At 35.6% G+C, this 144,179-nt stretch overlaps 1 protein-coding gene across 1 annotated transcript; it reads right to left on the bottom strand.

The window, feature by feature from the left end:
* Positions 1-30,040: 30,040 nt before the first annotated feature.
* Positions 30,041-136,806, bottom strand: ADGRL4 (adhesion G protein-coupled receptor L4). Its single transcript, XM_080799906.1, has 16 exons — positions 136,655-136,806; positions 135,102-135,251; positions 80,799-80,951; positions 73,978-74,127; positions 73,204-73,274; positions 72,211-72,390; positions 71,921-72,104; positions 70,720-70,836; positions 65,691-65,896; positions 63,134-63,307; positions 61,689-61,892; positions 59,433-59,653; positions 59,243-59,309; positions 33,714-33,805; positions 32,221-32,389; positions 30,041-31,453 (listed from the first exon to the last, which is right to left on the bottom strand). The coding sequence occupies exons 1-16, from the start codon at positions 136,674-136,676 to the stop codon at positions 31,391-31,393; spliced, it is 2,223 nt and encodes a 740-aa protein (XP_080656032.1). The 5' UTR covers positions 136,677-136,806; the 3' UTR covers positions 30,041-31,390.
* Between the last annotated feature and the right edge of the window lie 7,373 nt (positions 136,807-144,179).

The following is a 144,179-nucleotide window of genomic DNA, read 5'->3' as shown; positions in this document are numbered from 1 at the left end:
TGAGTACTGTGCAAGGCAGTGGGGGCAATGAACAACAATAAAAAAATCCCCTTTCTCAAAAATTGCCACTATTCCCGCGGGACTCCGGGTCTGGGAAGGAGGGTTAACACAGAGGAAACGACAGGACCTAATCACAGCCGTAAACCTAGTAATTCTGAATGTCACATACCTGCTAAGCGCCTAATACACACTATCTCGCTAATCGTCATGACAGCCTAAAGAAATATATATGATTATCTCCATTTTACCAGTGAGGCAATTAAGGCTTGGAGAGATTACGGTACCCGACTAAGGTATTCCTTATGACGTGACAAAGACATCGCTCGAACCCAGGACTGTCAGGCTTCTGAGACTGAGTCTTCCTCCACACCTTGCCGTTCCCTCTCTTGGGAATGAAAGGATCCAGTCCAACTTTCTGCCGGGAACACGGAGGTGAACAGGTACGGTTTCAGAGAGAAGGCCTTTCTCGGGATTGGGGAACACGTTTTCTTGGCACCTTTCCCTAGCTAATTTAAAAAAGAAGTGTTGGAGTGTTGCTAGGTAGTTTACATTTTATTCCATTTCAAGTTGGAAAAATACCTTGCTTCAAAGCTTTGTTTTTGTATATGTTCTTTGTGGGGTGGATCACATTGTACGCAATTTGGAGAAAATGTTTATAGCTGTACAGGCTGAGAATCTGGTCCTTCCCCAACACATATTTTAATGTATAGCAAAACACAGCCACAATATAGTCCTGCTGTTCATGAAGCAGAGCTTGATTCTGGGACATATAAACAGGAGCCTAACTAGAGAAAACACGAGCTAATCCTCACAGCCCTTAGCATTTGTAAAGCTTTGGTAAGAGCTTCATGTTTCGCACTGACCAAAGACATTTCAACAGATATTTGGAACCTGGAGAGAACCCAGGGGAGAGAGCAGGAATGATGTAATGATTCCGTGTGCTGAGAAGGCTGCCTCGCGTAAAGAAAATAATTCAATTCAGCAAACACTCGTGTGCAAGGTGCCCCAGTGGGAAAGGTGCAGCCCAAGGGGGCTGGGCCCACATCTGTTTTATTAATGTGTCCACAGTTCTTTGCCCAGTTCTGGGTACATAGTAGCACCTCTGGTCTTATGTGATGCATTAGGGTCTTAGAATCTAGTAGGAAGGCAAAAATAGAGGCAGGTCTGTGATCCAAGGAGGGAGAGATAAGCAGTACAATAAAAGCACAGATAAAGAGGGAAGAAAAGGATTCGCTTTTTTATAAAGATTTTGTTTATTGAGAGAGAGAGAGCGCGCGCGCGAGCGCAAGCCGGGGGAGGGGCAGAAGGAGAGAGAATCTTAAGCAGGCTCCATGTTCAGCACAGAGTGCAGTGCGGGGGTTGGGGGGCCCCATCTCACGACCCTGTGATCATGACCTGAGCCGAAACCAAGAGTCCAGTGCTTAGCCGACTGAGCCACCCAGGTGCCCCTAAAAGGGGGATTCATTCTGACTGGGTTACTCCTGAAGCCTTCATCGAGCACTTCAGTGTTTGAGATAGGCTTTGGATGGTGGGGAAGTTTTGCGCAGGATAAAGAGAATGTACATTTCCGGAGGTGGGGTCAGTCTGTGAAGAGAGGGAACGGTAAGAGTTAATGCCGTCCGTGGAATGCAGAATGCGGGAGCTGCAGCATGAAGTTCATGGGCAAAACTAAAACAGAAAACAAGACTGGAAATGAAGTTGATCTCAGGTTGCAAAGGCTGGAATGTCATGTTAGGAATTTTGTATTTTATTCTTTAGGCGGCGGGGGAAATGAGCATGATATTTATTGAACTATGGTAATACCAAGTTTTATAGTGAGTAAATATGCAATTTACAAACATTATCTTACTTAATCCTCAAAACCAAGCTGAGGCTTAGAGAGTTGAAGTAATATTCCCAAAGTCACCTCTCGGGCTAATCGCATATCTGCCTGAATCTAGATCCGTCTGACTCCAGAGCAGGGCTAGGAACTATTATACTAAACTGCTTTATTATCAAAGCTTTTGGAGGAGGGAGGGATATGATTGAAACCACATAATCAGTTTAAAGGGTGCAGTGGAAGTAATGAAACCGATCAGATTATTGCAATAGTCCAAGGAAAATATCATTTAAGGCAGAGCGATAGAAATGTCAGTGGCAGTGAAAAGTCGAGCCTGGCTGGGAAAGTCATGTCAAAGGTAATCTAACAAGACCTCAAATAGTTTGAATTTGGGGATGTACTTGTCATTAATGCTGTCAGCTAAAGAATCCCAATTCTTTCTCCTTTTAGACATTGAATGCCTTTTCTGTCTTTTTGTGGTTGGGTGGATTCACCTGGTTGATTAGGAAGAGTAAGTTACACGTGGGAGTGAAGTGCATCATTCTTGCCTGAGTTTTTAATCACCAGTGACCCTCCAGAGCTCTCGCCTTTCCTCGATCATTGTGATTTGCAGTATGAGAAGGAGAGTTCGCTTTCAGCCTGGTCCTTGAGTGGCTGTAAGGAGTAGAGAGCCTGTTGACCCATGAGAGGCATGGTCTATGAATGACAGAAAAACAAAACAAACCCCACTCTGTTGTTACAAACCACTGAAGTTTTAGGTTTATTTGTTCCTGTAGCAAAGCTCGTGATGACTAGAATAGGGGATGAAGGAACTAGCTAACATTTATGGAGCATTTACAATGTGATGTGTGCTACTCATGAATTATCGTATTTAATTCTCAGAAGGAATCTAGTAAGTAGATACCATTATTGTCTCTAGATTTTGGTGAGGATCTGAGATATGGTATTGTTAAGAGAGCTGGGCTGAGGATTTCTTAGCCGAATACTCAAGCCAGGATATGATTATGTCTAGGCAATTTTTGCCCTCATGATAACATTTTTATATACCATGTTACCCTTTCATCATGTTTTCTGGTCAGGATAACTGTATAATGGTCATACAACATTAGTTGAAGAGGGAATAGGTTCCTTGAGTATGTGTTGAGAGATGATTATATTTGAAATATTTTGGGGAAGAGCTGGAACTTTTAGAAGCAGAACTTTGCACAGTTTAATGCAGTGCTTGAGAGAAATGTCAAAGCTAGTGTGGTAGGAGAATCATGTCCCTTCCCCACAAAGAGATCCATATCTTAATCCTCAGAATCTCTGAATATGCTATCTTATACATCAAACGATTTTTCAGGTGTGATTAAGATAAAAATCTTGAGATGGGAGGTTATCCTGGATTTTCTGAACGTACTCAAAGTAATCGCAAGTGACTCTGTAAGAGGAAGGCAGAAGCTTACGGGTTGATGGAGGCAAGCAGAGCTCTCAGAGAAAGACTGGAAGATACTTGATTGCCAGCTTTCAAGGTGGAGGAAGGGGTAGTGAGCCAAGGAGAGCAGGTGGCCTCTCTTAGTGGGAAAAGGCGGGGAAGCAAATCCTCCCCCAGACCCTACAGAAGGAATGCAGCTCTGTCAAACTGGTTTAAACTTCTGATTCCAGAGCTGCAAGGTAATAACTTTCTGTTGTTTTAAGTCGCTGAGTTTGTGGTAATTTATTATAGCAGTGATTGGAAACTGATACAATGATAATGGTAGACTTTGGATTTATCTTAAGCAACTTGATAGCTGGGGGATGGGTGAGGTTCCAAGGGGGTATGTAAAGTGAAATGAGAGGGCTAAATACTGAACTCAGGAAAATTATAAGTTGTCTTCGGGAGGAAGGCAAGGAAAGAGGACACCATCAATGGCAGATCGGGAGTGGGAGCTCTAGAGGAGGAGAGCTAGAAGTGGGATGGTTACGGCTCTGCTGTGAACTTGCTGCTGCTGTCTATGGAAAAAGGGTGACCTTGATTCACAGGCCAATCACGCAAGAAAAACCTAAGAAAAAGAGGACATACATATACGGAGCTCTGGCCCAGGCAGCTCAGTACTAATAACACAATGACAATATTTTATTGAGAGTTTACAGGATGCTGAGGACTATTCTAAGGGCTCTACATTTGTTAATATTTTTAAACATGCACTATTTTTTTAAAAGATTTTTAAAAATACATTTGACAAAGAGAGACAGTGAGAGAGGGAATACAAGCAGGGGGAGTGGGAGAGGGAGAAGCAGGCTTCCCGCTGAGCGGGAATCCTGATGCGGGGCTGGATCCCAGGACCCTGGGATGGTGACCTGAGCCAAAGGCAGATGCTTAACGACTGAGCCACTCAGATGCCTATTAGTGTGCACTATTATTGGCTGAGTTTTGTAAATGAGGAAATGATTTGTGACAAAGCAGAATTTTAACTGAAAAAGCTAAGACAAAGCAGAATTTTAACTGAAAAAGCTAAGAATCCAGGCAGTCTGGCACAGAGTCTATATTCCCAGCCCAATGCAGATAAATATTTAAGAGAAATACAAGAGAATGGCCACTGTAAGTTCAATTCTCTTAACCTATTTAGTAGGTACATAATCTTGGAAAATACTTTTTTGTCCTTTTTTTCCTTGTCTTTAAAATAAGTGCAATAATACCAGTACCTATTTCATATGGCTGCTGGGAGGTACACTGTACATGACTCTCTTGGTTGCAGATAGTAGGAACCCAACCCACCCTCTCCTCCTGCTCCAGAAACGATGGACTTATCACAAGGGCTCTGAGGTGGTTCCCAGATAGGAAGAGAATCAGGGACTCTTGAGAGAGGGAAATGAAGCTGTTTCTGTGGATCTCAGCAATTCAAGTGTCATCAAAGCTTTTTTCTGCTGGTCTCTTATCCTTACTTCTATCTGCATGTGAAATTTGTCCTCTCCTACAGAAGAATGTTTCCCTCCATTCAGCGGGGAACTTGGTATTTTGGACTTCTCAGGCTCTCCCCCTCCACCTTCGTGAGGGCAGGCCCGAGACTTGGCCCAAAGATAGCGCTCAGATCTTATTTCTTTCTGCTCTTCTGGCTCCTCTCACCAGCCACACTAAATTTCCTTGCGTGCTGTGAGACTACAGAGCACGCTACCGATGCTGGCCTTTTTCTGGAATTCTCCATCCCAGGATAACAAGAGTGATGATCAATTATAGAGTATTTATTATGTTCAGGTACTGTTCTATGCACTTAATGTATAACTTAATTCATTTAATACTCGGCATCAAACCTCTGAAACAGACACTATTTTACCTCTACTCTACAGATGAAGGAAACTAATTCATAGAAAGGTATTTTACTCAATGTCACGCTGTTAAATCAGTAGCATAGCCTGATTGGAGCCTGGAAAACTCGGCTTCAGAGTCTGAGTCTTTACATTTTCGTTTTTATTTCCTTCAGGACTCTGTTTAAATACTAGCACTTCAGAGACCTGACCACTCTATCTGAAATAATACCCTTGGTCCTTTCTATCTTTTTCCCATGCTCTATTTTCTTCTAAGCATTTTATCAGTATTTTGGCATTGTATTTGTTGGTTGTTATCTGTATTCTCTACTATCATGTAAGTTCAATAAGAATAGTCTTTTTTTAAGTAAATTATTTTAAATTCCAGTATAGTTAATATAGTGTTATATTAGTTCCAGATGTACAGTACATTGATTCAACAATTTCATATACCCAGTGCTCATCACAACAAGTGCCCTCCTTAATTTCCATCACTTATTTCACCCATCCCCCCACCCAGAAGAGAATAGTGATCTGTTTGCTTGACCACGTGACACATAGAAACATTCAACTATTGGTTAGATGAATTAAATGAACTATTGCATGCTTACTATGTGCCAAACAACATTCTAGATATTTGGAATGCATCAAGGATCCTTGCTTTTGCACAATTTCACATTTGATGGGGATTTGGGGGAGAGAAAACAATAATTATAATATAAAAATAAATTTCTTAGTTTGTTTGAAGGTGATAGATCCTATGAAATGGGAAGGAAGTAGAGCAAGGAAACAGGAGATTGGGAATGCTGCTGAGGAAGGCTGTTGTTAATTCTACACAAAGACCTGAAGGTGAGGGAGTGAACTGTGTGGAGAGCATTTCCGGCAGCGAATACAACCAGTGCAAAGGCTCGGAGGCTGGCGTTTGATTGGAGCGCTTTCAGTACTGTGGCTGAGTGGCGTGAGGAGGACGTTAAGAGTGAGGAGTTGAGGTGAAGGAGGTCAGAGGCAGGGCAGTTCATCAAGAAACTTGAGGCTGATTGTCAGTTCCTGAAGAGAAAGGATATGGTTTCGCTGAATGAATTAATGAATGAGTGATCATTAAAAAAGGAAAAACTGTAACGTGCTGGCTCTACTTAAAAGAAGTCCTTGGAATGACTGAGCCACTCTGCTTTGGGCTTGTGTCTATTTACGAATAAATCTCATGACCATGACCAGGAACCTAAGTAACAAGGTTAGTTCACATTTGGTCAGTTGTCCACTTCTCAGAAAAGAAAAACAAAACCCCAGATTCTTTCTGGATAGAGAGGTGAGTTAATATAAGAAAATGGTGATTCAGGTTAGTAGAATTGACTGAAATTGAAGGAGAAAGAACAGTTCCCCAAAAAGTCAGGCTGGGATCCCAGATATGGCTGAGGACAGTAAATATTAGCTGGGAATAACCCAGCAAACAGTAAATTCTAATTAAATTGTAATGCTCTTTTATCTCTTTTAGTCATTGAGAAACATTCTGTTTGCACTTGTGGCATCAACTTCAGATTATCTTTCATTAAACTCACTGGTCCAGGCACTGGGGACATAAAATTAATTGACCAAGACGTGCCCTCAAGAAGCTCACACTCTAGCGAGACAAAATATAAACAAATCACATTAATACGAGGTGCTCCCTGCCGTAATGGGGAATGTGCTGCCTGCCATGGGAACATGCCGGATGGAGGTAAGCTCATTATTTTCACAAATCAGAGTTTCATGAAGTAGTGTCCATGGACTGTTGGTGTCGGAATCACCCTGGGAGCTCTTCTTCAAATGCAGATTCCTGGGTCCATCCCAGACCTATGGAACCAGAATCTCGAGGGATAGAGCTTAGGAATCTGTTTTTGTAACATCGCTCCCTATGACTCTTACTCACACTAACATTTGAGAATGATTGCTGTCTGTTCTTTCTTTCCTCCAGTGCTGCCTGGTGAACATTGCTGAGCACAAAACCAGCTGCAATGAGCAGCTTTATGGCTTCGCCGAGTCACAGGGGAATTTGCATGGTCGGTCATTTTGCCACAAGGCGCACAGATCTGAAAATTCAGAACTGAAAATAGAACAGCAGAGGCCCCCAAGCTATGTTTCAGATTTATAAGCCAATGTTGTAGTTGCCTGTATTTAGAACTAAATATTACTGTAGGTGATCGGCTTCATTATTTTTTTATTGTCCATTGTGACTTAATTATTTTTGAAAATGCTCAGCTTTGGAGAAAGTCCTCCTTTGACCACGGATAAGCCAACTGCGTTGTCCTCAGGGTCAAATAGACATAGTTATCCAAGTTAACCTGATTGCCTGACTGGGCGCCTGGTGGTTCAACCAAACTGTTCTACACATTAAAAGAAAGAAAGAAGGACACTTTCCCTCTTTTTTTTTTTTTTTCTTTTTGACTCTATCTCCTTTGTTCAAGTTTTGGATGTAAACATTACTGATTTCCCCTACAAAGAATTTATATCTATTATCTATGAATTCAGTTAGGGTATCAAATCTGATGCTGATCCACTCAGTAACCCAGACCTCTCTAACTTTCTTTCTCTGGATCACATGATCCTCTTTCCCTGTGCTCGTTTCCATTATTATAGTGTGTAGCCCTCATGCTCCCAAATCTGGCTTGCTTCGATATATTCCTAGTGGTTCCCTTTGCTTTCCTTTTACCTAGCCGTAAGATTCAGCAACACTGCCTGATAAATATGCCCTAAAGTATCACTTTCATAATGTCAGTGTGGTACTTAGGCTTTTCCAGTGAAAGAACAGAGTTTTTCTCTGACCACGTTACATATCCAGTTATTGGAAGAAACCGTCTACTGTCTTAGTCTTCCTTAAGACTTACGAGGTTTCATGACCTGCTTCCATTTACAAATTCCCCCTTTTGAACTCTTACTCTCCCCTGGGCAGTCCTTCATTCAGTCAGCAGATTGGCTTACCTAATAACAACCACCAGGGCTCTTACTGGCGGATCCTTCATTTCTTACCGCCCTAGATACCCACCCTGATGCAGTTAGGTGTCCGCTCAGTGCGAGGCACTGTCCGTCTCTGCTTCCTGAGCAGCAGCCTTGGGTGGGAGCTCCCGTAACTTTCCAGCTCCAGAACCTAACTCTCTATCGTGGCCGTAAAAATGTTTAAAATTTCTCCCCCTGGATTTCAGTTTCCCTGATAGCATGATTCTCCTTAAACCCTCAGGTTTATTGCTGACTACTCTCCAGTGTGTGCTCATTGCCCTACTTGGACCCATTTCCTTTCAGTTCTTCCATACCCTGTCCACGTTCTCACCTCTGCACCCTCGACCATAACGCTCATCCCACCAAAGTGATGCATCTCAGTCAGTTTCTGCTGTTGGTACCTTACTCACCCTTTCTGCAAGACTCTGGTCCTACCACCTTCACAGAGCTTCTGCAAGAATTTTGTCCCTTGTTGAGCGTCCCTTTTCTCATTCTTTTTGGACATTCTAAGTACTGTCTTATTATCTAGACCTCATTATTCATGCTCTTTATTTGGTGTGTGTTTTTTACATAATACTTTGTCTCCAGTTGGCTTCTCAGTGTCAGTGTTGGCTTTGCACTGGGCTCTTGGGGTACTTGGACTGTTTATTACTGTGCTCATGTGGCAGAGTGCTCTATCCAGTTCTAGACATATAGTAAGCTCCCAAAGAGCCATTGTATAGACAGTGTGCGACAGGAGAAGCGATTGTTAAAGAGGAAATTGAGCAAATTACTGCTACAAGGATGATGATCAGTGGTACTACCCAGAAACTATCACGTTCATTGGTCAATATGAAAGTTATTTTCAGTATGAATCCCCATCAATGAGTGATTCTTTTTACTAAAGAAATAGGATTTTTTCCTTCTTCACCACTGCACCTCAAGAAGGTAAATCTTAATCTTGTTAAAACACCAAAACTAGAAATAAAACCCCTGGATTCTAGTGCCAAATGCTATGGGGTGAGATTACTATTAGCTATACAGAAAAGTGACAGAGGATCTATGACATGGGTAAGCAAAAAGTAATCCAGATTCAGCTGATTCAAAAATCTCGAACTTTTCTTTTGGTCTTCATTGCTAAGGTTTCTTACTAGTTCCTAAGTGAGCTAATTAACATCATAACTTCTGTTGTGGTCCTTGAAGCTGCTTTATTAATTGTACCTGGGATACCTGGATAAGAGCTTGTCATTCTCTATGTTTCTTCTCATATAAACCTTTCTGACTGAATGTTATTTCTTACTAAAGATTTTCTTTCAAGTATTCAAGTGGCAGAACCACGTGGACCTTACTCAGATCAGGACTTTTTCAGCACAGGTGCTGGAAATCCATTTCAGTCACTGTGAGCACAAAAGGGAACTTACTGGTTTGTGTAGGCTGGACATCAAGGGTGGATCTAGTTTCATGCATGTTAGAATCTAGGACTCTAATGATGTTATCAGGCTTTTCTCTTCATCCCTTGACTCCTCTTCTTGCTGTGTATCAGTTTGAATTTTTTATACTCCAGATGAGCTTTTCACATGTGATTAGTTAAGGAGGATATCAGAGGGCACAATTATCTGTTTCTAGCTTAATAACTCTAGAAGAAATAGATATTCTCTCTCTAACCTTTGTCTTCAGGAAAGACTGATTGGTCCTGCACGACATAAAGTTCCTAAGAACTAATTACCAAGGCACTGGGTTTTATGATTAGTCTAGAGTTGGTTGTGTCCCTTCCCCCTAAGACCCAGGGTGTGCTGGGCACCACATGTAACAGCACCATAAGATTACATGTGTGGAAGGAAGAATTCTAAAAAAAAAAAAAAGTGATGTTGGCCATTCAATGTATGTCTATAATTATGACCTAATAGTAGGGATTACACTGTCCAGATTGGGAACAATGAGGGAAGCACGATGCGTCCTGATGTAGAATGCCATCCTAACAAGATTTATTTTTGCCTTGTGGTACTTTGTAAGTTTGTATTTTACAAAGATCATTACAACAAATCTTACATCTTACCTATTTCCTTCAGTGTGATCTTACCGCTTCTCAGGCAAGAGACGGGGTCTAACTCCTGCCAGCTGCCACCGAAGTCTGGACTGTGAGCAATAGAATAGCACAATACACACGGTGCAGCCTTCTGGAGCCAGGCTAGAAGTCTTGCAGCTTCTGCCATGGTCTCTTGGAATGTTGTGCTTGGGATGCTCCTTTTTGGAACCCAGAATCCATACCATGAGAAACCCAAGCCACATGGTTTGGCCATATATACATGTTCTGATAGATAGTCCTAGCTAAGCCACGCCTTTGAGTGATCTCCAGCCAAACACCACCCATGTGACTGAAATAACTCTTGGAAGTGTATCCTTCAGCCCTAGGCTCTTCAGGTCCTGGTCATTTGTGTCCCTCTCAGCTGAGACTCCAGACAAGAGACTAGGGAAGATAAGCTACACCACTGTGTCCTGGTGGAATTTGTGACCCTTCAAATTAGTAAACCTATTAAAAAAAGCAGTTGTTTTATACCACTAAGTTTGGTTGGATTATTTTGAAGGAATAGCTAAGAAAAGCGTATTTCATGCTTTCAGTGCTAGCATGGGTTTTGGCAGAGGACAGAGAATGTATTTCCCTCCTGACATCTGAAACTCAGTTACTCCAGATGAGAAACATACCTTCCGAAAATAATATTATCAGAGAGGAATTTATAGATAGTTGTAGAGACAATCAAATATATTCTTTTAAAAGAGTGAGATCTTAATTTTGTGATCTTAATTCAGTGAAGGATAATAATTAGTGGAGAGAAATGTAAAATAAAACCCAGGATAGGGTGATTAGTGATCAGCACCTACTTGGGAGAACAATGAGATGCTGACTTGATTGACATGTATGGACGGGAGTAGAGATGAATTTCACAACAAGACAATGTATTAGGGTCTTGAATACTTTGCTAAGAAGATTATATTTAGATAAGGATTGATAGGAGGGTGTTAAAATATATTCTACTTGAAAGTTATACACCAAATACGGTAAGGGAGATTGTTGAAACCGTGTTTAAAAAGACAGAGTGAGGAGTAGGAGAAGCATCAGTAACAATCTCAACATGCAGTGACAAAAGAGTCTGCAAAAAATATGAAGAGCATTGAATACGTGTAGAAATGGTGGAAGCAAAATAAGATAATGGTCCGGCTGATTGTAATTCGAGGTTAGCCGTAATTTCTTGTTTCCTATAGATGACTAATCTCCACAATAATTCCAGAGCATGGCCGCAGTTGGTGGTGTGGGGCAGATGAGAAAAGAAGCTTCTTTTGAGGGAATTTTCAGTGTTAGTGGTTAATATATAACTTTTAAAAATAGCAGAGGAAACAAAGATGTTTTCATTAGACATATTTGTGCTCTTAGGTTTTCACACCAGTCTTGTCATTCATGGTTCTCAAACCAAACTAACAGATTATGTTGTAATTGATGTAGTGTACTTTTGGTTTAGGACTTTGAAATCCCTCCACTAGCTATGGGATCTAGAGCAAGTGACATCCTTAGAACTTAGTTTTAATATTGGGAAGCTATTAATGGACTATTTCATTGATTTTTGTGGAAGAATCAGATAAATTAATAGGCAGGAATTGTTTTTGTATACTATCAAGTGGTATACAGATAAGATTCTTAAGATGAGACTATTTTAGGAAGACTCACAAGAATCTATTAGAATATTTCATGTATCAAAGGAGTACATTATAGAGATAAAAGCTCTGAGAGGTAATATACAATAGGTTGTTGTCCTCGATTCTACATGGTGTTATCAAGAAGGGTGATTTAGCCCAAACTGAAGGTTGGGGAACACCACTGGATGTTGGGTTAGACTTGACCCATTTTATAGAATGAGGAGTCAGAAATCAGTGCAGAGGTGACAAAATATAGTTATCCAAAGGTAATAAATGAGGAATCAAATCAGTCAGAGAAACAGATTTAGATAGGCTGGGGGAAGTCAGAATGATATCATTGAGTATTAGTAGAAGAGTCAGAGACAGTGGTATGACCAATTTGCTCTATCCATTGGTCTTCTTAGTGTGGGGTTTTCTCTCCAAGGGGTTAGATGCCCAAGGGAGTATTCTCCAATATTAATGCTTTATTATGAGTTACATCCTCTTCATTCTTACAATTCTCAAAATTGCTATACCTCATAGTTTGAATAAGAGAATCCAGTTCATGTCTCAAGCTTACACTCTGAGAGCCAAGGAATAGAAAACCTGTTGTCCTAGTTGGCTTATGCTCAGCATCATGGACAGAGCCTGCCAATTATGAGGGCAGGTGACACCATAGACACTATATATAAAGTCTCTACTTTGTATCGGGAATCCCAAAGGCTGCAACTATAGTTTCCTTTATCCTTTTGCAATCCTGTTACCTCAGAAATCGTTCTACCCCCTGCTGCCTTCTTTGGATTATTCATTCTACCAGCTTGGGTCTTCACCCTTCTTTTGAGCCTAGAGAATGTCCATCATCTTTTGATTCCAGGTCTCCCAGAGCCACAGGCCACGCTTGCTCTACTCCAGGAATTTAATTTGGTTCCTGTTGTCAGGGTCAAAACCTTGAAGAGATTAGTCAGCTATGGCAATTACATCTCCTGTTGGTTAGGTGTTAATGTGGTCAGTTATATTTCAGGTCAAACACTGAGGTTATCTACTGTTTCCATATGTTATTTGAGTGATGGAGCAGAATTTCATCATTACCAAGTAATGCTGTGTATCTGAAAGCAAACAGAGATTGGATGGTGGGTACAGTTACAGTTTATAAATAAAAAATGTAAAACATATCTTTTCCACTTGCAATTTTTTTTTCAACTTCTGGCATGGGATTTGAATTACATTTCAAGGTGAAATTAAAGGAAACATTCCTTGAATTTAAAAAAAATCATCTTTTCTATTTTAGAATGAGAATTCTAGATTTATAGAAAAATTGTGCAGATAGTACAGTGTTCCTAAATACCTCAAACCCAGTGTATTTGTCCTGTTCAGTGAATAAATATTGATACATCATTACTATGTAAAGTCCAAAATTTATTCAGATTTCCTTACTTCTCCTCTACTGTCCTTTTTCTGTTCCAGAGTTCCTTTGAGGCTACCACTCTACTTTTGTCTTTTTAGGCTCTGTTGACTGTGATAATTTCTCAGATTTTTGATGTTTTTGATGACTTTGACAGTTTTGAGGAGTACTGATCAGGAATTTTGTAGATTGTCCTACAATTGGTATGTGGTTATGTTTTTCTCTTAACCTGGGATTATGGGCTTTGGAGAAGAAGATCACAAACATTAATTACCATTCTTATTGTATTGAGATTACAGACTAGCAAAATGACTTCTCATTGTTGGGTGTTGCAAGTGTTAACATAGATCACCGGACTGGTGTTGTATTTCTCAGGTTTCTCCACTGTAAATTTACTCTTTTTGTCCCTTTTTCCATAACGTAATCTTTGGAAGGAAGTCTCTATGCAGAGTCCACAATTAATACGTATGGAGTTAAGGTTTAACTCCTTCAGGGGTCATAAAAATGAACCTGTTCGAACTCTGTTGCATGGAAGATTTGTTTACTCTTCTCCATTCATATATGTAAACTTTTTAAAAAATATCTATATGAACGCATGGGTATTCATCTTATACTTTGGGCTATAATTTGATATTTTATTTAATAAACTTAATTTTTTTAGAGAAGTTTCAGGTTCATAACAAAACTCAATGGTAGGTTCAGAAAGCTCCCATACACATGCACAGCCCCTCCCCCATCAACATCACACATGAAAGTGATATATGTGTTACAATCAAGGAACCTAAACTGACATATGGTTATTACCCAAAGTCCATACTTCACATTAGTGTTCACTTTTGGTGTACATTCTATTAGTTTTGATAACTATATTAGAACATGCATGCACCATTATAATATCGTATAGAATAGTTCCACTGACCTATTTATTCACCCCTCCCTCCTGCTAATCCCAGTCTCAACCACTGATCTCTTTACTGGCTCCATAGTTTTGCTTTTGCCAGACTGTCCTATAGTTAGAATCAAATGATATGTAGCCTCATCAGATTATCTTTTCTTCCTCAGTAATATGCACTTAAATTTTCTTTGTGTGTTTTCACAGATTGATAGCTCACTTCTCTCTAGTGCTGAATAATACTTCATTGTTTGTATGGTATCACACTTTATTTATCCATTCACCTACTGAAGGACATCTTGGTTGTTTGGTAGTTATGAATATAGCTACTATAAACAGCTGTGTGCCACTTTTTGGTGGATTGAAGCTTTCAGCTCCTTTGAGCGAATGCCAGGGAGTGTGATAGCTAGATTGTATGATAAGAGTATGTTTAGTTTTGCAAGAAACTGCCAAACTATGAAGTGGTTCTGGTATTTTGCATTCTCACAGCAATGAATGAGAGTTGCTTTTGCTGCACGTCCTTGCCAGTATTCGGTGTTTGTAAATGTTCAGGATTTTGGCCATTCTAATAGTGATATCTTATTTTAATTTGCATTTCCTTAATGACATATGCTGTTGAGCTTTTTCCATATGCTCGTTTGCCATATGCATAATCTTTTTGGTGAGGTGTCTGTTTAGGCCTTTTGCCCATTTTTATATCAGGTTGTTCATTTCCTTATTGTTGAGTTGTATGACTTCTTTGAATACTTTGGGTAACTGTCCTTTATCAGATATGTCTCTTACAAATAATTTCTCCGAGTCTGTGGCTTATTTTTTTATTTTCTTGACAATGCCTTTCACAGAACAGAATTTTTAAATTTTAATGAAGTCCAATTATCAATTGTTTCTTTCATGGATCATGCCTTTGTTATTTGGTCTAAAAAGTCATTGCCAGTGTCAAGGCCCCCTAGATTTTCTCCTATTTTATCCTCTAGGAGTTTTATAGTTTAGCACTTTACATTTAGGCCTATGTTCCATTTTGGTTTAATTTTTGTGAAGAGCGAAAGCTTTTCTTTTCTTTTCTTTCTTTCTTTCTTTCTTTTTTTTTTTTTTTTGCATGTGGTGTACAGTTGTTCAAGGCCATTTTTTAAATAAAAATTTTATTTACTTATTTGAGAAAGAGTGATAGAATATGAATGGGGCGTGGGACAGAGGGACAAGCAGACTCCCTGCCAAGTGAGAAGCTCAATGCAGGGCTCTATCCCAGGACCCTGAGATCAAGACTTGAGTGAATTCAGATGGTTAACTGACTGAGCCACCCAGGCACCCCTCCAGGACCATTTTTGAAGAGACTGACTTTTCTCCAGTGTGTTGTCCTTACTCCTTCATCAAAGATCAGTTGTGTTTTAGCTTTGGTCAAGGGGAGCTCTTTCCATTGGCTAAGTGTCCCCTTTGATAATATATTCCCATCATTAAATTTTTTCTTTTTTTCTTTTTTTTTGAGAACTTCCCTACCTTCTGGCACTACAAAATACTCCAGGCTCATTTTGTATATTTCCTGCCCCATTCCTGGAACAGCAATTTCTTCAAGGAGCTTTGGTTCCTTTTATTGGAGAATGGAATCTGAAACCAAGATCTGACTGTTAGATATGTACATTGTTATTGGACTATCATTGTTTTAGGCCCTCTTAGATGGTAGAACAATGAAATAGATGTGTCTATCAAGCCATGTATACATACATATACATGTGAACACACACACACACACACACACACTTCTGTATGTAACTCTGTACCTGTATTAAGCTAGTCAGTTCACTGATGTTTCCAACCCTTCTAATGCATTCCCACATATATCATTCTATCCTCCTCTCCTTGCTTAACTGTGACTTCTCACTCCAAAACTGAGAAATTTTGCTAACACCATCCCATCTTACTTTTATTTAATTTTTCAATTCTGGTACAAATATATAATGATTTCAGAATAGTTAACCCACAGGTACCTGGGTGTCTCAGTCAGTTAAGTGACTGCCTTCAGCTCAGGTCATGATCCCAGGGTCCTTTGATCAAGCCCCACATCCAACTCCTTGCTCAGCTGGGAGCCTGCTTCTCCCTCTGCCTGCTGCTCCCCCTGCTTGTGTGCTCTCTCTCTCTCTTTGTCTCTGACAGATAAATAAATAAAATCTTTTTAAAGAAAGAACTGTTAACCCATAACTCTACAGAAAACAACTTTATAGAATACAGTGTTTTGCATATTTCTTTTTTCCCGCCTTTAATCTTACAGACTAATCACTTCCAAAGTTCCTTTACTTGGCAACCGTTCCTCCTACCCCATTTCAGTGAGGATGTATCATACATTTGTAATAGAATTATAGTCTCTTGTCACATTTTGCATTATATCATGGGATCCCCTAACTTTCTAAATGATTTTTTTTTAAAAAAATATACATACATTAAGTTTCACTCTTAGTGCTGTAAATTTCCATGGATTTTAACAACTGCGATAATGTCATTATGGCATCATTCATAACAGTTTCAATGCACCAAAAAAATCCCCTTTTCCCTTCCCCACAGACCCACCTGCCACGTCTCCCTGGAAATGGCTAATCTGCTTATTTTCTTTAAAATTTTGACTTTTCCAGCACATCATTTACATGTTACATTTTACATTTACATTTACATGTTACATGTTGCATTTACATTGATACACTATATCGACTTTTCAGTCCGGCTTCTTTTACTTAGTAATGAGTATTCAAGGTTCACCCATGTTTTTGCATAGCTTCATAGTACATTATTTTTAATCACCAAACAGCATTCTATCTGATGGCTAGCCCACAGTTTGCTTATCCATTCACCTACTGAAGAACAGTTGGTCATTCTCATTTTTTAGTAACTATGAACAAAGCTTCCATAATATTTATGTGCAGGTTTATGTAGACATTAATTTTCAAATGAATTGGGTAAATATCTAGGCATACAATCACTGGATCGTATGGTGAACTATGTTTAGTGTATAAGAAACTGCCAAACTGTCTTCCAGGGTAGTGACATTGCGTTCCTACCAGCAATGAATGCGAGTTCTTGTTGCTCTGTGTTCCTGCCAGAGATGGATATTGTCAACTCTTTGGATGTTAGCCATTCGAATCAGCATGTAGTGCTATCTCATCGTTGCTTTAATTGGCATTTATTTAATGCCAAGTGATGTTGAGTATCCTTTCCTAGACCCATTTGCCATATGTATAACTTCTTTGGTGAAGTGTCCAGATCTTCTGCCCATTTTTAAATTGTGTTTGGCTTTTATTGTTGAGTTTTAGAGTTCTTTGTATGTTTTGGAGGCAAAAACTTCATCAGATGTGTGATTTGCAAATATTTTCTCCCAGTGTATAGCTTGTCTTTCCATTCCCTAAACAGTTCTTTGCAGAGCAGAAGTATTTAATTTTTTAAAAAAGTTCAATTTATCATTTTTTTTCCTTTCATAGTTGTGCTTTTCTTATTATATCTAACAGCTCTTCACCAAATTTAAGGTTACAGAGCCTGTTTTCTTCAAAAATGTTATAGTTCAAAATTCTATATTTAAGCCTATGATCTACTTTTGGTGATCTTTTTGTGAAAGACGTAAAGTCTGCTTCTAGTTTTTTTTCTTTTAATACAGATACCAATTGTCCCAGCACCATTTATTGAAAATGCTGTTTTTTCTCTTTCGAGTTACCTTTGTGCCTTTGTCAAAAATCAGTTGACTATATTTGTATGGGTCTACTTTTGGAATTTAGCCAAATATACAGAGGACACAGTCCCCACAAGACTACTCTTGGACACCAACCGCAAGTTCAAGGGGCCCCTAGGAGTTCCCTCACTTCAGACCAGCTGGCTACTCTTATTGCTAGTCTTATGTGTCAGCTAGTGTTTTTTACTCAAACACTAGTGTGGATGTTGCTATGAGAATATTTTGTATATATCACTGACATCTGCAATCAATTTACTTTAAGGAAGGGAAATCACCCACTATAATGTGGATGAGTCTAATCCAATCAGTTCAAGTCCTTAAGAGTAAACACTGAGGTTTACCAGAGAAGAAAAAATTTGCCTCAGTACTGTAACAGCTCCTGCCTGTGTTTCCAAACTGCTAGTCTGCCCTGCAGATTTTGGACTTGCCAACTACTATGAAGATTCATGAGCCAATTTCTTATAAAAAAATCCTCTCTCTCTTTCTTAATGATCAATTAGGGTTCCCAAGAAAATCAGGGTTTATAGATATAATACAGCTATAATATATTCAATATAGTTATAAATTCATGGGGTCCCTGTGACCACTCACAGGTTTGATAATTTGCTGGAACTACTAACTCAGGAGGGAACTATACTTATAATTCAAGTTTTTATTACAGCGAGAAAAACACAGATTAAAGGTGCTCGGGTGGCTCAGTTGGTTGAGCGTCTGTCTTTCGGCTTGGGTAACCTTCTCAGCGGGGAGTGTGCACTTCCCTCTCCCCCTGACCCTCCCTGCTGCTCCTGCACATGCTCTCTCTCTCAAATAAGTAAATAAACAAAATCTTAAAAAAAAAAAATCAGCCAAAGCAAGAGATGGTCAAGGCAGTCCAGGAGGGGTTCAAGTGTTGAACTCCTGGTTGTCCTCTCCCCAGGGAGTCATAGGCAACATTACCTCCTCTTGGCTACAGTGTGAAACGATACATATAGAGTATTGCCAGCAAGGGAAGCTCACCAAAGCTTGTGGTGTCCAGAGTTTTTATTGGGGCTTGACTTTACACTTCCTGTATAGCTGACCTTAGTCTCGAGCCCCTCCCAGAGACTGAGCTAAGACTGTTGGTCTCTAGTTGCTCAGGGGTTCAGAACCAATATGGAATGCCCCAAACCTCCCATGATGAATCACACTGTTAGGCTATCTGGTGGCCAGTCTCTGAGCCAACAAAGGCGCTTCTATCAGGCAGGACATTCCAGAGACATGGAGATCAGCCTTCAGTTGAAGGCGAAGCTCAGACCTCTCTTTGGGCAAAGTTAATTCTTCATTACAAATCACATTAAAAAAATATGAAATTTACATATCATTAAACAGAATTTAAATATGTATGGTTGTGATGGTATTTACCAGTGCTGAAAAATACACACTTTGAGATTTTTAAAGAACTTACAAACTTTTCCTTTTCTAAGTAGATTTTTATAATATATTTAATGATTTTGTAACACAGCTTTTTTAAATAAGGAAAATGTTTAAAATGGTCAGTTTTTGTAGATAGGCATTTTAGTTGTTGAAGTCTTTCTCTATTATTACATGTTCATCTTTACAGGCTGTTGTTTCCCGCTAACACTATAGGAAAGAGAGGAGCCCCACACATGGTCTTTCCTTCATGGATGTATTCTTCCAACTGGGGTCACAATCCCTTAAAGTTAGCTTATCATCTTTCCCTTATAAAATGTTTTTGTGTGTCTGTTTTTCAGTGATTAGGTTACTATATAAAGCTCTCTTCATTGGTTTTCATTAGCTTATAATATTTTTGAAATGTCACCTCTTGAAAACAAATTGAGCTAAAACCAAAATAGCTGTATCTTCATTTCCAGCCTATTGGCCCCTGTAGTGCCACCAAAAGGCAATCACCACTTACTTTGAGATTTAACTTATCAGAAACAGAATGCTAAGGGAAAGCAGGCTCATTTTGGGGGGTGGTTCTTTTCCCTTGAACAATGAGAGGCGGAAGCTACTGTGAAGTCCACACGATGATGTGTGCGTGCTCACAGACTGCGTTGCTTGGGTGGTTTCAGAGAAAAACACTTTTTGAACACAGGATTTTTCACTCTCCCCCTATTATCTCAGGCTGCCCCTGCTGGGTCTATAGGGTGATTATGTCTGAGTCAGTAGTCTGTAATACTCTCATCTCACTTGGAAGTGTTGCATACAAATCATCCATTAAAAGGGCAGACTAGAAGATAACACTGAATGCGGTTTTAAGATTCGGTAGATGCCTTTCAATTTTGTGTAGCTTCGGGGAGGATTCCCTGCAAACTGCTCTCATTTAAAGCTTCTTTCATTTCCTCACTAATTCATAAATTCATTTTCCATTAAGCACAACTTCATTATTTCCTTTTCCCTTTTGTACACTGTCACAGTGAAGTGGGGGCCCGAAAGTTCTTTAATCTCAAGGGTAGCACACATTTCATTTTTGAATCATTTTGTCTTGAAAAAGTTCCTTAACTAGATCTAGGCTAGAGAAAATCTAATCTAGTTTCAGCGGACAATCTGTTTTAGGTCCTAGCCTTTTGACTCAGGTTGTCATAGAATGAGAAAATATGACCTAGTTTAAGTCTGGTCCTACTAAATATATCAAACTCTTGAAACGCTTGCATTTATAAACTTTCCTTTCTAATTTTTCTTGTATTCATTAGTTGTCTTCCCTTATTTCTGATCAGAAATATTATTCTGTAAATGGGATCCACTGCTTATGGCATAGAACTAAGCAATATTAGTTCATTCATGTTAATTTAGAAAGCATTACACTATTACTAGTTTTATGAGGATTAGACTTAAAATAATATTAAGAGTAATACAAGATAATTTACCTGCCATTTTATGAACCGTAAGTGTGTTCACCCAAATTTTAGAATTGTAGTTTTTTAAAAACTAAATATTTGCAAATATGTTCTAAACTTGAAACTGTTTTGAAAGTTATCAAGTAAGTGAAAGAAAGACATTCATAGATTTTTATACTAACTTTACATTTTATACCATAACCTGGATTTTAATACTGAGATAACTTTATTTGTAAAAGTTCATCTTGCTTGACATTTGGCTGCATATTGACCAGTGAGAATTTTAACTAAGCTATTCTCACTGTGCTACATTTACGGGGTAGAACTCTGGCTGCTCAGTCATCCAATCATTTGTTTATGTTCTGTGGTAATATATTCTCTTGGTTTGTCTCTTCTTTTTAAAAATTATTTATTTATTTATTTTAAAGACTTTATTTATTTGAGAGAAAGAGGGATAATAAGAGAGGGGGAAGGTCATAGGGAGAAGCAGACTCCCTGCTGAGCAGGGAGCCTGATGCACGACTCAATCCCAAGACCCCGGCATCATGACCTGAGCTGAAGGCAGTCGCTTAACCAACTGAGCCACCCAGACCTCCCTTGGTTTACCTCTTAATGAAGCTCCTGAGTCCTCTTATGTTGTTGTTGTATGTTTTTATAAAAGAACACTAACTGTATTCCTGGACTGATTGAATGCAAAGGCATATTATTTTCTATATAATAGGTACTTAAATTTTATTCTCAGATAGAGTACTACTCAGTATTTCTGAACAGCTCAAGTGACAGAGTCAATAATTGTGGATGAGTGACAGTAGAAGGATGTGACAACTGTAGTGTATCACTTCCACAGTCTGTGGTCTGTTCTCTCTGAGGTCTCCGAGATCTTAATTGGTGTATTTGGAGTTTAAAAAGGCATGGAGAAGCTATGTTAGACTAATGTCAGCATTTTGGTTTGTGTGTATGTTTTTTATTTTTATATTTTAGACAGCAATAGTTCTGAAAACATTTTCTATGTTAAAAGAATTGAAGGGCTGATTCAGGGTCAGTGGTGAAGTTGAGTATTGGTATGGGTAAACTATGTGGGGTTTTTCAAAAATTTTTCTTATGGAATGCCTTTATTATTTTATTTTTTCAAGAAGGTCCTATTAAAGAAAAAAAAAAAAAGAAGGTCCTATTACCATTAACCAGAATACTAGGATATAGTGTGGGAAATACTGATATAGACATGGATTTTTAAATCTACCCCTGGATTAAGATATAATAGCAAAAAATAGTTACCTGGGTCATATAACTTGGAACTTTTATGGCTTTTATTGCTTTTACTGAATTGTTCTTTGGTGTGATTTTTCATTGGCTTACACTCAAGGACACTTGAGGAAACGGTCCTATGAAATTCATTGCTTTGTCTAATGTAAGGATATTATTATGATATATAGATATTAGCAAGAGCATAAAACTTATGACAGATTATATTTTCCCAAAATGACTTCAATAATATTTTCCATTTCTATATACTCTTGTGCAATGTGACCTTGTCACTCCTCCATTAAAATGGGGATCCATTTCTTCAACCCCTTAAATCTGGGTGGGCTTGGCTATTGACTGCTTTGGCAGAAGTAGATTGTATGACTTCAGAGGTTGGGTAGTAAGAAGGCTTTCAGTGTGTACCAGGGTCTCTTGGAATGCTTGTTTTGGGATACTCCCTCACGGACCTCAGAACCCATGTCGTGTGAAACCCAAATGACTTGGAGAGACCACGAATGGGTGCTTGGTCCATGGTCCCTTTTGCGATTTTAGCAGGCGGCCCCGTCAGATGGCTGCAGCCCCCAGTGAGCATCAGACTGTAGTTTCATGTGAAACCCTGGGTGGGAGCCACCTTACTGAGCTTAAGCAACCAATAGAAATGTAAGAAATAAGAATAAATCAGTTTTTCAAAGGCACGTTTTGGAGTGGTGTTGTTACATGGCAACGGGTAATAGGACAGAACTTGAATGAATAAAGCACTCCTGCTTAAAGTTTTTACCTCCATTTTATGACTGTAACCTTGTTTTTCCTTTGACATGACTCTAGTATGTGCTTTGCATTTATACTATCTAGTTTCTATTTTATCCATCTCTGTAAAGTGCCTTAAATTCATTTTTCAAGAAGTTTGAATGTACACAATTCTGTGTGTAAAATTCACATCATGCCCAAGTCAGAAATTATATATATTAATCCACTTATTCTTTTTTGTATTTTATAAAGAAAACAGAAGCATGCTAGGAAACATACTCCTAGTCTCAAGGAAATCGAGATTTGGTGAACAAAAGAGAGCTTCGTATTCTACTTGTCTCTACAAGTAGAAAAGTGTTTGGCTTTGTATTCAGCTTATTCAAGCTCTGCATGCAAATCTAGTTGGTTAAAAAAAAAATCACACAATGCTAAACATGTCTTACACTTTAGCACATAGAAAAATAAAGAACTATGTTTCTGACCTCTAAGGCATTCTTTATCAGAATGAGGTATGCAGATGAGGGTGACAGATAAAACAAAATGTCTGAATTCCCAAATTACTAACTAATATAATTCCTAATTCTATTTATCTCAAAAATTTTCAATATGGTTTACTAAATATGGAAACTAGAAATCACCTTATATAATAACAAAAACATCTTATTCTTTTTAGGAAACAATGGTGAACATTGAAATCGTAGAAATAATAGGTAAAACCAAATGCATTTTACCTGAGAATAACAGACATTTATTAAAGAATATTTATCCTTTCCTATTGAAGATTTCTATATTATTTTGTTTCTCAAGTATTAAAATAGCTCATTTGCTTTTGCCTCTAAAGAAATCAAGACTGTGTTTTAAGGAGCATGGTTTCTATGGTTTTACATTCAGCAGGAGCAAGTGAAATGACTGCAAAATTGTCCTGAACAAAGAATATGAAGTGCCCAAATAATGCCAATAAAAATTTCTCTCTCATTGAAAGGGATATATGAAAATCTGAGAATACTAAATTATCTTTGTTTCTGTGCACTGTTTATAAAAGAGATCCCATTTTTCAAGTTCCTGTAAATGCTAGTAGTACTTATATTTAGATAAAAATATATTAATGTACCTTTGCACAAGAAAGCTGTTTTCATCAAACTGTAAGTCATTAGCCCCACTGGAGCAGAGATTTTCCATGTATGGAGCAGTGTGGGGCCTGGGCTCACCTCTGCCCCAAAGAACATGTCAACAATGCAAAGCACTTGAAATTCGCTCTGCCATCCTACCATGATGCTTCACCATGCGTGGCAGTGACATTTGAGGTTAGGAGTTGTGAATGTGGCAGTGGGAGTCTGGAAGGTCAACTGGGAGGTGGTTGAAAATGGAGATGGTAAACCTACAATTTGACTTCATCATTACTGATTTTTATTTTTATTGTTTCCTTGCTATTTGAGAAATAACTTGCTGATAAATCAATACCATGGACATCCTTATTATGTACAAGAGATTTGGGTCTATTTTGATCAGTTCGGTTTTACCAGTGAATGTTACCACCTAACTAGACCTGTTGTGGGCACCCAGTAGGTCCACAATCGATAGTTGTTCCCCCAGGTTAGGACAATAAGAGCCAGTCCTTCAATGTCACTTGCTGTGCGCTGAGTGACGGAGTTAATGATCTTCTGTTTATTAAGTGATGTGATGCTCACAGCAACATTATAAGGCGGGTACTATTCTCTGTTTCAAAGCCTGGGCTGGCCCTAGCTTGCCCACAATCCCGGCTCACCAGAGCTAGAGGTGGAATTCTAGCCCTGGAGACCTGAGCTGACAGACGGTGGAGTCTGGTTCCCGTCTCTGCCACACTGTCCTGCTTCTCTGAGAGTTAAGTCCTAAGATGTTTAGGGATACCTTCCTTTAGGAGCATCTGAGAAGGAATCAAATTGGGGGAGCATTTCGGTGGTTGGCAGAGGAGCTGACGGCCCTTGAGGAACAAGCAACTGTGCTGTTTTGAATAATTACTTTCCCCACTCAGGTCACATGAGGTCTGGCAGAAAAGCCTGCTACATAAGATTGAGGGAGAGATGTAGTTGGCATGATTGCCGAGCGGGCGGAAGTGACAGAGTAAATGACCTCAAGAGAACAGTGCCGCGTTCCAGGAGTCAGGACGCACAGAAAACCAGAAGAATTTTCGGGTAATTTGAACAATATTTGCAGGGATGGCAGCACATGTTTCTTTCTTCGCAGCAAGCAGCAGTAGCGGGGAGTCCTTTTTAGGGCTCTGTTCTTATCACCTAAAACTTCCAAAGCTTAACTGACTGCCAGGATAATTAGCCCCCCTGCATACTGGAGGTTCTTTTAGATCCACTTCCGATACATTAAGGAAAAGAAAGAAAATAATCATTTTCAGGTTGAACAGCCTGGCCCTTAGATTCTGATATATGGCAAATTGCAGCCCAATAGGAAACGAAACCACATTTCTTAAGGACAATTTGGAAAGAGGCCTATTATTTTTTCCCTTATTTTTGAGTGCATTAAAATGTAATATACATTATAGATTTTATTATTTACCGTGTCTCTACGTGGGGGGTCGGAATTAGAATCATGGTTTGTGGGCGCCAGAAGAGATCCATTGCAGCTAAAGGAGCCCTCTCATTTTATAGTAAGTGTAATTACCATACAAGCCTGTGATGTGTAACATCTGAATGAAAGACCAAGTAAAATGTTCTCTACTTGCAGATTGCCTACTGATCTTTTTTTTTTAAATTTATTTATTTATTGGACAGACAGAGATCACAAGTAGGCAGAGAGGCAGGCAGAGAGAGAGGAGGAAGCAGGCTCCCCACAGAGCAGAGAGCCCGATGCTGGGCTCGATCCCAGGACCCCGGGATCATGACCTGAGCCGAAGGCAGAGGCCCTAACCCACTGAGCCGCCCAGGTGCCCCTGATCTTTTTTTTTTTTTAAGATTTTATTTATTTACTTATTTATGTATTTGTCAGAGAGAGAGAGAGCACAAGCAGGCAGAGAGACAGGCAGAGGCAGAGAGAGCAGGCTCCCCAATGAGCAAGGAGCCCAATGCGGAACTTGAATCCAGGACCCTGGGGTCATGACCTGAACCGAAGGCAGCGGCTTAACCGACTGAGCCACCCAGGCGTCCCTTGCCTACTGATCTTAATGCTTGCTCAAGCCTTCAGTCTCGGGTAAATAATTCAAATCCTCTTCACTTAAAATACTCAAGACTTGTGGATCTCAAATCCATGGTATGGCTTCCCTGGATACTTACAAGAAGTAACAAGGAAGTTCTACATCAAAGAAAGGTAAGTTATAGTGTTTTGTCTTATCAGCATGAACCCACATGTACCATAGGAACATAGGAAAAAGATAGCATTTGGTATTTCTGACAACAAAACTGAGCTATATGGCACACAGTATCTTTCCTACTGAAAGATACTGAAGTCTTCTAGTGTATATTACTGCATTAATCTAAATTGCATATCAACTATGCAAATGGTCCATCCCCAATATGGAATACTACTCCACTAAAAAGAATGAGTGAGCTATATCTTTCCGCTTTCCAAGTGAGAAAAAAACAGGTAGGAAAGAGGTGTTTATAATGTAATCTTCTATTAATGATTTGAACATGAGACTATAAACAGGAAGAACAATATGAAGAATACATAACAGGTAATTAAAATGAATTGCCCAGCTGAGGATGTGAATCAGGATGAAAGAAATAAATGTGCAAGGACATGGCAACCAAGCAAAGAGAAAAGAAAACAAACATTATACCTTAAATCATGTGATATGCATGTATTTCACGTTGCATATGCATGTAGACAAGACCTGTCAACATCCCATGTTAAAAAAGCATGTATTTCCTAAGAGAACATAATTATAAACAGGAATACTGTCCTCCTACTATATGAGTTTGTGGTCATGGAATGGTAGAACTTCCTATCTGAGGTGTGAGCCAGTTCCTGAGTTCCCATGGGGGAGCAAAAAGAGCTGAACACTGACCTTGCAATTTTCTAGCTGTGTGACGTTGGGTGTATTTCACACTGAAAAATGAGGATAGAATTGCGTATGTTACTGTGAGGATTAAATGAGATCATGTAATGTAATAATTGAAATCTCTGTCCACTTTCAGGAAGTAATCTTCTCCCCCCCTCCTTTAAATGCCTTTTCTAATTTATTTCTCATATATCTGTAATCTAAACCCTAAAAATTTTAAGTTGGCCTGACAATGTTACAATGACTCCTACTAAGTGCTGTGTTATCTTGTATACTCTCTCTGTGCTATAGCTGTGGTAGGTTGGGGAAATAATAAGGACCAAACTGATCAGAGAAGCTTCGTAGAGGGAGGTTTTGAATGATGGGTAGAATTTGCATGGGAGAAGACTTTCCAGGTAAAGGAAACACCTGAACAACGGGTACTTTTTCTGGATCCATAACTTACGTCTTCTTCAAAGATTTCATGTTGGAGAAATTAGAGAATGATGTTGATATTTAGAAAAGACTCCTACTGGGGCGCCTGGGTGGCTCAGTGGGTTAAAGCCTCTGCCTTCGGCTCAGGTCATGATCTCAGGGTCCTGGGATCAAGCCCCGCATCGGGCTCTCTGCTCAGCAGGGAGCCTGCTTCCCCCTCTCTCTCTGCCTGCCTCTCTGCCTACTTGTGATCTCTGTCTGTCAAATAAATAAATAAAATTAAAAAAAAAAAGAAAAGACTCCTACTGTGTAAGGCATCAAAGATAGGTATGATAAGTTGGATTGAGTACGTAGAAAATCAAGAAATGCAGAGTTATCATCTAGTTTTAGGGGAGTGGCATTGAATTGAAAGGGATTGAAGAAATGACGTTATCAAATTAGTAAGTACCATAATTGGTTATGCCTAGCATGCAGATGTGGAGTATTTGCTGATAGATCTTTAAATACTTTTTCTAATTATTATATTTTGTGTAAATATATTTTTATATATTTATACTGCCTGTAAATATATTTACACAGTGTAATCAATCAAGCAACACTTTTTTTTTTAATTAGGGGATTATTATGTCCAGTTAATAGCAAGTTTTTACAGGGAGTTTATCTTATACTTCTTTGGTGTCCATTCTTCTCATTGTTTGAGGTCAACCTTAAAGTATTGAATTCTTTGATTGGATCTCTTGAGATCCTATAATCTCTTTTCATCCCCATTTATTTATCAAGAAAAAATGAGTTTGTAAATTAATATAACAGAATTTGTGATTCGTTTTAGGGATGGAGATTGAGCCTAAAATCCTAATATTTGTCTCCCTATCAAACAAGGAAGTGAGCCGTACATAAGGAATAACAGCCACATGGAAAATAAGTCACTACTTTATTAGTGGTTTTCTAAGCTCCTTACAAATCCCCAAAGGTCTTTCCTGGAAAAACTGAGTTGTAGTCAGAGGCTACAGTGGTAGCCTAATTCCTCTGTGTGCTATACTTCACCAAATGGAGATTGCTGGGCCATCTTTTCCACTGAACTCCCTAACAGAGACAAGCACAGAGGGCTTTCCCTGAGAAAGCCGGTTCACTGAATGGGTTTCCAGTGTGGAATACCTAAAGCAAAAGACAGAGTGTTCAGAGGGTCCCAACTCTCCTATCAGTCGCAGGATCATAAGACAGCAGAAGCAGTAAGATTAATTCGGAAGGAAAAAAGAGAAAAGGTAACTGTCATTAATGAAGAACGAAACTAGGTATAAAGGATGTCCTGAGAAAGGCCTAAATAATTGCAATACTTTGTGATGAATGTTAAAATAGGTTAAATGCAGATAAAACGGTGACACAAACATGGAAGTGATTAATTCCTGTGTGAGTCCAGGAAGGCTTCATAGAGAAAGACACATTAGGGATAATTACATGTTTATCGGGGTAATGAAGGTAACAAGGAGGAAATTCCAGGAATTGGGAGTTTGGTAAACCATGGTAAGTTTTGGGAAAGAGAAACAGTTTGGTGGGATGGAAGACATGTTCGCAGGGAAAAGGTGAAAACTGGGGGAGGTATGCAGATATGAAAAGGTCTGCAATCCATTACTGGAGGAGGGTATCAAGAAGACTTGACATCTGGTTGACCTGCAAGCTAAACCTCAGAAATTGGAGGCTCCTCACCCCTTCACAGTCCTTGGGATGTGTGTACTGCTTGTCTTCACTGCTCCTAGAAGCTGCCCCAACATTGCAGCCTTGAGATAGGAATGTAGTGTTGAGATTATCTGGATGGCACATGTGACTAAATCCAGGTAGGGCCTCTATACAGACTTTTAAGATTTGGTGGGTGAGTGCAGAGATCTACTCATTTGTGACCATCCAAGACAAATCTCATAAGACAAGTGTTCTTGCTTTGAACCTGCCACCTCCCAGTCTGGAGTGGCCTGCCTCTTTCTTTGGTCTCTCCCTGTCCTCCACATATGGGGGACGGTTTCAGAATATACCCAGGAGGCTCCCAAGAAGGTTGTGAACTGCATGCTAAAGAATACAAGCTCTGGCTAATGATATCCAGATATAATGATATCCAGAGTTAAGGTTGGCCCTAATGGTATGAGTAGTTGTTTATCTCTAAAGATGCTATTACATATGTCCATAATATTCTCTATGGTAGCTATAATTATAAAAAATTATCAATAAGCTTATGAAAAATTATCAACAAACTTGGTGGCTTTAGATTATATACATTTATTATCTGACAGTCCAAAAGTTAGAAGGCCAAAATGGGTCTTCCTGGGCTAAAATAAAAGTATAAGCATGGCCGACTTCCTTTTAGAGGCTCTAAGGGAAAATTCCTTGCCTTTTCCAGCTTCTAGAAGCTGCCAGCATTCCTTGGCTTGTGGACTGCTTCTGTCTTCAAAGCCAGCAATGGCTGGTCAAAATGTCTCAGGCTGTATCACCCTGATATGTTCCCTTTTCTCCCTTCCTCCCTCCCTTCTTCATGTATGAGGTCCCTTGTGATGACCTTGGACCCGCCCAGATAATCCAGGATAATCTCCACATGTCATGGTCAGCTGATTAGCAACCCCTAATGTAACCAACCTCTTCATGTAACCTAACAATAGTGGTTACAGATGCTGAAGAGTAGGGTGTGGAAGTGTTGGGAGAGCTGTTATTCTGCCTACCATACATCATTTGTATATATCGATTGAGCAGATTAGTTTTTCAATATCACATTCTTTTTTTTTTTTAAGATTTTATTTATTTATTTGACACAGAGAGTGATCACAAGCAGAAAGAGAGGCAGGCAGAGAGAGAGGGGGAAGCAGGCTCCCTGCTGAGCAGAGAGACTGATGCGGGACGCGATCCCACGACCCTGAGACCATGACCTGAACTGAAGACACAGGTTTTAACCCACTGAGCCACCCAGGCGCCCCTCAATATCACATTCTTATAACACTGTTCTATAATGACAATGATAATAATGGGTCATAGGCTTAGTGTATGAAAGATCAGAAGATATAATGAAAATTTATCATGGAGTCTCTAAAAATGTATAAGACATATTGTCAGGTAGCTCATCTTTCTTGAGAAAACGACTCAGCAAAGCAGTAGCTGTATTCATTTAGATAACATTTTATTTGTTAGAGCAAGTTTTGACAGACTTCATTTTAACAGCTGGAGAAATTAATTTAAAATCACAACATTTAGTGTATTGGCATACTTCTACAGGTAGGTGCAGACAATTACGTATTTTTGAAATAAAATCACTGCTTCTACATTCTAATGAGAAGATTTGAGGATAGATAGAAGCCATACATTTAACCAGATATGCTTTAATAGATAGTAGAAAACTGTCAGAAAATAGATCCACTGTGAACATTTCTACAGTTCTCAGTGATTTCTTCGTTATAAATAACATTTTTAAATGTGTACTTTTCTGAACAGAAAAAAATAGCAATTCACTTTCTGAATACTTTCATATTTACAATGCCCTTTTAAAAATAGTAAGTTAAAAGGGAATATTGTGATGTGAACTATAATTTTTCTAAAATTAAAAGAAATAAAGAAATCAAATATACTAGCCTAATGAGATAATATTTTTCACTAACTGAAAGATTATAGGACAGAATTCTTGAGCTTTACATACACTATTTTTACATTTACAGCCATGAACAATATTCTAATTTGACACTTTTATGTATTACTGATTAAGAATCTGAAGTCATAATCCATGAAATAAGTATAAAACAGCATATACCTCATAATGTTAACCTAAAAAACAGAACATAATTGTCATTTCATTTGTGGAGTTTTGTGTCTTCTTTAGACTATTAGGAAAGAAAATGGATATAACAAATATAAATCTAAGTTGTTTTGATAGAAATTTAAATTCAGAACAATTCACACAATGGTAAGATGTGTTTGTTGAATTATTTTACCTATAATTTCTCATTTAGTTTACAAAAAACCAAGTTTACTCATTGTTATAATAGCCATTTCCTTTTTCCTGCTTTACATTCTGCCCCTTCATTCTCTCATATTCCACTTTCTGTAACAGAGCTCATTACCAAGGTGATAGGGGACTAGTTTCAAAAGCAACATGAGTCACAAAAATATCAAGCCAGTGGTTTCCTTCAGGACATTCATATATTTCTTGTGTTAGAAAGAAAACCTTTCCTTGGGCGCAGTGATATCACTCCTGAGAAACCAATTACTTTTCATATATCTGTAATACTATTTTGACATAACTAACTATGTTGTGGAGAAAAGCAAACTCTAGGTATATGGTACGTAAGTATGGTATCTTATCTGCAGTTCCTACATTGTAAACAGAAAAACTGATTTAAAATATTTGATTATCTAGTAACTAATAACTGGATAATTGGTTCAAGTCATTTTTGTACTTTGGCCATCCACAGTTTGGCTTTTTCATGTGTGGCAATTATCCATATTTCTCTATTTTTATCTTAAGCATCCGAAACAACAAGGGACATTTTTGAACAATCTATAGTATTCTTCTTGGATCTAAAAAAAAAAAAAAGGAAGAAAAAAAAAAGGAAGAAAAAAAAGGAAATGTTAAACTTAATTGCAACCACCACATCGAATTATTTTCAAATCACATTAAATTGTTATATTTGGTTTTCAAAAGTATTTTCTTTTTTTAAATTTAATTTTATTTTTTCAGTGTTCCAAGATTCATTGTTTATGCACCACACCCAGTGCTCCATGCAATACGTGCCCTCCTTAATATCCACCACCAGGCTGACCCATCCCCCACTCTCCTCACCTCCCAAACCCTCAGTTTGTTTCTCAGAGTCCACAGTCTCTCATGGTTCATCTCCCCCTCCGATTTCCCCCAATTCACTTTTTCTTTCCTTCTCCTAATGTCCTCCATGTTATTCCTTATGCTCCACTAGTAAGTGAAACCATATGATAATTGACTCTCTCTGCTTGACTTATTGCACTCAGCATAATCTCCTCCAGTCCCATCCATGCTGATACAAAAGTATTGTTTTCTCATCATCTGTCAGAATACGCTCAAATTAATAGAAGCTATGTTTATATTCCTAAAAACAAGTTTTGTTTGAAAGCCTATTTCCATATGAAAAGCTAGGGGATCTGATTACTTTGATACTAAAGTGTACTGTATTGAGGCTATAAAAAGACTCACCATAAATCCATGAGAATAAGAATTTTTATCAATTTGGTAACTGATGCTACATGAATATGCTGTAGGGTTGGCCAAAATTAAAAAACAAACAAATAAACAAAAATAAAATAAAACTGCTTACTTTTCTAGATAAGACACACAGGAATAAGAAAATGAACATCCCTTGGAAGGCATTGCTGACGGTGAAGAGGTAAGCTGTTACCACTGATGCGTGCACAACATGGAGGACCCCAAAGATCCAGGTGGTGCCAAGAAGGAATAGGAGAGCAAGGGCTCCCCTTGCACAAGACCTAGAATATATTTGAAATGTTTGAGTTAAGAACACCACATATACTCAACACACCCCTAAACTCCTCCAATTATGTGAGAAAAGAGTTGTTGGTATAATGAAGAAATCTACAAAGATCACGAGGGATTTTGAAACTGACAAATTATTCTAGCTTCAGGAGATGGGTTTCTGGGTATATTACTGCCCCAGGGCGGGGATGTGCTTCCAAAATGAAGGCAACATTATTAAAATATGGTACTCTTCAAGGAATTTCCTTAATCCTAAAATATTTTTATCTAGTGTACTGCAGTGTATGTGCTTTGATTTCAAATCAAATGTTGCAATAATTCCTGAAGACAAGACATATTTCTGTTAGGAGGTATTATCCCTAAGAAACCTTGGAAACTATACCGCATGGACTTGGGTCAGTACATGTACACGACATCAAAGGAAACTTCTGCTTTCCTTTCAGGTTTAGACAAGAAAGGATGAGATAAAACTAGATTTTTTTCACTGTTGCAATACAGTTACCTCAAAATAAATTCATATCAGAATACTGTTTTCTTAAAAATTAAAAAAAAACATGTATTTTCAACTTATTGCCTATGACTTTGGTCAAGCAATATTCGGTCCTGCTCACTGAGGACACTGCTTTGAAAATGAGGCAACGAATGATTATTTTCTCATTCTTCGTCCAATCATTCCATACCGCAGAAGATGTTTAAGCAGTGAACCTCAGAAAATGAGTCATTTTCAACTTTATTAAAACCATCACACTACATGAAGCTATGAATGTGAGGGGTAAAAGAAAGTAATCGATCAAACGTTTGCTAAATCCGAACTATAAATCTTGTGCGAGGTATTGAAACTACAGGAGTGTTTCCAAGCAACACAAACGTTAGTGGTTTCTAATGTTCCCTATAGTACACTTCAGTTTTTCCTGAACAAACCATTTTCAAGGTCTCAATAAATCAGTTTTAAAGAGAGGGTTGAAGGAAAAATCATGGCAGCATGCAAACGAAGAGTCACAGGAAAGAAACACAGTTACTAAGCTCTGAGGAATGTTTTCCAAAGAAAATCACTAAGGCCTATTTTTGCCCTAAACAACAACCATCATCTTTTCTTTCAAAGGGGATTATGTTGGAAAAGATTGCTTTACTTACCATTTAATCTGTGGTGATTATAATCTTATTAAACATATTAAATGCTATTTAACAATAAGTATTTTAGATATGGCAGAAGAAAGTATAAAAATAATTTTAAAAACAGTCCTTTCAAGAATTATTTGTGCCTTAAGTTACCAAAGCTTTTAACTACTAAAGAAATAGAGTTAAAGAGACATTTACCTTATGTTCTCATAGCAACTAACTTCTGGTTTCAACCCTGCAGTGTGACGAAAAACTTTGTATATGATAAATCCAAAAGCCAAGAGATTAACCTGAGGAAATAAATGAATTTCAAAGAAGAGATAGTTTCCATAGTCAATTAGATACATATGAAGGAAGTAAATAAATACTAAAGATCTCAAATAAGATAGAAACTAGAAAATGGTGGGATTTTTATGTATATTCCTAAGTACAAATCTTCTGGTAGATTTCAGGAAGCAAATCTTTGGCTGATCTTTACGATAGCACTGAAAATTGTTAGTACAAATGGTAGTACAATTTGCCAGATCATTTTAAACACCCTGTTCCAGAAACTTCTTCAGATGTACGATCACGTCTACAGATTGATGACTATCATCGGCTGCCAATTACAGATTCATAGACATATTAAGTTAAATGTTGGTTTGAAAAACTTTGTGAACATTTGAGAAATCAAATTTGTGTTCATTAAATTATATGTTGCTTCGAGGAGAAGTGTTAGTGATAATTGTGTCAACCTTTAAAAAACCAGAAAAAGAATATTCAGAGAAATTAGAAAATCCAACAAAACACCTTCAATTCCTATTCCTAGAAAGTGTTTTGAGTGTACTTTCTTTTGTATGGTTCATCTAGCTGTGTCTCCTAATATTTATGCTCAGATTTCCTTTCCCTAGATTTAACCTCAGAAACTTTCAAAATATTAATCAGTGAAATAAGTGTTTGTTTGAAGGTATATACTTTTTATTAAACATTTATCATTCTAGTATTTATACTTCTTATTATGGGCTAAGTAAAGGACATACAATTTCCACTCCTTTTAAAGTGACTGCATTATGAAAAGTTTCCTCTTTTCCTATTTTTGGAAAACTTAAACTCATATTTGTAGTGCCAGAAGATTAAGTCAAAAGTATATTTTAAATGTATATTTATTTAATCTGAGCATACTAATAATTAATATCAAATATTATAAAAATTTGTAGATTGATCTTTTATTGAATATTTTATTAATCCAAACAGATTTTTTCCAAAGCCATTTTGCAATAATAGCAAAGTGCAATAATTTAATTTTTACCTAATTCTTACACTAGTATTTCAAAAGCTTATAGTTAAAAAAAATTGTTTTTTTCCTTCTGTATTCTAAGGAGTTTTATGTAGCTTCTCAAAATTTATTAATTACTATTTAAAAAGCAGTATGAAAGAATGGGTCAGATAATTTCATGTTGTCACTTCTCCATGGAGAGGTCCTTGAGAGAAAATCTTAAAGGGATAAGGGTCTATTCCCTTCTTCCTGCTTTCAAATGTCCATCACTTGAATGATATGATTAATTAATTCTAATTACAGTAATTCTTCCATACAAAGGAAAGACTTCAGCAATTGCTGAGGGGAGAGAAAGTATATTAAAAGTGATTGAACTGATAGTTTCACCTTATCTTAGGCTCAAGTAACTAACTGAAATTATAATTTAATATTTAATTTTATAAGGAGTCTACTTATGAAAGGAGAATACGTAGTATATTCTAGGTTTTTATAGCTACAGCTTCTTTACATAAATTTGGAAACAACAATTTTATTTAATTTTGTAAACAGGAGTATATATATTTTAAAATAACAAAAAGTAATAAAGTTGGTTACTATAAATATGTCAAATTATTGGTTTGAATATTTGCAAATAATCTTAATGAAGTATTTATATTCAATTTGTTATCTCAAAAAAGAATTGTGAGATAACTATAACAAGAAAATTGTTCTCTAGATGCATAATTTTTCCATGTGACTCACTGTAATATTAAATTTTCTTATACTCTTCAATAAAACAGGTTTGAAAAATAGTTGTTCATACTGCTGTGTCTTCTCAGAAGTCCATAAACGTTTGAAATGCTGTTCCACATCATAAGCTAAAATAGTGAAGAGCAGCAATGGAACATTCCCTACGGGTGATACAGTTCTGGAAAGTACATTTTTCTGTACAATAGGGAGAAAGAATGTTTACATACTTATAAAAACCAGGTGCTATTGGACAAGTAGGAGACTTACTCCATAATCTACTTTCCACATTATAAGAGAAACAGGTTAAAATATTTTTATCAAAAGTTGTTATGGTTCTGTGTAATAAAAAATCACAGATATATTGATATATTGATTTTATTATCCAAATTCATTGGTACTAATATAAATATTAGTATGTATTCTAAACATTTTATAAAGGGTCCAATTCTCTGGTATAGTAGTGAGGAGTGGGTATCTATTAATGAATATAAGAGGCATTATCTTTTTTTCTCATAAACTTATTAAGAAAATATATAGTAAATGATGACATAAATACTTACAAATCTACAAACTGTGATAAATGTTATCAAGTCACAAATTTGGATTATTTGAATAGACAAAATGAGGGTGGGTTAGAAGGGTTCAGGAGGTACTTTTCTTAGGATTTAGTATTTAAACCAAGACCCGATAAATTATAATGGATTAGCAGATCAAAGGATCCACGAGGCTTGAGAGAATTGAGGATAGTGCAGATCTTGAAGGAATTAGCAAAAGTAGCCGGGGTGGAGGCAACAAAGGGAGAGGTAGTATGAGAAGAGATGAGTGAAATAGACAGGAATGAGAATATTACTTGGATTTTCTCTTAAATGCAAAGGATTTTAATTTATTCTTTCATTCAAGAACACTTATGTACTTGAGCCTTTCCTTAAGTTTCTTAAGAAAATGGGATGGAATATATATTCCATCCCATTTCTTTCTTTATATATATATATATATATATATATATATATATATAACCAGTCAATCGGCAAGTCAAACACTGTTAGGTAAGTACCCAGGGATTGTTTGCAAAGAGCAAAAGAACACAGGAAATGACACCCTCACATGTGATTTCTAAGCCAGCCTCTAATGACCAGTAAAGCCAAAGGAGAGCAACCCAGAGAAAGTGATTACTCAGTATATCATCAGTCATTGGACCTATCTCTGCACAGTCACTTCTTAGGTGATCAGACCTAAAGGCTCAAAATATTACCCTTACACCCTATCTGACTGCTTCACTAAGTCTAATAGGCATCAGGAATTGAACGTGTCAAAAAATCCAAAAAATCAAGCTGCTGTTCTTCCCCCTAAAGAACTTATTTATGCTTCAATCTTTCCCACCTCAAAAAAAAAAAAAAAAAAAAAGCTATCTCATCCTTCCAGCAGATCAGCCTCATTCATCAGCAAACCCTTTACCTCCACCTTTAAAACATTCTCAGAAGAGGACTACCACTTACTGTCTTCACAGCGCCTATCCTGGGAGAAGCCACATTGTGCCTCACCTGAGCTATCGCAAAACCGCTAATTGGTCTCTCTGCTTCCATCCTTGCCCTCCTACAATCTGTTCTCGTTACAGCAGTCAGATGGATCCCTTTAAAATATAAGTCAGACCATGTCTCTATTCAGAACCCTCCAATGGCTTTCCGCAGCACTCAGAGTTAAACCTAAAGATCGCACAATGACCTCTGGGTTAGAAATGATTTTGTTCTCACTATGCCTCTTCTCTCTCCTTTGATTACGTCACTACGTTCACATTGGATTCTCTGTCCTTCCTCCAGCCCACCAGCATGCCCTAGGGCTCTCCACTATTCCCAAGGCCATTCCCTCACCACCTCTGTTTAAATGCCGCCTTATCTACATACTTGCCTCCCACTGCATGTTTATTAAAAACTGAAACCCAAATGATAAAATCAGAGCTGAGTTCAATTCTATGGCAATACAGACGATGATGGTATTCTTTATTGTTTTGGACAATGCAAATTCTATATGCAAATATGATCTTTCCTTGCCTGAATCACTGGAACATGGAGAAAAAAAAAAAAATTCTCCTTGACCAAACTATAGTCAGCCTCAACCTTGGGCTTCCGTGCCCATCTTTGAAGAATTCAGTTTTAGCAAGAATCTTGCTAAGTCAGCTTAGAGAGAAACCTACCACTCTTGATTTCCGGTCATTTTCAATATCTAATTAAGTTCCTCATCCCCCACCCTTGATATCTGATCACACTGGCCTGCCTCTCAGCAGGAGTCCTGTTAAAGTAAATTTAACAAGAATTCTCACAACCCTTGCCATCCGCTCTTGGTAATTTTCCACTCACTCCCCTCTACACGCCACACAAACTGATCCTTGTCTATAAATCCCCAGCTGGCTTTATTGTATTCAGAGTTGAGCTGAACCTCTCTCCCCTATTGCAATAGTTTTGACACCTATCACAGTAGTCCTGAACAAAGTCTTCCTTACCATTTTAACAAGTGTCAGAATAGTTCTTTTCTTTAACAAAACTCAGAGCCAAATGCAACATCATAATATCCAGCAAATTTGGGATAACCGGAAAAACTTGTATTTGCAGCTTTTACACTACCTGTATTCTCTTTATCTATAAATACATAAGCTACTTTAAACCCTTCTTTATATAGAGTGAAAAACCTTGAATAATCAGTATCACCCAAAGGCACATGACTTTATTTACTTAGAGGTGGGAATTAAGTTGAAACTCTGCATTTTATATGATATGGACAACTATTTTCTGGAGGGGATGTTTTATGAACTAACTACAAATAGTCTGAGATAAGATAAAAACAGAAGCTCAAAACAAGATTGTACAGAATTAAAAAGTATTTCTGATGATAAATGGTTTGCAATTACTCCAGAAGTCATGACTTTGAGGCTAGAGAAATATGTGCATTTTAGGTTAAATAAGTGGAAAGCTTCTACTAGCATTGTGTTTACTGGCAAGGCTACCTTGGGGATAACTGACTTGAATACTTGAGCTTTTCTTTCAAATACAAGAAACCTCATTAATATAAACCTTAATTAAGGAAATGGTGCCTTTAAAATGATTCACACTTTTGCTCATTAATATTTACCTATGTGTGCCAATTTTATCAGCTGTAGTTCTCTTATTATTTATCTCTAAATATTAGTGCCATGAAAGCACAGGGGCTAATTAATGACTTGCGAATGAACGAAGTCATTCGTTATCATTTTTGTTTCAATTTGAAAAAAAAAAGAGATTAAGCTTGTCGATTAGGAGTCCTTAATACTTTTCTAGGAATAAGCAAGACAAGAAGGTTAGTGGCAAACATGAGAACTCTGAAATTCACTGCTGCACTTGAGTATCCAGATAATGAAAACAGCTGTGAAGAAAAAAATCATTCAAGTTGTGAAAACTCAACCCTTGAGAGAAACTAGTATTTTAAATTTAAAATCGTTCCCCTGGATTTATCTTAAGGAATATTTATCTATACAGAGATCTGTTTCTTACCTTCATTGATAGATGCAGTTGCTTCAAAGTCTGGCACACATTTTCTGATGTTTGACAGAGTGCATTAAAAATTTTTAAGTGCCTTGTTTTTTAAAACAAGAAATTTAAATAGATAAGCTGGAGAGAGAGCAGGAGCTAATTCTGAAAGATTTAGACCTACAGGTACATTCGACCCAAGGGCTTCAAATTCAGACTTCAAAATGAATCATCCCAATCAGTCATTTTTCTTTTCTTAGTCTTTTTCTCAATAATTGATGAAGCCATCTATATGCTGATGTCAGATCTCGCCAAAAAGAATGAGAAAATTTCTCTTACAGCACTTTTAGACCCATGCTTTAATTTTTCACATATATCAAATGGAGTCTGGTTCATTTAAGAATGTGTCATGATCACAAATACTATGTCCTTTCAGATAGTTTTATTACCTTTAGATTAACTGGCCTAGTTAATCCTCTTCTGCCAGGGACAAAGGGTGGATTTCTCCTAGCCTACCAAGAGGGCATTACTCCCCTGCCCCCCACCAACAGTGACCCATTCTCAATCCCTAGATCCCTGCAGAGATGGCTCAGTAGTTTTCAGCTGAAGCTTTTAAAGTGAAAAGGTATCATCTCTTAATTAAAGAAAAATACCTACTAGGGACATTGGAATCAAGTTGAGTTTTGTCTTCATTCTGATTTTCTTCTATTGTTCTCAATTGGAATCACACCTTTAAATGCCTTACTTACAAGCTAATCCCATAGAGTATCAGAAAAAGTGGGGTATGTGCTGAGCAAAAAAATGTCCCTCTTCCAAGAAAACAGGCACAACTAAAATGTGGAACCCGTGAATACAGCAAAAGGAATGGTGCAGATAGAATAAGGTTATGGACTTGAAGATGAAGAAGTTATTTTGGATTATTCTGTTGGGCCCAATGTGAGATGTGAGCCCTTAGAAATGAAAGAGAGGCAGCAGTGAGGTCCTGAAGAGGAGGGGGCAGAAGGGGAGGCCAGAGAGAACTGAAGACAAGGGGGGTCATCAGGTCAGGCAAGAAGTACGGGAGGCCCCTACAAATTGAGACTGACCCCTGTCCAACAGCCAGCAAGGCAATAAATTGCATGACACTAAATTTGGCCAACAACCTAAATAAGTGTGGAAACAAATTCTCCCCCGGAGACTCCAGAACGGCCTTAATTTTAGCCTAGAGAGATTCGAAGCAGAAGAGACAGCTAAACCACACTGTACCCAGACTTCTGACCGCCAGAACTGTGAAATTACAGATTTGTTGTTATAAGCCCCCAAATTTGTGATAATTTGATATGATAGCAACAGAAAACTAAAGCAAAGTAAAAGACATGTAAATACAAAATAAAAATTGTATTTATATATATATGAAATACCCTATAATTAGTGTTTCTTATCTTTTAAATAAAAACTTAAAATCCAGTTTAAAAGAAAAACTAATTTTTTAGTAACTCATATTTATTATTGACATTCTAGATACTTGGTGAGTAATCGATCATTTAAAAACTTATTTGTGGATTCTGTTTCTGTGTCTCTTAAAGAGATCACAGATTATAACTAGTATAGGACTTGCTCTTCAGTAAGTCATAAATACAGTTTGGACTTTCAAGTACCTGTCACATTTTCCTCTGTATAATGCACACCTTTACAGGCCCTTCTTATAGGGTTGCTTCATTAATAAGTAAAAATACAGGATGCCAGTTACATTTAAATTCAGATAAACAATAACTAACTTTTGACTCTAAGTATCTCCCACACAATATGTGGGGCATACTTAAAAACTGACTTGCTGTTTATCTGACATTCAAATTACTTGGGCATCCTGTGTTTTGTATGGTAACCAAAACTTCATAGTTTTAAAATTATTTTCACATCTGATCCTTTTTGTAATCTGAGGACACTGACTTCTTAGGAGAAAACCCCAAGGACATCACCCTTTCCACATATGACAGTTTGAAAAGAGATCTCAAAGGAAGAGGGGGTACATTTTCAGATGCTGCAATTGTTGTGGAACCTGGACATGTGTGTATGTGCAGAGACTGACAAAATGTCCTAATAGTGTATAGTGCATGAAAGCACATATCAAAGGTTTGAGACCAGTAAGGAATACACCCAGGCTAGGCAGGACTCCTTCCCCTTAGAAACCACTTGGTGTGCATCGTGAAGCTATGCTGGGAGGCAATGGATTAGACCAGCCTCTGTTAAAAAACAAAAACAAAAACAAAAACAACAACCCCCCCCAAACAAAAAACTTTTGTTAATAAACTAATGACTAGAATTAAAATTTCCAAAGCTTAGATGTGAAATTGCATTACTATAAATTTAGTGCAAACTCTCCAAAATTATGACACCACGGTATTTGTGGACCTGTTGTCAGAATCGTGGAGTGGAGTAAGTTTGCCCCCACCTACATCCACATGACGCTGCTAGGAAGCATCTTTTTCCAAACATCATGAGCCTCATCTTATTCCATTCACATTCCTGAGGCTCAGGGTCGAGCAGCCTGGGGAATATCTACAGACCTAAGAGCTACTCCTCAGCTCGGGTTATTCACACTTGGCCCAGGAGAGAGGAGAGCAGAGAGACAGAGGAGTGCCTTCTCTAATGTTAGGAGAAAGATACTAAGAGTAATGTGAAACATGCTGACACAGCTGAAACAATCTGAAAACATAGTAAATATAAATAAATAACCTAAACAGTTTCTAAATGTGATCAGAGAACAGTATCCTTCGTAGAACATCTGAGATATTAACAGCATTCATGGTATAATACCTTGAGAAGATAACAGTGCTTTCCCACTGAGCATTGACTGCTGGGGTATAGAACTGGAAGAATGGTTGTTCTGGGATAAAATAGCATTTTGCAGGTAGTTACAAACTACTGTAACATTGATCCCAAGACCCTGGGATCATGACCTGAGCTAAAGGCAGATGCTTAACTGACTGAGCCACCCAGGTGCCCCAGGATATGCCCTTAAGCACATTATAAAACTACCAAATGATAGATGAAGGGCCAGTGAAGAAAAGTTAAACTGACATGGAAAATTTCATGAACTTAACTGCTTAGACATTTACTATATTATCTGCTAATAGTTACTTCACTTTAGAAATGGTTTAAAGTAGAAGATGGTTAAAAGTAGAAGAGTAAAACTTTAATGAATAGTGATATGGCGGGTGCCTGGGTGGCTCAGTTGGTTAAGCAACTGCCTTCGGCTCGGGTCATGATCCTGGAGTCCCGGGATCGAGTCCCACATCAGGTTCCCAGCTCCATGGGGAGTCTGTTTCTCCCGCTGACCTCTCTCTCTCTCAAATAAATAAGCAAAATCTTTAAAAAAAAAAATAGTGATATGGCTAGCTGTTTGGCATCGATGTGTTCACTGAACTTAGTCAAGACGCCAGCGGTGAAGGCCTTGTAAACAGTTAACATTCGGTGTGTAATGCCAGTGATCCCCTAATGGAGACGGCTGTCTTCACTGTTCTCTGTGGTCAAAGTTCTAAGAATGAGATAGTCTTCCTGTGCTGGTGAACAACAGAACTTTCTTCCTTTAGAGTTCATATATGGTCGATGGGTTTGTGTTAGTGGTCAAGTAGAATGCCTTAAAATCATCTCCTGGGGCACAGGGGGAGCACCTTAGAATTACCACTGACCTTTTTCCAAGGAAAAAATTAAGGTTTACTACTTAAAATACATATGATGCTGGTGTTTTCACTTTTTCAATGTCATATAAAGCCACATGTCAGAAACAAGCCATTCAGTGGGATGAGTATTTGTTCCTAAAGGTAGAGATGTTCTCCCTTTTGTTATCTTATGGCCTATTGCAACATACTGTATGTGTGCCTGTTAAGTGGATTTTCAGATCACATTATGTAGTTTTAATAAGGTAATACTAACGAAGTAAAAAACCAAGACCCCAAATGTTTCCGTGTGCGTTAAAATTAATCCTGATAAAGGCTACGTAAATGAGAAAATGACAGAACTGACATTTTTCCCTACGTCTAGAGTAAGTTATTTGCTAGCCAAGCTGTGAGGTCATGTAAGTCAACCAAGTTACAAAGTACATGAAGATCTAATCAGATTTGATAAAATCCTATTTAAAAATTCAAATTATTAAGAGGACTATTTGAAGTATGCATTTAGATCCACAGTTTTCAATCATATTTAAAGTCATTCATAATCAATTCAACACATCATTTCTCTAAAGTCGGTAATGCATTTTTAGCAGTCTCTTTTAATGTTTTCTACTTAGAGTTTTAAAAAGTCATGTACATTGGAAAACAGCTTTGTTCTTCATGATGAAGTAAGCTAACCAAAATAATATTTGGAAAATAATGTGGCACAAATTTAAATGCATTCCATTTATAAATTTAAATACACATTCCTCTTAGTAATATTATTGCAAAGCGCAATTAGAAAGCAATACTGAAGATCTGAAGAAATGAGTGTTAGAGCATTCAATGTGATCTATTACACAGTCTTACCAAAGTATGGATTTAATGCCTCTTTGTGAGGTATCAGCTCTGATAACCATTAAAACCAAGTGTTAAGATGAACTTAGGTCCAGACCTTTGGATTGCCATAAAGTATAATCAATGTTTCATTTAAAAAACTAATAATATTTTAGTGAGAATTATTAAATTGAAGTATTGCTATCTTTAATATTTTGAATTTATATTTTCCGAATGTTTAATAATATAATTGTATATATGTTGTATATTTCATGTAATAGTACAGTAGTAGTGTGTATAATTTTTCAAGATGTAAACATTTATTAAGTTACATATTTTTTACTGATGGGCTCTTTAGTCAAAAAATTCAGAGATCATTGCCTTATATAATTTGGCAGTTTCAAAAAAACAATAGATGCTTCTTTAAAATAAATAGAGTGAATGGACTCAGAGCCACACTTCATGGATTCGAATTTTAGCTCTGATAATTATTGACTGGTCAATTTGTTTAACTCTTTGTGTTTTGCTTTCCTTCTATGTAAAATATGGATAAAATATTAATGTTTATCATCTAGGATTGTATGTATTAAATAATTAATATAAAGTACGTAGACTAGTGCTCAATATAAGTTCTCAACAAACATCAGTTATTATCAATAATGGCTATTATGTTTATATGGAAATATGTTCTTCCAAATTGTCTAAATATTTGACATGCCCAATGGTAAACATGATATATTCACTTCACAGTTGAATAGGAATGATTTTGTGATGTAATCTCATTGGACCTATAAATAGCACCTTATATCAGAACTTAGATCTTTCAGTCTTTATTTTGGGCAATAAGATCTCAATAGAAAACAGATGATCTCTTTCTACTTTCAGGACTTTCCTTTAAGATAATGTCAGCAAAATAAATACTTCAACAATAAATTAATAATGTAATATCATTCAACAATAACTCAAACATTTCTTGTTCATATAAACAATTTCTCATTTTTTGTTGAAAAGCCTCCAGGGTAGAACAGGAATTTCCAGGTCAAAAATCTGGATATCTTCAAGAAGTTTATAGAGAAAGTAGGAGTATTTCAAAGGGTAATCCATAGATAAAGTTACCAGATATCTTAAATATAAGAAATACATATCTTCATGAATCCAATATGATATTCTAGGATATTTTATGGAAGAGGATAGTTATCTTTTCTTAAATCACTCTAGTGTAGAACAGAGGTCAGGACATTTTTTCTGTAAAGAGACAGATTGTAAATAGCTTAGGTTTTTAGGGCCATATGGTCTCTATTACAACCACTGAACCTTGCCATACCATTATAGAAGCCTTAGACAATACACAAACAAGTGAATGTGACTGTTTCTTAGTAAAAATTTATTTATAAAAATAGACTGTGGCAAGTGCTGAATCTTGTTCAAGAATTCAAGATCCATAAGTATAAGGGCTTTTTTCTATTTTATTCAATGACATATCCCCAAGGTCTAGAACAATGTCTGATACATAGAAAATGCCCAATAAACATTTGTTGAATGAATAAAAGGATGAAGGATGTAATACCTAATGGCCTATGTAGAAGAGCATTTAACCATTAATTTGATTAGACATTTAAAAATTGTATTTTTTGTTTTGTCTCACATCTTGCAGATTTTGACAAAACAATATCTTATTAGAAATATATTATCCATAGATATAGCAGTTGTAACTGAGGGGTATATTATACATTATCAAATTGTAATGATCCTCTAGGAATAATTTTGCATAAAGGGAAAGGATGAAGTTACATCTCCTTCATTTTATTGGTGGGTACCTTGGGTATATGCAGTATTTTGCATCTAACAGAATCTATAGATCCGTGGATTTTTTAATGTGTATTTGTTAAACATAGTCTTGAGCACACAGGTAGGTCACAACAAATGTCTTAATCACAAGTAGGCAGAATACTGCCTCATTAGGAAAATATCTTCCCACATCCCTTCAAGTTATAGCTAAATAATTGCTCTGTTTTATTGTGGCTAAAAATCCCATCCCAATATATAATCACCTTAGGCATTAAAAAATTCACACTTCATATTTTTAACATGTTTCCATTAGGAATATTTCAATAGCTGAATTTTTTTTCAGTGTTTGAAAGAGTAATTTACTGTCTCTAAAATAGAACTAAAAGGTGAAGAGAACTAGAAATGTATAAACATGAAGGATAAAGTGATTCCATGGGTGTAAGCGAATTCCATGAGCTTATTTTTTAGCTAGTTTTAACTGTAGATGGCTATAAGCCATAGCGAGATATTCAGAAAAGGAACAAAGGTGAATGAGAAAAACTGTACATGAAGAACATTTACAACAGTTGTTCCATTTAATGTGACAATGAAAATCCAGCGATGAAATCTGCTTTGTTAAGGTATAAGCAAGGAAATGTGTTCCTTGTGTATACTTACTGTAGAGAGAGAGAAGTTTGTAAAAAATGTATATTATATATATGCATATATACATGTATACATATACATACACACCTAGGCCATTGACTGTTACCTTGCATTTAAAATAGAACTCGCACAATTAAATTCGAAGAGGTATCTAAAGTTATTGCCAGGGGCGCCTGAGTGGCTCAGTTGGTTGGGTGTCTGCCTTGGGCTCCCGTTACGATCCCAGGGAAGCCCTGCATTGGGCTCCCTGCTCAGTGGGGAGTCTGCTTCTCTCTCTTCTTTTGCCCCTCCTTTTGCTCATGCATGCACGCTGTTTCTCAAAAATAAATAAATAAATAAATAAAATCTTAAAAAAAAAAAGTTACTGCCGATTTTAAAGGTAAAGCTAGAAGAGACATAAGATTGTCCGCCAATTATTAAAAATTTTCCTTTTTTAACTTTTGAAGGATGCTTTTATTCTTTTAATTTAATTTCTTTTTTAATAGTAGCACTGTGTATAGGGTTGGCATCATTATCTTTGTGCACATGGTAGAAATCCAGGGCACAGAAAGAACCAATGGTGTACACTTGTTCCCAGTCAGATTGCTTTTGAAAACCTCTCACATTATTTGGCCAGGACCTCATTTTATTCAGTTCAACGTAAAATGTCAACGTTAAAATTCCGAGTGAAAGCATGCCATAAATAGATAGATCGATGTAGACAGACACATATAGCAATCATTTCTAAGGAGAAAAGAAATGAAGGAAAAGTGATGTGCTATAATGAACACTTTACACATTATCTCTTCTGAGAAGACTTCTCAAAATAATCCCATTTCCATGATGGTGATGATTTCTTTAAATTTCTTTGGGGGAAAGGAATGAATATTTTTGACTAAATACTGTGCTTGGTGCATCATTTATTTTATTTACCCAGCAGAATTACCTGAGTAATTATTACCTGGTAAACCTCAGGGATAATATAGTGAGAGAAAATCTATAAAGATTTCCTCTCAAAGAGTGTATAGTCTCCTGGAGGAGACAGATATGAATCAGTTATTAATCAGTTACTCACATCAATACATGTGTAATTATAAATTGAAGAAAGTATTTTTTTTAAAGTGAATTTCTCTGAAGGCATCTAACAATAACAAAAGACATTATAGATCAGTGAGTCTGGAAGGACTTTCCTCAGAAAGTGTTGCTTGAATTGATAACTGAAAAACAAATAGGAATTATCTAGACGAAGGGATGGCAGAGGGCAGTGATAAGGAGTGTTTTAGTGCAGAGGCGCTGCAATGGGAAGGTACATAGAAACTCTCAGAAGCTGTAAAGCAACGTGATTACAACACAAAAGCCCGTGGGAGGGTCCTGTGAGATGAGGCTGATCAGCAGGCAGGGGCCAGAACATGCTCTGCCTCCTAAGTAGAGTGTCCATTTTATCTTTTTTTGCTGCCCACAGTAATTTGAATGTTGATTGCCCAGTGTTCATTTCAGTTTAGCATTTATCTGAGTTTTTGGTTTTTACATCTTAGTAAGATAAGCCGGGGGAAGTCTGGTAAGCGCCACTTCTACCGTGACATGTCTCTTGGGGTGCTGTGTGAGTCACATGTGTAGTGACCATTCTGACCTTCACCGGGGCTCAAATATGGACGATGACCAGCAATATCCCACCTCTCTTTCCAGACCCTATCCAGATAGGATGTAAGCATCACCTTCCACTCAGATACATGAGTGGTTAGGGACAGCTACCTTCTTCATCATCAGGGGGTGGCGGCAGAAAGATTCAAAATGGCTGCATTGTCAGGTGCATGGTGCTTTATTCCAAATCACCAGTGTTGTGTAGAAAAAAAAATATTTTTGAAAATAGATTTTGGAATAGAGCTGTTTTACAGGTTCATCAATAAGATGAAACCAATTTGAGTGATTTTTATTGCCTACTTTCATTTTTTTTAAAGATTTTATTTATTTATTTGACAGAGATCACAAGTAGGCAGAGCAGCAGGCAGAGAGCATGAGGGAAGCAGGCCCTCTGCTGAGCAGAGAGCCCGATGTGGGGCTCGATCCCAGGACCCAGGAACCACGACCCGAGTCAGAGGCTTTAACCCACTGAGCCACCCAGGTGCCCTTGCCTACTTTCATTCTTAAAAATGTCCAGATTTTGGTGATTGATAAATGAATATGGTCACCTTTCTGGTAGGCTTTGTTAAAAGTTTTAGATTTGACTCCAAGAGCAATAAAGCCAAGAAAGATGTAAATAAGGGGTAAAGAGATGTTCAGATTTGCTTTTCCAAAATATTGCTTCAAGCATACTAATGTGTTGTCTTAGAGTTGTTTGTTTACACATGTCAACCTGCTACACTTTTTGTGAGCAAAGTCTCTCCTTTTATATTCCCTCTGTTACTGCCACAGCCTTACTTAGGTCTTTAATACTTGATAAAGTTTTACCTATTCTGAAATATTCAAAGTGTTGTTCCTATTTTTTCCCAGGTTTTTTTTTTTTTCTTTTCATACTACCTGTACTTTTATTTTCACTCAATACTACTTATATTGGTAAATATTAGTAAAATAAAATCATGAAGATTTTTAAAAGAACCCCAAAGACTTTTTTTCTAGAAAAAATTAATCTTCTAATTTGAAATATGAAATTAAGGATAATTAAAAATGAGTGAAGCATTAAACTCACCCTTCAGCTTTTTCTTGATGAGAGAAAATGAAAAACAGGAACTTGAACAATTAGATGTCAAACAGAGCATTGGGAATTACTTGTTGATGAATATCAATTAATAGAAGAGTAAAACCTCCAGACTCTGTATTCCACATATTGAGCTATAGTCTGATAAAGTCATGATTTTAGGTAGGGCATTTTGGTTAGTTGTTGGATATTCCTGGCAAAATTTAAATAAAACAAAATAAAATGAGGGGAGAGATATTTATAGTGGACAAGATTTCCCTCATTTTCAACAAGATGGAAAGTAATTTATTTTGACAACTTCACTAAGTAAAATAAATAATTGAAATTTTATAAATAACTTTTAGAAAGTCTGTAGTTGCTGTGTCTTTGACAATTTATCCTAAAACCGTTTGTGGAATCTGGAAGTTGGGGACATGTTCTTCATGGGCCTAACAAAATATGCTCCGTTCAAAAGGAAAGGATATATACTGGTGAAACCGCCGAACGTGACTCTGGAAAGCGTGACCTTGCCTCCACCACTCAGGAGCTGGGTGATCCTGAGTAAATTGCTTCACTAAGGCTTTACTAAGCCTTAGTTTTCACTTATTTAAAATACAGACAAAATGGTGTCTGTTACTCAAACAAGTGTGAGTTAAGCTCTAATGACTAAAGGCTGTGCCCTAACAGTGAACAACCTGGGCTCTCTTTTTGATCAGGTATTATCAGGAACCACGCTTTTTTGTTCTTTGTTTTTTTGTTTTTTTTCATCAGAAGGAATTTTAAATATTCCTTTCTTGGGAAACTCCAAAACTAGACACAAGAACATTTTCCTATGAGAAACAGAAATCAAGTCAGAGCCACACAGATAGCCCATTCTCTCCGAATAAGTCATTTGTATTTTGCAGAGAATACTGAAGGAGACTAAGGGATATAATAAATCCTTAGAGGGAAGATTAAATATTTCTCATATGTGGAATAAGATCTCTGCAAATGCTAAGAAAGACTGATTCAAAGGGCTCACTTCTGTTGTAGACCAGCTTCAGGAAGGACATTGTTTACTCTTGGAGGAAGATCAGAGGTATCACGATCAGAACATGTACTGAGCTTTTAGTCATGTTCAAGGATTTTTACGAATTCTTAGTGAGTAGAAGCTTAAAGTTTTATCTGTTGCTTACATCAGAATGTACATAATTTGCTTTAGTGTAACAAGTTCTCAAGGAATTGGTGTACTTCTTTAAAAAGTTATAAGTAGCAGAACCCCCACAGGTATTAATAAATAGGTAAGTCAAGTTTATAGTTACTAGATCTACCAAAAATCTAGTAAAACATTATGTCTTACTGCTACTAGTATTTTTATTTTGTTGTACGACCAAAGCTTTTTGTGAGGGTTAACTGAGATGTTAAAAGGATTTTGTAAAGATTAAAAGATTATACAAATGTGAAGTGAATAATAATTCTAATGATATCTTGTGTTATCAACTCACTTTCACCATATCATGACATAACATCCTTCACTGTAAAGCTGTATTTATTAAAAAATACCAGTGATGAAATTCACTTTGGACAGTTTTTTCTAATTGGGCTTGAGAGACCCAAGGGATTTTTTTCAATATATATTTTTTGGATCTCTAATTTCTATAAACTACTCCATTTTTATGAATTTTTTTTTAGTACAAATCCCATGGAGATTTTCTGTGAAGGTATTTCCAGTTAAGAATATAACTCTCATATATGCGAATACACTGGAAACTACAAATGTATTATTTATGTTAAGTTTTTTTTAACTTGTTCTTTTTAAAATTCTAGCTACCTATTGTTTCAAGAAGGTTGGAATAATACAAAAAAGTAACAAAATGTTACAGGCACTGAAATGCTTATTAATATATAATATGAAGAAACAGTCAGAATTTTAAAATGCCTTGAACTGCAGAGGTCACTAAAAGATGCATCTACCAAATATGGTGCCATTAAATTAAAAGATGTAATTAAAATGTTGATGGTGTTATCCACAACATGTAAAATTTACAATGGTTAGCGTTTTTAATATCGTTTCAATGGGGTTATCCAAAGGACAGTGCCCAAACTAAGATTTTAATTCTTTTTCTTATATTTTTGCTGTTTAAAGGAAGCTGCAAAATGCACTCATATATAAGCTGCTTAATGTCCAAGTCTAGACAAGTGTTTTCTAATGGAAAGAATCTGGAATACCCTCCCACATGGGATATGTGGTTGTACTGGAGACTTCTCTGGTTGCCTGGTCTAGGCAGTGCTGGTAGTGGTGGTGTGTTGGCAGGGGTGAGTAGAAGCCAGAGATGCTGCTAGGCTCCCTATAGAGCACACGATGGGTCCTCCGACAAAGGTTTGGCCCAAAGTGTCAATGGCGCCATCGTTTTGGAACCCTGGCCTATCATAATCCTTCTCCTGAGTTTATGTATTCCAGTTCAGCTCTTTAGACATTTTAGTGGACGATAATACCTAGTGTTGGCAAAAATATCAGAAAAGGGACATTCTCAAATGTTATTGGTATGAGTATTTATTGAAGTAAATGTTTCAGAGGCAGTTTGCAAATTTAGAAATCTGTCTCTACTTGCATTTCTACTTTCAAGAAGCATTTCCCAACAATTTTACATAATGGCTATATGTAACTACATTGCAACAAGAACTCTCTGGGCATGCAGTATTATTTATAATATGGAAATATTAGAAACCAATTAGATGTTCATCAATAGGGAAGTGCCCAAATAAATTAGAGCACAATATGGATAATATGCAATGATAAAAATGGTAGAATCGTATATTATACCGAAGAAGGATGAATATGATATATTTATTTCAGGTAACAAATGATTCAGATTTTTTGAATTTGTATTCAATTTCTTTGGTTAAATTTATATAAATATGTGTGTGTGTGTGTGTGTGTGTGCGCGCACACGCACACACATACAAAAGGTCTGGAAGGATGCAGAGCAAATATTAAGAAAAAGAGTAGTTTGTTGTGAAAAATATGAGTGTGGGATAAAAAATCCACTTGTTACTTTATGTAGTCTTGTGATATTTGCATTTCTTTCAAGCTTGGGCAATTTGTGAAATTAAAAAATGTAATAAGAATAGGTCGCATAATAATAAATATACATAGACATTGTCCATTGTGTAAGGGTTATGTGAGGAATTCACTTTTGAGGAGGTTTTAATGGGCATTTCTTGGTGAAAGGGAATTAAGAGATTGCAGACATAGGAAGAACAATTAGAGGAAGCCACTACAAGGAACTGAGTGGAATTCTGGGCAAACAGAAAAAGAAGGGGGCTAGATGTAATATAGAAACACTCAATTATAAGGGTTGTGATTTAAATTCAAACAAAAGCTCACATTTCTAAAAGAAAATGCCTTATTTGGACATAGCATAATTAGTATTCGCCTCAATCAAGCAAATTCTATTCTTCAATACCAACTTGTCTATGGGAAACTTCAATTTGTACTTAAAAGTTAAATTATTTTCACCAACTCTTTTTTTTTATATTTGTGTACTTGAATCTAATCGCTTGTGCAGTTTTAGTTGAAAGAATTCAGCATTAAAGATTAAAAATATTGAAGAAAGAAATGAGTTACGGAAATTATCTTCAGTTTGCAGCTTGCTTTACAAAGATTTAGAAGCCTCTTTTTTGTGGAGCTCAATCTTTCAAATGCATGGCTAGTGCTTTTTATGTGTAGTTACAATCTTAACATTCTAAGTGTAGTGATTCGTAGATAGAATCCACAGGGTCATTGGTTCATACTTCAGAATTCTCAGAGCTCCTTAATATTAATGAGTCAACACCTGAGGAAATATTTTCATTTGATCAATGCAGGGAGTGTTGCTGCTCAAACACCTAAATCACTAACACTTATCAGAGTAGATTAAAAGCGTGAATATTCCTTTGAAACAACATACCTAGGGGTAGAAAAAGCCACCAGTGCTGATCTCATTCAGTTCTTACTCATTTACATATTGTCTTAAAGGCATTTTACATTATAATCTCAAACCAGACATGCTCCAGGGTTCCATTCATAAAAACAAGCAAATACCATTTGCAGGACCTAGACCCTCCTCTGTGGAAGAAATGCAAGGATTCCATGTATGAATGAAAGGTATTGCCATTGTTCTATAAGAGACATCTACTCTGGACTGCAGGTCTTCCCAGATTTGTTTAGAGAAAGTCACGAAGCCGGTCGTATCCCTCACTGAAGCCTCAGCATAACAAAACCACCACTGATCATCTATTTATATTTGAACGTTCACTTACGTTTTGTCTTTATCCCATCTTTTTCTTCTATTACATTTTTATTGCTTTTCTTAAGATATTTTACACTTTGTTTAATTTTGGTTAAACTTTCTCTAGCAGAGTGAGCTAGAGACTTTTAACAAATGCCAAGAAGTAACAAACACTCATGTTATGATCATATCTTGTTATAGTTAAACAAAAGCTATCAGTATCTTCAACCAATATTTAAAAAATTAGGATATATGCTTAAATACACACACACACACACACACACACAAACACACACTATATTGGCCAAACATACATTCCCTTGCATACAATTTTTTTGCTGTGCAAACCATGGTTTTAAAATTAGTCGTTATTTTTTAATACAAAAAGCATAGATCAGAGAGTCAAAAATTGTCCTTCAAATGATTGTGCATTTTCCCATTTTAAGTTTAAAGAATGGATGTTTTTCCTAAAACATTTTGCTTTGCTTTTACCACAGCCTTGTTGTGTAGGGCTCCCACTGTATCTTCATTTTATGTATTAGAAACCCAGGACACAGAGCAGTCACATTGCTTAGAAAGGATCTCGTGGTGTTTCTTCCTGCCGCATTTATTACAATGGTCTTTATTAACAGATTAATTAAAACAGAGATAATTATTAAAGACTTACTAAATACTTCTATATTCTGGGGTAACCAAAAGGAGTCAGTTTTATAGTCTAGTGTTCATAGACAATGCAATGTGAATGTTGCTCTGTTAAGAATAAATGTAATTTACAAGGGCGCCTGGGTGGCTCAGTGGGTTAAAGCCTCTGCCTTCGGCTCGGGTCATGATCCCAGCGTCCTGGGATCGAGCCCCGCATCGGGGCTCTCTGCTTAGCAGGGAGCCTGCTTCCCTTCCTCTCTCCCTCTGCCTGCCTCTCTGCCTACTTGTGATCTCTGTCAAATAAAAAAATAAAAAATAAATCTTTAAAAAAAAAAAAAGAATAAATGCAATTTACTCAGTGGAGGCCAGGAAGTTTGTGCACCACAATGACACTGATTATTGAGCAAGATATGGTCAGTTAATGAAGAAACTCATAGTTCTGTTTGGATGTTTGGATGAAGGGGATGGGTAGCATAATGCATACATAAAATTACCATGTGCAACAAAACAGGGCATTGAAAGCACTATGGAGGGTTTGAATAAAAACTCATTGGTAGTACATTGGAGAAAGGGACTTGTTACAAAGCTGGAAAAGTTTTCATCAAGTACTGTATTAATCAATGGTAAGATTTCGGGCAGAACTGTGCATAAGGTGATAGGATTATTGAGTGCAAAGGACCAAGAAAATATTCAAGAACAGCAAATATTCTAAGAAGGATGAAATTTTTGGAGGCGCTGTTTTGTGGGGTTATGCAGTGTTTAAAAAAAAAAAAAGGCTGAAAATAGGCTGGGTTCAGCTACATCACTGAAAACTTGACATTCCAGCCTATAGAATTTGACCTATAGGCGAAGGGGAATGTCAGCCATGGAATTAAGAAAGCAGGCCATGGATTCAACTTCATGAATATGAGTTTCAGCTCAGATACTTACTAGCTGTTAATCAAACTGTGTAATCACTTTATGCCTCAATTTTTCCAACTTCAAAATGAAATAATTATGCATGTGTGCGCACACACACACGTGCACAGCCATTTTTGAATTGTTTGAAGGGTTAGATTAAACGTGCTAAGACATGGAGAAGAGAATGTTTATATTAGCGTCAGGAAAATAACATGGTTTAACATAATTTTTTAAAATTAATAGTTGCCATTGTTTGAGCTGAGTTTGAGGCAGTTTTATGGACAGGTTAAAATGAAACTGGAGAGAATGGCAGCAGAAAGATTGGTCAATAAGGCAACTGCAAAAGAGGCAAGGCGAAATGAAAAGGTAGCTCCAGTTTCAAGTTCTAGCATCAGTATTTATCTGCAGACCTAGAGCCTTGAGCCAATCACTTAACACTTTGAATCAAATCCCATTTTTTGTTAACTATAAGATGGAATAGATAATAACAACGGGGATGATTTAAGGGGACTGAGTATTAGCTGTGAGTAGTAGCTGCTTAATAAATTGTAAATTTAAAAAATTTCTGTTATTAATACTAGAATATGTGTAAAGGATAGCAATAGTTTGATTCTGAAAGTAGGTAATAAATGAATGAGTTTATGGAGGAAAAACTTGTTAAATAATTAGCGGCAACTAGACTAGGATGTGATAAATCCATGAAATGATGATTCTTGACTATTCTTTCTTTTTTTAAAGATTATTTATTTATTTATTTATTTGAGAGAGAGCTCACACACATGAGTGAAGGGACGGGAAGAGGGAGATAGAGAAGGAGAGAAGCAGACTTCGCACTGAGCATAAGCCCAGCCCACAGGGCTGGATCCCAGGACCAGAGATGATGAACTGAAGCCGACATCTGACATCAAGAGTCAGATATTCAACCAACTGAGGCATTCAGGTGCTCCAGATTCTTGACTATTCTTAATAAGAGACAGATGATGATAATTTTGTTATTTCTGGCATTGTCTTATGAACAATAATGACCATTTTGTCTGTGCCCTTTGTTTACCTTCAAAGGAAATCTGATAAATTTGGGGGGCTCCTTGGTAGACACTTAAATTCACATTAAGCATGTGCTATAAAGGGGTACCTGGGTGGCTCAGTGGGTTAAGCCTCTGCCTTCAGCTCAGGTCATGATCTCAGGATCCTGGGATTGAGTATCAGGCTCTCTGCTCAGCGGGGAACCTGTTTCCTCCTCTCTCCCTGCCTGACTCTCTGCCTACTTGTGATCTCTGTCTGTCAAATAAATAAATAAAATCTTAAAAAAAAAAAAAAAAGAATCTGCTGTAAAGCCAAATTTACTTCTTGCCCCATCTACAAACAAATTCCTCTATCTCAGTGAAGACTTGTAGAATGATTATCATGCTCAAATTGATGTCTCCCACATCATATCAATATCACTTATATTTTATTATATGTTGTTTTTTGTTATTTGTTTTGTCTGGCTTTATCCTCACTGATACTACGGTAGGCAGGGGATAATTCTGATATTTCCTTTGTTCTTCCATCATGCCCATTCCAACTAATTAACCTGGCAAACTTACTTATATGGCTTGGCATCCTTACATACCAAAATATATCCAAACATAGGATAATGATTTTTTTTTGTTAGTTTGTTTTTTGTTTTTTTGAGAGAGAGAGCAGCAGAGGGGGAGAGGGAGAGCGAGAATCTTAAGTAGGTTCCACGCCGGGTGCAGAGCCCAACACCATGCTCAGTCTCTCAACCCTGAGAACCTGACCTGAGCTGAAATCAAGGGTTGGATGCTTAACTGACTAAACCAGCCAAGTGCCCCAGGATAATGATTTTCAATTCAGTAGATCTATGTAGATGAGTGTGGGGCAGCATCGTTGTTTCTCAAATGCTGTCCCTTCATTGATAAATCTCAACTCTTCTGTTGTTGAAAGCCAGAAGGGTCTGATGAGCTTCCTGACATCACTTTGGTTTAGTTTGGTTCTTACTATTTGCTGGTAGTCTTGACTTATGTGATGGCCTCCACTTAGACAGTATATGCAATTTTCTTGGTGTTTGCAGAATTTCCTTTCCATCTTCTATTCTTCAGAGAAGTACAGTCATACCACCATTTCACCTCACCTTTATTCAACCTGTTCTTTTAGTTGTGTATAATTTTGCTTTGACCTGGCAGCCTTCTAGGCAACCCTACAACTTCTGTCCACTATGCTATCTATTAATCCTTTCCTTCCCTGCTGTCAAAAAAAAATACTCCAGTAAGCATGCAGTGTGCAGGAAACTCCAAATTCAAATAGGTCTAGTCTCTATATTCAGATCTGGCCCAAAATCAGGGGACATATGTCAAACTCTTATAAAAACTGGCTCATTATACTGTGCTCTTATATATCAACGAGACACAAAAATGAGTCACAGTGGCATCTGATCTAAGATCGGAATGATAATTTTACTCTTACTATATTTCTGATCCCATTCTCTACAAACCTTTCAGAGTACTTGTGCACAACTTATCTTCCAAAAGATAGGGGAGCTGCTGCCTTTTTTTCACTGGCAGCGAAAAGAAAAGCTTTTCATAAAGAATACTGCACTCCTCCAAAGGTCATGGACTCTTTTTTTTGTTTTTGTTTTTTTTTTTTAAGATTATTTATTTATTTGAGAGAGAGCAAGAGAGTGGGAGAGAGAACACAGAAGGAGTTAGGAAAGCAGATTCCCCACTGAGCAGAGAACTTGTCACGGGCCTTGATCCCAAGACCCTGAGATCATGATCTGAGCCAAAATTAGATATGTCACTGACTGAATCAACCAGGTATCCCTAGGACTCCTAATTCTAGACCACTATCCCTGGCCAGTGGCCTCCATCTCCACCCTCTTACAGGGCTACAGCTGGTCCTACTGTCTCTTTATCAGACCCATGGAAGTGTCAAACCCAAACTTTTAGTGGCCCTTTTCAAACGTTTGATGCTCAATATTTCTGTTACTTCATTTCTGAACTAAAGATGTATAATATTCTGGGACAACAGGGTGTATCTCACTTAACACCGTCATGCAGCTGAATGTTATTACATTCACAACAACATATAGCTGAATAATAACAGCAATAACAAATAGTAATAACAGTGACAATAATAATAATTGATCAGTATTAGCACAGAAAACAAGGAATAACTAGAAAAAATGAATTCACTCCAATTCAGTAATTAAGGGATTTCTTCTGCTTCTAAAGATACTAAAAAAGATAAACATTATTCAGTTTTAGAGTAAAACTGAGGTGCCCCATCCATTTCTTAAGTAGCCTGGCCCTCAGGTTAAACGTAATGATTATCATACTGAAACTATGGAAGATAAATGGGTTCATTAATTCCAGACAAGGACAGTGTGATGTTATTCATTTAGGCTTCTAAGAAAGTTAGCTGGACTCATTTTTAGATAAGCCCATCTAAAGTCTGTGGACTTCACTATAAGATAATCCAAAGTTATCTTTTCCCTTACATAAGCAAAAGTGGAAAACAATTTCAGGGAACACTTTTCATTTCTTACTTAAGAGAAAAATACTCTTATTTTTCTTGTCTCACTATACTGTCTGGTCCACTCCTTTTCATCTTAATTACAAGAATTACTGATCCAAAGAACTTTCACTTGTACAGAACAATATAAGAGATGATCCATTCTATAGAGATGGAACCAGGAAAATCAGAATATATAGAAAGTGTGTTTGCACAAAATACTCCTATCAGGGCAACAAATGAAAGTATGTGGAAGGGACAACATTCATTCAGTCTATAGTCTCATGTGGTTTGAAAATTTTGGAATTATAATAAACTAACGCTGAAATTGTTTTAGCTGAAATCTAGCCAATGGTTCCTTTTATATTATTAGATTCATTGGGAGAATTATAAGCAATTTTCTGTCATGGTTAGGAAATACAGCCTCTGAATGCACATTATCTCACCCATACCATTAAAAACTAAGCCTTCGTGAAAATTCTCTGCTTTACCTTTCAAGTCTTTCTCCATTTAGCAGCTTCCTTACAACCATAAAAACACCAGGGAAAAGAGTGAACAACAACAACAACAACAACAACAAAACAATTCAAAGAAAGATAGCTAGTTTATAGTCAAAACATCTGGGACAAAGTTGTCCAAAATATTGTCACAGCTCCTCTGTTGACAATTCATTCCATTCTAGAGCCTTGTCAGACCTCCCAGATTCATTGCCAGACTATTATATTCAGAATGGCTTTGAAAACTTAACAGCACTTAGAAATTCTCTTGAGACATCTAAAAATGTCTTTATTTAGGAAGGAACATATAACACCTGCCAAATTTGTAGGTTTGAAACCACTTCCAATAAGAATTAAAAGGCCCTCTTCCTCACTGAAATGGAACTATCAATATATGACTTGTCTGCTCATGAGAAATAGTAGGTTCTTGTCTCTGACGTCGCAATTTAGTTTAAAATCACTTTCATGATGACAGGGTACATGATGATGATAAAACTATAAAGATGACAGTCTAATCTTCAAAGATCACAGGTCATTGATAAAAGATTAAATAATGTAAACATCTGAAATGCCAGATTATCAGCTGCTTGGCAAACTCTCAGTATTGAAGTATGCTCAGACACTGCTGATAAGTGAGAAATGATTTTCCTCTGTGTTATGCAGAAACATCTCCTCCTCCAGGAGGGGCAGGTGAACTGTAATACCTCTGAATTTAAGATGTATATATAAATATATTTTTTCCCTCGGTTGTAATAAATATGTGTAAATATTATTTAAACGACATACTGTAAAGTGCTCAAAATCATTGTTTTCCCTCAGAGTAATGACCGATTGTTGTGAATTTTAATCATCCCTTTTTGGAATTCCAACCGATGTTAAATATACGTACAAGAATGATTAGACAGGCTGGTCCTATAAAACTCCAAATAAAGTTGTTTTCTGTGCTAAGCCAACATCTGAAAAGTAAATAACAAATCTATAAATATGTTTGTATGTACTTCACAGAGCAACATTTTCAATGATATATGAAGCATATTCAGAATCGTATTTCAAGTAGTTATGAGATCATCTTCACTTACACTTTGGTGGTGCCATAATATCTATATCCCAATGAGGCTGAAAAGCCAACTACCACAGCAGGGCTGAGATAGCCAAAGATGTAGAAGTTCTTGTGCAGAAAGCCCTTGTTGTAGATGACGCCCACAACGATGAGATAGAGGTGGATGCCTTCAATGCACATCCAGGCAAAGGCAGCTAAAAAGAAATAATGCAGCAGCCCAGCAATGATTGAACAGAAGAGCTAGAAATTGAGGAAAGAAAGAAACCATAAGCAATGTTTGCTTTCACATTAGCATAACACAAGATCCTGACTTTCTCCTTAAATTGTGCCACTTGCTATAATGCCTGATCATGTTAAAATATCCTCTCATCAAGTGACTGTTTTTTAAGATGTACCACTTCCAGCTGAGTTTCACCAGTGCGAAGCATCAGTTGTGAAGAAGTCCCGCGATGGAGCTAAGTTACTGTTCTTGTCCAGAGAGTTATGCTTTTATGCATTTATATCATGGGAGGAGTTGTGGATTGGTCACATGCACACCATGATATCTTAGTGAATATGTTGTGATTTGAGTTAATTTCTGTTTTGGAGATGCCTTTACTCTCCTTAATTCTGTTCATGCTTAAAGAATGAAAATTATTGCTTAAACTGTGCTAAATGAACTATAATAAGTATCTTGATTATTGTGGCAAACGTTAAGTTTATAAAAGAAATGAACGATGATATAGTTTACAAAAATATCCATTATGGAGTCACTTTAAGTTAAAAGATCATCAGGTAAATTTGAGATGGATTTCAGTTAAATATTATTTATTAGTACTTACTTCACACATAGAATTGGAGTTAGGCTTATAAGAAATAACAGAGAAAGAAATACAGTTACCCACTTCTGTAATAATAGAAGTAATAGTATATAAAGCTGGAAAGAGAACATAATATGCCCTTACACACCTACTGCACTAATAAAAAAGAGTACAATCCAAGCATAATGAGATTATATACTAAAATATATTGGGGAGTACCATATAAGGTTGGGACCAGAGAGAGTGCTAGTGATCAAAATTGGGGAACTACTTTAGTGAGGAACTGAGATTGAAATATGACTTGAAAATGGGAAGAACTTGATAAGTGATAGAACTGAAAATAAGCACTCTAAGGAATAGTTTTGGGATAAGGGTAACCGGGAGATGAAACTGAGGGAAGAAACTGGCATTGGAGGATAGTGGGTGGTATATAACATTGGCAGGTGTTACGCATGCCCCTGCAAAATAAAAAAAATATATGAAGGTTATAGTCTAGGGTATACTATTTAAAACAGATGTTTGGCGGCATCTACTTCAGAAGAAGACCTTGGTAACTAGGCATTAGTGTCATTGTTTGACAGATTTCTAACAGGGATGGAAATATGGAGGAAATATAATGTCTTGTGGCCCCGCGGATATACTTCTCCAGTCTCTACCTGCATGGAGGGCAACTGACCTAGAGCTCTACCTGCTGTGTTCATCTTTCCCACAGGCTGCTGCTACACAGAAGAGTCCTCTGCCACATGACTCTGGCTCAAGGTCTTCTCAAAGGACTCCTTGCAACCACACTGAGCTTTCCTGAGAACCATACTGTTGTGTCAAATGCTTCCACCTACACTTGTCCTTTCTTCCTTCTCTCCTTTTCTCAGGGTCAGACCTGCATCTCGGTGAGATGGCTTTCCAAGTCCCTCTCTTCCCATTATCTCTCAGCCATTTTGCCTGATTAATTTATTGCACATTGAATCCCATTTGAATGTCTGCTTCTAGGAGGACCCAGACTAACACAATATAGGAACTGTTTGGTGGTCCTCCACCAGTGACGGGGGGAGAAATAGGTAGTTAGGAAAGTGCAGTGACTCGGTGGAGCCAACTCGTTACATTTCAACCTGTGAACCCACTGCTTTTATAGTCAGTCCCGTGTTAAGACAAACTTTTTATTTCTCATTCTCTTTGTCCCATCTGCCTCTGTTTAATGCCCGCATTAAAAAAAAAAAAAAAGGCTATTTCTTCAGTTTGTTGCTAAGTTTTCATTTGTCCCAATGATTTGTCATAACAAGGGACATCGTGCTTAATGGAATTGTGACAGACAGGTTTTAGATATGGTAACATTAGCAAACTTGGAAAAAATTTAGGAACAAAGTAGATGGTATGTTTGCCCATTAAGCTCTTAATTAAAAGACATGATTCTATGACATATGTATTTAGGAAAGTACAAATTTAGAAAACAAAATAGAGAGGAAGAGAGATCTACATACCTTATTAGTATTTGTATTGATCCCAACAAGAAAAACTAGTTCAGCAAGGAATAGGTTACAGCAGAGATTTTTGTGAATTGTTGTTCTGGTGCTTTGAATTTCACTGAAGAACCAGAAGGTAAAAATGCATATGGAAAGGCAAATCAGTGAAATAATTATTCCTAGTTGAGTGATCCTTGTAAGAATATTATAATCTTTAATACCCTAAGGGAAAATAATAATAAAGCTGTTAAGAGAATAACTCAGTAACTTGTCAAAGGAACTACAACATATAATGAACTTCTTTTTTTGGTGAAACATTAATCAAAACGTTCATAAAATGTAAAAATACAAATGTGCATTTAGATGAGAAAAATTCTGTGCCTTTGAAAATGCTCAATATTCAGAGAAATCTGATATAAATCATGTAGCACTTTAAAAGTTCTGTAATTAGTGCTTTTTTTCCTGGGCATAGTATATATTAGTATATGGTTTAACAATGTTATCGTCATCAGTATCCTGATATTAGAAAGGCAATTCATTATTGTAATGTGAAAATGGTTAATTAAAACAGATTTATCAGTGGTAATAACAAGTCTTATTTCTATGCAGCAATTCATCTAAAACACATTAAACAAAGGTATCAGAAATGCTGAATGTATAGAATATCAAAACAGTCAAGTTGAGAGACTTTGAAATGGGTAAAGTTGGTTTTATTCTAACCAGATGAATATTTATATCTTATATAGAGAGCAGAGGCTTCTTTGCTTCCTTAACATTCAGGAAAAAAATCTTTATGACTGACATTATGGTTAGGCAGATTTATTTGGTCACTTTATATATTTGATAGATTCTCAGTAGACATGGAAATGAACTTGTAATTTAACGAAGATTATGATACAGTGATATCAAATAAGAATCTCTATAGTGTAAAAGAAAGATATTACTGTTGCGAAATACATAGCATAGACCTATTCACTGTAGAAGAGATCTGTGTTTAAAAACCTTGTACAGTTCTACATTATTAAAACATTGTAATAGTTATAAATATGCTAATACTTATAGACCAGGTTTCAAATATTTTTAACTAATTTGTAATTGGTAAAAATAAAGTTTCAATACAAGGCAATGGCCCTTAGAGACAATGATACATTAAAATGTATAAGTGGTTTTTAGAAGCAACATTAAAAATTAAGAGTCAGTGGATAGGTATTTAATGCACAACCTACCAGCTATCGTAGACTAGATAAGTCCTAGGCAAAAAATTACCTAAAATCTGGTCTAAATATGTCAAAGAAGACAGGTAAGAAAGCAAAGACTAAAAAAAAGATAGTTTGGGGGTTTTATCAGTTAAATATATTTGCACCCAAAGAAACATAAAAAATTAATTCTCTTGACTGACATAAACACACACAAAAAGAAAACAAGCAGGTTTATAAATATGAAATGATGGAAAATTGTCTTACAATGGAAGAACCAGAAGACATCAGAATTGCAAAATGTGTCAGGTGGTTACAGCGGCATGAGGTGTGGGTCTCATTTGAGGACATGAGCTCGCAGCCCTCCAAAGACCAGTTGCCATTCATGGTGTCAGGCGAGTAGCTCCAAAATGCACATTGACTCCTATACTTATCTGTGGTCTGAAAAAGAGACATTTTACTGATGGAAAAAAGAGAAAGAATTATACATATAGTATCACATTTCTCATATTTGAAGTACCATTTTGCATATCAATATAATTACAATCATGCCTAAAACGTACAACACAAAATCAATGCTAATAAATGAGTCCTGGTGTTCTGTGGAAGAACTGAAGTTACTGCAACAATGCTATACTTTATCAATTCCTGTGCCACAAAGTTGTGAGAATTATGTATTATCAAATGAGATCGTTTAGCATAGTGCAAGACACCTAATTACCATATGATCTTTATTTGATAAATGTTTACAGAGAATACACTGGATATTAGTCATTGACCCAAGTACTAAAAATACAATACTGAACAAAACAGAAAAAAGTATGTGTGCCACTGATTTTAGATTCTCATGAGATGAGAAATTATTAAAAAAGAAAAATAAACCAGGGGAAGGAGAAAGTAGTTGAGACTGGTCAGAGGAGGCCTTTCTTAGGAGATGATATTAAAGGAAATATCTCAATGAAGTTAGAGAGAGAGAGAGAGTAAACCCTAAGACTTAGGAACAGAAGGTTCTGTATGGAATGGAAAATAGAAAAGCTCTGAGACTGGATAGGAATCTTCCAGAAACCCTGGAAACCAGTATAGTTTGGGTACAGGGAATGAGATAATGAGCAGTTGAAGACAAGATCAGAGATAGGGTCTGCTTGCATAGACTACAGGGTGGTTGTTTTATAGATAGACTTCTCTTTATCATATATTTATATTAAGTGATCATAGCATAATATTATGAAAACTACTTTTAATATTCCTTTGAGGTAATGGAGAACTATATACTAATTGGTGAAATTGCAAATAAATTCAGGAAAATGAAGGTGTTATTTATGAGATAGCTTCTGGTTTTTTTAAGGAAAACAATGGGATCCAGATTTTATTCTCAGAAAGAGGGAAACCATGAATTAGGTAGGTCTGTTGCCAAAAGAAAACATTTCATAGTGGTTGTTAATTTGAATGAGAAAAAGATTTGAACAGAGAGGAAGATTAAGGATAATCAAGTTTTCACATAAGTTTTGGTGAAGAATTTTTATCTAAATGTGTGTTGTATCCTGGTTCGTGATTGTATCAGAGACTGGTGAAGTAGGTTGTTTTATTTTTTCTAAGTGCAACCCATATTTAGGAGAAAAACAGTCCTAGGTATATGTATTTCCAACTCATGACTAAGAACCAAGGTGTGAAATGTATTCACTTAAAAGATGTAAATTTGGAGTTACTACTTTGCTAGGCAAAGATAGGAATTAGAAATATATTGGAAGAAAATTATCACTGACTTGGAGTCAGTGACTTGGCGTCGTGACTTGGCATCTCTTTAGCTGCCACTAGCAAAAACTGCAGAAAACCCATCAGAGCATGTGAAAGAACAACATTCTGATTCTAGTGTCAGAAGGTCAGTTGGCACCTAAAAATATCTAAGTTTCCTTTCCATTCTTAAAACATTTCACACCCTCTTCTGAACATAATGCCTACCAATGTTTAGGTTTGAGCTACTATTTCCTTGGATCTTCTATACTTTTAGCTTCTCTCTACATTAGATGTCTTTACAGTGACACATTTGTATTGTGCGTAAGCATATCTGTTCCTTTAGTCCTCTCCTTCCCCCGTAAACGTGCAAATACAATTGTCCAGCTTCAAGGCTCTCCAAATGGAGCATCAGAGGTACTTTTTCATCGTGTACTAGGACTGAAATTCTGTTGAAAATCCAAGAAACCATCAACCGTAAAAGAGCAGTAAATGATCTACGATCTTTAGTTTTCGCATTCATTTCTAGGTATATAAAAAAACCAAATACTTAGTACTTTCTAATGTTTATTATGATGGAGTTTTAATTACACATGAGCTTGAAAAAGATTTTGAATAACAGTAAAGAATAAAAAGGTCTCAGCTAATTTCTTTATGAAATACTGTAAACTTCTCTGTGATTATATTTTAATCAGCATTTAAGTCCCTGCAAATATTATTTTAAAGGTCAATTAGTAACCAAACAACTCTGTCATTACACAAATGACATTTATCTCTTTGGCTCTGATACATTTTTATAACTCATTACTAAAAGGTATGGAGACTTCCAAAGTGAACAATGTAATGAAAAATAAAATTAAAATATAGATTAATTTCAGAAAATCAAATGTGCAGAGTTCCTTGATATTTATTAGAAAGATAGCAGAGCACAGAAAGTGCAAAAAATATTTTATAGAAAAATTAGTTGAGACTACTTTACTCTTAATTTTTAAACTCAAGAATTCACATACAATTAAAGTGACACAATGAAAAAAAGTTCACTTCTCTGAATGGTTCACACTCATAACCAATAGTTAATAGAAAAACAGCTTACCTTCATGTGACTTAATGTAAATGTTATTTTTTCAAGTTCATACAGCGTGGGTGGGTTTGAGCTAATTGAGACTGAAATCACTGAAGAAATGACTCTTTCCTCCTCTTCAGAATTATCAGAACTTTGAGGTTCCAGTATGAAGTTGTCAGATGATGAAAACAAGGGACCGATACTCTTATAATATAAAAATGCAACTGCAACATTGCCTATCAATCAAATAAGTGTATTTAGTGAAATTCTTATAAAACAAAAATATATTTAGGCTCTCAAAATAAACATAAAAATTGAAGATAGTTTTTTACTCTAAGGAAGTCATATGAATACCTAGAAACTAAAATGTGGACATAGTAAGTGCATGTCTATATAATCAAATCATACTAAGACATATTCCCTGACCTCCAGGACCCTGAAACTAATCATGGACAGTAGCATCCCCTTTGAACAACCTATATTTAGGAGAAAAACAGTCCTAGATAAATGTATATCCAACTCATGACTAAGAACCAAGGTGTGAAATGTATTCACTTAAAAGATTAAAATTTGGAGTTACTACTTTGCTAGGCAAAGATGGGAATTAGAAGTATATTGGAAGAAAATTATCACTGACTTGGAGTATTAAGGAAGCTGAGAATTAAACAAGTTGTTAGATGCCACTGAGTTCCACTTCATGCCGACTGAAATGTTTCCTATTTAATATTGATGACATAGTTATATAGTTATGCAGTCTCAAGGTAGGAAATTTACTGCCTTGCCAGACAGCTATTTATCTGTGCCCCCTGACACTCCTCAAATGCAGTAAATCAGCATATAACCCAGTACTAGAAACGCAATCTGATCAGTACAGATTGTCATGTGACTATTTTTCCTTTAGCCTAGACATTACACCTATATCAATGGACCTCAAATTGTCTTGGTTTTTTAAGCAGCTCATTATTACTGATATTAAGTATGTGAACAACTCAAAATCTAGATCTATTGTCTTTTCAAAATTCCTGTCACCACTTAGGTCATACACCTTCTCTATCTGTTTTACAGAATTACGGACACAGAATTTACAACTTTGCGTTCAGAATTTACTCTTGGAATCAAAAATTCCGGTTTCAGTCATTGTTCCTACTTGTGTGGCTATGGATAAACTACTTGGAACTTCAGCTTCTTCACTTATAAAATGATAATAGTAATACTCACTCTAGCTACTTAATGGGCTAAGGTGGAAACCAAATTAAATAATACATGAGTCTTTTGTAAAATTTAAGGTGCTATAGTAATAGGACTATTCTTATGTTTTAAACTAGAAACATTATATATTTACTTTAGATTACTGGGACAACTTACAAAGAACTCTTTTATATTTGGTCCCTCAAATTTGGGAGACCAGAATAATGTGAAAGGCATAAATTCATCAAAACCATAAAGACAAATGTTGATTGTATCATAAGACACAAAGAACTGTGCCCTCTAGCGGCCATCTTGCATCACTGGGAGTGTGCACCTAATCTCAACAGGTCTGCCCAGAACCCCGGAGCGCCAACTCCAGTTCTGGGCCTGGTCTCATTTCCGCTGCAGCCAGGTGAAAGAAACCACCACGAACCAAGAGAAACTTGTCAAACTGCTCAAGTGCACATTGCTCACCCAAAGAGGAGGGTGGTCCATAGAATGGCGCCAGGATATGATAAAAAAAAACCCCTCATTTCTCCTTAAAGAAGTTAGGGGTAAGCAATATCTGTGATACTGAAGACGTATGTTCACACACTAAGGAACAGTGATCCACTTTAACAAGCCTCAAGTGCAGGCATTCTTGGCAGCGAACACTTTCATCATCACAGGCCAGGCTGAGACAAAGCTGCTGACAGAAATGCTACTCGGTATGTGAAAACATCTTGGTGCAGACAGTCTGAGCAACTTAAGAAGATCCGTTAAAATGCTGCCCACACAATCTGTGGATGGAGGAGAACCACTTGCTACTGGAGAGGAGGAGGAGGGGAAAGTTCCAGATCTTGTGGAGAATTTTGAGGAAGCTTCCAAGAATGAAACAAATTTAACTGAGTCAACTTCTGAAGACGATAAAACTCAAAGAAGTTACTAGGAGCTGCTACTGTATATTAGGACTGGTTTTTAAAATTCTGTTCATGTCTCTGAGAAAACCCAGATTTCTAATATTTCTGAGCCCAAGCCCTTTGGACACTGCAACTCTTTTCAGTGTTTGCTTAGACACAATTTGTTCTTTGAAGCTAATTAAGCTGAAGAAGCCTGGGAATAACGTTTGAAACAAGGTTAATGAAAAAGAGAAAAAACAAACAAACAAAACAAAACCAACCCAAAACAAAGGACTGTGATACAAATCTGAGTCCTTCCACATGACACACATCACACTAATAAATAATACTTTTTGATACTGCTGTGGTTATGTGAACTAGAAATTGCCTAAATGCATCATGATTCATATTTTCCATTGTATTTAAAAAAGGTATCACGAGAAACATCGCTAAGAGATTGCTGAAATCTATGTATATTAGATAAGAGCATTTTCCTCAACTGCCAGTTTAAGAAAACTTATATCAAAGAAAGAAATGAAGTTATTGTAACATGCTTGGGCTAGTGACATTATGAAGACTCCTTGTGATGAGAACTAGTCCAGTCTTTGCCATGGACAGGCCAGGGCCTGAAGCAGGATCTGAAAACCTTTTAGGTCAACTTGACTCAGTCCAGTGTATGAACCAGTTCATATCATGGTGCCTTCTCAGAAGTTGCAGTAGGAGATGGTCCAAAATCAAATGAAACCCCCAAAAGATAAGATAGATCTCTTAAGTCTACTAACCACTCCTATCTTTTCTCAAGGAAAATATTTAACATCAAATTTTTGACTTTGGGTAAAATGTGATTCTTGCTGCATAGAATACTACAAAATCCCTTCTTAGTTCTGTTCTGAGTATTGTTTCAGTATTTGTTCATTCTCATCATTTGAACCTCTTCTAATTCCCATGATTTCTCACTAATTCTTGGCCTGATTTAGCTTTTAACTCTCTTATCAGATATGGATCTTCATTCAGTAAATGAGGGATTTATTTGCTAATGACAGGAAATAAAATTCAGTCTATAAAAAAAGATTAAAAATCCACCTGTTCTTCCATGGACCTCCCTTATTTTCCTAATAATGACACTATACACATTTTTAACCTGAAGCCCATGTTTTATTAATGAATTTTTTTTTTTTTGTAAATGAATAATCACATGTAGACACCATAAAGCAGATTTTATCAGTTTGTTAGACTTGCCCTTATTTTTAAGATTCAACCTTAAGGGGGCACCTGGATGGCTCAGTGGGTTACAGCCTCTGCCTTCGGCTTAGGTCATGATCTCAGGGTCCTTGGATGGAGCCCCTCATGGAGACCTGCATCGAGCCCCGCATGGGGCTCTCTGCTTAGTGGAGAGCCTGCTTCCTCCTCTCTCTCTCTCTCTCTCTCTCTGCCTGCCTCTCTCCCTACTTGTGATCTCTGTCTGTCAAATAAATAAATAAATAAAATCTTTAAAAAAATAAAAAAGACACAACCTTAAGGAAATCAAATTTTCTGTGTTTTCTTAACAGCTGACATTATGGTCACTTTCAAGTGTCAGAGTTTGCACGCATAATCTTCAAATATAACAAGGCTATCATATGTTCAGACAGGATCTCTTTGAGAAATTAATTCCATGACAATTTCATCATCTGTCAGTATAATAAGTATTTACAGTGGTTTTATTCTCAACTTCTAAACACTACTCAAATTGTCTTAGAAATTTCAACAGTTTAACACAGTCTTTGGATTTGCTCCTAAATAGTTATAATGTATGCTTGGTTAATTACAATATGATGTAATAGAGTAAAGCCTTGGATTCAATGGTAGTATGGCTTAGTTATTTTTTCTTTGTTTTGTGGCCATCTGTTTCTTATTATTGTATAAAAATGACAAGAAAGAATGAAGGGGATAATATCAATGGGTTAGGGAAAAAATCCGACACTAATGTTGTGCAAAAATTTTTTTAAAGGATGTTTTTCTGAGAATGATGTGCAGAATATTAAAAAAATAAAGACAATATAGCCATTTATGAAATGATTTCTATACTAGAGATCATACTGTGTTATTATATGTACTTTTTACTTACATTTATGACAACCCACATATTCTTTGAGAATCTATTATAATTCATGTTTCACTTAGGTAGTATATTTTGACCTACTTGAGAATGATAACAATTCTGTTGGCAGAGATTTTTTTCTAAGTGCATTGCATTAAAAGACCAGATAAATGGCTGACATAGCTGCTTCCTTGTCCTTGATTAGGTGACAAGGAAAAGCTGGTTAGGGTTGATTTCTTTGTTAACTTCCTCCCTTCTAGTACTGGCTCTGTATTATTTGTTGATGTGCATGGAGAAAAATCCATTAACTTCATTGTGACTTCGTTCCATTATCCATAAAGTGAGGAAATTAGGGTAGGTAATCATCAAGTTGCCTGCTAGTACTGACATTCTATTTCCCAAGAAATCCTGCCTTTAGTTGAGAAGTTTAAGTACAAAGACAAGAAATGGCAAGTGGAAAAGAAATCGAGGCCTAAAACACTACTTGTCTTCGGGAACATTGTTTGTCTTCCTCACACAATTATAAATTCAGCCTCCCAATGAGTAATATGAAGGATTACTGAAGAAGAAATAGTAAAAGAATCCTATGCAAATTATAGCACCTATAAGTTCTATAAAAGATGGAATAAAATCACAGCTCCTTTATATATTCCAGTAGAATCTCAACGATATCAGACAGCTTCAGAAATTGGGTACAAGACAAGAAGGCTAAAGATACAGTCAGCTAAAATTCTCACCATGTATTGACATCAGACTGAAAATTTCAAGCACAAAGACAGAAATCCTGTGTATAAACATTAAATGTGTTCTCTAGGAAACCACACGTTATATGTACATCAGATACAATCAAAGGCATGATAAGTATTTATTGCAAATTACTGACATATTGAATATAAGACTATTGGAGTCTTACCATTGGAATCATATGCAGCTTTCCTCTTTGGAAATACCTTTATATAATTTCCATCCACATTCATATAGGGATGAGTATGTTTGATGTGATATGAATCAAAATAGAAAGTTTTGAGAGCTGAAATAAAACCATGAAAATCATAAATTCTCTGAAGTTAGTTTAATGAATTTATTTGTTTAATGAGGGACAATTTTATCCATCATTGTTGTGTTTTATCCATCATTATTGTATTTCACCTTTTTTGGCAAGTAGAATGAGCGTATTCTGAATATGCTTAGATGTTATATCTTAAAAATCTAATTCAGATTTTAACTTTTTTTATTTCCATATATCACTCGTGGTTTAATTTAATCTTTGTTGGTAAGTAAAAGACAAAATACATATGTACACAAGGGAGCTATAAATTATAATTACTAAATCAAAGACAAGCGACCACCATGTCTTAGAGGATGGTATGTATAATAAAATTGACCATATGGGGAATGATTGAATTAAATTCTTGGATGATAATTTCCTTATGTGGGGTAGCTCACCTTTTTTATTCAAGAGTATCTCAGAAATGCAGGGATCCTATATATTAGTCATAATGCTTGCTATTTTAATTTTGAGCAAGTGGTGAATTCTTGCATACTTACTGCTGCATAGTCAGATGTTACCCACACGATATCATATAGATGTATGCAATGATTATGAGAAAATGTTCTTTGTTTCCCCAGAGCAACTTTAAATGCATCTTCAGTTTGATTCAAGATTCTGAATGTTCTAAATATGAGATTGCATGAAGCAGGAAACATTCTAGTTTGCTAAGTTGATTGCTTCATAACAGAAAATCTGTCTAGAACTATCTTTGGCCAAGGTAAATCCTAACAAGTCATCAGATGACTAACTTAAAATGACAAGGGGGTAATGTACCCTAAGCATTTAAATGCTACACAGCTCAGCAATCAGACAAGGTGAAGATGGTAGGGAGAAGACATTGCTTATGCATGAATACATTTTTACTCATACTGCTTCATTTTACTCATACTCCTTTTTACTCATACTTCATTCACATTACTCTTGTAATGTGCATTGCCATTCATTTCTGCATTGATGAAACAGGTGCCAATTTAATTAACAGTATTTTAAATACTTTCTTTCCCTTTTGAGGATGGCCTGTCTGGCAAACACCATTGTTTTGAAATTGACCTTGGCTTCTTACCTATATCACTTGAATTAGTATTGAACTGAGTGGTCTTTTGGAAGTTCTGAGATATCCTCAAGGTAGCCTGTTCAGCAGCATGCATCAATTTTGTGAGATGAGTTCTTCTGAGATTCATAGATAACTTGTCCCAAACTATAAATGTGTCCTTTTGAACAAAATTATTCACAGTTTTTATAAATTCCTGTTAAAAAGAAGCATGTCTTTTAAAAATGTTGGAATCCATGAATCATAGATGTAAGGAAAAGTTTAAAGCTCAGTTATATTGAATTAAAGCTCAGCATACTTACAGTAAGAGTTGAATTAGAAAGGGTGTCCTTGGCTGAATTCGTGCTATTCATGTCACCCAGTAATGGGGATGATTTAGCTAATATTTCTATATATGTAATTATATCCATTGGTGAAAGATCTTTCACAGAATTTCTATAGACTTCTTGTAGTAAAGCCACAGGTTTCTGTATGTGTCTAAACTGTACAAAAATGAGCCCAGAAAAAAGAAACCGATTTAGAGCACTATTGGATCATGTGAAGAATAAAAGGTTGTATGTTAAATTTATTCTAAGTTTGGTTGTCTTGTGCTCTATATTAATAAGTTATCAGACTACACCTAAACCATGACATGCAGCACTGAAACTTGAAATTATTTACAAAAGGTTAGTAAATAAAAAGCATAGAAATTACTTTAGAAAAGAAACAGCATGTCTGAATTAATAACTTTTAAAAATGAGCTTTTAAAAGTTATAATATATGATAATGTATTTTGGTTTAGATTTCAATCAACCAGAGAAAAATTCTTTACAATGTGATAGATTAGAAATTTGCTCTTAGCTGACTGCTCATCGTGTTGAGAATCACTCTCAATCACATGACAATTTTGTGAATGTCCTACTTTATTTACTCTTTGAAATATTTCCTTTGAAGTACAAAATTTCCTGGCATTCGTTATGTTTTCTTAGAATGTGGGAACCGGCCTGGGGTCAAAGTGTGTTTTTACTATTTTGCTCATCAACTTTCTTTATAGGTTGAAAGCAAAATTTCCAGTATACTAAACAATGAAAAAATAATATACACTAAGTATCTCAAAGTCTTCCTCAGGACCTTGGGGATTATCAAATTGATTCTGTGACTCAAACAAACTACCTAAATCTGTATATGTAAATAGTTTCAACTCTATGTGAAGATCAGCTGGTTGCTCTTCTATTTAAAATGTGATGTAAGAAGGATTTTAATGGAAACTAAAATGTCAAAATACAATAAATTCTTAATCTAACTAGTTTACTTACTTTTGTTAACATTCTATCAATATTTGCAGCAATACAGGCATTATCTAGATGGCAGTTTGCACTCACATTTTCTGTAAAAAAAGAAAATAGATCATATAGTAAGTTTTCTAAAATATTTTTTTCCTGGGGCACCTGGGTGACTCAGCCAGTTACGCATCTGCCTTTCTACTCAGCTCGTGATCCCTGAGTGCAGATCTAGCCCCCGCATCGGACTCCCTGGTTCTCCTCCTACCTGTCACCCCACTCATGCTCACGCTCACTCTCTCTCAAATAAATAAATAGCATAAATAAATGAAATATTTTTTTCCTAAGATGATTACATTGATTCCAATAATTTTACTCCTTTATTTAAATACTTAAAACACATTCTTAACACTTGAATTTTATTTTTTGTTTTACTTGTTAACATTTATTGGCTTCTCATTATTTTCAAAAACGATTCATAATAAAATACACAATGTTTATTTTTATTCATTTATTTGTCCTTATTTATTTTCATTTGTTATTATTTTTATTCATTAAGATGCACAATATTTTAGGGAAAATGGAAGACTGTAGTTACCCTACATGTTAACTACCTGTGTTAACCACATAAAACATATGGTCTACCTCTTCCATTAAATGAAACAATAACTTTTCTTATTTCATTTTATAGATAATAAAAGAATACTGGCAGTTTTTAGAAGATGTAGTTCTTTGTACGCTTTACTACTGTGTAGCATTATATTTTATATAGCTCTTCAATATTACATAAAATGTAATCATGTAACTTACCTTGGCAGTGCGTGCCATCATTAGGCGTGAATTGTGATTTCCCTGTGGATGTCTGATAACCTTCCTTGCAGGAGCAATTATACCCACCATCCACGTTTTCACACACTGCATGATCTCCACAGGCAGCTGATTCACTGCACTCATCTATATCTGGAAATATTTGGAAAATTAAATTTTTTATTTAGTACTTATACAATTGCTACCTTGCTGATACAGTTATATATGGTTAGTGATTTCATATTAAATTTTATTAGAAAGTAAAGAAAATCCCATGATTTGGAAAATCACAGAGCAAACTCAGCTGCATATATTTATTTTGAACCCTGATTTGGCCAATCCATTTTGAAAGTGAATTTAAAAATGTCATTCATGGACCAAACTCTTGAATTATTTTCTGAGTATAATTATTCATCCACAAAGTCATTAAAATAATTTCCATCATTGACAATTTAACATTTAATCCTAATTTAATAAAGACCCAATTTTTTAAAAAGATTTTATTTATTTATTTGAGAGAGAGAGAACACAGAGGGAGAGTAAGAGGAAGAAGCAGGTTCCCCATTGAGCAGGAATTGCTCAATGCGGGATTCAATCCCATGACCCTGAGATCATGACCTGAACTGAAGGCAGACACTTAACTGACTGAGCCACCCAGGTGCCCCTAAAGATCCAATTTAAAAAATACATCTACAAATCTTCATTTTCTACTACTAAACTAAATGGATTGTAACAATCCAGTTTAATCTGGATGATAAAAAAAAAAGTAGCTCATTTTTCCCCCAAAGCTTCATTTTTGCATGTAAGTTATCCTAAAAATGAGCAAAACGTGTGATTCAACTCTCTTAAAATTTTACCACAACTTAGTACATTTTGTCCAGGTTATATTTTACTATGATTCTGAATACACAGTCATCAGAGATAAAGTAACAAATAGTACAGAATTAAGTCTTAGATTTTCAGTAGCCGTATATCAAAGTCACAGTAAAAATGTTAGGTTTTAAGCTCACATAATTTATATTCTTAATTTAAAATTTTACATACTGCAGTGAAATATGTCTTAAAGTTAAAAATATAGTATAAATACTCTGCCAGTAGGCAGAGTTCCAATAGGGAATGATTCCAAGGAACTGAAGAGTCCAGATCATTACCTTAGGCTAATGCAAAGATTTTTGTGTTCCCAGCCTGGCTCTGACATTTTAGAGATACTCTATGTCAGATTAATGACTAAACCTGTAATTTTAAGTATAAAATTTGATTTTTAAAAAAAACGAATAGAGTGCCACAATACTGTTTGCCACAAAAAAGGGGGAGTAATCAAAGTCCAACTTTAAGTCATGTAGCTAGTTATCTTAGAAGTAGTTGATCCTAATTTTTCCCTTCAAAAATGCAATGAAGGCACAGAGTAACGTTAAAATTCAAACCACCCAAACCTGAAACTGACAGTAAGTCTCTTGGTAGTTCTCGAAGACATGTCCATTAGCTAGAAAGGGAATGGTACTAGATTTAAGAAGACAATTCATAGGCTGAAAAAAAGGGTAGAAAACTCTTTGTTCTTCTGCCAAGCCTATATATTCATAATCTGTACTCTTCAGAGATCCATCCTCTTCCTCTCTTTTCTGTATATGTGTGTTTAGAGACTGCCACTCCACACACACATACACACACACATACACACACACGGAAAATAAAGTAGTATACAGTAGTATATAGCATGTACTATACCCAGTGGTATACTGTACCCAAATGGGGATAACACCCCAATGAAGATGTTAACAGACCCATGTGATATCATAAACGGAACAATTTATTTCATGAATATGAAACATATTTTCTGAATGCCCATGTTTCCTATTTTTAGATGCCTTATTTGCTAATAGGAAATGAGGTGTTGATTTCTCTCAATTTTAAAATTATTTGAAGGTGCAGACATTGTCCCAAACCCATCTCTAAGCAACATAAATAGCTTTCTTTTTTAAAGATTTTTATTTATTTATTTGACAGAAAGAGAGAGAGAGAGAGAGAGCACACAAGCAGGGGGAGTGGGAGAGGGAGAAGCAGGCTCCCTGCTGAGCGGGGAGCTCCATGTGGGGTTCCATCCCAGGAACCTGAGCTGAAGGCAGACACTTAACAACTAAGCCACCCAGGAGCCCCAGGAACATACAAATCTGGGCAAACTTAAAGTCCATCCTCTCTCTCTCTTGTGTTTTGGACACAGGGTATATAGTCTTGGTGCTCGTAACCGACTGTGTTTCAGTTTTTCTCTGTGTGTCCTCCACACCCATGGTGCTTGTTGGGTTTCTGCTCTAGTTCAAGCCTTCCTACCACCAGTCACTTAGCCAGTTACTATCCCAGAATGTCAGCGTTGGACCAAGTAGGGTATTTCAACCTCTGAATTCACCAAGTGACAAAATGGTAATCTGTAAAAAGAAAATAAAGAGGTAGTCTCCTGGGAGACCAGCATTCAAAAATGAGGATTATGTAAATTTTTATATTCTGACTCCAAATGTTATATGAGAATATTAATTAACCTACCAAAGTAATGTTTTTCAAATCTTAATCATCCCATCAAAGTCATATTTTCCAAATTGTTTAGACTTTTCTGGCTTATACTTTTTGATTTTATAACTTTTTACTCAAATGTGGAAGTAAGGTTTGCTGAATTTGATGTTCTTCTCACTCTGTGCCTCAGTGGTAGGGTTCACTGAATCTAACCTAGTAAGGGAGTGTCTAACTACCACACTGGCTATGTGCCTCTACTATGGTTAGCATATCACTCTATGCCCCTTGCTACCTAGTAATATAGAGAGAATCATAAAATATTGAAAGAGTATGCCATGCCCAAATGAGATGCGACTGGCTTACCAAAATGAACATGACCGCTATTTTGCAGCAAGATCTATACCCACTTCTCTGGCAATCTCTTGCAGGGCCTCATTAGCTGGGATCTAATAAAAACACTGTGTATCCTTCTTCTTACATGTAAAAGACCCGTAGAAGATTTTAATTCAAGTTCTAGTTATAATACTCATTAGCCTTGTGACTTTAGGTAATACTATACAAATACCTTTTATCTCAAAAGAATTCTATTTTATAACAAAGAGGAAATGTATGTGAAGGCGTTTTGAAGTTGTGCCCAAGATATAATAGGTACAGTGATTCTATTCATATTGTGTGTTTTCTTAATAGCAGGAGCCCTGTGAATATGTAAGTTTGGAGAAAACAGATTGATAATGAGTGTCTCATTAGATTGCCTTGTCTTAGTACTCCCCAGAGATGTAAAGGAGGAAAAGAACCCCTACCACATTTTAATAAAAGTTAAATTGCTATTCTGTAATTATTTCAGTGCAGCTAGAATTGACATACTATTTAATAACTGATCCACTTTTTCTACCACCAACCTAACACTCAGCTTAATACTAATAACTTGATTTTGCCAAACGTAAGCACATCATAACAATCATTTACTTGTTTTGCACATCAAAATATTCACTTGCTCCTTTTTCATTAGTAAGGTTATGCTGGTTTTTCATGTCTACAATGAGCCGACCCAGCAGTAGTTCATCATAATCTTCTTTCAGAACATGATCCTATGATTGTTTTGATTCTTATCATTTTCATCAATAACTGAATTGTCTAATGTTTAACTCACAGACTGTGAAAAAAAGATAACATGTGCAATTACTGAAAGTAATTTACAAAGACAAATTGGACATTAATATTATTCAGAGCCAGAAAAAAAATCTGAAATTATCAGTGTAGCCAAGTCAATAGGACATAGAAAATTATAAGCAGTAAACACTGCTCTTCGGCACATGGTAAATGGGAAGGAGTTCTTGGGTTGTACTCATTTGGCCTTGGAAGAATTCACTGTCTTATTGGATATGTCGGTTTTCTCATTTGTGAAATGTGCATCTGGAACCATGTCTCTTGGGAGCTAGGGAATCTGGAATTCTGTCTTACTGTAATTCCAAGGGAAAGCAAATGTTCAGGGTGCTAAATTTCCATCAAAAACTTCTGCAACAAAATTACCTTCTCTGTGGACAGTAGTATTTGAATATTGACTAAAGTAAAGAATTTTGCTTGGGTTATTTCTTGCCCTGAATTGGGGTTCTTAAAACATTGTCTTTTTTTGGAGGTTCTTAATGAATATAATTACCAGACATGTCAAATTTAAGGATAAGCTAAACTTTCAAATCAGACGTGATACAGTACAAGGTGATATACTAACGTAAATGGAAACAGAATTATAGTTCTCTGCTCAAAGTCCCTGAAGATTATCATAATGCATAATGAAAATTACTATAGGACAAGAGAGGTAAAAAAAAAAAAAGCTATGGTTGTTCTGCTTCTCAAAAAATCTTAATCCTTAAGGACAGTAAGATTGGTGAGACATAACCATTTTCCACGGAATGAGTTTTTCAGTGAATAATCCATCAAACAAAACAGGTAGAAGCGGAAGGACTCAATATTGGGTGCTGGGTTTTAATATAGTTCTTGTGTTTACTGATTACTTAAAAAAGCTAAAAAAGGAATTAGCCAAAACTTAGGCCCATTCCACAGTATCTCAATAATAAAGGAGTATTGGGAGACAGAGTCTGAAATTACAAATAAGTTATACTTCCATAAAATGTTGGCATTCAATCATCTCTGTGTGTGTGTGTTTTCTCTGTGTCTGTGATTCAATTTTTTTTTCTAATACAGAAATTCTCTACTTGTAGGGAACACAAACAGACAGAGAAATATAGCCTTTTGTGAATTGGGGCGTATTAAAAGTAAACACGCTCAGATGAAAAGACAGATGTCTTCCAGAGACAAGAGGGAATGGAGAGCATAGTTAAAATTGTATTAAATTTTAGTGATTAAGATGTTATAAGTTCTGTTTCTTCATTAACTGGAGTATTTCTAGTAAAGCTTAGAGAGCTCTCTAATTAGAACTTAACTAATAAAGGTAAAATGCATAACACACACACACATAACATTCCAAGAAGACTAGCAACAAGAGTAGGGGCTTGAGAAGACAAATAGTGAGGTATTACAAATTTTCTGGACAGAGCTTCATAGATTACTTCCTGAATGTACTGTAACGCTATATACTGTGAAACTTTTTGCTGAAAACACTAAAGATAAAATTTATCCTCCAACACAAGGTGCCTGGGTGGCTCAGTCAGTTAAAGGTCTGCCTTTGGCTCAGGTCATGATCTCGGGGTCTTGGAATCTAGCCCCATGTCGGGCTCCTTACTCAGACAGAAGTCTGCTTTTCCCTCTCCCTCTGCCCCTCCCCCCCAACTCATGCTCTCTCTCTACCAAATAAATAAATAAAATACTAAAAAAATTAACATCCAACAAAAATTGTCCTATTTTCTCATATTTTAAATCCTTTATTCTCATGCAAAAATATGATCCACTGCATTTGTATGATTCAGATCAATGCCTAAGATTTAGATGGCCACCCATTTTTGCCTCCCATGGCTTTCCAAATGCAAGACTGTGGTTCTAACCCTCTCTTTATCCTAAACATGTGAATCTGGAGTAGCCTGCATGTCCCTTGGCTATCAAATGAGAATACATTCTTTTTCTGTTTATATAGCAGAGTAAATGTTATGAAATCATAGGTACATGAGACAAGATAATTTCTTTGATACAGACATTTCACTGATAAAGTTTCTTTGAACATTGTCTCCTAACTTATCATGTGTTAATAATAACATTGTTAGGCTTCTCCTTCGCTTACTGACGAGAATCTCAGTAGGGAACTAATCAAAGGCTTCAGTGTGATCTAAATTAACTTGGATATCTCTCTTTTATCTAACCATGTAAAGTAGAAGCAGCACGTCACCCTTGTCCAAGTTTCATACAGAGTCTTCAGTTCTAGTCTAGTATCTTCTCCTGGCCAATGACTTCACTCTCAGGGCCTCAGTTCGTGTATTAATTCTGCAGATCAGTATCGGCCATAATTAATTAAGTTAGTTGTTGGTATATTGGACAGTTTTGTATAAACCATGATGAAGATGATTTATAACTTGCTTTCAAAGTTTAAATCTTTGGTTCCAGGGAATTTGCCTCTGAAAATTGTTCAACTCTTTGAATTTCCTAAATAATCTTAATTTCTCAGACTATAATCCAAATTCTATAGGATCTGGTATATCAAATGCATGGCCAAATTACCATAGAAGGGCATTTAAAGACTTCTAGCTACTCTCTTTGGATTCAGAGTGATATTTCACATAGGAATTTAGGGATGAAATTATTATCATCCCAGAGGACATTTTAGTAAACCTGACATGATTTTCTAAATAGGACCCTATTTAGAAAGTACAAACATTAGTTTTTCTGAACATTAGTAGTTACATATAATGCAGATCTTAATAAATAATTCTAAAAGCACTGGAACAATTCTTTTATAACTAATGCCTTCCTGAATATTTTCCAAGAAAATGTAGAGCCCATCTCAGAGTGCGTGTTTATAAAAGCATCAATATCTTGCCATGCAAATGATAATTTTTTTGAGTCAACATATTAAAGTGTAAATATTTATTCTGTTGTTTGTCACCATGCTAGATCACATACTTTCATGATTTTTTTTCTCGTAAACTGCTTGATTTTCTCCCCCCAAATATTTTCCTTATATCCTTAGATAAATATTCCATAGTAACTGATTATACAGCATTAGAGAACTAAAAGAATTGAGGAAATTACTAAAAGTATTGCACAACTAGGGTACACTCAAGGATGGGTAGAATTTGGTTCAGATAATATTTAATCTCTAGAGGTAATAAGCAGTAAGAGATAGGTACAAATTTAAGTTAGGTGGTCAAACTTACCTATGCAGATGGTTCCATCATTAGTGATGAACCTGTCCTGGTTACTGCTGGATCTGAAACCAGAGGCACACATACAGTAGTAACTTCCCTCTGTGTTAGTGCAGTTGGCATTTTCACCACAGGGCTGGGTCAAATTTCCACACTCATTATCATCTGTGGACATATCAATTTAAGACATTATTTTTATATAATTGGGATTTAATTTATAATATTTTCCACCAGTATTTGGGAACTGTGACTGTTAAACAGTTTATGGTAATGCGATGTCAATATTTAGGAATGGTTAACAGTACAATCCACATTCCACACTTTTCTTATTTTTATTGATAATGTGACACTTCCTTTGTAGTTGCAAAGCAAAATAGAATCTCTTACTTCTGAAAATCCTGAGCATAATTATTGAACCTATATCAGAACATGTTCTAAATTTTATGTGTAATTTAATAATAATAATGTCAATACATCATACTTCTTTGTAAATTTACAATACTCCCTATAATTAGTCAAAAGCATACCATAAGTTAAAACAGCAGAGATTACAAATTGACATGCTCTAATCATGTACCATTTATTTTTATTATTTATTCCCTAGAAGAATTTTGCAACACTAGGTCGACACCTCTTCACTTATTAATGAATTTATTCATTGAATACGATGTGTGTTTTATTGCCCTATAGAAGAGCATACAAAAAAAACTTATATCATGGTCCATGGTCCTTACCTTCTAGTCTTGTAATACAATTTAACAGAAAATATATAGGTTCACAAGCCCTTTAAAAAATCAGAAAGAAATTTATACTACCTGTCAAGTAAATAAAACAGAAAACAAGGGCTTTTCAGAAGGGATCATAATAGACTGGAGGAGAGAGAGAATATTTTTAGGAGACATTAAATTTTGCAGGTTGAATTACATCTCACAAAAAGATATGTTCAAGTCCTAATCCTGTGTCTTGTGAGTATGACCTTAGAAATGGGACCTTTGCAGATGTAATCAAGTTAAGACGATGTTACACTGAATTAGTTGGGCCCTAATCCAGTGGCTGGTAGCCTTGTGATAAATGTATGGGAAATGTGGACATGAAGACGCAGAGGGGAAGGGTATGTGGAAACAGAGGAGGAGCTGGAAGTGATGCAGCTGCCAAGGGATGCAGCTGCCAAGGGATGCCATGAACAGAAGAGCTGGCAACCACTAGGAGCGAGAAAGAGACAAGAAAGGATTCTTCCCTAGACCCTTTGGAGGGAACAAGACCCTTCCAACACCTTGATTTCAGACTTCTAGCTTCCAGAACCAGGAAGGTTCTGGAACAACTTTTGTGTTGTTTTGAGCCTCCAAGTTTGTGCTAGTTTTCAAGGCGGCCCTCAGAAACTAATGGACCCACACCGGCCAATGCAGGATAGAGAAGCATTGGTTGGAGAGAAAAAAGGTCATGAAAAGGAAGATAGAATATTGAACAAAGATGCAAGCACAGGGTAACTGAAACACTTCTGAAGGTAGAGGGAAGCCAAATTGGGGAGCACAGAGAGAAACCATAGGGGAATCTCTCTAAAAACAAGTTCAAAAAATATCTTTAATTTTCATGCCCCGCTTTTATCAAACCAAGTTTAATTTCTCTTTAAGAACAAACGGTATGATATTTAATTTGTACACAGGCTATTGCAGACATACAGTGGTAACGAAGAGTTGGAGATTTTTCTGAACGTTTTATAAATATGAGTTCATAGGATCCTTATATAAGTTCCAGGAAGAAGGTGCCATTGTTACTCCTTCTAACTGCTGAAGAAAAGAAGGAATAGAGAGAAAAAAGTAACTTGTCAATATCACACAGCTAGTTGCAGAGCCAGGTAGTTTGGTTCCAAAGCCTGTTCTCTTAACTGTTGCCTCCTGCTGCTTCTGTGAGAATTATTTTAAAATGCCAAAATGTATAATAAGAACTTATCAAATGAATTATGGGTCTATTTTGGGAAATGGAAAGATATTGAAGTAGTGATTTCAGAAGTAAGATGGAGACTTTATTTGCATTCTATTTTTTTTTTTTTTTTGAGAGAGACAGAGAGAGCCCTCATGGGGGGAGGGGCAGAAGAAGAGGGACAAGGAGGCTCCCCACCAACGGGGCTTGATCCCAGGATTCTGAGATCATGATCTGAGCTTAACCAACTGAACCATCCAGGCACCCAGACATAGAATTTAGAAAAATTCTATTTTTAACTTAAGTTTTATTTCCACTTACTCATTTGCAATCACTAAGGATATATGTGTAGACATTAACATATGGTAGAAACTAGGGGTGAATTCCTATCGTTTTTCAAGAATGACTATGGACAGGTCAGATAAGATTTTCAAGTTAAGTGCTTTAAATGTATTTAAACATGTTAGAGCTCAGTACAATGAAAAAATTATTTACTGCTATAGTCAGAGACCAAGGTTAGTGTTCCAGGCATCCTGTCACAATAGTTCAGGGACCCAGGCTCGTGCCATCTAATGGCTCTACCACCCACTGGGTCTCCAGGCTCTCTGTATTGATCCAGGTAGGGAGTTAGGGTAGAATAGAGCATAAAAGAGTCATCCATCACTTTGGTCCACATTCTATTCGCCAGAATTCATTCAAAGGGACACATTTAACTACAAGGGAGGCTGGTGGTTAGAGGCCAGGAAGAAGAAAGAAGAGACTTTGAACAGTCAGAGCTCTCTGCCATATTTATTGTTTCACAAATATAGTTGCATTTGAATAATGAAACCAGATATATGTGAATACCAAAAAAATTTACCAAATATAAGAAAATCTAGTTGATTAATAGCAAACATACATAAATTAATTGGAACTCAAAAGGGAAGATAACATTATATTTTTGAAGTTACTGTAATTTCTTTAATCAATAAACATCATTTAAATTAGACATATCCATTGCATTAATAGCTTTTACTCTTCCCTTGGCCAATCATTTATTTTGTATGTTTTTGATTTGTGTTGATATTTTGATATTGTGCCTCTGATGGAGGATGAAAGAGGAACCATGGTTCCTCTTTCTGGACATCTGGACACCTTGACAAGAGGGCACGAGTAAGCAGAGACCAGAGAAATGCATAGGTGGTGAGAGAAGACTCCGCAAGAGTAAATGATGGCCTCATTCCTTTTACTCGGGTGGGGAAAGAGGGCAGAAGAGATTTCATGGAGTCTGGAAGGATGAGGTTTTTGAGCATTACATTTTTATATAGTTCTATTTGGACACAATTTTAGGCATTATGGAACTATTAAAAAATGTTATGGAAGGAGAAGGAACTAATGTAATTGATGTCTTTTCACCTCCCACCTGACTGCAGGGTAGTCCAGGACGCCATGGGGCGTCCATGGGAGCACATTTTAACACACGGTTGTCTGACATGATTACTACCATTCGCTGAAGACTCCCAATGAACCAGGCATTGTACTAAGCACTTTGTATACATTATCTGACACTTGTTTTTAATCCTTATATAAACCTAATGATGCAGACGTGATTCCTATTTTACAAATAAAACTGAAATACAAAAAGTTGGATTACCTTGCCCAAAGGCACACAACTAATAAGTGGTAAAGTTTGATTCAAGCCTGGGGCATTCTGAATGTCAAAGTGATCTCATTTTTCCTAAATACTACATTATAAGAGAGTTCATTGTGGTAATAGCTACCATTTATTGAGTGTTTATTATGTGCTAGTCACTGTGATAGAAAGATTACTGTAAAATGGAAAGTACGTTGTGAGTACCTCAGAAAATTGTCAAGAGGACTAACGAAATTGACGTTCAGACAATTTTTAGAGTGGTGCCTAGCATGTAGTAAACACTATATACAGGCTGCTAATCTCCTTATTTAAGAATACTACTATTGCTATTTAAATTGCTAGAAATCTGGTCCCTGCTTAAAATTCTTAACAGCAACCTGGCCTTAGTGTGTAACGTTATCTCTTCTCTACGTGGAAGGGAGCTTCTAAATTTTGGGAACCGGTTTAAATCACTTATCTTTACACAGGTATAATAATAAAGATATTTGTAGGGAATCTATAATGTATGGTCTTACAATTAGTTTTCCCATAGTTCAATTTTTAAAATTTCAGTAATTTATTTTATTATTTTTTAAGAGTTTATTTGTTTGAGAGAGAGAGAGAGAAAGAGAGAGAGAGAGCAAGCTGGAGCAAGGGGAGGGTGAGAAGGAGAGGCAGACTCCCTCCTGATAAGGGAGACTGACACGGGGGTTCAATCCCTAGACCCCAGGATCACGACCTGAGCTGAAGGCAGGTGCTTAACCAACTGAGCCACCCAGGCACCCAAGTAAGATAAATTTTGAATGGCTTTATATAAACTGTGCTGAAAATGTAATACTTTATTAAGAGGTAATACTTTATTAACATGTCTATTTAATTTTTAATTTATTCTGTACACAGAGATATAGTCTATAACTCTAATGACAGTATATACATATATACTTGGAGCAAGCATATATGTTTATGTATGCATACAAAAAACTAGTTTATTAAAATTAACTGAGAGCAGCTCACAGATTGAACACAATCATCTAAATCAAGTAAAAGAAAAATATTTCATAACGCTGGGTTTGATTCAATCATTTAGTTACTCAAATATTTATGGAGTCTCCTAGTTCCCAAATGTGAATATGGTCTATACTGGGAAATAAGTAAAAATTAATCAAAAAGTCAGGATATGTGCCCTGCTGTCAGAGTTCACATTCTAAAGCAAGTTAACACAGTAGCATATAATTGAGTTCTTATTAAAATAAAAGTTTCAATTTTTATCTCAAAATTTGACTCCTCTTACAGCATACTGGGAAAAGTTTATATTAACTTTAAAAGAAATTGTGCTCTCAGATCAGTTATTGGTAATATAGAGAACGAGGAAGATTGTATCCCTTGTGGTCTATAGCTGAAAAATGATATGCAAAAATACTGAGAAAAAGGACTCACTAGGTCTGAAGCATTGGTCAGAGTCCAAGAAAATGAGACACTTTATATCAACTGATTATGTTTCTAAAAATAAATTAACATGGCAATAAGTTATTGGACTCCAACACATTTTTAAAAGTCTTGGGTAACATTATTAATAGCCAGATAAAAGAGATTAACAATGATTTTTGTGTCTTTCTCTACTGTGTGGCTTTGAGCACTTGACCTCTTAGCTTTCTTATCAAGAATTGGGAAATAAAGGTATTTTGTTATCTCTCTCCCAATCTTCTGGACTGGATATACAATAAGGACTAATTCCCTAATGGTCTGAGTCAAATCTTGTTTCGTAAAATAGCACTTATCTAAAAGTAACCTCCTCTCTTCCCCCAAGATAGTGGAGATAGGCAAGAAATTATCTTCGTGAAGTAATATATAAATTTGAAGTATTTAAATAGCCTTAACATTTCCAGTGTCCAACTTCATAATAATTAATTTTCAAGGAGAAAGTTTCTTTGGATGGATATAATATAGGAAAACAGAAGCCTGCTTCTTTTGTGCTCTAATTTCCATTGTTCAAATCAATTGACCAGTTCTCTTACCCACTCTCTGTAACTCTAAATTTAATCCTCTTTGTGGGATTATAAACTAAATACTTAGATTAGAATATCGCTTGAGAAATTCACTGTTACACCATTAAGTTGGAGATAAAAATTTTTAACATTTATCAAAAACTGTTAAAGAGAAATATTAACATTCCTTCAGCAAAAATCTTTTCATGGTTCATGTTGAACACGCTGAGTTGAGCAGTTGAGAACAAAAGCATCCTCATCCTGTAACACAACAGGATCCATGGCTACTGGAGAAGACGGACAAAGGCCCTAATTCTTAGAAGGCAGGGTGTGTAACAAACACAAGGGCTATTTAGCAGTGCAGTGGTAACTCAGAGAGGAGAATGGTTTCCTGGGCAAGTTTTTAAGATAGAAGGGTGAAGGTTATTTACAGGGAAGGTTTACAAGAGGAGGGGATGCTGGAGCCAAGCATTGAAGTATAAGAATTTAGACAAACTAAAGGGGCTCCCAGTAATCCTTTCAAAGGAAAGAGCTTATCCCAAGGCCTGGAGGCCTACACAAGCTGCATAATTTATAACAGAGCTATGTTGTTGAACACTGGGTATGAGGGTAGAAGGTGAAGGGCAAGACTGTGTGGGTAGGCATGGCCTAAACTCAGAAAACACTTGCTAGGAATTTGGGACTATATTCAGTGAGTAAAATAATGGTCATCATCAGATTTATGTAGTGGAGAAATCTGATTAGATTTGAATTTCAAAACAGGTTTGGGAAGATAATGAAAATTAGCTAAGATCCCAGTAGACCGGGCAGAACACTATTAAGATATGAAGAATTAGCCAAAGCAGAACCAAGGAGAAAGTGAGGTAAGCTATATTTTAGAAATATTTGGAGGGACGCCTGGGTGGCTCAGTGGGTTAAGGCCTCTGCCTTGGGCTCAGGTCGTGGTCCCGGGGTGCTGGGATCGAGCCCCACATCGGGCTCTCTTCTCCATGGAGAGCCTGCTTTCTCCTCTCTCTCTGCCTGTCTCTCTGCCTACTTGTGATCTCTGTCTATCAAACAAGTGAATGAAATCTTAAAAAAAAAAAAAAATTTGGAGGTTAAAAATCAATGATGTGGGGAGAGAAAAAAAAGTGGTTAGGATTAAACTTGATTAGGCATGAACTGAAAATTGTATCAACTGGATAATGGCTATATGTGGATCTTTATATTATTATTATTATTATTTACTTTTGTGTGTTTGGATTTTTGATAATAGAATAATTTAAAAAATATCAGTGGGGATTAGAGATTAATTAGATATGGATTAACTGGAGAGGGAGAAGGTAGGGATGACTCCCAGATTCCCACTGGAAGGAATCTGGCTGATAAACTGATCCATTTACCAAGACAGGGAGAAGCAGAAGCAGAGCTTCCTTTGGGGCTAATGAGGGAGTTTGCTTTTGACCAAGGAAAGATTGAGGTGCCTTTAGGACATTAAGATAGTATTAACAACTGGGCAGTCGATCATGCAGTCATAAATTATTTAATCACGAGGTAACACTCAAGACTCCCTCCTCTTTCAGAGGATGTGTCAGAATCAAGAGCCTGGCGTTCACTCAGCTCTAGTGCAAGTAGCAAGCCTGCTGTCTTTCTTTACACTTATCTCTAGGTGGACCCTGTCTCCTGACTCCTGCTTTCATCTCGGTAGTTTTAATGAACGTGGCTGTGGCATTTTTGCACTCTTGTTTTTCCTTTTGTTGTTGTTGCTGTTCTTTGTATGTTTTTACTTGGGTTTGGCTCTTCTGACCAACTGAGTAATACAGTCCAGAGGTTAGGATGTGAGAACAGAGAACAGGGACCAAGAAAGCCCCTTAGCTTGTTTTCGTTCCCAGTGTTGGCAAGAAGAATCTTGGCAGTTCCAACAGGGTTCAGTCCAGCTTACCAGAAAGCCACACAGGAGTGTAAGTAATAAACAGGTGTAAATGCTAGAATCCTCTCTCAACCTATTTTTGGGCAACGTGTTCCTGTGTTTGGTGGCTAGCTACTCATTTTGTTACTGCAGGCTTATACAAAAAACCGAGATCAGTGTGGTTTATACCTAATAATCTGAAAGAAGAGGGTAAACATTTTTCAGGCATTCTGCTAGTCAGTTCATTTTATTTAATTATTACAATAACACAATGATTGGTATTAACTCTAGTTTACTTATGACAAAGCAAACCTCAAATGGGCTAAATCATGCAGTGTAGAGGGAAAATCTGTTGTACACGGTTTTTATCCTTAAGACTAGCTGGCTCTACCTTATATCTCTGCATTGTACACTGAGGTGTACTTAGTCATAAAGTAGTCTTCTAAACAAGGCACCATTAAAGGGCATCTAATTCTCTAAATTCAAGAGTAATATCGACTACCCAAGTAATAACATGTTTTTGGCAACAAACCATATAATTATATGACTTTCTGTATGATCAAGTAGGATCTTATAAGTTTTTTTTTATGGTTTAATAAGACACTGGCATTCCAGAAGCTGAACACAATTTGTGTTCCATTTTTGTTAATCCAGTGACCTGAGTTAGGGAAAAATAATTAAAAAGAGAAAATATTATCTTCTTTTTGCAAGCACTTGAGATATTATTGGCAGGGCTCATATGGATTATAGCAACTTGAAAGCCACAGAACCTTAACAGCAGCACTGCTTCTACACACATTCTCCCTCCGGACACGATTGCCAGTATTGCTCCGTAAATTTGAACACTAAAATGACTGTAACTATTATGTGACTCCTTGTGAAACAGATCCTCTATGTCAAAGGTGGGGCAATGCCAAAGCTTTACTTTTTTTCCTTCTGTTTTTCTCCCCAAGGCAGCCTGCTGGGCTCATTTATTTCCAGCAGCACTGACAATTCTCTTCTCATACCCAACACTCTAATGAACTTAGAAAAATCATCATTATTAGCCTCCTCAATTATGGACTTACTACGGTTTGTACTCTTCTTGGGAATATTAAGGTAAACATACAGGTAAGGGGGAGAAAAGGTCAAGAGAAGGGAAAGATGAAAGAACGACAGTGGAATTAGAATGGGTTCAGCCAGCCAAGAAAAGAACTGGAGTTATTGCTTCCACACTGAAATGATGTCACTACATCCTCTATCTAAGACGAGGAAAAGAAAGACAGAGTTATATTTGTCTTCCCCTCTAAGAATTTCTCCTGCACCTTAAGTGAAGGCCAGAATACAATACACACATAAACCACCCTTCCACATACACAGAATCACATTTGCAGAATTATTAAGAAGATAATATTAGATAAATATAAGTAATATTAGATGAAAAACAGAAAAATAATATTAGATAAAAAATAAGTAAATCCAGTATTGAAGAAATCCTTTTCACTTTTCCATTGTTGATTATAAAATACATAGTATAAACTCATGTTTCCCATGACCATTGATTGAATAAGTCCAATTTAGTAAAGAAAAGTCAGATATATCAAATGCAAAATGTTAGAATTATCACGGCAAGGAAATTTGGATTACATAAGAATCAAGTCCATTGGGTATTCATTATTTTAAAGAATTTCTTCAATGAAAATTTTTTTTAAACTATTCAAAACTACAAATATCATTTCCAGTTTTTTGAAAGGAAAAGTGTGCCTTTGATTATGGATCAGGTTTTTCCAAGGATGGATATATATATATACAAAATATATAAGTATATATTGTTATATATATTTTATATTTTTATATATATATATATATATATATATATATATCCCCCCAACGGCCCCGCACCCAAGGTATAGAATGGTCTCTGGCTGTTTTTGCATTTACTTATTTTTTGAAGGAAATGTAACACTTGAGAAAATGTTCTTATTTTATGCTATGATCATTTTTGGTTCTCTCTTTGTCAGAACTATTAAAACATACATTTTAGAGCAAACAAGCAAAACTAAGTATAAATAGAGTAGGCAAAAAAAGAAAACAAGCCATCTTATTTTGCTAGACACTGGAAGCCACTTCTCTTGCTCATTGGCTGCAGAGGGCACGATAAAAATCCTCATACATTTATTTCAAATTATGAATCAATGATTCTAATTTTTTTTTCATTCCATTGTATCTATTAACTATAATAGTAAAGATGAATAACACTCTTAGAGTCTTTCTGGTATTTCAGTTATAGTTATAAAATAGGTTTTGAGAAACTAGTTTTATTGATTTTTGTTTCTAATCATTAAAGTAATACATATTCAAGGGGAAAATAAAATCAATGGTAGAAAAACCTTACAAGCTCTCAGACAAAAAAAGTTGCCAGTTAACAAAGGAAAATGATTAAAATAGTATCAGATTCTCACTAACATACCTGAGAGGCGGTGGGATAGCATGTGTAAGTCACTGGGATAAAATAACTGATCCTATAGTTCTCTAGCCAGCTAAAGAAATCTTTCACTCAATACAGTGAGAAACATTTGTAGAAAAGCACGGATTCAGAGAGTAGGTGACCCACCCATGTACTCTGTGTGAAGTAAACATTCAAGATAATGTTTTAATCAAATAATAAAGTAATTCAGTAGATAGGCCTTAACACAGAGGAAGATTAGACTGAGGTGTAATAATGGTGGATATGATCAACCCTACAATATACAAATTCAAATGGATGACCGTAGGATTAGGAATGTTCAAAATAAGAGATAATTGGGATTCTTACATTTACTCAAAGGAAAAGCTAATAGCAGGGACAGAGTTGAGTTCATAGAGTTGGTATCACGTTGGTCAAGGTGAGAATCGGGTACAGTGCACAAGCAAAGCACATTGCACAAAGGAAGTGTTGTTACCTAATTTTAGTGAAGTATAAAAACATGGATTTTATTCTGAGTACCAGGAATAGCTCTCAGGGAGCAAGAATTTCCTACCCCATTCAAGGTCCTTCTAGCTGGATTAAGAATCAGATTGACATGAGGCAGATGAACAGGAGAAAATCAAATTTAATAGTGGGGGAATCCACCCAGACATGGAAATACCAACAACAGTCAGGCAAAAGGAGGTATTTATGTCATTCTGAAATAGAGAGAAGGAGGCTAGGGTCTGGGACTTCAAAGGGAAGGAATGCAATTCAAAGGATGATGAAAAACAGTACATTTTTTGTTGTTTGTTTTTAGATTTCAAGTTTTTATTTAAATTCTAGTTAGTTAACATATATGGTAAAATTGGTTTCAGATGTAGAACTTAGTGGTTCATCACTTTCCTGTATTATACAGTGCTCATCACAACAAGAGCAAATGTTGGATAAATGTTTGTTGAGCCACTCAGAATGAGTGGGTCATAGACGACTTTGATCAAACAAAACTTGCTAGATTCTTCCCTGTCTACCATACCTAGTTTGTAGTAAAAGATAGTTATCCTTGGTGATATCTCTCTTCCTGGAGCAGGTCCTTTATTAAATTCTTTTTGAGAAGTTAAGGGGGAGGTAAAGAGCTTTTCCTGAATCTACTTGGTTTTGACTGCTTTTTAACTGAAAAGAATCTTCACACTAAAGAAACCCCATCTTGGGGCATCCTGCCCTTAGCCCCTATGTAGGAAATGGACTGAAAATTCACAACTGAATTTTCAAAAAAGCAAAGAAAAGAGGGGTGAATAGTAAATTTCGAAGTTAAAATTAAGAGGGAAAAAATGAAACTATAAATAAAATAAAATACCAAATACGAAATAATTTTGCTGGAATAAAAATATTTATCAAATTTACCAACTGTTACACCAAATGAAAGAAATCTATATTTCCCATTATAAGACTCATTTTATTAGGTTAGATTACAGATGAAATTCAGCTATATTTTGTTAATAATTAATGTACTTAAAGTTTAAAGCAAACAGAAAAGAAATCAATGAACCAAGAAAATAGGGATGACACATTTACTATTAAAGTATATACCTGTAACACTGGCAGCCTGACAATCAATGCGATCTTGTTTCCTTGATTTTAAGATGTCATAAATTTAATGACACTTGATCAATGTAATAAAATGTTTTGGAAAAAAAAACCCTATATCCAATCTACACTTACTAAAAGTTTAAACATTTATCCATACAACTACATAGTACTCTCTTTACTGTATCATAAAGTTGACTCTAATCATCTTTCACATTTTATTCTAATATTATTTGGGATTACCTCTGTCACCCAACTGTACATAGTATAATGATGATATGCTACCTTCCATAACTTGGGATTATAACTTTTTCCTCTATATTTACTACATTTAGGTGTGACAGATGGTATTGAAAAGCAAAACTATTTTGTTTTGTCTGAAAAAAATTTTTTTTTTTTTAGTTAAACTAGGATTTTGTTTGTCCCATGTCTGACTGATATTCTTCCTGCTGCCTGCATTGGTGATACCAATTTCACCTAAGTCTTGCACATTTTATTATCCATTCCAAGAGATATGACTGTCTTAATTTCTGAGAAAGAAATGGGAACAAACACAACTTTTATCTCTATCAGTCAATAGTGCATCTTGATATCATACTGGTTAATATGAAAAAATAACATTTGTTTAATGTTCAAATCTATGTTATATTTTAATTTTTGGTGGGGCAAAAGCCTAATGCTCATTTTTCAAATCCTTTATAGTACAGGGCGCAAAGAGCAAAGCCGGGCAGGATTTCAGGCTATCTGCAATCAACATTTAATGCATCCCTAATCTGCCTCAGTTAGCAGCACTGTGTCCTTCTTAGAGATTACATTCACTCTCTGTATTCAACTGTTACTCCTGGGGACACTCATATGTGCTTTATTTATTTATTTATTTATTTTTGGTCTACATCCTTGATCTCTCTCTGAATTTTAATTCAATAGCTACTAGATAGTCCTACTTATCTCTTTCAACAATTCCCTAAATTAACTATAGAAACTTTTAATTTATTACCTTCCTCTTCAAAGATGACAACCATTTTGCCTCCCTCAAGTTCTTTTTATCAACACCATTATTTCATGAGTCCTTGTGCAGACACGTGTTGAAGACACCTTTGATTCCTTTCTCTCCCTGTGTTCTCCATCCAAGCATAAACTTTATCTTGACAATGTCAGGATGACATCTTTTTCTTTAGATATTTGCCATAAATCATATTATATAGCCTTCTAAATTATAGTGAAATGTCATTTATGTATTTTATTTTATGACTAATAAATATATATATACATATATGTATTTATATGTCTGCATAAATGTAACATACATAGTTTTTATTTGTTCAAAGAAAAAAATACAGAAATTTAATTTCAATGATTTTTCCATCTTATTGGTGACATAGCCTTTCAAATCTGACAGACATCTCAAAATGTACAAAATAAAATACAATAACAGTGGGAACATATTTAAAAATCTGTGGCACATAAAGCTAATCAAATAACAAATTTTAATTGATACAAACTGTGGTGTCAATCTGCTTGAGAAAAAACAGCCACAGATGCTTACCTTTTCTTAAGTAAACTTGATATGCAAAACCATGGTATACATAAACACTTGTTTTCCTATTTTATTAATATTAAAACAAGTTTCCCATATTTTATTATTATAAGTTGATGAACTCTCTACCAATACGTCCTCAATTTTAAACTGTGAGAGTATCAAGGAAGAACACCATAAATTATTGATATTTGTATTTTCAGACATTTGTGTATATCTGCTCCATAGTAGATGCACAATAAACACTTGTCCAATAAGGACATCATAATACTGAGTCTTCTCATTTACACCCAGATCTGAGTATGTCATACCCTTTTTCTCACCTTGGTATGTGCTTTGTTTGGTATGCTTGGTGTGTTTATGACTTGGTATATGGTTTGTAAGAGGCAAGAATCATACAAGCAGTCAGACCGCAACAGAGACTATGCTGTTCAGTAGGCAATTCATACTCCGTATTTCCTTTGCCCTGACCCCACTTTGCTCCTTTGTGCCCCTGCATGCTCTTCCTCCCTGATCCCAAACTCCTCTGACTGCCTACTGAGGGGTATGTTCACTTCCAGAGTGCTGCCAAGATGATCTTTCTCTGCCTTTTGAAGTGTCTTTAGTGAGACAGAAACCTCTAATTGCATTTGGATTTTTGAGATCTACTTTGGGACTGTGAAAAATAAATCTTGTATTCCTGTTTTTCATACTAGCAGGATTAAATATGACGTTTGTTTATATTTTGAAGATAAGTCTGCTTTTGTCATAAAGCATGTCACAGAACTATTATTTCATCATTTATGTCTGGCTGGTCCCAAATCATCAGTCACTTCACTGTTTTATAGCATTTCTGAGTAAAAAAAATAAAAATAAAAATAAATTTATACATAATAAAATCATGGCCCCAAGAAATAATTAAAGCTTGTAAAGAAACACTGTTTTATGGGGCATATAATAAACATATGGGCATTTCTTCAATTCTCAGGAGAATTCATTGATTTAAAACTTGTTGCCATTCAAAAAAAGGTGTGAGTAATTTATAGCTCTTTAAATTGAAAATGATACGAGGTGTAATCAAATACCACGCTTCCAACCCTAAAATAATTGCCTTAAGGGTCAGGTAGAAATTGCTTTCCTCCATCAGTTTTGTAGCCTTATACCACTGGTTAGGTACAACTGAGCAGTGTGAAGATGATTTAGCTAATAGTACAGACTCTGGGAAAAGACCTGATGCCTTATTTTCTGGACCAGTGATCTGACCCAATATGGGATGGTAAAACTGATTATATAACTTGAGATACGAATACTTAAGAGCAAGGCAGACTGATTCAAAAACTTGTGTCCAACGTGAAAATGAATGTTCAAGATCAGAGTGATCCTGATATTTCTGTATAATGTACATTCCCTTATCACTCTAGTGCTTTTTCTAGCTCAGAGTATGCATTTACGGGATTTTTTTTATGTTTAATAACATCCCTTTATGACAAGCCACTGAAGTCTTAGAGGTATCTCATTTTTTTTTTCAGACACTATTTCTGATCAAAGTACAAAGCAGAAAATGTTGCAGCAATAACCTTAGAATTAAGTTGTTTATATCTCCATATGTGATGCAAAAGTAAGTGAAAACAACAAGGACATTCTGGGCAGTTTTGATTAGGTTGCGTTCTTGCTATCTACCTAAAATGTTTCATGTTTATTTTTTCCCAGCACTATTGTTAAGCACTGTCATTTTTAAAACCTAATAAAATGCTTCCATTTAAGCCCCCTCCCCTTTTTTTCTAAAATGTTTCATCAATCATAGTAAAACTCTGTTTTGTCATGGGGTAATTGCAAATTGGCAAGCCAAAAAGGGCATCTCCATGTCCTCATCCCCCTTATCTCTACAGTGGGCAGGGATGACAGCCAATTTATTAGTTGAGATATTGTTAAACTCATCCAGTAAAATACTGTTTTCTGCCTCTGTGATGTTTTCTGCTACAGTATCAAAGTTGTTTCTTTCAAAGCCCATTTACAGATGGCTGTGATAGCAGTTAGTTATACCTAATGACTTTGTTGAGCAGACTTACTGAAAATGGGAACATCTTGGTTCTGGCTGAACGACTCACACTAGATATTTTGGGAGCAGAAGGACATGTAATCAGAACAGAATTCTGCTTATTGGTATGTTAAGAAATTTTACAAAGACTTTAAATCGGGAAGATAAGCCCCAGTCCTGGATATATTTATAACCAGTTATATTATTTCAGACAAGTCACACTGTTCTGCGTCTCTGTTTTCTCACCTACAAAGTGGTGATATTAATATTATATTTTCTAAATTTCTGTAGAAGCATTTTCAGCAAGTAAATGAGATAGTGAATGCAAATGGACTTAAATAAGTGAAACTGTGAAGCTATTTTATTCCTAGCTATTTAAATCTTTAAAAATAGAAATTTGCCTAAGTCATAATATAAAAATATAATTGAAGCTTATGATTACTTAGTCCAGAGTTCTGATAAAATCCAAGTATATATTTTGGGAGATCCCTTTTTTTTTTTTAACGTAAAAGCTAAAACTGTTGTATTTTTAAAAATCTTTATAATCATCACTCTTAAATATGACTCAAAAAACCATAATCTGTATAATACTTTGTTCTAAGAGTAAAATTTAAGTGAAAAATCAGCTGATGACTTACTTTTAGCTGCACTAGAAAAGGAGTATTTCCTTTGGAGCTCTTACTCCTTGCACTTGCTTGTTTATAGCAGGAAAACCCTGCATGCTAAGAACAACACACCAACATTTCAGTTTTTATGGCACTCCCAGAGATACCCAAACAATAACATGTTAATTTAAGGGAAAAAATGGAGTATTTTCTAGTCTCACATCCCAACAATTTTGTAACAAACAATAAAATAGTCAACCGAGAGCAAGTATAACTAGAATCCTCTTTTAAATGACCTACTTCAAAGACCAACAGACAGAGAGAACAAGAGGTTATAAGTATTAAAACTGCTGGACCCATTTACATCTCTCTCTTAAAATAAGAAAGTAATTGCTAACACTGATTGAGCATTTATTATTTGCTAGGCAGTTGCAGTACTGTGTCACTTAAATATTAAAACAAATCTTTGAAATAATATTGCTCCCATTTTATGGATGAAAACACTGAAAGCACAGAGACACGAGGCAGCACACAGCAAAATAGAGCATCTGAGTATCAGAGCTGGGTTTTAATCTGATTGCTGAGCTGACACTGTAAAATATTAGGCAAGACTTACATTACCTCCAATGAACATAGAGCCAAAAGAACAACAATTCTCCAATAAGAAAGGAAAGTTTATTTCAGTTTGACAGTGATGACAACACAGGGGAAAAAAAAAAAAAAGCTGTTATTTGGAATCCTGGTTGAAAAGAGCCATAATGAAATTGGGAAAAACACAGACTGAATAGTCATGTAGAACGAAGTCTGAATCTTACATGACACATCCAAATTTTAATTCCCCCACCACCAAAATGGAATGAAGGATGTCCACTGTAGGGTTATTGTGGAAATTAAAAATTCATTAAAGAGGGGAGAGAGGGGCGCCTGGGTGGCTTGGTGGGTTAAAGCCTCTGCCTTCAGCTCAGGTCATGATCCCAGGGTCCTGGGATCGAGCCCCACATCAGGGTCTCTGCTCCATGGGGAGCCTGCTTCCTCCTCTCTCTCTCTGCCTGCCTCTCTGCTTGCTTGTGATCTTTGTCAAATAACTTAAAAAAAAAAAAGAAAAAAAAAAGAGGGAAGAGAGAGAGGAATAGGCAGAACAAAGAGGACTTCTAAGGCAGTAAAAATGGTCTGGATGGTCCTGTAATGGTGGATATAGGTCATTATACATTTTTTCCTACTCTGGAGAATGGACACCAAGTGTTAACCCTAATGTATCCTGTGGACTTTGGGTGATAATGTGTCCACATAGGTTCAGCAATTGTAACAAATGTACCACTCTGGTGGGGGTGTTGTTGATAGTGGGGAAGGCTAGCTACGTGTGGGCTTAGGGGTGTAGGGACATTTCTATACCTTCCTCTCAAGGAGGAACCTAATATAGTTTTAAAAAATAAAGACACAAAGGAAAAAAAAACACATTAAATAGCTCCAGGTAGTACTAGGCATACTGGAAGTGTTATATGAATATGAATAATAAAGCATGCTAACTTTTGAATATATATGTAGGAAAGTAAAGAATTATTTTTAACCCACTGCTTAGATTATGGAATCCTACCTCTGTTATGTAAAGCACACACTTATCACCATACTGAATCATCGTGATGAAAAAGTCTGAATTCTCTATCAGTATGAATTTTAGGTCTAATAGTTATGGTCAAGTCTTCATTAAGACAATAAATAAAAACTTGTTAATTACCGCCTAATCCTCCAAATAGAATTAATAGATTTCACTATAAATCTTGTTGACTTGTAAGTTTTCTAACCTAGCATATTTAGAACAATGGGAAATTACAGATATGTTAGAAAGAATAAAATCCAAAACATGAGGAATTTGCACTAAAAAAAATTACGTTCCCATAGCAAAGTTTTATCATTTAGGGACTGTATCCATTCACCACCAGTACACTGACAGGAGTTTGTTAATTAGAAAGGGAACATGTTGGAAATAAAATGTATTATTTGAAAGACGAGGAGAAAGGCATTGCCTATTTGGTTTTACAAATGTAATTGCTTACTGCCAAAACTTTCTGAAATTCTACACAACAGTTCTGTTTTCTAATTAATTTCTCAAATTGTAAGACCTTTCACGTGGTTTCATGTCCAAAATACATCTGCACATGTTTCCCCTCAAATGTTTTTTGTACCACAGTGATATTCCATCTGTTGTTGCCGTCTTGCCCATTCGGCAACAAAAGGGTGGGAAGTCTGGTTGAGAAATAAGCTTGCCAGTGGACCCGACTCCCACCTGTGGGCCTCGCAGCTCTGAACATCACTGAATTCCGCTGCAAAGCACATATTTCTGTGGTTTTAAAGGAAGCTAGACAGGTTTGCATTTTCTCTCAAATATCAAGTTTTCTCCACTTCACTCCAGATTTAGTCGTCGTCTTCTTCTTCTTCTTCTTCTTATTTTTTTTTTTTTTCCTTTGAGCTAGTTTCAAAGCATTTTGAAAAACACATTCTTAGTTCTGGTTCAGACTTTAAGAGTTACACCAAGAACTCCTTTTATCATCCGATTTATATCTTTTTAAAATGAATTTGTTTGTTTTTTTTTCCACTCCGTGTAACAGAGTAAATATCCAGTAACTCCTTTTCATATTCACATAAGCATTATACATAAGCTGTAGATAAAGAGATTACCTCCATTATAAGGAAATGAAGGATTCTGAGCATCTGTTCTGCTTATAATGAAAAATATTACTTAAAAACCCTTCTCATAAACTTATATGGTTTTAAAAGATATTTATATGGCTTTACTTAGAGCTTCAAATAAGGGATATTTTATGAGCAAGCACAATACATATACAATTTGAATAAAATGTAACACATGTCAATTTCTCCTAAGTGATGTGGGATGTAGCATACATGAAAACAGTTCAGAGTCAACAGAAATAAGAAGGAAGTCTATTTATACAATGTTAACTTAAACACATTTTTCAATGATTTTTGCAACCTAAAATCTTTATGATAAATTGACCTGGCTGCTATCCTTCTCCACTCATAAACTGTGTTAAAATATCCATTACTGCTAAAGGGTTTTTGTTTCATGTTCGTTTTTCACGTATGTTCACATTTTATAATTTTCCTTTTCAATAACTCTAAGAAGAGTTTTTACCAATTTAACAAACAAATTAAGGTTAGGGCAACTGACAAAATCTTTGTATTCATGAGTTTTAACTTGATTTCATTATTGAATTATTGAAAATGTGTTGGCAATAATCTTTAAAGAAAAATATACTCTCTTATCTTTGCTTGATCAGTATACTGAACACACACACAAACACGCACACACACACCTCTCAAGCACCTCTTGCTAGCATGCAAAACCACAGACCTCCTCTTCCTGTGATGCTACCTTTCCTAGTATTCTCTCAAATATATATATATACACACACACACACACACACACGTACCTTTTTTATATGTCAGTTCCTCTTTCCTAAAAAAAATCTTCTACTTGATTTCTACTTTGGGGGTAACTATGATTTTAATTTGTTATTTAATAATTACCTATAAAATTTGGGGGAAATCACAACCCTATGTTATGTCTTCTGGTGGAAACAGGTGAATTTTAATACCATGATCTATTTTCTTTTTCTTTTTCAGGTATTTATTGGCAACTCAATTATGCCATTTGGCTTCAAAATTTTGTTATGGTGTCTCTTTTCAAAATATGACTTCAAAATTTTAGGAATTAAAAAAATAATAATGGAAATACATCCATGATGCTTTCACTTTTATACCAGGGAAATAGTATTACTGTATTAATTTCCTTTGCTGCTATAACAAATTACCACAAACTTGGTGGCTATAAATAGCACAAATTTATTATCTTACAGTTTTAGGGATTGGAGGCTGAAATGGATTCAGTGGGCTAAAATGTGGCTAAATGTGGGCTAGAATGTGTCAGTGGGACTGAGTTTTCTCCACAAAGCTCTAGGGGAGAATTCATCTTCTTGCCTTTCTGGCTTCTAGAGGCGGCCAGTATTCCCTGGCTCATGCCCCACTTCCACTGTCAAAGCCGGAAATGGCTAGTTGAGCGTTTGTCATATTTCTTCACTCTGAAACTTCTTCACTACTTCACTTCTTCCACATTTTAGAACGCTTGAGAGATTACTATGGGCCCATCCAATCTAGGATCACTGCCCTATTTTAAGGTCACATGATGAGCAGCCTTAACTCCATCTGCAAACTTGGTTTCTTCTTGCCATGTAACATGACATATTCACGGGTTCTGATAATTAGGTCATTGGTATCCTTGGGAGCCATTATTCTGCCTAGCACCTAGTTCATATTGTGAAGAAACACTAACAAACTAGCAAATAGACTGCAGGGGGCAGGTGATAAGATTTGTTTTTCAGATCCTATTACAATTACAGAGCAAAAAATTAAATTAATTAACTTTTTTCTAGCACAAAATTAAAATTGGGAATTTATGTAATTTTCAAACAATCCTCGGTCTTGACCATCATTTGTTTCTGGATACAACTCTGGGAAGTAGAACTGAAATGGTTACTGAGTTGTAACTCTGTTGGAGGAAATGTTAATTATTGCTTAGAATAAATATCTCATTATAAATTAATGGTATGACAATTATAACACAGAAACAATGATGGTGAAAACTTATAGTTAAAATAACAAAACAATGAGCAAATAAAGTCAAGTTTCAGAGCAGGAAGAAGATAATCCTACACTAATATCACATTCTTATTTTACAAATAAAAAATCTGATATGCCTTATGTCACCCAGATGGATAGTGAGAGAAGCCTAGATGTAGATAATGAGTCAGAGCGACATGCTGTTTGAGTGCAAAAAGAATATGTTTATAGAAATATAAGGTTTTAAAACTTTTTTTGGTACCAAACTTCTTTTATTATACACACATATAGAAAAGTGAACAAAATGAAGATGCACAGGTCAGTGGTTTTTCGTATAGGAAATATTTACATAATAAGTATTCAGGTCAAAAAATAGAACATTAACAGCATCTCATAAGAACCCTCCATCCCCGTACCTACTCCTAATCACTGTTCCAACTCCCTCCTAGAAGTATAACTATCTTGACTTTTATGAAATCGCATTGCTGCTTGTCTTTATAATTTCACTGCACAAATGTTGTTACCTAAACATTATAAACATTTGCTGGGGCCTAGAGTTTATAATGCGATATATATTCTATAAGGTCTGAATTTTTGTTTATCTATTTTTAGTCAAAATTATATTTGTGAAATTCCCTTATATGGTTTTATGTGCAGCTTTGTCCTATTTATTTTTATGAGTTTACTTAATAATAATCTCCTTATATGATTCTATTTAATAATTATTCCATTTTATAACAGTTGATTTATACATTCTACTGATGATGGTCAATTGAGTTGTTTGCATTTTTGAATATTAGAAATATTGCTGCTACAACTCTTTTTATGTCTTTTGATATCTATGTAGTAGAACTGATGGGTTATACGGCATGATTAATCTTCAAATATGCTAGGTAATGCTAAACTGGTTTCCAAGGTGGTTATATCAACCTATATTCATACTAGCTGTATCCCACTGTACCCAAATTTCATTAACATTTGATATTGCCAATCTTTTAAAATTTTACCTATCCTGGTATGTATGCAGTATTGATTCACTGTTGTCTACTTTCAATCTCTGTGATTATAAATAAGTGTGATCACTTTTTCTTATGTTTTCAGGACATTTGGGTTTCTTCTTTCATGAACTTCTTACTCAAGTCTGTTGCTCATTTTCTATTGGACTTTTTGCCTTATTATTATTTTGTGGAAATTTTTTTTGATTTATTCTTTATAAACATTATTGATCGATTACATGTGTTGCTTTTATATTCTCCCACTATATGGTTTGGATTTTTATTAATGACATCATTTGATGAAAAAAGTTTTAATCGAGTTTCATTTATATTTACTTTAAGAGTTACTACTATTCTTTCCTGTATAAAAAATCATTTCCTAACCTCCTCCTATCTTCTACAAACTGTTCTGATTCTAATTTCATATAAAGATGTACAATTCAACGGAAACTGTCATATGTGCTGTAGATAAAGTACATGTTTTTCATTTTTTCTACATGGATTTCTAATTATTTTATCACCATTTGCTGAAAAGACCATTCTTTCTCCAGTGTGTGTGGTACCTCTCTTATTGTAAATAAAAATAAGCATGGAAGAGAAATATAAAATTAACTATTAAAGAAATTGAATCTGTAATTAAATATTTCCACATAAACAAAACACCAGGCCTTGTATGGTGTGCCATCTGGATGATACTGAGAAATAATGCCATTTCAAAAATTTGTTCAAAGAACAGAAAAGATGGAATTCTGTCTAATTATAAGAAGCCAGAAAAATCTAAAAATCTGAAAGCCTTACAAGGACATTATGAAAAAGAAAAATTACAGCTCCACTTCATTCATAAATAATAATACAAAATACCTAAGCAAATGTCAGCAAATCTAATCTAATAAAATACAAAAATGGGTAATACATGATTATTAACTTTGATTTATTTCAACGATATAAAGATTGTTTAATGCCTGAAAATCAATGAAATTTACTATGTTAGTAGTATAAAGAAAAAATGTCATCATCTAAATAGATAAAGAATAAGGACTTAATAAAATTTAGCATCTATCCCTGGTGAAAATCTTTGTAAGTTAGAAATAAAAGAGAGAATACAATAAACACAATATTTAATGATAAATTTTTTTCTTTGAGATTAGAAATGAGATAAGAATGTCTGCTTTTACTATCCCTATTTGTCATTGTACTAGAAGTCCAGTGAAGCAATAAAAAGAAATAAAAGGAATAAGTATTAGAAGGAAAAGAAAAATAAAATTGTAGATGATTTGATAAATTATCAGAAATATAAATAAATGCAGCAAGCTTATTAGATACGAAGTCAAAATAAAAAAATCAATTGCATTCCTTTTATACAGCAATGAAATCAATAAGCATTTTAATAATAATAAATAAGCAATAAAATTAAAATATCAGTTAAAATACCAAAAAGTCACAGATGTCTACAAATATACAAAAAAAACCTGTACAAAACTGTCTGCCAAGATGATTAACCACTATTGAGAAATATTGAACTTTTATAAAGCATGTTTTACAAAATGTCTCGAAGCAATGGTTTTCAAGACATTGGACAACAAATATAAAAAGACAGTAATCCCTGTGAGATGAGTAAAAAAAAAAAAAATTAGGTAAGCTTATTGCCTTGAGAGAATTTCTTGCCTATGACCCAGATGGAGCCTAATGAATTCTCTGAGTAGAGCAGATGGAGCTAATAGCCCCAGAAGACCAGGATATCTAGGGTTCACAGGACAGGGAAAAAGAAAGAGTGAGAGAAAGACGGAAGGTAGGAAGAGAGGGAGGAAGGGAGGGAGGAAGGAAAGCTACAGAGAGACCAAGTCATGGATGACTGCAAAGGTTCGCCTTGAGGATTCAGCTAAGTATTGACTAGTGCTTCATGTGAAGAAAGAACCAACTAAAAGGGTAAGAGCACATTATCCCTTGCTCACACAGCAGCAGTTTCTGTTCCCACATGCCAGATGGAAAATAAGACATTAGGTAGAATGTTTTAATGGGGTTAAGTTTCAGCAGTTTCTTCCACATGTTAAAAAAATTATCTATAGACATGGAATATTAAAAAAAAAACCCAGAGATCAAATCTTTAATGTCTGATGTGAAAAATGCCCTGCATGTCTGTTTTTGTTTTAATTTAATTTAGTTTTGTTTTTATGGCCCAAGAGCTGAGGATGGTTTGTATAATCTAAAATGGTTACATGCTAAACGATTATATAAATATGTATATAAGAACCTGATTTTGCCTTGCACAGCTTAAAATATTTACCTTCTGGGTCTTTATAAAAAAGCTTGCCAATCCTTGAGTTAGATGAAATGGAAAAATTCCTTGTAAAGCACAAACTATCAATGTTCTCTGAAGAAGAAATAAATTATCTGAACAGCCCTATAACTACTGAAGAAGTCAAATTTTAAATTAAAACCCATTCCAGAAAACAAACAAACAAACCAAACCTCCTGGCCCAAATGGCTTCAATGGTGAAGTCTTCCAAACCAATTCTATATAAACTTTCCCAGAAAATCCAAGAGAAGAAAATCCTTTCCAATTCATTCTATTAGGCCACCATTATCCTGATACCAAAATCAGACAAAAACATTATAAGATAACTAAGACCAATATCCCTTGTGAACAGATATAAAAACTCTAAACACAACTGTGGAAAATTTAATTGCAACTATACAGACAAAGTATAGTATATCATGACCAACTCGGTTTTATCCCAGGAGTGTGAGCATGTTTTAACTTCTGAAAATCAATCAATATAAATCAATCAATATAATAACTGTCAACTAACAAAGAAAACAAATCTGATTATCTCTAACAATGCAGAAAAAGAATTGCCAAAATGCAACATCTATTTCTGATAAAACAACTTTCTTCAGATTGGAAACAGAAGGAAACTTTCTCGACCCCATAAAGAATATTTACCAAAAAAAAAAAAAAAATCACCTAAAATCATATTGAATGGCAAAGACTGAAAGCTTTTCCTTATGATGAATAACAAAATGAGGTTATCTGTTGTCATTGTGCTAGAGATTTTAGCTAGTGAAATGAGGCAGGACAAATAAATAAAGGACATTATGTTGGAAAGGAAGCAGTTGTCTTTATTGGCAGGTGATAACAATCATCTATTTGGAAAGAATAGTCTTTTTTAGCCAATGGTTATAAAATATTTGGATATTCATTTGTTAAAAAATACTTAATCCAGACTTCACTCCATGTATAAATATTAACTCAAATGGATCATAAACCACAATGTAAAACCAAACATAGGATGAATCTGTGACTTGTGTTATAAAAATATTTTTTTAGATATAGCACAAAAAGCAGATTCCATGAGATCAATTGATAAAGCAAACTTTATCAAAATTTAAAAATTTAAAGTCAGAGACTAGGAGAAAATTTTTGCAAAGTATATATTTCATGAAAGACAGATCCATAATGTATTTTAAAAGAACACTAAAAATTCACTAGTAAGAAAATGACTCAATAATATTGGGCAAAATATTTGAACAGACACTATATCAAAAATAGGAAATGCAAAGCAGCACATGAAAAGATGCTCAACATCATCAGTAACTTGGGAAATGCAAATTAAAGCCACAATGAGATACCATTAAACATCTAATAGAAAAACTAAAATTAAAACGATGGCCCATTCCAAATGATGATGAGGTTGTAGCACAACTAGATCTCTCATACATTATCTATGGGAAAGTAAAGTGGTTCAACCATTTTGCAAAACATTTTGTCAGTTTCTTATATAGTTAAACATACACTTACCAAATAAACTAGCAATTCTATTTCTAGACATTTAGTCAGGAGAAGTTATCCACACTAAGACTTACATTTGAATGTTCATAGTAGTTTTGTTCATAATAGCCCCAAACTATAAACAACCCAAATAGCCATCAATAGTAAAAAAATTAGTTAATTGTGAATATTGCTCAGAAAAAAAGGAATAAACTATTGATATATTTCACAACAACGAATCTCAAAATTATTATCCTGAGAAAAAGAAGCCATATTCAAAAAGTCTGTATTTAATGACTGCATGTGTTTAAGACAAATCTTGGCTATGAAAACAGAAATTTGATTGGGGGTTGCCTCAGATCTGGCTTGGGGTCAGGGACAAGACTGACTATGTGGATTACCTGGAGTGATGGAAATGTTCTATGTGTTGATTGTGGCATTGATTACATGGCTTTATAAATTTATTGAAACTCATCCGATACATTTAAAATGGGTGAATATTATTGTATGTAAATTACACCATAATAAAGCTGATTAAAAATGCAAACAGCTAAATACTGCTAAGATACTCTCCAGGAGAAGAAAATAAGGTGCGATGAGCCTATCAGTAAAGACAATATAAAGTTACAGTACCTAAGACCAATGTGCTGATGCAAGGATTGATACAGGGACCAGTGAAACTGAACACAGAGCTCAGAAACAGATCTATGTGCAAATATGTGTGTGTAAAAGCAGTAGTAATAATAGTCGTACTAGTATGTGTGTATATTGGTGAGTAGTTTGGAGAATAAGTGCTATTTTTCATCTGGCACTCCTAGAACCTAGCTATAGACCATTTATACTAATGAATACAGTATACATGCAGGTGTGAACTTTACCTGGATTAATTCACAAAGACTAACCCATTATTATGTCTTTGTGGTAGAAAATATTAGCAAAGAAATTTAGGGCACCAGGCCAGAAAAGAAATTCATTAAATAAACAAGAATTCAACAAATAATTAAAAATTTAAAATTAATACTCGAATTAATAGTATTCTCCTTGCCAAATTTTGCAATCATGTGTATTTCCATAACCATCCCACTTTCCACTCTATCTCTTCATTTACCTTGGGTATGTAGAAAAAGGTCTGGGGTTAAGCTTCGTTGGCATCTAAAGTAAAAAGACTTCTACTTGACTCTCGGACCCTGAGTCATGTGTCAGATTGTCGGCATTCCAATTTTCCTCCAGTTTAAGAGTATCCATTGTGATCTACATTCCTGATTCTAATCTCTGTGCCTATTGTCAACTCCCAGATTTCTGGAGCCTGGGGACTCTTGGTGGATTTTCTTGCTCTCGACAAAGGATCTAGATAGACCATCTGTTGGCATAACTGATCCTTTTATCCATACAACTATTTTTGCATTAAAAATGATACTCTAAAAGTGAAAGGCAGTTTCTTTGCCCATAAGAACATGGAAGATGAAAAGCTACTTATAAGTAGAAAATTGCCTGAATAATCAGTTTCAATTCCCCTCTCATGTAATTCCTTAGGCCATTGTTGCCTGATATTTCTATTTTTATTATCATTTTTTCCTCATAACCTTACTCTTCAGCATATATGATATATATTTGTCTTTGAGAAGGATTCCCTAAGAAACCTTACTGTTTTACAAATATGCACAAGACCAGACTAACATTTATCAAGTACTTTCCAAGTGCTGAAATCTGTAAGTGCTTTACATGTGTTGTTTCAATTGATCCTTACAAAAATTCCTATGGGTTGGATTTTATTAGTTTGATTTCACCAGTCAGAAAATTAGAGTCAAAGAGGTTGATTTTTCAATGTTTACCAAACTGGAAAACTTGTAGTCAGGACTAAAATACAAGTTTATCTAATGCCAAAGATCTTATCTTTTTTTCTTCTAACATCTATACAATAGTATAGTATTAGTGTAGTATAGTTTAGTATAGCATAGCATATATATTAGATTGGTGACTTAATGTAATGTTCTACATTTGAATATTTTTAGACTGTTAATACCATTTACCACGAGCTGCAGTAATAATTAGGATTAGTTACGATTTAAATTTAAGGAAGACATATCCCAAATGTGCCTCACTTAAATCAAGAAAACATCACAACCTTCTCTAGACCTTCCATAATTACCTCTCCAATGGGGCTAGCCTTCCAAGAAAGTAAAAACAAACTTTCCTGATAATTTGTAAATGGTTAACCTGACCCTCAAAAATAATAAACATTGCTCACAGTCATGACAGATATAGACCCAAAACATGTCATTTCCTTTCACAACTTAAAAAGTCTTGTTTTCAAAATTCACTTCAAATCCTACAGTTTGCTCTTTAAGTCCACCTCCCAACACTTGGTACTGAAGTTACTTCACAAACCAGCCCTTGGCTGTTATCTCCCTTCTTACCCCAAGCTTGTGGCCAATATTTCGGATGTATGAAGTGCCTTAACGATTTTCAAACAACTCATGCAATCGTTTTCAGAACCATTAAACATATGGCTTCTGACATATTATTCTTTCTTAAACTCGCTTTAATAAAGAAGACTAATATTTTAGGACACAACTCAGATTTCATCCTTTTCCGGCAGTCTTCCTACTTTCTCATCTGCGCATGCACCAGAGGGAAGGCATTCCCTTCTCAGATGTGCTACTTCTTCTCTTTGTGGTTATTCATCCTGCATTCCAACCCTTTTTATTTGCTGTATGCCCTTTCTTCTGAAGAGTAAGGACATCTTTGTTTCTTTCTAGCACTTAATACTTTTCCTGCTAAGAATACACACAACAAATATTTAGCTAAAAACAAAAAACAAAAAACAAAAAACCAAACACTGCCTCTTACAATATAACATTGTTTTCAGTAGAGACCCATAAATCAAGTCCATTTGAGTGTTTCATTGAAAAACAGTGCTGACTTCTACAATTAAAATTGAGTTTTACTTAATATTCTTAAAACAGAAAATTTTACAGCCACTGAGGAGTTAAAACTTTATTTATGTAGTAAGGTCAGAAAACTTAGAACAACTCTTTGGTAACTAGTTTGCCATTGAGAATACTAACTGCAGCCTAATGAAATTTATGAGCAGTTCTGAAGAAATATTTTATTTCTTCACAGAATTACAAAGCTAGGCATGAACCAGAAAGGTCACTGAGTTCATCTCTCCTGTTTAAATCATCCTAGAGAAATAAAAAGCTATACTATTTGTAAAAGTAGATATGACAACTTCTCTTGTACTCATTCCAGTACTTAACACCTTTCACCCTAAAAATCTCTCCCTAAATGTAACCTAAATTTCTATTGTTAGTGTTTTAAACCTATTTCTTCTTGTACCATCACTGTGTAAGTCTGAGAATAGCAGGTTAATCTCCATCCTGTGAACAGCAGCTTGAACAGTATCGCCTATTACTGGAGCCCTAAGAACTTCTTTTGTCTCAGGTTGAATAGTCACTTCCCAAAATTGAGTTAACCTTCGTGACAACTCACAATTCTTGCGGAAGTCACCAGACTCTCTACAACGGCCTTCTAATTTTCACTTCTGTCCCTCAACAAGCCCTTTCTCCAAAAGTGGTCAAGTTATCGTGCAAACTTCAAAAAGGATGGTATAAAAAACAGCTGTTGAAAATAAAAGAGATTAATTAATATGAAGTGACTAATAGAGACATATTTGTTATAAAGGAGCCACGATTATATTATTCTCATTTCCTTCATGATGTCTCCAATTATTTTGTGTGAATTTATCCCTCTGCTGATTCAGGTATAAAGAGTTAAATTGTAACTAATTTTTTAACCAAAAAGTGATAACAACAAGAACACCTACTTATAGGATTGACAGGATAATATGAGTGAATTAAAAGTTACTGCATTGAGTAGGTGCTAGGTTAATGTTAGTTGTTGTCTGTAGTAGTATTTGGAGTAGCACTGATGATCGTATACTCTTCTTAAATATATGAATCATATTATATAATTGTAATTCTCAAAAACCTCTGAAATGATGAGGAATATGATCTTACAGAAACAAATAAGTCTATATGATATCCTGGTTTTCCTTGGTTTTATAAAAGTGGCTTCTAAGAATCATGAAAATATCTATTTCCTGTGGTATGGATTAAGTTTAAATAATAACTAATACAGAACAAAACTTAAATGCAAACTGAAATTATTCAAATTTGTAAATAATCACTTTTTAATGTTCCTAAATGTCCTTAATATGATTCTAGAACATTTTACTATTTTTTATGTTCCATAGATAATCTAATTAATTCTCAACTTCCACTTTTTACCACTTTTTTTTCAGTCTTCTTTGCAATCTGCCTCACCTGTCTATTTCACTTTCCCTTGAGTTCAAACTTCAGGATCTTCTAAGAAATATCATGCTGTAATTTTCTTCTTTGAAATTTTACATAATTTGTGTTCATATATTTTAATTAAATATTATTTTTTAAAATGTTTTCCTGATTCAATGCATAATCTCATGAGATTTTCTAATTTGAAATCTCATGTATATTTCCCATACTTGCAAACACCAGTCCAAAATGTGTGTAACTTTTGTTAGAATCAGACAACCCCTTGTTTTAACATTCTCCTGTGAAAGGCTGGCCAACAACTCACACCAACCTGGTCTTCCAGTCAAGGCACAGGTGGGAACAGTGGAGAAATCAAAGCAAACAAATTGATTATAGATCGTGGAAGGTACTTTAACTTTGAGTTACAGAAAAACCTATTTCAAAATGACTTAACCCATAAAGCAATTAATTATCTCAAAAAAGAAAAAGTGCTGTAGTTGAGTGACTACAGGGTTGATTAATCTAGTAGCACAACCATGTCATCAAGGTTCTTTCCTCCTTATGCTCTTCATCCACAGAATTTATGCATTTCCCTTGCGCTAGCTTTCTTCACGGTCATAGGATGACTTACAATAAATTTTTTTATTTTTTTATTCCAATTACGTAAGACTAGGTTATTTCAACATCGTTCTCCAAGAAGATACCTAGAAATGTCAGATACAATATGACAATGAAACAAACATACTGTTAAAACTACCGCTGGGCATACCACCAAGTAAGAGAAATCTCCTGGCGACAAAAATAAAGAGAAAGACAAAAACTGGGGTATACAACCAAGTCTCAACTTCTTGGGACTGATGATCGTTAATGGCTTCTCTGGGAGAGGAGACAGGAGTGAGCCTGTGAAAGATGGGGCCAAGACTGAAAGAATTGCTTACCATCAGGGGCAGAGACTCAGTGATAGGATAGACTTTAAAAAGGTCTTCATCAGGAAAAAGAGGTAACGCAAAACACTGAAATGCTCTGGCTTGTGTGATGTGTGGGGAGAAAAAGTCATTTCAGAATTCAGGACTGCATGTCTGTAGCTACAGAAACCCCAGGCTGAAAAATTAGTAGAAAGTGACTCTGAGGGATGCCTGGGTGGCTCAGTTGGTTAAGCCGTAGCCTTCGGCTCAGGTCATGATCCCAGGGTCCTGGTATAGAGTCCCGCATCGGGCTCCTTGCTCGGCAGGGAGCCTGCTTCTCTCACTGCCTCTGCCTGCCTCTCTGCCTGCTTGTGTGTACTCTCTCTCTCTCTGGCAAATAAATAAAATCTTAAAAAAAAAAAAAAGTGACCCTGAGGCGGTACTGAGGAGGCTACAGCAGCTGGGAGAAGCAAATGAATATTCTTCACAGAAAGATCCTTGACGCAGGTATTGCAGGATTCCCTCACATAAAGACTGTATAAAATCAATTTTACAACTAATAGTAAACACACACAAACACAAACAAAACCCCACCATTAGTGAGGACCAGCAGAAATAGTAAATAGCAAATTTAGGATCTTTTACAAATGGAATTATTGGATGCAATATATAAAACAGCTATGTTTAAAACATTAAAGAGATGAAACGGAATTTAAAATATGTGATAGCAACAAATAGGTTCTATTAAGAAGTACTCAAGAGAGTCTAAGGAACCAAATAGAAGTTCTAAAATTAAAAAAAAAACAACAACAACAGTTGAAGTTAATAACATAGAGGACTGTTACACAACAGGGTAGATACATTTGTAAACAAAGTGTTGATTACCAGAAATTACCTAACATCTATCCTATATAAACAAAGAGATAGAAAATGAAAACAAAGTTTGAGTCATGAAAGATAGAAAGAGAACATTCCTCTGGAATTCTAAAGAGCATTAATGAGGGAGAGTCATCCTTTTAAGAGCTAGTAGATAAAAATTTTACAGAATATTTCAGTTTGGGGAATACAATTCTAAGCAACAAAAATGAAAGAAAGAAAAATTAAGCCTGGGCACATCACAGTGAAATTACAGAGATGATCTTATAAATAGATTATCCATGGTGTTATGGACTAAATATTTACATCCCACAAAATTCGTATGTTGAAGTCCTAACTTTGATGGGTGATATGTGGAGATGGGGCTCTTGGGAGTTACTAGGGTTAGATGAGGTCATGAGGGTGGCCTTCTGGTCTGATGGGATCAATGCCCTCTAAAAAGAGACGTCACAGAGCTTGTTGTCTCTCTCTCTCTCTCCTTTCTGCCATGTAAGGATAAAGCAAGACGGTCAGGAAGACAGTTTTCACCAAGAGCCTAACCATGCTGATCTCAGACTTCTAGCCTCCAAAACTATGAGACAATAAATTCCTCTGTTAAAGTTACCCAGTCTATGGTATTTTGTTCCGGCAGCCCAAGCTAACTCATCCACAGCTATACAGAAAAGATAGGTAACCTACAAAGATGGATGACAACAGACTTTTTAAACAGTGACAGCTATAAAGTAATATATCATATACCTTCAAAGATCTTAGGGAGAATGATCTGCTAACTCAGAATGTTACATAAATTAGAGAACAAGAAAAAAAATCCGCAGATAAATATACACTGTAAAATCTACCACTAACAGTGAACCTCAGGGCAGAGAATATTGACCCCAGAAGTCAGGAATAGCAGACGGGAAAGAATGGTGAAAGAGAGATGGATAAATAACCAGAAAAATCTAAGACAATATTGCTACGTATATAGTACACTCGGAGAGACAATACACTAGTGGTTTTAGACCATGTTTTATGGAGCTGGACTGCCCCTGTTTTAAATCCCATTCAGTCATTAGCAGGCTGATGCCTGGCAATATATCAGTCTTCACATCTGAAAGATGGTTGTTATGAGGATTACAGGGCTTAGTATAAGCCAAGACCCTAAAACAGTTCCTTGCACAAAGTAAGCATGTCATAGCTCCTATCGTTTCTAGTATTACTACCTTCACTACAAAATAATGACTAATACGAGGAACAAAAATAAGATCAAACTAAAATACTGGGCTATAAAAATAATTCGGACAAGAGGTGGGTGACTGGTGTTGAAATATTTAAGTTCTTAGGGGCGCCTGGGTGGCTCAATGGGTTAAGCCTCTGCCTTCGGCTTAGGTCATGATCTTAGGGTCCTGGGATCGAGCCCCGCATCGGGCTCTCTGCTCGGCAGGGAGCTTGCTTCCTCCTCTCTCTCTGCCTGCCTCTCTGCCTACTTGTAATCTCTGTCAAATAAATAAATAAAATCTTTAAAAAAAAAAGAAAGAAATATTTAAGTTCTTGTATTTTGAGAGGGACCTAGAGATACTAATTATCTTTGGCTTGCTTAGTTAATTATAGAAGCTAAAAAGTAAGGATACTACTAAAAGGAAAGAAACAGAAAAAGAAAATGTCTGCTAGGACCATCTGAATAAGTTTTGAATGTAGCCATCTAGGCAGGAAAGGCATGCCATCTATGTGAGGTAAAAGCTAGGTTAGCCTGAATCTTTGGCATAATAGCAGTCAGCATCAGAAGACAGAGGAAGTGGTGTACAAAGTTCTAATGAAAAGACAGTTTGAGTTAAAAATAGTACGTTCACACAAAATTTGCAAGTATAAAAGGAGTTGTTAGACATTTTCAAATGTAGAGGAACAGTGGAAACGCTGTGGCCAGAAATCTTTCTTGAAAAAGCATCTTTGATATAAACTCAGCTAATTAGAGATATTTTTAAATCCCCAGAAATAGAGAATCAATAGTGAAAATTACTCAAGGGAAGCACTAAAATCTTTTAAACATAAAATCAAGACTAAACTTCCATGGGAATTGTGGTGGAACAGGATATCAATAGTATGAGCTTTGACAAAGTAAAAATAGAATAAGCAAAAAAACCCCAAACAAACAACCCCCTCCCCCACATACAAAAAACAGGTAAAAAGGAAGGGAAGGGAGAAGGAAGTATTACTATGATGGCTGATTCATCTTTTATAGCAACAAGCAAATCAGTATTGCCTGAAATTAAAATGAATGGTTAAAAAATCTGATTCTATTTATATATATTTTTTCTTACATTAACAGTTCCTTTAAAGTTTATTGCTCTTGTGGCTATAATCTGCAATCAGCAATTCTTTCAGTTTGATTTCAATTTCTTTTTCTTCTGTTACCTTTCAGTAAAATGAGAGTGGGCACCTTTCAATAAAATAATAATCTTACTGCTATAATAATCTATCTATCAATGATTTCCCTTACCTATAATATCCTTTTACTGGTGCCTGTAAAATATCCACAGAATAATGTTCATTAATACACAAAAGCTGGGGTATGGAGATTTGAGTGATGTTTTGCTTTCTCCTCACACTTTTCAAGTAGTTTGGAATTTTTATTATGTGTATATATCACACATAAAAACAAAAATTTTACTCTAAAATAATATTTATAAACAAATATTAATAAAATAGTACAGTTTATTCCTTATTTGATAAATTTAACAATAGTATCTTAATTTTGACTTTTTAGTTGTTTTGCACAACTAACACAATATGTTTCCTGCAATGGTAATTTCAGATTTGTTGATAGCTATTATATAATATCTCATTTTCCATTTCCTCTAAGTGAAGACAAAAGATTAAAATTATATATAAGAAACATCCTCTTAGATTGTGGAAGATATGAATGGCAAAGCTTAAGTAATATATGAAAAATATGATTCACATTTAAGTTTTTTATACAGCAGAATAATGACTAATTGACTTTGGTTTTTGGCAAAGAAATCTAAAACAAAAATGTTAATTTTTTAAAGAGCAGTACGCGTTAGTTTTTCCTCTCACTCAAAATTTCAAAAGATGAGAGAGAAAATAATATTTTGTAACTAATAAAATAAATTTGAGATCCAAATGCAAACTATGTTTCTACTCAAATTCAAATATTTTCCAAGTTGTTGACTCATCATAACTAAAAGCAGCTGGTGTCCTATTCAAAATGACTACAAACAATCTAAGTTAACACCTCAAAAGATTATCAAGAGTGGAAAAAAATGCATCTTGGCAAAGAGATTGGATGAAGAGTCTAAAAATGAATTTGACCATAAGGGAGGTGTTCTGTAGCAATAAGATGCTTTGAAGGAACTTTAATCTCAATACATGTGTCATGGAACAAAATTAGATAAATTATGGCACAATGGTATCATTTAGAAATGATATTTTGGAAGGAGCTGTTAGTGCTATTTTTAATAGTAAATTTTCAATTTCAGATGAATTTTTTTCGCCCCAAGAACATTAGTTAAAAGTAGCTGCACATCTCAATATCTAAATGGAAAGCACAGTAATTATATTTTGCATGCATAATTTGAGACAACCACACAGTATACACGTGACAGGATGCCATGGTATACTTGTCAAAGGGGACCTCATCAGTACCAGCTGTTTCCAAATTACCATGGGGGAAATGCACCCAAAAATGTGTACAAAATGATCCATTGGTATACAGGAAAAAATATTAACATTTCTTCATTTATTTATAATGTTTCCTTTTTATAATTCCATTTTGGAGTCTTTTATAATGTAGGGTAGTTTGAATATAATTAATAAATGTACATATATTGGATGTGTAGTCTGCAAAATGCCAATTTATAGCATAAATGCAGGATCCAAAAAAAAAAAAATTCACCCTCATCTATCTAAATGGGATTCATTCCCTGCCAGTTCTAGTTATTTGGTAGTTATTGCATAATACACTATTCTGAGACAATTCTCAGGCAACATTTAAGCAGTGCTGATTAGAGATACTACTATGGATTGAATATTTGTGTCCCCACAAAACGCATATGTTAAAGCTCTAGTCCCCAGTGTGAAGGTAGGCCTTTTGAAAGGTAATTACGTTGTGAGGGTGGAACCCTAATGAATGGGGTTAGTGCCCTTTTAAGAGGATGAGGGGCCCAGAGTATTCCCTCTCTGCCCTGGGAAGGTACAAAGAGAAGTGTTCCCATCAGACATGTAGTTTGAGGGCACCCTGGCCTTGTTCCTTTAGAACTTTGTGACCGAATGTTTGTTGTTTATAACCCATCCACTCTATAATATTTGTTATAGCAACTTGGACTGATTAAGACAGAAATGATGATAATTATCTCTGGGAGAACATAGGCATCCCTGGAACCAGCATCTGGCCTTGTACCCTAGGCACTGGCAAATACCGCTTAGTTATTTTATACGGATAATTTCTCTGTTGCTGTCCTTTTCAATATTGCAAGACTCCTGTCACTTTCCTAGACAAACCACATATTTTTTCACTCTTTTGTCCCTACCACTGAAGAATTCAAAATAGCATGTTAGGATGCTCTAGATGCTAAATCTTTGTCTGTGCCTACAAGGAAGGCAGAATCTTCTCCAGCCCCGTACCCTGCACTTGGCCGGGGGGTCCCTTCCCTGAGCTTGAGATTCCAACCATTTTTATCTTTTTTTTTTTTTTTAAGATTTTATTTATTTATTTGACAGAGAGAGAGAGAGACAGTGAGAGAGGGAACACAAGCAGAGGGTGTGGGAGAAGCAGGTTTCTCGCAGAGCAGGGAGCCCGATGCAGGGCTCAACCCCAGGACCCTGGGACCATGACCGGAGCCGAGGGCAGATGCTTAATGACTGAGCCACGAAGGCGCCCCTCCAGCCATTTTCGTCTTAATTGAAGCTACTCTTTCTTCTAGTCTTTTCTTTCATCTTCTACTTTTTCTCTACTCTATTCTTTCCAATAGCCTTTTTATTTGGTCAATCTCCATATTGGCCTTTCTGTTTACCTTCATAGCCAAACTATCTAAAAGAATGTCTTTACTTCTCAGGCACTGCTCACCCCATTCTAGATTGGATTCACTCACCAAAATTTCACCAAAGTGGTTCTTGCTAATGTGTTCACTGATCTGTATATTAAAAGACTTACTGGGTGTTTTTCAACTTTGACTGGGCCTCTCAGTAGCATTTAAAATTGTGAACCCTCTCTCTCCTGAAATACCCGTTCCTTTAGCTTTAAGGGTAACATACAAGCTCTCCCTACCTTTAAGGCCATTTTTCTAAATACTCTGTGCCAATTTTTATTTCCCAACTGATTAAAGATTTGACTCTCTTAGGATTTATGCTTAGGTCCTCTTTATTTTAATTCTATGATTTCTCTTATGCGGTCTTTATAGGTAATATATTTGTTTCCATAGCTTCCATTAACATCAACATTCTGCTAAGGACTCCAAAAATTTTCTATTTAAGACTTTTCTAAGTTTCAGACCAATATGTACTATTGTCTGTGCTTAGATATATGAATAGTATGTCAGCCATACCATGTCCAAAACAGAACTAATCACTTTTCTCTGTGTACATTTCCTTTTATCACCAAACTCATCAACATCTGCCCAACTGTTCATACTACAAATCTAAGAGATTTCCTTCACACCTCTCTTTCACTGAGAGCATCCAATTCATCATTAAGACCTGTATATGTCTATAATGCATATATTATTCCTGCTTTCTTTCAATTTCATTAATCTTAACTAAGCCAATATTCTGTCTCCCCAACCAATACAATAGCCCTACCTTATGAGCCTGCATCCACACTTTGCCAGCTTCTAATTCATTTCTTCTGTCAAAATTAATGTGATCTTCAGAAATGCAACTATCTAAAATTAGGATGCAACTTTTTCTGTGGATAACATCAGGACCCTGCTCCATATGGACACTGACCAACTTTTTAGATACATCTTCTATAATTCCAGTACTTTACTAGCTTGTAACTTATTTTTATTCTTGACATTTGCATCTTTTTATCATTTATTTATTACAGCTTTCACAGGTGCATGCAATGATCATTCTTATCCTCATTCCCATCCTCAAGCGTATTCTACATCAAGCTAATTCCTAGCTCAACCCTCATTTAGTTCAACATTGTCTCCTTATGGAGTTTCCATGATCACTCAGGTCAAATGATTAAGCAATCATTTGTATAATTTTGTTTTTAAAGTTTTCTTATCCTTCTGGAATTCATAAGGGCCACGTATGCCTGCTCACTGTTTTATAGTTAACCCTAAAAAGTGTCTAATAAATCAGAAGTGCTCAACTATATATTTTGAGTGAATGAATGCAGGAATTAACGAATAGTGATCTATACAAAAGAACACCCAATTTGATTAAATCTTACTGCTCTATTGTTAAAAAAAGTATACTAATTATCCAATAGAATTTTAGATTTAGATTTATTGTTAGGTATTATTTATCATATCATTTAAAATAACTTTTTAAATGGCAACCAAATTTTTTTTGATGTCTGTAATTCAGGAATGTTGACAAATTAGAATGAAAGTTGCAAAATGACTAGAATTAAAAATAACAATTAAAGATGAAGAAATGTATGATATTACCTAGTATTTTCTTGCCAAATTATAAAATGGAAAACAAACAAATGTTATTGTATCAAGGATTTAAGCACTCTATTTCATGACATTTTTTAAAAGTTATATTGATCATCAGCTCCTTGACAATAATTTTGAAATGAAGGTTTAAAAAAAATGAGAGGAGTAAATTTAGACTTAGGAGTGCCTAATGGAAATTTTCACCATTGTTCAAGTGCAAAGAAGTCTGTTTTAACATTTAAAAAATGTATTTAGGGGCACCTGGGTGGCTCAGTGGGTTAAAGCCTCTGCCTTCAGCTCAGGTCATGATCCCAGGGTCCTGGGATCGAGCCCCACATCGGGGTCCCTGCTCAGCAGGGAGCCTGCTTCCTCCTCTCTCTCTGCCTGCCTCTCTGCCTACTTGTGATCTCTCTCTGTCAAATAAATAAATAAATAATCTTTAAAAAAATGTATTTAGTTGAGATTTAGTTTCAAAAGGATGCCTTTCATTCTTAATCAACAGAATTTGTATTTAATCTCCTTACTTTTCATTTATTGGAAACTTTTTCAAGAAATTACAGAGGGTTCAAGTGCAATGAACAAATATTTGGTCATCTTGGGTTGACCTAAGTTAAGCTGTAATTCAGAAATATTGTTGAACTGAATAAAGATGTCTTGACATATTTCCATTCAAATCTATCCTTATTCAGGATAGCTATATTACACTGATGAATGCTTGGACAACCATGGAAGAGCAGAATCATGATAGAGTAATTCCAATCATTCCTCTCAACCAGTTCCTGTCAGGGAACACACATCACTTCTCTCAGGCACTGAAAGTCCTAGTAAGTACTGTCCTGTGAGGTTCCTCTATGAATTCATGATTTCCCTCTGAATTAAGAATCTACTTGGAGATTATATTGAAAGATAAGACACCAAATTCCTATCTTTGAAACAAAGTTGTGCAAAATATTCAATCCTTCTACTCTGCAATATTACTTTCTCTTGTGTTTTTCTCAGAATGCTCTTATTCAATGAAAAATAAATCTTGTAATTATATTTAATGATCTTATTACATATTTGGTGATCTTATTATATACATTATTATATATGTACACACACATTATAAATATTATATATATACTCTCTATTCTAGTAAGGTTATAACAAAGTATCCTGCAAGTCTTTTTAAAAATCACATAATATTTAAAAGCAACTACACATATAGAAATATCTATCATCTATTTTTCTGTATCTATTTATCCCATATACTTTGAAATAGCTTTAGAACTTTTGAGGTGTAGAATTTGATAATAGGCTGCTCATGTTTCTATGTAAACCCAACTGTTTTCAAGCAGTAAACAATGTGATGGGTATTAAGATATTTGTTAATCAATGGTGATAAATAGTCATAGTAAACAAAATAAACTTTACTGAGAATTTATATTTTTTCAATGTTTCTTTCTACACTTTAGTTCGGTTATTAGGTACCATGGCTCCAAAGCTAACCATTTAAAAATAATTTCCTTTATTGGAGTGTGTGTGTGTGTGTGTTTAATGTTTTTCTTCAGACAAAGCAAGCCTAAGATATAAGGATCGATAAATGGTTAACAAGTAAGGAGTAATATACCCTTATTCCAGACGTGTTGAAGTGCACATATGTGTTGTTCATGGAGTCTGAGAAGAGCGTTTTGTTATTACATGTGTAATGTCAGCACAGAACCTAGCTGCCTAGGTGATCTTAGTCTGGTTTCCTGAATGGTTTGGGAAAGTAGAAAGACAACGAACCTACCAAAAACTATTTGGCAGAAAGTGACTGACAGCTTTGTATTAATCACAGGTATCACTTATGGAGATCTGTCTTTATGGCCAGGGTCATATTTAAGTGCTGTATTTGTATCACCTTCTAGAATTTTCCAAAACTATTTTGACTTTGGTAAAACTGTTTATGTGGCAAAGACGTAGAAACTGGTCCAAATCTGAAAGCGTGTTAATGACAGAACCAGGATTTAAGTCAACGGATGGCTTCCTCAGAGGGCTCCCCTTCCTTCATGGCCCTGCTGCCCATAATAAACTGTAATTCTACTTTTGAGCAATCTTGGTTGAAATCATCAATAGTGTCTGAATCTTAAAAATTGAGGCCCATTTTTTGAAAGTAGGTCTCCATTACAATGTTTTGTCTCCGAAACCAACTTCAAAATAAATTACAGCCATTCCTTTTCTCTTCTATATTTACTATCTGTACTTGATATCCTAGTTTTGAATACTTACCAATATGTCAAAATTTTATTTTAAATTCTACCCTCTAAATGTATCATACTTCCACTCAATTTTAAGTGTTGTTATAATGATAATTTCTTTTCTATTAATAGAGGAATCGATCTACAAATATTAAGGCATTAGTAGTAAGTCCTTGGATCACAATTTATGAATCACTGTTATATTTTATTAAAACTGTATCACCAATAATTAGCAAGACTTAAGTTTTCTTATCATAATAATGAAATTGTACCATGGGTTATAGTCTAAAGTCTTGCTTAAAGTCAGATTAACTCCACATTTATTTATTCTTAAAGCAACCATCTGATTTTTTTGAAAGGATCAGTATAAAGAGATCATTGACTCTAAAACAACAATTAATGCCTCTCCTGAAAATTTTCTGACATATTTGTCTACTAATAAACTGAAATTCAAAGTCCAAAGCACATTTAAAAAACCATTCTTCTCCACATGGTATTCCATTATGAAACTGCAGCAATAAACATGACATTAGTTGAACAAACATAACGCTATAATCAAGCATCTGCTTGCCTTCCTGCGTTGCATATACAGCAGAGATTTGTTGTAGCTTTTTTTAGTATTCTCAATAGGTTTCTGTGTTTATACAGGTCCAGGAATTATCTTCAGAACTTACCCTCCATATGGCGCCAGGAAATATGGCATAAGAATCTTTCTGACACAAGGGATATACAATTTTTTAATTTCAAAATATCAAAATATTGCCATAAATATGAAACTATCAAATAAGTGTTAGAACCACCTCCTCCTCTGTTTAATCTCATCAAAATTGATTCTGTTGTCTGTATAAGTTAACTTTGATTCCCCCAAATTCACAAAGTTCATCACATTTCTTCCCTCAAGTTCTAAATGTTAAACACAGCTTCATTATATTTTTAATAGTAAGTTAATAGTAAGTTAAAAATCATTTAGCAGAAGGCCAACAGCGTGAAGGTACTGAATAAACATGACCCAAATTTTGGTTCTTATGTTATATCCATCAAAGAGAAGTAAAGTAGAGATGTCCCCTTGGCTGGACAATTCTGTGTAGATAAGTGATTTGCTTAGTTCAGTTTAAAGAATCTCATTCAGGTAATATGCTTGGCTATTCTTTGGGGAAGATTTTCCATATTGCACAATTTGTTTTAACTCTTGTCTGCAATCCATTTTTCCTGTGTGAGCACACCCTGAGTCAATATGTGTTAAGTAAACTGATATTTAAGACACATAAAAGACACTGACAACGTAACTACCTTCATTCTATTTCAACCTCTTAAAAACTACTAATGTTTGTGAATAATATCTATAACAACCTTTATTATGTTTTAATGGGCTTATATGCACATGCTTTCTTATTTTTGATTTTATATATATAGCTTTTAAAATACTAGGAAATATAAATTACTGTATTTAATTTATAAATATGTCACTCTTACATAACTCAAAGCGCTCCACCTTCAATATAGTAAACCAACTAAATATAATATCAATTACGTAAAATTCACTTGTTATGCAATACGGGGAGATTATTCAGACACCACACTAGAAAAAAAGTAGTTTCTTCCTTATACAGCTAACAAAATGATTAACTTGTCAGTTCAATGTGAGGAATAATATGGTTCCACATATGTATGGTTTTTTAAATCTAGTCAAGACACATGGCCAGATATTTCAATTAACGTGTAGCAAGGTCACAAAATCAATTTCTTATCAGCCAAAAACACTCATACAGTAAATTTTATTTTCAAACCATAATCTCTAAATTAAATCTGTGTACCTAAAAAATACAGTACAGAAACTCAGTCATTGGGTTTTCTCCCTGATAGCATTTTCACAAATGGCACAAGGCTTTGTATGCTATATATAGCCTACAATGTTTGGTTAGATTCTAATCTTCCTAGAGAATGTCATTATCTCTTTCCACGGCAAATAAAAGACCAAAGTGTTAATTTCCTCCTTAAAGTAAGTACTAGGTTTGAACAGTTCTGACTTTCTACCTTCCAGCAATTTATTTGGGAACTTTCAAACAATTATAAAGAGAATCTCTGAAACTGTATACTAACCAGACTTCTTGGTAATAGAAATAAATTATCTAAACATAAAATTGTGGAGAAAATCATGTTAATATAGAAAACAGGAGCACATTGTAGTTAATCCACATAAAAGGACTTTGTTAGAATTGAGCTTATCTGACCAATGACCAATGACCAATGACTCAAGATAATCACATTTTTAATGAAAATTCTTTGACTTGAATATAAAATACCATCATCTGTTACATTTGGGTGTTGAAATTCTTTCTCTATATTCCAGTTTCTTAAACTAAGCCTTTTTTTCTCCTAATATCCTCATTCTCAACTTCTTTACAACCACACATGAGACTATAGTAATTTAAGTGTTAGTACCTTTTATCTATATCCAATGACAATGGGCCAAAATAGTTAAAGGAACTAAAATACTTCAATGACCTTGCCCTAACATCTTCATAATCAGAAAATAACAATTTTCATGCCAGATAAATATGCTGTGTTCTCTGTTTTTTAACATTGCAAATGTCTGAGACATTTATATAAATGCTGTATACAATCCACAGTGGTGTTCTCTTCTATAGCTGACTAACAAATTATACAAATCTATTGTAAATTCAGATCCTTGGGACCAAGATGATGTTTGATGGATGAAAAACACAGGATATGAAATTGTATCTCAAGCACACAGGAAATAGAAAATTATCTGAGATAATACATTTAGAGTTGTTCAAATCATTTTCCTCACAGCCTCCTAAACTTGTAATCTTTTTAGTTGATTTCAGCACTGCTAAATGGAATGAAAAGAATCTTTCCTAGAGCAAGAAAGTGAGTAACTCTTGGGAAGGGTTAAAATAATTTTTTTTGTTGTTAAAACATTTTCTTCATAATCTTTATATTTTGGAAGTATCAAAATTCTAATGAAATGATTTAAAGCTATAGAAAGTAAGAATATTTTATTTCTTCCCATTTCATGTGATCATTTATTCTACTTTAACCAAATTTAGAGCTCGATAAAAAGCAAAATGAGCAATAGTCCTTCACTTTGTACACTATGCAATAAAGGTAAAACTTCCTCTTAAATATTTAACTAAAAAATAAATACAATTTCAGGTAAAGTTGTATTTTAAAAGGTCACTTCATTAGAAAGACTAATAAATTTGAGATAAGTGTTTTTATAACACATAGATTATAATTCCTCTTTGCAGTTAAGGAAAATGATCAAAATACTAATATGATTAAAAGTAAATACATCATTGTTTAAGTGCCAATAATTTCACACTTCCAAAAATTTTTGTGAAAAAGCATTTTTGATACCCAAGACTCAAAAGGAAATACCATAGTCAACATAACTCCTGGGACTCTAAAGATGAAGACCAGGGGTGCCTAAAACTGAGGGACCGTCACAAAAGATTAGTGCCAATATTGCAACTGACCCTGCCTTAACACATGCTACTTTCTAATTCATGAAAATGCTTAAAAGAGCAGTAATAAGTTAATGAGTATTCAGTTTTTGAGTGATAGATGATCACTCAACATGAAGTAAGAAAACAAAGATAGTATGGAAAAAGTATAAGTAGTTTATGATGTTCACTGATCATCCATGCAAATTTTCCATCTGCCTATAATGGAGTCTCATCATTTAAAGCAAAATATTTGTGATGGGATCACATCTAAGGTAATCTTGCTATAATGGCCTGTTACAATGTCTAAAATTCAACCAAAACTGAGTGCTGGTTCGGGCAAGTAGAAATATCATTTGTGATGCTTTAATACATTCAGCACAGGCAAGGAACAATAAAATAGTACACCAACCTGTCAGAATAGCCACTGAAAAGCAATCCATAATATTTTATAGATTGGATCCAAGGCATTTTGGTAATTTCCAAGGATACAATCAAGAATAAGAACTAGTCACTATCTCTAAGCAGCCAACACTATTGGGATTTCCCCAGGGACTAATGAAAAGCAGGCTGACGCCATTCAAACCTACCCCAACATTATATATTAACACAAAAATAAAAAGAAATTATAAAGAGAACATGAAAAAATAAGCAATTATTCTTAATAGAGATGAGAAAACCCTGCAAAGAGAGCAACATGTACTGTGTCTTTCATACACAATGAGTCCCAGCTTGTATTTCCAACATGGAAAGTGTCCAATTTCTCCCGAGTGCATGCATTATTGATTATCCTGTCCCATTTACTGAGCCAGACCCGAAGCCATTTCGATGCCTGTAAATACAGGTAACCCTTAAAGGAAGATATTTGGCTCCAGGTTTCCAACCGACAGGACTGGCCCTCTAGTCACTTCCATTCTCACCATCCCTGGCTCATCACATATTCATAAATATGCAGTCATCCAAGTTCTTTTTGGAATTGCAACACAAGAACAAGTTTCATTTGTAGCATTTTGTTCTAGATGTTAGTTAAATGGTGATCATAAAAGCATATGGGTTACAACCCTCTTCCCCATAAAATGGATGTGTACACTATCTTATTCAAAGGGGTTACACTCAACAGCATCTAACAGTAACTAAACCTCTCCAATAGGAAAGCTAATATAAAAATCAAGATTTTATAGCCTCCTTGTTTGTTTTTAATGGTTCAAATGACTCTGATACAGTAGTGATCTTTCTGATTATATTTAATGGCTTACTTTTCAGCCCTGAAACAAAGAGGGGTTCACTGAAGATCTCATTTCACAGAGAAACAGTCTCAGATGCACTTTGTGACTCATTGTGAGAATCCCAGCTGACAGGACTAGGATATTTATACAAGTCTGGAGACCTTGGCACAACAATATTAGAATTTATATCAGAGAATCTAGTTACTAGGGCATGGCATACTAGGAAAGCTCCAATTTATAGGGCTGGGTCTTAGCTCCTGGAATATAAAGATGTAAGGGATGGATCTAATAATGGGAACTTGAAAAATAAGCTTATGGTTTGGAAATTATTTTTTTAATTATTTTTTTTAGATTTTATTTATTTATTTGACAGACAGAGATCACAATTAGGTAGAGAGGCAGGCAGGGGGGTGGGGAAGCAGGCTCCCTGCTGAGCAGAGAGCCTGATGCAGGGCTCGATCCCAGGACCCCTGTCAAATAAATAAATAAAATCTTTAAAAAAAAATAAAAAAAGAAATGAGTCTCAAAGGACTGACAACAATGTTTCCCGTAGTCATTCACTCTCCTGATGGCAACAGCTATCCAAAAGTTCTTTCTCTCATTTTGACCCTGTGATTTGAGTAGGTTTTCACCCTAGGCTCCAGGACCAGAGCAGACTGATAGTAACTCCGTCAGTATATTCCATTATTATTTAAGGGCAAAAAGGTAATAAACAACTTGAATGCATAAATAGAAGTGACGGGCTCTGAGGTAAACTATACTCCTCTCTTACAGCGGGGAATCAATCAGTGGGTGTACCTGGAGCATAAACTGAGAAGTGAAGGCACAAATATATTTAGTAGAAGATAGGAGGGAATTAGAGGGCTCTTTTAATTGAAGATTCACATCTTTCTTAAGTTCTGGGAAATTGTCAGATCTTTTATTATTTCCTCTGCTAAATCTTGTCTGATCTAAAGTATCACTGATCTTCAGTAAGACTTACATTAAATGGCTATGAGGTTCTCTGTGTCTGGTCCTGTTTCTTAGTTTTGTTCTTATATTTGTTCTTATATTTTTCTTATATTGTTCTTATATTTTTCATCTGAGCTTTTTAGCCCTGCAATTCATTGGATATTATTTTTCAGCCCTTCAACTATACATTATCAACTCAATTTGGGAATAATATTGATCAAACGATAACTTTATTTTATTGGAGGAGAAAAATACATTTGGTTTGCCTGGCAGGAACCATCAAAAGTATTAGCCAGTGAATTTGGGAAATCAGAATTGGGAAAACGGACAACCTGGGGAGACCGTTATGGGCTCCATATTAATGACATTATAATGTGAAAACCACAGATAAATCACACAATTAGGATTGGAAAACCCATTAGCTACCTTGTTTCACTTTTGAGATAAAGCATGGAAAGAATTTGGGAGAGGTCTTGGCACAGATAAAGGAAACGATGACAAAAGGGTGAAATGGTGTTATAAAAAGGGTGAGAATGCTGAGCCTATCAGCTCAGAATATCTTGACGAAGGAGAATATCTTGATGCAGGAGTCCTGATATGTTAATAATTTTGATATTTGTAGCTTCCCTGTTCCATGCGGTAGGAGAGGAAACCCAGGAATGGAGATTTTAGTGATTTGTAAGCATTGGTTTGTATTACTGACAACCTTGATGCCTCTTGCTGTAAAATGAGGAAGAGGAGAAAACAGGTGTATGAGGAATTGAGCAGCAAAGAGGTTTTAAAGTACATCGAAGAAGAAAGCGTTTTGTGGTATGATAGTTCTTTTGTACATAGAAGCCGATTTTAGCTGTTTCGTTTGAATGCAAACTTTTCCAGAATCGCTTTGAAGATATAAACCAGAGTTCTCCCTTCAACCTCTTTGTTTTTTCTTCCTAAAAGTATCATTTTCCAGGCCAATTGTTCTATTTATTCATCTGTTTGTTTGTATTATTGGCTTTTCTCCAATGACTGCTTATCCTTGCATGACCCTCATGTTTTTAATTAGAGAACAATGTTGATTATTACAGGTAGCTTGGCCGAGGTTCTGCCTGCCAGCCATTACTACCTCTTGAGTGCAAGAGAGCTCAGAATTCCCTGTATGCGGAGGGGCAAGGAGGGAAGAGAACAATTGCCAAGCGTTCTTCCAGGTCGCATAGATGAGGAGTAGGCAGAAAGCTGACATCATTTTTTACTCTCACCCATTCCTTCTAGACAGATGCCAGTTTCCTTCGGAGTTTTTTTCTTGGCTTCATTTGGGATCACCAATGGGGAATAAAGAGCCCAATCAGCACAACCTTCGGGAAATAATGTCTAAACCAGTCACCAGTCACGTAGATTGCCGCTCCCTTTCTGGGAAGGGAATAGGATATCACCACAAGGAAAAGCACCCTTTTCTCACAGACAGCCTTCTTGTGTACACTGGACTGCCTACTTTTGTAGCACTGGATTCGGCTTTGAGACGTTCACTCTTAATTTACAGAATTCTCATGCCCAACTCCCTTTTACTGTCAGTATGCTGGGCTTTAAGGAGGTGGATGAACAGAGTTCAACTATTATATCTATTCTATCTGATGGGTTTCAACTATTATATCTTTTATATCTGATGAGTTTCATTAAGATAGGGAAACTTAGAAATTATTTTAACAGGCACCTGGGTGGCTCAGTGGGTTAAGCCACTGCCTTCGGCTCAGGTCATGATCCCAGGGTCCCAGGATCAAGTCCCACATCAGGCTCTCCGCTCAGGAGGGAGTCTGCTTCTCCCTCTGACCTTCTCCCCTCTCATGTTCTCTCTCTCTCTCACATAAATAAAATCTTTAAAAAAAAAATTGTTTTAACTTCCCTGCATTTAAGGTATTTTAAACATACATACTTCATACATTTTTCTTTTAAATCAATTGCTTTGATAAGGTAGTGGGACAAAAAGCAGATTCGAGGTGGGGGGCTACAACCAAAATCATTCATTTTTGTCTCAGTTAGGCTCAGTTTCCTTATTTGCAGACTTACTTCCAGAGTTGTTTGGGAATTACATAAAGCAATAATTTGAATGTGTTTTCGCTGGAAAATTATTTAATCTATAAATTGAGGATAATACTAGCTCTTATTTCAGAGGGTTGTTATGAGGATTAAATTTATAAATTCATGTAAAGTGCTTAGAATAGTGTGTAGCTCACAGAAAGCACTAAAGACAACATCGATATTATTATTCTGTTTTGTGAATAAACTCTAAAGATGAAAGTTATTTATTTAAGTATGAAAGAAGACTAAATAAGGAAGAAGAGAAATAATGAGAAAGTGGATAATCAGGAGACTAGATAATTTGTTTCTGAAATAAGCAGGAGTATGAAGTATGCTGATGTCCTATCAAACTGGGGCTATCCCAGAACAAAGGAAATATCCTCAATTTTGCAACACAAAGTTTGCAATCTTAAAATATTGATGAAAGATCAGAGCTAGAATCAACACAGTAGAAAAATTGGGACTCAGTGTCTGAATTTGTGGTATTGAAGGTGCTATCTCTACTATTCTTTTGTTCTTATTTCTACCAGTACTTTTCTTGAAAAGCAACAGGGGATTAAAATGTATGAAAAATTCCACATTTAGAGCACAATTTCCATTTAATTTTAATTTCCTAGCAGCTCCTAAAAAATGGCTAAAGAGAAAGTTTAAGATGGTACAGTTGCCATGTTCACTTTGCATACAAAATGGAAACTAGCTCTAGAAAAACAATATCCAATTTTTATTGATGCCTTATCATCAGCACACATTATATGCCATAAACATGGCGCATGTATATATATATAAACACACAACAAACGTATACACACACACACACACACACACATATATATATACTTTATGAAATGATGTTTTAGCCTGAAGTCAAAATCAAAAATGGTAGTCTTCACTTAGAAAAAAAAAAAATAACAGCACTCTAATATTGTCAAAACAGATGGTAAGTCTTATTTAGAATTGACTTAACACAGAATTTTGAACAACTCTTTTTGATTGCTGAAATTTGAACTCAGAAGCGTGTGTTTATTTTTAATTATCTATGCTGATATTACTTTTCTGATTCTAAATATCCAATTAACCCACCTAGATAATACTGATTTAAAAATGATTAACAATAGATGAGACTTGGAACACCTGGGTGGCTCAGTGGGATAAAGCCTCTGCCTTTGGCTCAGGTCATGATCCCAGAGTCCTGGGATCAGGCTCTCTGCTCAGCGGGGAGCCTGATTCCCACCTAGTCTCTCTGCCTGCCTCTCTTCCTACTTGTGATCTCTGTCTGTCAAATAAATAAATAAAATCTTTAAAGGAAAAAAACGAATAAATGAGACTTTTATTTGAAAAAACTTTTCATGATATTCCATCATAGATGACCTGGGAAAACCCAAAATCGTATGTTCATATTAAAGCCTCTTTTAAGATCTCAAGCTATTTCTTACTTTCTTATCTTATTAATTCTTATAACTATCCTGTGTGAGAAACATGAAACTGGAGGATTTAAAAAAAAACGATTTCTGAAACAGTCTGCAGAAATGACATCATCAAGTCAGATCCGTAAGTCTTTACCTATAAAACGGTGCAGCTGATCAGGGTGCTCCGTGGCTTGGGGGCTCAGTAGGTTGAACATCACACTCTTGGTTTGGGCTCTGGTCCTGACCTCAGGATTGTGCATCTGGCTCTGCACACTGAGCAGGGAGTCTGCTTGAGATTCTCTCTCTCCCTCTGCCTACTCCATCTACCCCTGCTTGCACGCATGCTTTCTCTCTCTCTTTCTCTATGTGAATAAATAAATTAAAAAAAATATTTTATTTACCTATTTGACAGGGAGTGAGAGAGAGCATAAGCAGGGGGAGGAGAGGCAGGCAGAGGGAGAAACAGGCTCCCTGCTGAGCAAGGAGCCTGTTGTGGAACCGGAGCCACAACCCTGTCAACGTACTGAGCCACCCAAGTGTCCCTGAATAAAGAAAACCTTAAAACAAAACAAAACAAAACAAAAACAAAACCCTTGCAGCTGATTAGCAAAACTCAAATGACCCAAGTAGCAAGGGGGACCAGCACTTTCTTTTATTTGTCCCTTCTTTCATTTCCCTCCCTCTCCTTTCCCTCTTTCTTACTGCAATCCTCAGAAGGAAGTGGCTCCTGATTTTTAAGTAATATTTAAATAATATTTGAACAACGGCAGGTGCTAGATGGAAGAAAGGTAGATAACATTACAGTTTCATCTTCCTTCATATGTGATACGTTAATAAAAATTCTTGAGGAAGCAAATTTTTTCTTGTAAAACAAATGCACTTTTACGTACTCCAAATGATCCTAGGTAAATAAATACTGATACAAACTTGAAAAAGTATGAACTCTGATGTATTTCTAGATAGTCATGTATCAGATTTCTTTAAAGTGAGATGCATATTTCCTTGGGATTTCTTGTACTGAATGGAAAAACCAAAGAAATGACAGTCTGTATTAACCTAAGGCTTATATTCCCGGATGCATGATTTCCATGAACTTCCTCCAAATAAATAAAGTATCTTTGCCAATTCCAGAAATCCTTTTCCTCATACTAGAAGTATGACCTCTTTCGTTTGTTGACAAGAGGAGCTAGACAATAGAGAAACAAAACAAAACAAAACAAAAAAAACTCTACCATAATAATTAGGTGAGATTTCCTAAAAATATCTATTCCATAAGATGACAAATTCCTTCAACATATAGGAAGAGAAAAATAAAAGAAGAAACTGGTATAAAAACTCCCTTAAGCTATTATTTTATTTTTAAAAGAAGGAAAAAAGGACTTGAACCATTTAAGTTTTGCTGATCCTATCTTTATTATGGAAATTACCACACTGTCATTTTGTTAAATATTTAAAACTGCAGTTATTTCTTGTAGGACGCAGTTTAGATAGTGTATCTGTGTTAACTGATGATACACATGTATACACACACACATTTTGTATGCTTTGCTTCTGTTCTGATGACTTTTGGTGTGCCCATTTTGTGAACATCCTCTTTATTACTAAAAACAAACTGTTACGGAAAAAAAATCACATGTCATCAGTGCTTATCTTGTAGCCTGGACAGAGTCATGCTAGCTTTCCATGCTAGTGGACTATTTTAATTAGCATTTCTCCCATATTCTGAACCCACAGACAATTTCTTCTTTGTAACTCTTAGATAGCTATTGTGACATTGTTCTCTCTGCATTTACCAGTGTCACAATGTTCTCTAGTTCATTATGATATCCTTCCAGTCCAATTTTACAGGCATATATATGGTTATTTCATAATGATGAAAAGCTGTTTTTTTTTAAGTGTAGAGTATGTCTCCCTGAGTTGCAGGCACTGAGACTTCATTATTTCTTATAAAGTGCTTGTGATGTTGTTCATATTAGGCATGTCCCAAACTATGAAAGATTTTTATACATACATACAAGCTGTCAATTACTGCCTTCCTGACTTTTCCTAGCCTCGCCTGGGGCAACTTTTTTTCTCCTGCCCATGCTGACTTCATGAAACTTCCCAAAACACAGTACCACTTAATGAGCTTGTATGATAGTCTATCTCTTCCACACCCACAATGTACTGCATCCTTCCCCTTATCTTGCTTCTCCCCCTCCTAGTTCAGTTTATTTCAACTCAAGCAATATTATGTTTCATGCGTACAGAAGGATTCTTTCAACTCTTCCAACCTCCCTCCCCTTTTTAAAACTTTCCTAATTACCCAGGGGCGATGGGATATCTTGCTCCCTAGATTTATAACCGTGCCTCAGAAAGTAACCAACCTTATGAGAAGCATAAGGGATAGCCACATTAATATATGCTTAAAAGACTAAAATGACCCAAATTTTAGGAAAATCTCATCAACAATTTCAGAAGCCTTTAACTGTACCCCCAAATTTCTACACAAACACTTCTCTGTCTTCTCTCTTAAAATATCCCCATTGTCAGCATAAAGGTGAGTGTATAAATAAATTGCTGTCAATACCTCAGTAAAGTTGTTGAAAATAATGAATGCATTCCTGTTAAAATGATATTGTTTTACCGATTTGGTTTAAAAACCTGTAGTACACTAATTATGTCAGGTGGTTAGTAACAGAGTGACATTTTTGGTATTCTAGAGAAGGTTGAGATCCCTAGGGTTTGAGTCCTAGCTTTGTGACCTTAGCCTTGGGACACTGGGGAACTCACTCAAGCTTTCACTGTCCTGCTTCTCTCACATGCAACAAGCTATGTTCAACAGAACTAGTTATAACCAGTCAAAATGGTGTTTGTAAATAAAAGACAGCATCCAGGGGCACCTGGGTGGCTCAGTGGGTTAAAGCCTCTGCCTTTGGCTCAGGTCATGATCTTATGGTGCATTATTTGTGATTCACTTGGCCTTTCTAAGACCCTATTTCTTTATAGATAAAGTGAGAATAATAATAGATGAAGGAGTTGTGCTAATTAATATCTCAGACTCAGGGCACAGTAGATATTAGCTATCCCGATGTGATGGTGATGATGATAATGATGAAAATAATACATATTTGTTTAATAAATACATAATTAAGAGAAATAAAATCACTACTATTAAAACTTATTTCTATGGGATCAGGTTATCCAAATTCTAAATGACTTGTTCAAAACTAGGTCTTGGAACAGAGTACATTTAGTGAGGTCTGGTTATGACCACAGCGTTTATTTGGCAGGTCTCTGGGGGGAACCAAATTTGATGGAGATGGGGAAGATGACAGTAATGAGATAAAAAAGAAACCAACTTTTATTCCTCAAGTAGTAAGCACTCTCTGTAACAGCACTCTGTTCGGTTATTATTGATCTAATACTAATTTTAGAGAAAGGTAGGAAAAGTGGGAAATCTCTTTAAAGATAAAGAAAGCCAAGACTCTTCAAACCCAATATATAACCCAGAGTCGTCAGCAGCTGAGAACACATTGTTTTAATTCTAAAAAGCATATTAAATATACTTATGGAGAAAAATGCTGAAAGTCTATCAGTGAATTAATAAAAGATAAAAAAAGGTGGAAACCATTGTTTGAACAGTTTTAAGGGGACATTATATACCTCATACAGTGAATATTGAAACAAATGAATTTATAACATTTTTAACGTAAGGGGTTTAGGTTAAAAAGAACTTGAAAAAAAAAACCCATTACAAATTGTGTTCTATGTAAGAAGAAATCACAGCCCAAAAGATCTTGAAGTATTTTTTTTTTTTTTCCAACAGAAAGTATTTTCTGCCCTTCAGCTAACTATTGACTTCGGCAACAGGGAAAAAAAAAAAAAAAACAAGTGTACTGGATAATGGGAGATGGGTTAAAAAAAAATCATTAAAAAGATGATTATAATCTGGTTAGCTGCTGAAGGTCCAAATTGTGAAAAATTATGGATGTTAATGATGGTAATCATGACAGTTGAAAAGTATCTAAATAACAAAAAGGCAACACCATTTCGAAGTGTTATGATACAATTTGTAATGATCAGCAGAAAAGCACACTAATATGTTTGATGCAATATTTTGAAGGTCACTTGACTATCAACTTCCCATAATGCCATTCAATTAAATACACAATAAAAATCTAAGATTATTTATAGAAAGAATTTTGTAGCGCTTGTAGAATAGTATATTACAAATCCCGGCTGTATGTACAAGCAGAAACGCCTGATCTAATGCACCATTAAGCAACTGTAGCTGTGCTCTACATTTTTTAAACATTAAACTAATTATGATGAGGTCTGGTCTTAGTATGTACTGCATATTTAATCTTTTTTAAGAGCCCTATCAAATTGAATCACGAGATACAACTTGTTTATGCTATAAGCAAACACATGCAATATTAACAATGTACAATATTCTGTCCTAATTAGAAAAAGTCCGTGTTATCTTAAATACATTTAGGAGTATAAAACCACACAGTTCTAATTTGAACTTGCCATTTAATTATATTTTAAACTAATTTTTAGGACTTGGACCTGTTTTCTTTCTTTCTCTCTGTTTTTCCTCCTCTCTTTCTCTCTCTGCTATAGAGAATGTTTCTCCATTGACTCAGTTAAAACTAAATTCTACTAAAAATGAAAGAGAGAATAAGGACAGAGTGAAGCTTCAGGGAAAAGGAAGAGTGTAGGTAGAAACCACAGATGATAAATCACTGAAATGTGATTATCAGATAGGGTTCTGTTTATTAAATCGGTGGGCCGAACTGAACCCTGCCAGGACCTTTTCCACTGTGGATTGTAGCCTCAAGTTCTATAAATGAGATCTACTTTTTCAGGAAAGAATATATTTTCAAAATTCCCTTTCTCTCTCTCTCTCTCTTTGGGGTATCATGCAGGGTATACAGGCAAAACCCTTGAATCTCTTAATACTGTCCTCAAATTTAGGAAGTCAAGTACTAAGGAAGGTACCTGAAGGCAACACTTAACAGTATAGCCGGGACTTCATGAGCTTTCTGTTCTCCTGCCCCCGAAAGCATTGACTCTGCTCTCTGAAACTTAGTTCTCCAGCTTAACTTCAAGGATAATCTTTAAGGGTGACACAAAAATAAGATATACATAGACTCCTCAAAAATCAATAATCAAGTATAAATTTTCAAGTGGGAAGTTCAAACTTATTGAGTTAATTTTTTTTTTAAATCAATAGCATGAAATCAAACAGTTGAATGTAAAACACTTAATTTCTGGACAAGGAAGAACCAATCACATCAGAATTTAATCTTTCAAAAAAATCCAAAAGAGGAAAACAATAAAGATTGTTTACCTTCACAAATTGTGACACCGTTTCCTGAAAATCCCATGTTACAGTAACAGGCTTCAACTCCATTCCGTATTTCACATTTTGCATTTGGAAGGCAAGGTGTCTTGGTGCAATTTTGAGCGTAGGAAGAATTCAACAAAGTGGAAAAACCCACTAAGGAAAACAGAGAAATATGTTTTAAAAAAAAAGAAAGAAAGAAAGAAAAAAAGAAAAAGAAAAGCTCCCCCCCCTCACATTGTTGAGTTAGACTACAATAAACACAAAAATCCTTCTTTCTTTCCATCTAGATAAATGGATTATAAGAATTTCCCAAGGGAGTATTTACCTAAACAACAGCACAAGAGCAAGTAGGCAAAAAGATTAGCTCTTTCTTCAATCTCTGTTTATCAAGTAAATCTCAACAAAGCTATAATGTAGTAAACAGCGCAGCTCTATAAAGAAAACACCATTCCTAGATCACTGGTCTCTTCACTCCTGAGGTGAGATCTTTTTAAAGGAAACTGCATGATTGTAAAGCAATTTCCCTCCTCTGGGAATGATTCTGTAAAGAAATCAAGATGAATTGATTGTTTGGGTCTTTTCAAATTCAAATCTCTGTAATTTTAAGATGAAGAGCAACATATCATAACATCCAGGAGGACAAATGTAAATTATTGTTTTTCTCTGTATTCCAATGTTCTTTTTAAATTCTCCCTTGCCCGTCATAAAGTTTATACTATTTTTTTTTTCCATTAGGGGAATTTAAGATAAACTCAGGATATTGGTCAAAAATGGATCTTTCGGAAACCAACACCATGCAAACGCACGGAACGAAATGAGGCACAAAAGAGAACAAGACTTTATTTCAGAGTTACTGAAAACAAAATTGAAAATGGTATTCTGTGGGCTGTTAGGAGAAGATAAGGAAAAGCCTGCGCCGATCCTTTTTGTATATTGTTGTCCCCTGTCTTCTCAAGACACGCCTGCCTGAGGATGGACAGTCAGGAATCATGCAAGTTAAGTGTTCGCAAAAGCACTCATCTGAGATACACTGTCCTTATCGGGTAACCAGAGATTGCTAAACTTTCCATTCTAAATCCCGGCCTCGCGTAGTCCCGTATAAACCGTCCCAACCAGAATTAATTCAGCTTCAAAGGTGTGATTTATCTTTCTGCACAGCAGCCTCCAAATGGTATTTTAAAAGAACCCAAAGTCTGGGCTGGCAGTCCCCTCAAAATGCCAGGAAACCTCCCCCAGGTGTTATTGGTTTGGCTTTCCCAAATTTCTCGAGGGGAGATCAGGGGAAAAAAAAATAAAAAATAAATAAAAAGGTCACAGTCTGAGCCTGTGGGGACTTTGGGGGTTTTGTATTCAGGAATAAAAAGGTGACTTAGTCCCTGGGCCCTGAATATCGAATTCCAGAGTTGAAAGGCCAGGGAGAAAAACATCCTGAGAAGTCCCGCGTCAATTCTCAGAAACCCGGCCCCAGGCCCTGGGCGCGCGAGTTGCACCTCGGAGCAGCCCCACTCCCTGCAGGCCAGCTGCCCTCCGCACCCCGGCCCGGGGCGAGCACTCACCTAGGAGCGGGAGGAGTCTCATTGGCGGCGGCCGCGGAGCTGGCGGTGGCGGGAGTGCGGCTGGCAGTGCGGGCCGAGTACCCGGGACGCAGCTGGGCGACCGCGCCAGGGTCCCGGCTCCGGCCCCCGTGACGCGCCGCTTCCTCCGGACACTTTCCGGCCTCTTTTGTGTCAGCGTGCGGGTCAGGCCCTGAGTGTGCCGGTCACGTCCGCCTCCCCACTTCCAACCCCTGGCCGGTTCCTCCAAGCCGCCTTGACCTCACCCCCTGCCTCTGGACCACCCCAGCTCTCCGGCTGACCCTCTGAGGTCTCAGTTTGCCCCCAGGCAGCAGCGCTGCCCTCAAACTTTGGGCTGCGTAGCCAAAACAAGGCAGAGGCCCACGGACTGTCCCACTGGAGAGAGTATCCAGAATTGCGAAGGCTTAGGGGTACTTCCTAGAGCCTAAATTCCAGGGGACAGAATTCTTTTATTTACTAATACCTTTCCAAAAAGAACCAAGGGCCCACAGGTAGGCTGAGGCCCGGCTGCAAACATTGGGACAGCCCTTGGCAGTATGGGGCCCTCACCTTGTGGGGACTCAGGGTTTCAGAGCGCAGAATAAGGGTACACTCTACCTTGTCTACAGGTTCACATCGTGCTTCAAATGACTGAGTGAAAAACGAGCAAACCAAAAAGCCCAAGTTTTGAAAGCACGTGCCTTTGTCAGAACTCATCAAATTGGGGCATTTTACGGTGAGTAAATAAAGTTGATTCAACCTCAAGAAAGCTGATTTAAAGAAAAGGAATGACTGATGTTTGTGTGGTCAAGACAAGTGATTTTCCCTTTAAACAGTGGGGCACACTTTTTTACGTTTCATGTACATTCTTTGTAATTTGACAAACATCTATGGAGAATCTGCTTTGTATGGAGAGTGCACTCACAAAGATGAACAAGTCATGGCCCTCAGTGCGGCAGTAATGCAATCTGGTCACAGTGACACAGGTCACAATGGTAACAGACTCTGGTATGGACATAGCTCCCTGGCTCTCCACTGCATTTTCCTAGACCCCTATTAGCTTAACTTAATTCCCACAAAAAGCTCCTGAGATTGGTACCACAGTCCGTAAAGGAAATGAAGAACAGATGTGGTATGTGACATGCCCAGAGTCACACAGCTAGTCGATGTGACTGGATTGGTTCAAACCAGTCTGTTTTGCTCCTCAGTCATTGCTCTTAGAAGCGCCCTGCTCAGAAGAGTGTTGCAAATAGGAGCACTCCCCAGTTGTTCAGGTATTGCTGTCCAGGGAGTCTGTAAAGGTGATTTAAATGTCCTAAGTGCCATGAAAAATAAGTTTGGGATTTTACTGTTGTTAATTGGTTTTCTTTTAAAGATTACTTTTTTTTTTTTTTTTTTTTGGAACTAGACAGTGATTCAGTGGTGAAAAAACTCTGGCAGCAGTTGGAATGAAGGATATTAAGGAGACATCAAAGACAGGGAAGCCAGAATAGTTCAGGAAATGGACTACAAATGTTTGAACAAAGGTAGGGGTATTTGGATTGAAAAAAAAAAAAAAAAAAAGAGTCCAAAAAGGATTAAAGACGAATTGATGTCTGATTGACTTGCTCAGGTTGAGAGACATGTTTGAAATAGAGAGCGTAAAGGTTTTCAAGTTGTATGAGTAGAGGAAGGTTGGAACCATTCACAAAATAGGAACAATAGGATAAGGGGTGCTTTGAAAAGAAAAAAGTAATGAAATCAGTCTTATACAATTTGAGGTGTTCCAATGACCTGATTCCATTTATGAAGCTAGTTTTCCCAAAGTCATGGCATAGATTCATCATATGGAGTCATTGAACATACTCAGCATTCAAAAGGCATCACTGTAAAAATAATGAAAAAACATTATTTTCCAAAACAAATTATAAATTGAAACACAGTATCTACTTTTAAAATCTTTGCTTTAAAATAGGTTATACCACATATCAGCCACACATGCTTGTTCTTTATGCTTAAGATAGTAGAAGATGGGCAATTAAAAATATGTGTACACACACACATATATACACATATAATATGTGCGTGTACATACACATATAATATCATTCTTCTCTATGTATCATTTTAAAATTAACAAAAGTGAGTTAAAATTCAATTTAAAAATATTTTCCAAATTTTCCTTTTGTTTGTGTATTTTTATAAAAAGCAAAATTTTATTCATATATTTCTATAAGAAAATATAGGAGAGAATAAGGGTGAGCATGAAACATTTAATGATACAGTTTAAGACTGTCCTTTGTAAAAATAAAAATTACTTAGAAATTTATTTGAAGTAGTCTGTTTTCTTAAGGAAGACAATTGAGTAATTTTAGACCCATTGTCTTTACATTACTGAAAATGAAGCATTTATAATTTTCAATCTAAGCAAATATTTTAATTGTGAGAGAAAAGCATATTTTAAAGAAATATTCTCAAGGAAATACAGACCTTAAGTAATGGTTATATTTTTAAAAGTTAGACATGTCTCAGTGGTATCCAAGTGAAGATGATCGATAAAATTTTAAACTTAGAGTTTGATTTTGGCCTAAGTATAACATAATGGAAGTTAAGTCATTTTACACTGCCTACCCAATTAGTTTTAATACATTATTAGTATGAACCCTCATTCTGCAAATTCATGATTAGGTGTAGCTTGGGTTTGTCCATGAAGTGCCAAATTTAACAGGATTTCCTTGAAAGGTTCTTGGTCAGATTAAAGTTTGCGTAGAAAAGTATTCACTATGAAGACCTGGGTTTAGCTCTAACTTTTATCATCAGTAGATACTTTAACCTCTTTGGGGAACAGCTCACCCTTTATAACATGGGAATAACAACGTATGCCACATTAGATCACCGTTGCTAAGATCATTCATATACATGTCAGAACTGTCAGGCATTCCAGACTTTTTACTACTTACCACTTCAAAATATAGGCAATTAATGCACAATTGAAATAAAAACCTCTCCAAAGATGTATTTATGGTGCCCACAGAGACTGGGATGAAGAACATGTGCTGCTTCTAGACCTGTCTCATGAGGTCTCTGTGACATTTTCTAATCCCTCCCTTATGGGTTAACAGTGTGATTGGATGCAAAGTGCTTGACCAGCTCTGTGATGATACTCTAGATATTGTCATTAAATGTCATTTGATCTTTCTCAACTTAAGGAGACTTTGTCGCTAATTTGTAAATTTAGATAGTTCCTCATTCTTTCATATTATCTCTGTTCCCATAGGATTCTCAATAGGATTACAACTTACAGAACAGATTTTTCCACCACAGGTTAGTTTTTAATTAGTTCCAGCATTAAAAACATATACTTGGCAAAAGGACTATAAAAAGGTAAAAAAGGGAAAAATTGAGTTATGTGTAAGGATGGGAAGAGTAATCCAATGGCAAACATACGCAATGTTGAAACCAAGAAAAGCTTTACCAGAATGGGACATCAGCTCCCCCACTGTAAGGGAGCTTCCAGGAATGGGTAATGATTGATTTTCACCAGGTGGACTTCTCAGATAAGAGTTCTTAACCTGGCATCTTAAAACTTGAAAGTAAGAAACATAGTTTAGCTTCTTTTTAATGTTCCTTCCATAACACCTCACAAGGTGATTTGAGAATGATAAGTATGTAATATAAATACGTGCTCATTAAATGAATGAATAAATTATTAAATGTCTAGAACAATGCACAGTAAAATTCATCACAAATGAAAATCTTTATTTTGGGAGATTAGCTAGAAATTCTTTATCTTGAAAATCTTTTAGGTTTCCAGCTACATTTCACGTATTGCAATATAATCTAAATATCTTGAATTTATGTTTAAAGAAAGGCCAGAAAACCCTTAGTTATGTGTAGAGTAATTAATGGTTCTCAAACAGGAGGGAAGTACGGCATTTTGTCTACTGTTAAACTGATGATCTTAAATAATCGGTACAGAGATGGTACAATTTTCAAACTCAGGTATCTGGAAACCTGTGTCTCTCTAATCCATACTGAGTCTATTTAATTTCTGTCAACATTTTATACGAAATATTAATTTTAATGTTTTAATATAAATCCACTTAGGCATTTTAATAACTTAACCCCATCATTATACAACTCAAGTTAGTATTTAAAAGAAAGATTTAAATTGAGTTTCCAAAGCTCTGAAGAGCAGCACTTGACTGGCTTTATGCTACTAATTTTTTTAGTGGAAGAGGGTGCAAAAAGCATCTGGTAATTTTTGATGTTGACTGGAAGGGAGGAGACCTGATTTCCTTCCCAGCCTGGTCATCCAATTGTTTTGTGACCTTCAGAAAACTCACTAAATCTTTCCATTATTCTGTTTAGCATTTGCAAATATTCCTGCTTTTTTATGATTCTTCCTCTTCTATGATTCCTGTTCTTAAAGATTTATAAATTTATGTGTTATCACCAACACTTAGGAGCTGATATTTTTAGGCAAGGCATTAATTAAAAAAAAAGAAAAGAAGGAAAACATGTGTATCATACTAATCATTTTCACTGTAACTGACCTCTAAATATTTTATTAATGTATTTTTCTTTGTACTTTTTCCGTGTTACAAAAATATTAAACTGACACTATTTTTCTTAAAAGGCGGCACCTTAAAAATAGAAACCATGCTAAAATTGTCTTCTATTTAATATTGCTACACTTTTTAGCTATGCTTTTAACATTTTGTAACTTTAATTTATTCATAGTTGATTGCTCTTCTTCATTGAATTGTCCAAAATGATATCCTAAGAAGTTACAGAATCCATCAGGATGTGCAAGTAATTTAAATTATTTCTTTAGGTATGTAATACATCGTACTTCCCATTACATTTCATTTACTTTGTGTTCTTCGATCACTAGTTTATTATACCTTTTTACAATTCTCCACAACTGCTCAATTTTTTTAGGAAAATTAAATATTGTAATTATGTGCTGTCAGCATATTTTAGCTGCTTGTTACTTACGATCATCCATTATTATTAATATGCCTATTGAAGATACAAGTCTCTTGTTCAAATCTCCAGGAAACATCATTATTAACTTCCTACCACTTTGAGAATTATCTTTTTATTCTTACTCTTTACTTTCTACTTTGTCACACATCTTTAATCTCAGACAAGATTTAACTTTATTATAATCTGTTTTATTAATAGCCCTCTATGAGAAAGGATGGGTTTAAAAAAGAGAGAGCTATTTCAAACTCTAAGTAAAATTCACTAGCTTATCATTTGAATTTATCTCATTTAAAAATTTTTTTTATTAAAGGTGCATATCATGTCATGAGTTTCCTCCATATTTCTATCTATAGCCATAAATGAATAAAAATAGTACTATCTTCAACCAATGGCTAATATACTGTTAGTTAAACAGAAATAATTAGACAAAGTTAAAGGTAACCATATACTCCCCTGAAAGTCATGATGACAAAAAGGTATCATGGATACATAACTCATGAATTAACATTGTTAAACAAGGCCTAAAATACAGAGTTTAGTTCTCGTGTGTCTAAAATTTATTCAGAAGCTAATTGCATTACTTTCTCTTCCAAAATTTTTTTGTATTTTAAATAGTTTTTTTTTTTTTAAGTAATTTCTACATCCAATGTGGGACTCAAACTCAACCCTGAGATCAAGAGTCTCAAGCTGTACTGACTGAGCTAGCTAGGGTCCCCCCAAAATTCTTAAGTGGTTGTTAATTTTCTAAATTTAATTTTACCAAGTACTACTACTACTTTTTCTATTGACAATGACATTTTTGAATTGATATTTTAAAATAGATATCTTTGTCATATCACATTATATAGATACATTTGTTTTATTCAATGACTTACAAGAAAATGATGAAAATCTAAAACGATGATCAGTTTCGGTGGTGCTGCTAAAAAGCTTTCTTTCTATGAATTAATTTCTGGAGAGGGAAAATGTATTAAAAATAATGTCTTTTGAAAGTGGATCTTGTTTGCGAAATGTAAACAAAGTTTGGTAAGGCACAAAGAATAATGATGTGGAGAAAATTCTCATATTATTTTATTTTTGTAACAAAGGTAATTAATGAGCCCAAAACACTGGACAAATAAAAAGTTTTTTTTTTTTTCAATTAGGAGATATTCAGGTATTTATAAGTGACTTTCTTAATATAAATACATATATTTACAATGAAAAGAATTCTAAACTATAATTATAATAAGATTGTTTAGGTGTGAAATTGCTTAGCTGTGAAAGATAGAAGTTGTGGTTAAATTGTTATCAACATAATCGACCCTTTTATCTTGAGGTTAAGATTTTATTTTAAAGTGTTTTCTCATTTTGTCTAATTAAATCAGAAGATATAAATAAGGTTCTGATGTAAGCAGCTACCATTTTCCTTTATGTAGGTACTTTCTCTCTTAAAAAAAAAAAAAAGCTACATATTGAACACTTTCCTAAGTAGTATTTTATTTCTCTATTATTTTCTACTATTGACCAGGTTTCCTTTTTATAATGATTCTTCATTTTACCTTTAATAATATCAGTATTCTATTGTTAGCAATTAATCTTCTTAATATGTCCCTCATTACCCTCATATTTGTGAGGATAAAAAAGTTTTATTTGTACGTGTAAGAGAGTACTTTTGAAAACTTTATATAATGCATATCACTTTAAAATTGTGAATCCTCTCTTGATTGCCTCTTTTGGTTTGGGAAGGCTGAAATTAATATGCATTGTTTATACGTTCAGTGCTAAGATTGTTAAGGTTGATGTGTACAATGGTTAAGTGAAATGTCTTGTTTACAGTGTCCGGTGGTCCATTACTATAGCATTAGAGAGGAACCATATGATTATGGTCTTAGAGGTTGTCCTGTAAGTATACTAATTTTATTCCATTTCCCTACTATCCTTGTCAGTAGAATGGCTTTTTCTTTTTGTTTTATTTTTTCCTAGAGGACTTGTAAGGCTGTCAACAAAATGGATTAATTTTATACCTCTGTCATCATAAAATGTCCGACCTTAACAAAGAGTTCTCCTTGACTTTAAAGTGTGATACTTTCACAGTGCAAAATACGTACTGAGAGATATCAGGTCAAAATAATCTCTTACCAGAATCCTTAAAATCTAGTTTCCTGGTTCATGTTGAGTGCTACATAGCACTGAAGAGGTTAAAACTATGATAAAATAACTTGTCCAGATATAACTTTTAATGTATGTTCTCTCTACCCAGTAATCTGTTACTACAATATCAAATCACTCTAGCTCTGAATCATCTCCAAATTTTACCCAATAAAAGCAATCGGCTGTACGATGGGTCCAATAATGGACTAAGATACTAGGAACAATAGAGTACCATATATTTTGGAAGTGCCTTGTTATATCTGTAAACTGAGTTCCGGTCCATATTTATTACAGTTCCACCCTTATTGGCTTCCAGTGGGTTCCTATGCCCAAGGGATGTCAAACTTCTTTATCTTCTAAAGCCAAAGAATTGCTTCGTCTACTTGGCCTGATCGCTACACCAGGACAGGAAACTCAGCAGTGG

This window comes from Martes martes (genome assembly GCF_963455335.1).
Source record: "Martes martes genome assembly, chromosome: 4".
In the NCBI taxonomy this organism is placed as follows: domain Eukaryota; kingdom Metazoa; phylum Chordata; class Mammalia; order Carnivora; family Mustelidae; genus Martes; species Martes martes.
Note: the sequence above shows the minus strand (reverse complement) of the source record. Positions and strands in the feature narration are given on the sequence as shown.

Bases quoted from the DNA above. Each gene is read 5' to 3' on its own strand.
- ADGRL4 (XM_080799906.1), bottom strand. From the start codon at position 136,676: ATGAGACTCCTCCCGCTCCTAG. The intron at 63,308-65,690 runs GTAAGCTGTTTT...TCTCTTTTTCAG, and splicing joins TTACATTAAGTCACATGAAG to ACCACAGATAAGTATAGGAG. The intron at 59,654-61,688 runs GTATGTAGATCT...CTCAATTTCTAG, and splicing joins TCAATACAAATACTAATAAG to CTCTTCTGTTCAATCATTGC.